Raw genomic sequence first — 144179 nt, forward strand, 5'->3', positions numbered from 1 at the left:
TCTTTGTTCTGGTGTCTCAGTTGGTTCAAACTGAAACCACCACAGCTACAAGGATGAGTCCTGAGAGGTGTTCAATCAGCTCCTGCTTCAAATGGTTTTCTTCTGGTTTCAGCAAGCAAAACAACCAAAAAAACTGCTGAATTTCTACCTCAGGGTTTCTTAGATATTTGCACAAAATTAGTGTATAATTATGGAAGATCTTGGGCTCTATCAAACCTTCCTTCTCCAGTCTGTATCCATGTGAGTCAGGCCCTTGTTAAACACCACTGTGACCCAGCAGCACACCAGGTTTGTTTATCCTGCAGCATATACTGGACAGAAATATGGAGAGGGAATGTCTGTATCTCATTAGGCATAAACTTGCTGTTATAAAGTAGGCCATTCCACCACAGGGTTATTGAAGATCATTAATTCTTTGGCACCCATACCATGTTCTTGCTGAATGCTGCACGGTTCCAGGATGTACAGGGAAGAATAGAAAAGCATTTGCAGTGCTTGGTGGTGCTTCTGCTTCTGCTACCACATGACCAAGTCTGAAAGAATGGAACAATGAACAACTGGAGATTTCAGCTCTCAGGACTCTCCACTTTGGAGGCTGAAAAACATGCAGCTTCATGCACTAAAATACTCCTTGGGATTCAGTTCCAGAGCAGACCATTATCATAGTAAGTGAGGCTAAACAAATAAATAGCATTACACATATTTGCTGTGTTTAAGGAAAGAAGAGTATTCACTTATCTGTGAAATACTTGAAAAGTGTGTCCCAAAGAACCATTCTAACTCTGGGTATGGTAAAACTGTTAGAAGACCTTCTAGTCCTATGGAGTTTGCATGAGGCATGTTCCTGTCTGGTCCCTGAGAAGAGCAGGCAGTATCAGAGGGTGTTCTCATACCTTGCTCCCTTCACCCAAAACAGCTGCCTCCAGCAAAGAGACACTGGAAAGGTTGAACAGGCAGTACTAGACACAATGGAATATCAGGAAGTATCAACTACCTCCCACCCCGATCCTTCTGTAACAGCAGATGTGTCTGTCTGACCTGGGGTGGCCAGCAGTAACCTGCAACACCCCCACACACTGGTGGTTTCTGGAAGTGTGTGCTGGAGCAGCAATCCCAGCACTGCTCTGTTGCCAAACAAGCCTGCAGTCCTGTGAGTGAAGCTAGTTACCACATGCCAAGGAGGTGTGAGAAGCCTTCAGCAAGGCTGATGTTCACTAGTTACACTGCAATGCATCCCATCATCTAACGGATATGAACAGTTTTATTAAAGCTTCCCAGCATTCCTGTCTGAGAGTGGAACAAAACCAAACCAGGACACAAGGATTTTTTGACAGAGGAAGCAGAGCTAAAATCTAGAGCAGGTTTAAAGCACTCAGTCTGTGGACCAAAGTGTAACCAGGACTTGGGAATTTGTACTGATACTAAAGAAACTTCCTCTCTGAGACAGCAGGGGATGGTGTCTGTAAGGGACACTTCTCCTGGACAGGATAACAACCAGAGAAACTCTCTGTCAAGGTAGGAGTGACAGCATGAGTCAGACAGGTTGGAAGGTTCCTCATAAGGGATCTGCTACTTCAGGATTCACAGTGGTTTCTCCAGGTGGATGTTGGGATACTTTCCTCACTGTAAGAGAAACACCAGAAAGCAGATCAAAGGGACAGCTGGAAAACAACCTTGGCAGGGGAGCTATCAAGAGGCATGGGAAGAGGCTGAGGTGACACAATCTGCTCAGATCAGAGACCTTCACAAGGCCCAACTGGACATAAGCTCCTTGAGGCAGATCTCAGCCAGTGAAATGAAAACCCCAAATATTGGCAGGTTGAACTGAACTATCACTCCATCAAGTTTTTAAAAGTCAACAACAATGAAAATACTTGGGAGAGTCACTGTGCTCTCCTTTTTCCCTACCCTGGGAGAGCAGGTGTGAGCAACACAGGTCAGGAATCAGAGATAATAGTGGCAGTCACAACAAATGAAACAAACTCTTGATAGAAGAGATTAGAAAGGTTGAATTAATTATGACTTTAATAGAGTAGGAAGGTTTTTAAGAATTTTAGAAAATTATGCAGACAGTTTGAGTAACAAAGTATGGCAAGGGACAGGAAATACATGACAGGATACATGAGTCACTAGATTTTTCTATAAAACTATTTAATCTATTAACATAGAACACCTGTGATGTCAGACTTATGTCAGATCCCAGGTACAGAGAAAACCTGCAAGTCTGTCCTTTAACAAGACTTCAAAGCAGGTTTTATTCTGTTCTGCTGTAAACCCAAATAGCAAGAGTTCTGGCTGCATCTATTGCATTTTTAATTAAAAAAGAAAGATTGTAAGGTGGTTTTCTCATCTTTAAATATTTAGTGACACCAATAACATGAAGACAAGTTTGAAAGGCTCTTTAGGTTTGCTATTATTTAACTATGTTTACAGTTACATGGGGGAACACTGCAAGATCTCTTTCCCAACCTCAGCTTGAAAATTGCCAAAACATAGCATGGAATGGAGAGAGCTATATTTATCTTAAGGTAAAATAACACACAGCACACCAGGGAAGCACAGATAATTTAAATACTGCTTTACTTGAAGACAAATAGTGTGCTAAAGAGACTGGGATACCAGGTTGGAAAGAGCTGCAAGAAATCTCCAAGTCCTGGAAGCAGGGACAGTCATCTTTCCCTGTCAGGAAAGTTCAGTTGTGAGATGAGCTGTAGAATTTGAAAATTTTATTCACATTTATAACTAATCTTCCCCTGGGAAAGGAAACCAAAACAGTCTTGTGATCTTGCTGGCCTCTAGATGCCTGAACAACTGAACAAAATGCTCTTTCCAAGGCTGCCATTTCAGAGCATTTTGTTCTCAGTAGGTCTGAGTGGGAACACAGATCATGCTGGGAGCCTGGGTGACATTCACCATGTCCAGCCAGGCATTTCCTTCTCCTGTTAAGCAGTAAAATGAAAGGATTTTGTGATAAGGCTTACAGATTCTCATAAAAACAAGAACAGGATAGTTTCTCTTAAGAATAGCCAGTTGTTTCATCATCAAAACTAATGCACAGTGATACCTTTGCACTTAACATTAGAAAACATATGGATATTAAAGTGAGAGAAGGACACCGGAAAAAGCAAAAAGCCAATGCTATCAGCTAACACAGAGGCCTGTGCTGTGTCTCTCCTCATTTCATAGTCTATGACTGGAAAGAATCCACTAAGATCATGGAAACCCAACTCCAGACCCTGCACATGATTACCCCAAGGATCACACCACATTCCCAAGAGCATTTACCACATCAGGTTTCAATATGTAAAGTTTGGAACCCCGTGTTTTATAAACTCTTGTCTGATTCAGAGTCACAGTTACACACTTATATACAAAAAATGTTTTCCATCCCAATCAGAATTCTACTCCAACTGTCTTGCCAGCTCCTGCAGCATATTAAAGAGGATTATAAGGAAATCATCACAAATCACTGAGATTACTGCAAGAAGCAATAACTATCAATCTTGGATTTAAGGATTTGTATGAATTGGCTTGACCAGCTTTAAGAATTTAAATACTTTTTCGTGATATTAATATCGATTTTACAAAGTTTGAATTCAGACCTATGGAAGTTGTGTTAGAAGTTTAAACTACTTATGAAGAGATTAAAAAAGGCATTTCTCTCCAAAGTCTAGTTAGTCTGATCCCATCAGAACTGGATTATCAGAAATTACTGTCAGGGCGAATCAATGCTTTTTAACCAAAAGTGTGATGGCATTTCTTTTGTGGATACATACCATCAGCAGAGGCCCAGTGCAAAGCTGTGGGGGATGAGGAAGATCCTCCTGCTGCTCCTGCAGCTGGAGCCAGGGAAGCCCATGGAGCTCCCTCACCCACCCTGTGGTGCACAGAGCCAGATCACGACCTCCAGTTCTGCAGAACTACTGTTTCCATAAACATTTACCCTTTTCATTTCGGTTTCGGTTTTTCAAGATGTGAACTTCACTGATCCAAACATGGAATTGAGTAGTATGGGCTCCCTGCAGACATCTGGCACTGTTAAAAATGTTCCCTGATTGTGACAAACTTCTCTCAAGTCATGCTAGCCAGTTCTTTGGGCAGTATTCACTGACACTTCCCATCATTCTACACACTGATCCTCTCACCCAGTTATTGCAGCATCAACAACAGAAAGATCACCACACTTCAGTTTTGGTTTTTTTTTGGCAAAAGAGAACCTGAGTTCCCCAAATACTTGTGTTATCCCCAACCAACTGCATTTAATGAACACACTCTCTCTCTCTTTTTTTTTTTTTTTTTTTTTTTTAATAGTAGCTATAAATAGAGCATGTTATTCTGGGTTACTACAGCTATTACCACTGGCAGTTGTTGTGTTTAAATGGGTACAGTCTGGGCAAGAAAGGAAGGCCAATTCTTCTCAAAACCAGAATTAATTGGGTTGGAGAATCTGTAAACATTATCTCATACTCCTTTTCAGTCATCTTCCCTACAGTTTAGGTCATAGCTTTGGGATCTTTAGTCCTCCTTTTAACATCTCCGTAGATGTTAAAAGGAGCAAAACTTTGAAAAATTAATTTTTAAATATTAACTTCTTTTTCAACCAAACATTTGTTAATTCTTTAGCCTGGTAGCCAAAACCAGAATATAGACAAGTCAGAATTTTAAACAAAATAAATTACCAGAAAAAAACCCCAACAATTGCAACCAAAGTCTAAAAATTGCCTGGAAGAAAAGCTCTTACTGTTCCACATATATTTATACAACTATATTGGAGACATTTAACCATGGAAAGGCAATAAAAACTTAAAGGAGGAAATACAAAGCAGGACACAGAGATTTTATATGGAATTACATGGAAAATCTCCTCAACTGCAGTAGTGTCACTCTTAGGGGGAGACACACTGATTCTTCATCTTATCAGCAGCCAGCATTTATCCTACAACATGACACTCTAAAAGTAACAGCTCAGCCTAGGAGGTTAATACTGACTTGGCATTTTCTCCTGCAGAACATTTATCCTGAGAACGGAAAACCCATAAAACATCCCAGAAGTCAGAGCACACAGAAAGCTGAGCAGAGCCAGCTGTCCTCGTTCCTTAAGTCCATCTGATTTTTTTTTCTTCCCCAGGACATAAAGGGTTTCTTTTATTCTGATCTATTGCTTCAGTAGTCCAGCCAAGGCTCGCTGCTCTCCCTTGATGAAAATCCAATTGATTGTTTGGATAAAGGCTGTAAGAATAGCTGTGCAATATTCATCTGTAGAAAATCAGGAGGATTTATTTCAGAAAAATGGAGGTTCCAACATAATTTTCTGGAAAGGAACAGGCCTCCAACTGAGGTATGAACCTTTTTTTAAGCCCTATGTGACACCATCATCACTCCTTGCTTTTCAGAGACAAGGAGCCTGCTGTTCCTTGACCTCTCATTAAGAATTGGTCTCTGAGCACAGCAGCATGGTCTTTAAACAAATCACGTTCCACTTTTGGAATTAGACCATACTCTAATAATAATCTTAATTATCACTTAGAAGGCACAATTACTGTCCCACACATACTGCTAGGTAGTAATAGAGTTTTGGGTTTTTTTTAACAAATACTTGCAAATTGCAAGGCACAGGCTCACTGAATAAACTGCAATGATCAGACAGATGAGATACACAAATAATGTAACTATGAATTCCAAAGTCAATTTAGGAATTCATAATTAGAAAAGACAGATATTTAGCTCAATAAAGTTCACAAAATCTAAGTTAAAATAATGCATATTAATGCAGTGAGGAACTTTTCAAGAGCAACAAAATGAAAGGCACAATTTCTGATGGCATTAGGAAACAAAAACATTCAACAGTACTGTTTTCTGTGTGTCTCTGTATTCCATATTCAAATCTTTGACTTTTCAACAAACCAATGCCATGTGAGCTTTTCCTCCTCTGCCACCCAGCCTCTAGTGCACTACAATTTTCCCAGCAGGACAGGAGTGTCCCCTGTATAGTTTGTGCCCTATGGCTACAGACACCACACAGAGATACCAGGTCATCTCCAAGTCAGACAGAGGCCAGCACAGATAATAAAGGCCTATTAATATCATCCTTCCACAGTGCTTCTGAATTAACATCAGATAGTTTCATGAACAGAAACATGCAGCTGTTACCTTTTAAATAACTGCCTCACCACTTGGCGTTCTCATCAGGTTTCCCACAAGCATTTGAGGAAAAATTGGGTCCACGTTGCTTCAGCCTTGGAATGGAAAGGGTTGCAGTGAATCCCAAGACAGGCCCATGTGGATCTTGTGAGTGCTGCCCGTGGCACAAACATCGCTGCCACCGAGCCACACATGTGGGAGATTCAGAGGGAGGAGAGCACAGAAATCACCACCTTCCTGAAGTCCTCTAACTCTGCTCACAGACAAACAGTGAACACAGGCACAAATGGTTAAGAAAGCAGTATTTATAAGGAAGCCTGAAGGAATAATGAAGTAATATTCAAAATTATTTTAAGTAGCTCACCTTCGCTTTAGAATTAAAATGCTGGCAAATCTTCGTGGAGATTTTATAAACTCCAACAGCTCGACAAGAGACTTTGTCATTAATTCTTAGTACGTACAAATAAATTATTCATTACTAGAACTCACATTTTGGTTTTATTATACTCTGTAAAATATACAGGAATCTTGAAGTACTGAAAGAGTGCAGGTAAATACAGTATTCAAGCAGTCACTATTTCTATGTACATGCTTAATTCTTCAAAAACCCCACAAAATTATCAAATAGATCAAAATATTGTCCCATGTTTCCACACTATGTTCAGAAAAGCAGCTGTTAATTTACAATATCAAAGATTTCCAGTTTCACAATACAAAAAAAGGATAAAAATGAAATTGGAATCAGTTTGTAGTAATTTATTTTGTACTTTGCCAGGACACGCAAGGATTCCTTGCATGTACATAAACAAATTCACTTGAAAGTAACAGTTATAGTTAAAGCAGAGCCAAATAAAGTAACTTCATATTTAACAGACAAAACTTCAGCTTACTTATGTCAGTTTTTCATTCTTCAGGCAATTAAAAAAACCACAGTAGTCTGTTATAAATAAAAAAAAAATTGGGCAAGTCTGAACTACATTACAGGGACCTGTTTCTGCTGTTTATTTTCTAAATGGAGCACAACAAAGATACACAGCTCTTCCCACAGACCAGACACTGTACTTTTTTCTCTAATAGGGAAAAATACTCTTAAATTCACCTCCCCTCCTCCCTCCCCCCTTGTTAATCTGGGATTAAAAAAATGTGACAGGGATATACAATTTTAATCTTACATACAATTTTATGATGTAAGGAAGTAGATAAATTACTGAAAAGAACTCTCAGTCACAACAGGGTTATCAAGACATTTCAATTCAATGTTTTATGCAGTTTCATAGTTTGCAAGTTATGAATGTATTTTTAAATTAAGAAAAATTCCATCCAAAACCCAAAAGTTAAAAAAAATCTGTAACTGTGCAACAATTACTTCTTCCCTCCCACATCTCCCACCCCTTCCTTCCCTTATTACACTGTACATTTTTCACCCTGACTTCACCTTGTTAGCTGGTTTAATTTTAGTATTATAAAAGTATGACAGATCATTTTCCTTTCACCTAAAAGAAAAAAAAATAAAACTTAAAAGCACATCTGCTTTCTTTTATGGTACATTTAATAGTGTCGGAAGGCTTTCAGATGATTAAAAAAAAATAAAATTCAACATTTAAACCCAAATCTAAGCTTCTTTTCCAGAAGTAATTAAGGTTTGGTTGAAATAACTTCTCAAATAACCTATTCCAGTTTTCACAAAAATGCATTTAATTAAAAAAATCTTTAAGTTATTTGGTCCTTTGGCAATTTGCAGCACAAACAATGCCTACTGTACCAAACTCATTTATTGCCTTCAAAATGGTTTTAGGTTTATTGAGAGCATCTGAATCTAGCATCTGAATCCTTTGTCTTGTTCATTTACACCAAGTTGGGTGCCCAGTCTGCAGGAATTACCCCGGCACCAGAAACAGAATGGTAGAATACAGTTAAATAAAACAGTTTTGACATTCTTTTTTTTTTTTTTTTTTTGTCATGGATTCAAAGTACTTATTCAAGAATTTATGCTTCTTCTGCAAAATATGCTCCTAAAAATCTTCCTAGAGTCTCACAGATTTTTTTTTATATGTAACCACAATAAAAAACATCTTCTCAAAGGTGTGTCCTCCTTCTGTATTCAAACAGCAACAGCCTTCTGATAGCACGAGTCTGACCTTCCAGTGTGAGAGTTCACTCAGACCTACAAAAAGCATCTTCTAATAGGTCTCAGAATCTGAGTCATTGAGCTCATCTTCTTCTGCGTAGGGGTAGCCACCTTCCCTGCCAATGTTGTTGAAAGTACAGTAGGAGCTGTGGTCACTCCTCATGATTGGCAAGGAATCGAAGGTGACAGTTTTTGAGGTGTTGGTGTAATGATTAATGGCATTGAAGGTGAGGGAGGGCAATGTGCTGCTCGATGAAACAGGCATCATGGTGGCCAGGATGAGCGCCAGGCAATCGGCCACGTCCTTGTTGGGCGCGCAGGCCAAAGCCGGCGTGTAACCTGCGCATCGAGAGAAAACAAAACCTTCATTTAAAATAAAGACAACAGACAAATTTCTCCAAGTTCATACAATCTTTCAGCTGTAAAGGTATTTTACATTGCTTAGCTCCGCACTGTTTAAAAAACCAAAAAAAATGAAATAAATGCATTATCAATTAGGATTTTTAAACTTCTTATTACAAAAACAATCTTGAAATTAATGGGCTTTGCAAAAAAGATGTAATTGCTTTGTTAAGCAGAGCCAAACACTCTAGGCCAGTGAGAAAAGCCCAGATCTGAAAATGGTGAGGAAGTCACCTGGCTGAGGACAGACAATTAAAAGCAGCCAGCAAGGATACAGAGCATTCACTAAAGAGCTACTGCACAAACTACAGCTCAAACATTTCTTCATCCAGCATCTCCACCATAGCTGTTCATCACAGACAGGCACTTCAATAACACTGTGCTATCTCAATAACAAGCTGGCTAAAGGATCAAGGCCAGTCAATTGAAAAGGCAGAGTGTAATTACTTCATCACAATAGTGTAATATACTTCATTACAATATTCAATAATATAAATTATAAAGCCAATGCCTGATTTCTGTTTGCACGGTCTCAATTAAGAAATCCAGAGAAGTTTGAGTAAATGCCAGCTGGGTTAGCAGGCTAGAACTTGCAGGGAGACCACTTGGTTGCCCAAATGGTCCAACCAAACTTCTGCCAGGCATTGCTGCTGTGACAACCCCCAAATGCAGGAGGTCGCGGGCTGTGGAATGATTTGCAGTCAGGTCACGTAGCTGTGACATCTCTTCTGGGTTTCTGTGGCTCTAATAATCCTCCACCACTGTTCCTTCTGCAGCTTCCCCTTCTCTGTGTACTTGCCTCTATTCATTCAATGTCAAGGAAAATGCTTCAAATTCTCAGCAGAGATCCGTGCACTGCTCCTGTCTCAGGCGTAGCCATTCAGATGGCGCCTGAGGGTGAGGTCTGACACAGGTCTCAGTGCATCTACAGGACCAAGGGACTGTCCTTGCCGGTGCCATTGGCAGCTCTAAAAGCAGGGCAGTCTCCTAAGTACCACCACAGATCACAGCTAATTCTGATGCCAAGAGCAGGAAAAGTTCCCCTCCCTCGCTCCACCCTGCAGCATCTCTCACTGTGTGGGACAGAAATGCCCACAATGAGCTCAACGGGAAGATTCATATTCAGGTACATTTGTACATTTGGGAGTCTGAAGTCCTGCACTACCTTGTAGTCCACAAGTTCAAGGTGTACAACATCCAAGTAAAAAGCATCCAAGTAATTTTAAATAATAGATGGCTTTAATTCAAAGTGCATGATAGACTTCTATCCAGACTTTAGGAAGGCAGGGAAAACAAGGCAATCCTCATTCTACCAGCAAGTGTTTCAACTACTTCAAAGGAATCATCTTTATTTTAGAAGTAGGTCCAGATCAAGTTTTAGGATAGAGCTCAAGAGCAGTTACTGTATTGTACAACTGCACATAGGTATTAAACCAGTAAGCACATTATGGAAAATAACTGTAGCTAGAAATCAAGAAAACAGCAAGCAGGGGACATTCTATTGAGCTTTTTTTCACTCAGGACAGTTGAACTATTTCTCACTCAGGACAGACCTTGTGCTTGATGCTTTGAACAGAGCAAGACAAGAGTCCCTGCCCAAAGGAGCACACAATCCAAGGAAACACAGAGAAGTCAAGCACAGAACGCACCAGCTGACCATGCGATAGGGCCGTACAGAAGTGCAGCGCAGCGGATGGTTTCATTGTTAGTTAGGTACCACAGCACTTAAACAGCTCAGAGTTAACAGTGACAGTCTGCAGAAGAGATACATTTTGAGAGGATTCAGAAGCAAGGGCCAGGGCTCGCCACACCTGGATCATGACTGCATTTCAGGCATGTAAGGCAGAACAGAAGGCTCAGAACTGATACTCAGATGCACACCATTTATATCTACGGTTGCTGGAGGTTGTGTGAAGGTAAGATGACACACAAAGTTTATTAAAGCTGGTCATATTCAATTCCTTTCACTAATGTGACTTGATAAAAGTTCAAAGAAGAAAAACAAGCAGTCATCTGCTATTTTAAGGGTTTTATTTCTTTGTTTGTTTGACCCCTTCCCCCCTCCCCCCTTTTAAAGACTTCTAGGGTCTTGAATACTCATGTTCCTTCTGGAGCAGTGCATCCCAGTTCATCATAAAAAGGTCAATGTAAGGATTAAACAAAATACTTGCTTCTGTTAAAAGTTCTCTGTTCTCTAAAAACTGTGTTTATAATTAATACACAATTGAAGATCTCGAGCTCCTGGCTTTCATAAGCAGGAATGAAATACCCCAGTTTTATTCCTGCCTTAGACATAGCAAGATGAAGTAACTGCTTACACCACAGAAGACTGACATCTGTGTCCTCCACCACATAAACTTATATTAACTCCACTATATCAAATTCAAATTTATAAGAACAAATTGTAATTTTATGACACTTAACTGCAGAGTGATAATTCATAAGCCAGGGAAACAGCAGATATAAATACTTTATATTTCCTTTGAAGATGATGTTGGTAAATGAACTGACTCCACTGAAATACTCTTATCTCAGCTCTCCTGTAATGGTCCTCATAATCTGCACTTGTACCTGTGCAAGGCTTCACAGAACAACAACAACAAAATATTTACTATCTTCATTTGTAGATGGGCCAATAGAAGTAGAGTGAGTTGGGGCAGCATCCTTGCACAACAAAAAACAGGGGTCTGCATGATGGACCCTGACTTAAGGCTGAGACTCCCCCTGCCCAAATGCAGAGTTGCTCCCTCCCCTGGGCCTTGAAAGTTGCCAGGAAGGGGTCCACAGGAAAATCAGAGGGTTGGTGATGTGGTCAGTGCAATGAGAGTTCTCAAGATCAACTGAATGAGGTATTAGCACTGGGAAAGAGATGAGAGTCTGAGACAGAAGTCATCTTATAACAACTTGGAGAAAAATTCCTTCCAGAAAACTGGACATCTCCAGTATAAACCAAAATACAAGTTAAATACTCAGGGAAAAAATTCCACTACAAAACAAAACACACAAAGAAACCCTCCTGAAACGTTGATTGAGTGACAAAACTTCATATGGTATCAAATGAAAGAAAAAGCCAATAATTTCATTTAAGATGGGCAAATTTGCATTAATAATGTCCAATTCAACAGAATTTTGTAGATGAAGGTGATGGCAGTTTCATCATGACTGGTGCAGAAAAATGGGGAAAATAAAAAGAAATTTGAATAAGAACTGATACAGAGCTGAGAAAGAACCCTCAACACGACCACTTTGGGGAAGTATACTGGAGAGTAAATTTGCTGTTTCAGCTGCATTTAATCTATTAAGAACCAAGAGGATTAAATTTTTTCTACTGACATTAGTTCTTAAACAAAAATGATCTCACCATTTTAAGAGATGCTCTATGACAAAAGCAGTGTGACTTCAAATTCAGAATTTTAAAAATCTTATAAACTATTTATAAACTGAAATGCAGGTAACTGGAGTGATGCTGGTTTTTTTCAAAGCTCATGTTTTTCAAAAATGCTCAGATATAGCAGCAGAAGACTCAATTTATACAGCTATAGATACAAATAGAGATTGCTTGCAAAAAGTCAATGTAGCTTTTACAGGAACGACAAATTCAAAACCAAAAAGTGGATCATCACTCCGTAACAGCTGAGGCTCTGCTGGTTACATGTTCCATATAAGGAACCAAGAGAGGTTCCACGTAAAACACTAAAACTTTCTAAAACTAAAATTAAACTCCCTTCTCATCTAATTCTGTATGAAATGCCAATCTTGTTTGGCAGATCACTGAACTTATCTGGACTATGCTGAAGTAAGAGAATGTCAGTGTTGTGATCCAAAATATTCCACTGCCTATTTCTTCAGTCAGAAAAAGAATCCATCAAGGCTGCTTGATATAGTCTCAAGGCTGCTTAAAATTGTATAAACAAAGCAACTGCTATTAGAAAGAACCACAGTAAGGAAAAATATTAGATAGTGCTCAGACTTACTTTAAAATTTAAAATGTGAGCAGAATAAAAAAGATGATTTTTAGATCCCCAGGCTGCCAGGGTACTTTGATTCAAATGTTTTCCTCTGTTATGTCAAAGATCCATTCTAACAAGGGACTGGCTGGCTGTATATGAGAAGCCCACAAAAATGCAAATGTCTCCAGTCAGCATACATGTGATGAGAAGCAAAAATAAAAAAAAGATATATCTTTTTATCTTTTCATTTGAGGGAGCTTCTTTTAGCACTTACTCTTGTGCCCTATTTTAGGCAAGGAATGATCTTTAAGTCACCCATGTTACTTGAAGCGGTGTAATTTGAGAAACACACAGAGAAAGTCACAGCAAACTTTAAAAGAGGAAAAAATTTCCAATCTGGAAATATAATTAGAACTATTAATTAGGCACATCACTTTTGGAATAAAAAATAACAAACAAACCCAAACAAAGTCAAAAAGCAAACAATCCATTGCTTCACCCCTCCCCAGATCCCAGCTCCTGCTTGTATGGCATAAGTGACAGAGCCTTACACTTTCAAAAGCACAGCTTAAGAGGACCACAGATATCTTATATGAAAATATGTGAATTAGTCAGTAAATCTAATTTTCTTTTGTTTTACAAGATGTAGGATTTATTCTCATGATAAAGCAGTTACTTCTTACTTCTAAGTGCCAAAAACTCTGAAGAGCCAGAAGCTTGAGAGCAGTAACTGTGAGCTGTAAATCATACTAGCTTTTAAAAGCTAACACCAATATACCTACTGTGACAAAACAAATAGCAATTCAATCCAGCTTAACAGCTGAAAGTTGTATTTTACTTTGAGCATTATGTTTTTCTGACCATTTTTGGTATGCCAAAGCTAGTGCATTTATAGGTGCATCATAAAACTACTTTTATAGTGCATCATAGAACTACAAATGCAAGCCAAACTTTTCTGTGCTGTGACCTGCATCTGTTCTCAAAGTTTTCACTCTCCCTACTTCTGCTGCTTTGCTAAAATGATCCACCAGCAACGCATTTTTTTCTGTGAGGGCAACCTACTGCAAGGCTCATCTGGAGTTTCCACAGTTACTGTTTTTGAAGGAGTTGAGTTTAGAAGCACAGTTCCTTACAGGAAAACAAAGTTAGATTTTTCTTACCATTTTCATCTACAGCAAGTACACTTGCTCCCTTCCCTAAAAGCTCTTGAACTACAACCGTTAGTCCATTTCGAGCAGCAACATGCAGAGGTCTGTGAAGACAAGCAAACTCATATATAAACCTTAGAACAAGTCATGAAGTAAGATAGGTAGCTTACATCTAGTTAAATGTAATACTTATACTTCTATGTTATTTACACATTATACAAATATTGTAAATGTAATAACTAAGATGGAAAACTCAGCAAATCTCTTTTCTTATTGCAAAATACCAATTGTGAACTTTATTCTTTCCATGGCATCACACAGGGAGGAAGCAGCTGCTAGTAAAGATGTGCCTGCTTATGGAGTTTATCATGTTAAAAAGTCAGAAACACTTGGCACCCTACTGCTGATAAATCCCCCACTCAACTGCTGTAACAGATACTGTCACATGTGAGAGTAACTGCATATCACTGCCATCACTCACTGGAGCTCTACAGCAGAATGGCAGCCCTTTGCTACTTCATGTAAATATCCATAAGAGATGCAGAAACACTTCATCAATCTGCCTTCTAGAAACCACTCTATTCCATTGTAATTAGAGATGAAAAAATATTCCACAGTATAATGCATGAAGCAAGAAAAGCAGATTACTTTTCTAAACCTCAAACTACTAACCGTAAATCAATTTTGTGTTGACTTGCTCTATAAAGAAAAGTGTACTTTTATCTCAAATATTCTAATTGTATCTTTTTCAAATGCAACAGTTTTTCAAAACTGGTTCCCATTGGCTTAAATAAAACTTTATCATCACACAGCAGGAAACAGAATTATCAGTTTACTTCCCTTCTGCTTTATATTGCTCTTCATTCATTCTAAGATTCCTGAAGTTGTTTGAATTAACTATAAGCTGGAAACAAATGCCTCACTTATATATCAGAAATGCAAAAGATACAAACAGGAGCAGCTGTATCTATGGTGCTTGCCTTAAAGTATTAAAAATGCAAGAATTACCACACCCCACAGATATACTGAAAAATGTACTGTAATTAAAGTAATTTTAATGTAGAGACCAACAATTTTAATGCTTATCTTGCCACAAAGAAGGACTTTGTTTAAGCTGTTCTGAAAGTCAATTTAGTTATTAAATATTTGCTAAAGCAGTATTATTTAAACAACAAGTTAAAACTTTGCAATTTATATAAACACTTTATAGAGGTGCAAATGTGTACCTATTTTATCCCATGACATCTCTTGATCAAACTATTTGAGCCAAGGCATGTGGGTGGAATTACATGAGCCTGTGGTAGCATACTTTCCCACATCTGTTCCCATCTCCTTTTTGCTTTTCCTTCTCCCAAGACATCCTTGTTTAAAGCCAGAAATGAGGCAATCAATCCTTTCCCGCTTTCTGGTGATTTCATGCTGCCTGAGGTGCACCATGGTGAGCAGCAAAAGCAAAGGAAGAATTCTTACTATTTTAACTCCTTAATTCAAGCAGGTCTCAGGGAATACTTGGAAGCTCTGTATGAGCTTGAATATGGCAAGATTCCAGAAGGGATGTAAGGCCAGAATAATATGTGAGTTGCTTACAAGTTCCAGTGTGGGGTGTTTTTTGGTGTTTTTTTTTGGCTTTTTTTTCCCCCTAAATGGTCTGTGATACCATTACTAAAGCAGTCTGATAATTCATGTGCATAACTCAGCTACACGTTGTGTGCCAAGTATTCCCTGAACACAAACCCATTCTCCAAAAGGAAAAAAATGCATTAGAGTCATTTTAGTAGCCCATCTTGATTGGTATGACATACCACACATTTCTAAGGTTTCCTTGTGATTTAGGCTAACCAAATAGATTTAATTCTATTTGAGAGACCATCTTCAGGAAGGTTTAAGAATAGTGTATTCTCCATGATATTTAATAGACAATAACGTTTCACCCTTGAAGCATCAAACAGAAAGCATGCTGAAGAATAAAAGCACACTTCAGGCAGTTATTTTTTTTAAAGTAGATAGCTAAGACTTTGAAGACCAAGTCTTAGTTTGCCTCAAGTTGTTAAATGAAGTGGTTTTTAATTGAAAAACTGGATAATTTTTAAAATAGAAAAATCTCAGTTTACAAGTAATCTCAGTGGATTGAAGTAACTCCACACACGAATCACAATAATGTTTTACTTTTCATTCTATTCACCCACGAGAAAAAAAAACATCCAGAGCTGTAAGTATGAGCAAAACACCCTTTCAATTCCAAATTGGTTCAACTCTTGGTACCTATAAACAGTTGAGGTTGAAAAAAAATCTGAAAAATATTCCTCTTTATGAGCAAGATACACACCAAGAACTCATCTTTCAAACACGGTCCCTGTGATACGTACGTTTGCAAGGCTGCGTTGGTGGCGTTGATGAGGTTTCTATCTGTAATCTTCTCCAGGATTAACAAGGCACTAGTTTCATGACCCTTAACACAGAACAAATATCTGTCACATAACAAGTATTCCTCACCAATTGCTTTGAGTGTTTTCTCAAAGTAACAATACTTTCAAACAGTGCTCGACAACACAAAGCTCAGCACTGATAAGTCAGACTGTGCACACACCTTGCTGCAAGCCAAATGGAGTGCTGTGTTCTTAGAATTGTCTTGCAAAGTCAGATCAGCCTTAGCACTGCTAACCAGCACCTCTGGGGAAATAAAGACTTTTATTAACTAAAAACATATTCCTTAAAATCCAAACGGGAAAATGAAAACAGAGTTTTGGCAAAATATATTCACAAGAACATGAACTGTAAGGCTACTTCACCCACAGTAAGATTAACAGAGCTAAGAGCAGAAATACATAAAGCTTTCTCTTTACCAACTGTATTCGTCTGTCCATTTTCTGCAGCCATCATTAAAGGTGTTTTCCCAGAAGAATCTACAGCATTTACTTGAGCACTGTGACCAAGCAGAAGCTGTAGACACTCAACGTGATCTGTAAAAGCTGCTGCATGCAGAGGTGTTCTACAACAGATCAAAAAACAATATGGCCATGTTCAGCCATGCTTTCTACTGTATTCAAAGGGGCATCCCTGCCTGTGATCCTACAAATAAAAAAGACTCTACAGTCTCTCCCACTGATCCTTTGCAATCAGTATTGCTGGAGTTGTGACTGCTGCCTTTATAAAAGTCCCTTTCCAGGTTCAACTAATGCCACCCACACAGTTTATAATAGAGATACAATTCGATTCAGAAAAAATAAAAGATGCATAAAGCTCTATCCACAAAATGAAAACATGTAAAATGTACTCGAAGTTGCCTGTATAATAAAAAGTCAATTCAAGTTTACTGAATAAGAACAGGATTTAAAAAATCTAAAATTTATTTCTAGCACAGAATAAAACAAAAACCTTCAAAGAATAAGATGGGAAACTGAGGAATTAACATTAAGTAGTAAATACAACCCCCCCCAAATGACTGAAGAATTAGACACAGCCACTGTATGACATTACAGACATTCCTTCTCCATTTGCACTCTTACCTTCCTTTAGAATCTGTTGAATTTACAATACCACCACCTAGTGTATCAATTAACATTTCTGCAGCACCTTCATTGTCATTTATCCTATAAGGAATTAAACAGACTGTTATTTACAGAATGATAAATCTTTTGTTAAATACAGCAATGAAATTTATGAAGAATAATTTTGTACTTCCTTACACAGCACAATGCAAGGGACTGAAAGAATTTCCTTCCATTTTCTGAAAAACTTCCTGTTCCAGGAGCAGCTCTACACAACTGTCGTGACCTAAAGCAAATGTAAGAGTTAGGTATTGAAAAGAAGGGAAAAGGTCTAACTATAGCTTACAATGAAAAATATGTATCTAAATTAGATTAAGCAGTATTGTATTTGAAAATTTAAAACAAAGACTGGTTATATTCAACAGGGCTGAATATTCAACATTTAGGTACCAATACAATCTTGGAATCCTGAAAATCAAACTGACATGTAATACTGTAAACTTGATGAAATTTCTAAGGTACCTCACGCTGTCTGAAGAACACCCAGAACACCTAATTGAATTCTTTACACCTCTGCATTGCAAACTCTTCTGTACATTCATCACTTTGTCTCCATGAAAACAACTCCACCATTTGAGGTTTATTTTTGTTCCATATTTAGTTGAAATTATCACCCAGCTGCATCAGCTCAGTAGTTATTCACTTAATAATAATTGGTGAAATGAAGGTTTAATCTCTTACTTCTTGGTTTTTCTCTATCATGTCATTCAAAGATGAAATAAAAAACAACCTCTACTATGTTCAAAATGAACACACAGAACAAAATCTTTAGCAAAGGTGCTGAATGATTTTCCTACATTTTAAGGTCTCCCTCACTCTCAAATCCATGAAAAATATCAGTGATGAAGAAAAAAAAATTCTTATTGAATCACTTTTATATACTTGAGATTCTTATGTGTACCATATTTGATATGAAGAAAGTTTAATATAGATTTAACCTGAAACCATTCCTCCTTATGAAAGTTGTTTTTTGGGATGTGTGTGACACATTTCTATTCAAAAGTATTATGCTGAATTTATTTAAAGACTCCTTGAGACATAAAGCTAAGATAGTATATGACAAAAATGTAGGACAAAAGCAAACATTTCTTATGTATTAGATGTTAATACATTTGTTATAGGTAAAAGTTAAGTTAAAACAGGATATAGTTCAATTATATTGTATTAATTATGTTCTATTATTTGTATTATGTTAAAGGGGAGGGGCTTATTAGAATGTGCTAGAAGGGTCCAGGGTTTGGTGAAACAGGGGTCTGATGGGGCAAGGCAAGGTCGAAGAGAGATTGGATGAAACATCTGACCAATCATTCGAAGCCCTGCAGAAACGATTGGTCTAGAATGAACGGCGGTAAAGACCAATGAGAAGCCTGGAAATGGACCAATCATCATGAGGATCCAAAATGCACCAGTCCTGGACTCGAGGGGGACTATAAATGCGGGGCGTTCGGGTGGGTTAGGGTTCTTCTTCTTTTGGAATACTTTTTGTTTGGGAGAAGCCAGTGCACTTGGGATCAGCACACTGTTTCGTTTTTGGCTCGCTGTGTGGGTGCCTGGGTTTATCCTGGGCACTCCATTCCTTGTAGTTATTTTAATAAACGAGAACCTCTTTCTCTGGAGAAAGTTTGGCCTCGTTCGTATCCATAACAATTCCTCTTCAAGATATCCTGTCATTTTCTCTCATTCACTGAAAGGAAGTGGAAGATGATGTTGCTTTTGTATGAACATTAACTTATTAATACATCTACCCCAATACCAATAAATAAATGTGGAGCTGCATTTGTATGCATGTACCATTGTAGCAGGCCCAGTGCAGCGATGTGTAGCCGTGATTGTCTGCCATGGCAGGGGCGGCGTCCCCAGCGGCGGCCGCCTGCAGCAGAGCGCCCAGCACGCCGATGTGGCCGCACGCCGCCGACAGGTGGATGGGCGTGCGGCCCCGGCAGTCCCGCAGCAAGCACTTGGCACCGTGCTGGAGCAGGGCTTCCACACATTCCTCGTGCCCAGTAACTGCCTGGGAGAGACACAGGAAAGGGCCAGTTTGGAAATATTCATGTATGTAAGCCGAGGTGTAGAACCCAAGCAAACAAACCTAAACCTCAGGCAAATTCTTGCATTTTTAAGGCGTAACAAAATAAGCAAAATAAGTTGCTATTTTTATTCCTAAAAACAGACATTCTGTTGGGAAAATAGCAATGTATTATAATACTCATGTCAGAATATTTTCTTGGAACAACACTGAATGAACTACTAATCTCTTGGGCTCATTCAATTGTCTTATCTGGCAGATACTATAAACAAAATATTTGGCACGTGGCACGTATCATGCTTTTCTTCCTCCTATTAACCCTACCTTGCCCCCAACAAAAAACTGTACTCTAGGACCTCTCCAGTCAACACTTTACAGCAAGATAAGGAGGTTGTAGAAGTCAAAAGGAATTCTGAGAGTAGCAAACAGGCAGAATACACCCTTCAAATGCAACTAAAAATACAATTAAAAATTAAAATGGCAAGATGAGAATAATGAGATATTAATTAACACTACATATTAAGTCTTTATTTGAAATTAACATGTAGGAAACTGGAAATGAAAGAAAGGGAATATTCTCTTACCCCTCTGTGTAATGCTGTCCTTCCCCACTTATCTTTGGCATCTACATTTGCTCCTTTGTTAAGGAGTGAATAAACACAGTCGGTGTGCCCATTGAGAACTGACAACATCAGAGGAGTCCTAAGCAGAGACAGAAATAAAGTGGAAATCTACACTTGGACATTTAACAGACTAGCACTCAGTTCAAGCACAACAACTGCTATCCTTGCACTCAACACTGTTAAGATTTACATCATCAATGACCTTCCACTCATTTGCTTTTTAGATTTGAGAAAATAAAGTAACATGCCCCAGTTCAGAAGTCCTGATTAAGTAACTAGAATCCATTTTCTCAGCATCTGGGCAGTAAGACACATTCTAGTTTCCTCCACTGAACATTTTTCACTCTCAACTTCATGTTTATTGCAATAATTTTCTTTAAAAACAAATTAAAAACAATTACTGTAAAGTATTTAGTTTTTTCTTTTACAAAATGCAATGACTTGTGTAGAACAGAATGTCCATCATTTAAACTCACTGTCCATTTCCATCTTGAATGTCCACTGCCTTCTGTGGCTCTGCATTTCCTATCAATAGCCGCAAACATTCTGAATGACCATTTGTAGCTGTAAAACATTATAAAAATATGGGGTTTACATGAATTGCCTTTGAGTAGAGAGCTCAAAGAGAATGGCAACCTATCTGCTCAGACTAAAGCCCATTAGCTTAAAAACCCACTGTACAATTTTACCATTGTTATAACTTAAATTAAAATATGAATACTAGAAAATTTCAGAAATCAGGTATTCTCAATTGTACAGTGTTAGAAACCACTGATTCCAACTATCAACTGCCAACAGATTTTATGTATATATATATTAAAGAGGTTGCATATATTAAAAGTAATTGGAATATATGCTTATACAACACACACAAGATATCAGAATTAGCGTAATTTTTGCTTGCTTTAAGGCACTGGGAAACACATACCTAGCAAATCATAGTCAGATTTTGTTAGCAAGTGTAGCATGCACATATTATAAAATAATAATGGAAATCACATTTAGAAAGGGGAAGGAAATGTAATGCATAGATGTAATAAACCAAGCAGTTAAAAAAAAAGGAAAATGAACAAACAGAAAATTGAGAAATCTCATTTAAATGCAACTCATGAAAGATAAAATGATTGCTTCTTGGAAGGGAAATTATTTCTGACCTACAGCTGCAGTATTCAGCTCACACAAGCACAGCGACAATTCATGTTTCTGTAGCTGACAGACATGCTAACACAAGTTAGGAAAGCTCAATCAAATAGCATAATACAGCTTGTGCTTATGGACAACAAAACAAGTTGTCAAGAATGATGATGTTTTGTACATAATGCTCTTTTTAACTGCAACACTTCTGTAATGCCATTACTATAAATGCCAAATTTAATAAGCCTATTTTTAATGCGAGGGAAAAAAAAGACTCTAGTGTGGATTCTATACTCAGAGAAAGGCAGGCCTAGAGATGTTTTCTAGGAAAGTCAGCAAGAAAACACTGCGAAGGATTTGCTGTTATTTTGAAAATGCTCAGGAGTCATTTAAATCCTTGGAAAAAAATCAAAGTAAGTTTTCATGTCTCTTCTCAAACTGCCAAAATTCTCCAAGACTCCAGTCATTTTTAGAAGCATTTTACTGCCAAGACCGGCAACGCAATTTGCCTTTCTAAATTTGGGGCTGCAGTTTGGCCTGTGTGAAAGATGAGGAGAGAAGCAGGGACATGTCACTGCACCTGTCAGCACGGCCACTTGAATGGACAAGGACAATGCACCCTTCCAGAGGGAAGTGTGGAACAGCACTCTTGGACTCCACTGGTTTATTGGATTAATCCTGGTTCCTGCCTGCAACTCTCTTGCTACATGCTTCTCAGCACAGCATATATACCTTGAAAGTCATCCTCTGTCCCTAAATACTATTTCTTAGAACATTAATGACATAGACTTCTAAACAGTTTATACACTTCAAAAGCCAAAATTTTAGAGGTTAGTAGCTAGCACATACCTGCAGCATGAATTGGGGTCCTCTTTACAACATAATCTTTCACCAAGATTGATGCTCCCTGATTAATGAGCACATCTACACATTCCACGTGTCCCTTAAAGGCAGCAAGATCCAGTGGTGTCCTCCCATTGTTATTCCTCACATCAAGGTCCAGCAGTGACTGTACCAGCACTTCCAGAGCTTGATGGTGGCCATGATAGGCCTACAAGAGTAAGAAAATTATTCAATTTTCCCATCCTTAACATTTTTCCCTTTCTTGCCAGAATTACATAAATGAAACTATAAAGAGACTATTCTTTCTTTAGCATGCAGAAGGGCAACTGATGCAGGACATAAGTAGTTACAACAGTTACAACTAATTTTAAAACCCCACAATTTCAGCAAGAAGATTGGTGGTTTTTTCCTATTTTATCCCCTCAGTCAGCAACTGCAACTACTCCCAGAAAATCATCTGTCTTCAATCTGCATAAAAACCAGTATTTTTGACTACTGCACAATGTTTCATCGTTTTATGTTGTAGTTACATCATCCTCAGATTATTTCAAGCGAGGAACATAAGCAAACTTAAGTATTGCTTTTAGCTTTTTACATAAAATATTAAAAAAGCACCTGTAATAAGAATGCAGTAAAATAGCTTTCATTTACCACTACCAAAGATTATTTTTTACTTTGTAGATATATGTATATGTGTATATATATGTATATATATATGTACTGCATGAGACTATTTTCAGAAAGTATAGAGTGGTTTTTCAATTGCTTTAAATTCAGTGAAAAGATCAAAGCTACACATTGAGCTGGTTACTCTGCATTTTGAATATTTTTTATAGACAGAATTTCATCATTGTGTTACACTACTCCTTGTGCAAACTTTTCCTGAAGTATTGAGGACAAACATTTCTCGTAGTAAACAATAAAGAGAGTAAAACAATGTAATGATTAAAAAAGTCATAATTACTTATAGAATAAGTCTTATAAAAGTTTCATTAGCACAGATTTTAATTAGAAGATTCCACATGAAAGCTGTTCTGTGAAGCAAATTTCAAGTGAAATGCAAGAATCATCCTGTATACCTCATTCAGGAATATTAATACATTTGCATTTTGTTTAATAACCTATTTTGAAAAAATCCAAATGAATAAATCTGTGCAGCAACTGTTGGCTACCAGATGAGCTGTCATCACTAAAGAACTGAGAACTTACAGCTAAATGCAGTGGACTTATAGGTGCTCTGTTGTCTGAGTCATTCAGCATGTCAGTACCTGATGTTTCCATCAGCTTAGAGAGAAAAAGTCAGAGTGAGTGCAAAACCCCCTCACCTTTGAAAACACTCAGCAATAACTGCTACAGTTTTCCATAAACACAGATTGAAAAATAAAGGAGAAAAAGTAGGAAGAATAGTATAGAATTACAGATGTCCCGATCTCTAACGTTTTAGAGTCTGAATGAACTGCAACATATCCCCCATGTTCATGTTCCAACCCCAGTAGTTTAATTTTGCATAATAATGCAATAATTCAATAAGAAACTAAATTGAAATTAGTATTTTTTCTAAAGTAGCAATATGAACAATGAATACAAAGGGAAGACAAGGAAGGGTGACAACAGCAGCAGGAAAAAAACCCCAAACATCAGCCAAGTAAGCATCCTGATTAGGTGAAAAGTCAGCAGAATACAATATGAAAGGCCAGACAGCAGGATGGATTTCTGAGAACAGGAAAACAATTCTCAGAGAGAAAAAATGGACTCAAAAAAAGCAAAAGCATTATAGCATTAAAATATCTATGTATATACATTACTATTTGTGGCTTTCACATGTGTTCTGAAATTTTACTTCTGGGTCTTCTTCAAGACCATATTTAATTAAGTACATTAGTAGAATTAAAACATTCAAAATATTTGAAGAACACCAAATACATTCAAATTACATTTTCATTATCACGCATGGTCAAACAACTGTTTAAGTAAAAAACTACATGGCTTAAAAATAATTTCCCATTTTAAAATTGTAAAATCCAATTAAATCTAAACTGTAGTTGAAATGAAATAATACATTCATGCATTGAAGAAATGGCTGAATAAGTCTAAAAAATAAGCAGTATTATTAAAACTACATGTTCCCTTTTGCTCTATAGCAGTACTTAAAAAGTGAAAAATAATAGACTTACAACATCTAGAGGCGTTTCACTTGCAATCTGTAATTAAAAACATTCAAAATTCATGTATGAATACATTTAAACATAAAAGAGCAATTTCAATAAAAATACTGAAGTTGTATAAGACAGCATATCAAATAGCACACATATTTTTGTAAAGGGAGCAATAAAAACTAACTATGACTTTATTATCTGAAATTCTATTCTGTGGCCACTAGTTACTGTAACTGCATGAACTATTTTATAAGTCACCCTTTCTTTACAGGTTCTCCCGACATTTTAATTTGCTCCTTTCAAATAACATTCATGAAATTTCTTAAAAGTTCTCAGTGGGATAACTTGTGGTTGCTTTATTTCAGCCACCAGCCAAAAAAAAAAAAAAAAAAAGTAGTATATTTTAAATTAAGACACAAAAACCCCTAATATCCCACATCTTCAACCAGTTGTCTCGTCATCTGAGAATTTTTCATCTTTTAAAGTCAGTATCTAGCATCCTAGCTCCTCACCTTGCTTCTATTTTAGGAATACCAAATGCTTAAATTTATCTGCACTGAGGCTGAAAATTATAATTTTATTTTATAATTATTTTTTATAATTATAAAATTATTTTTAAAAATACTGAAAATCCAGTATTGACCCAGCTGACAGGCAAGGAGGAGGAATGCCCTGGCCTCTGCAGCACACCCTGTGAGAGCAGCAGTGACACCTTCCATCCAGGATTTGTTCTCTTACCAGTTCAAGACACAAGCGATGACCGTAGGCAGCTGAGTAATGCACTGCATTGTACCCTTGCTTGTCTCGGATCCCGGGGTTGGCATCATTTCTTAGCAAGTATTCCAGGCACCTATTCAAATTGACATATGCAACCATGTATCTAAATGCTGAATTTCAACTTAATGCTAAGTGATAAATTGTTCCAATTCAACTGGAAAATAGAATACAGCACACAGGGACACTGATTTAATGTACAATATTGGCTAGGACTAGAGAATGCTACCTTATTACAACAAAGATAAAGGTCAATCACAAAGCTTCAAAATTTGAAATAATCCTTCTCTGCAGACATCCTGCATCTTCTGAGTTATCTGACTTGGTTAAAACTAGTATTTCATGGCTATTTTCCTCCAGCTAACACAACTGCAGTTACCTTTGCTAATATCAATGATTACTATTTTGTATGCTTTTCTGCATTAATCCCTTCTACTGTATGTTATATGCAAAGAAGAGAAGCAGATCTTCATGGTAGCATACAAGAATATCACACACACACATAGGCACTACCAGATACAACTTTTAAAATTTGTTTATACAGCAAATACTCAGTTGTTGTCATACATATATCTTACCATTCCTTACTTTCACTGGACAAATTTATAGCCCAGTTTCATCTACACTCAGTCAGGAGGATGGGAAATGGGGGATTCAAGTCAGCTCACTCTCTCCCTAGTTTTCAGTTTTTAAGAGACTCCATGTGTGCACACTAATGATTGCAAGCAATAACTCTGCTGTTTCATACTTTATGATGACTGTAATTTCAGCAACCTTTTCCAGAGTCATTATTATGACCTTGAACTTTCTGGTGAAGCTGTTCGTTATTCTGAAGTGTACAACAGGTCAACATCCCTTCTTTTCTCTGGGATCACTAAATATTTCGTTATCAGAGGTGGATTCTCACTTCCATAATTTTTTGCCCAGCTTAAACAAGGTCTTGGTATGTAGTGAGAAAGGTAAAATTTCTTGAGTTTTAAAGAATAACACATGTAACATAAGATGCAAGTAACTTTAAAACTCATTCAGTATAGCTAATAAAAAGCTACTTGTAAAGCATATCTATGTTTTGAACCAATCAATTCAGGTTTTATTTGTCCACTAAATAAATGCCTAGACTTCATTAATGACAACTGTGCTTGCATGTTTTTGTTTGAATTAAAATGAGACGAGATTTATGAAAACCCAAAGACAAATCAGTTTGTCTCATTAAGTAAGAATTAGAGTTCTTACATTTCATTTGTCCAATCATCTAACTTTCTTTTTAATTTGCATCAGTAATTTTGTGTTACCATTCATAGGTGATTAATAAATGTCATTGGCTTTGGCTACCTAAATTTCTACAATACACTAAATACACTGCATGAAGCAAGTCTGCTAAAAATCCTCAAGTACCCAATCTTTCCAGGTAATTATTTTTGATGTTTTTTTGCATCAAGAGAGAGGTTACTCCCACATCTTTCACATAATTAACTGTCCTCAACAGGTCTCTTTAAGAGAATATTAATAGAACTTTCTGAAAGCACAGGTAAATTAAATTTATTTCTCATATATTTATTTTATTTTCCATTAGAAAAGTATAAATAGAAGCAACATTGTTTTTCTCCTCTAAAGAGAAAATTATGAAATCATGCTTTTCTCTCTAGTCTTGGTAAAATGGGGCTTAGTGGTGTTTATTCCAGAACAAAAGCATTTGTTAAAGATACAAAAGAAGTACTTTCAAACAGGAATGAACGGGAAAATAATTTTCAACAAAAACATCCCTGTTTCTACAATCTGTCTTTAAAGATGTCTGAACAAAGACCATAAAACTGCACATAAATATTTTTGCAATTTTACGTAGATGGCTTCCTGGTAGATGATTTATGACATGTTTTTCCCAGGCTTTATATTCTGACTCCAGTAATCATTTTAAACTTCATTCCTGTTTTGAATGAGCTGAGCAGTATTGGTTTTCCAGCTGTTACTACTCATCGTGGTGCAGCAATATAAAAAGCTTCCCCTCAGGCCATTCTGCTTTGCAGCCTGTCTTCCAGAGACCCAAATGTTAATGAGAAGGGCAGCAGCCCATGGGCTCCAGAGAGGATGCTTTGAGTTACCTCCCAAAGCTCTGCAGCATTGTCATCATCACTCCTGCTCATGCCTTTTGTAAGACAGATGGCAAAATGATGTCATCTGAAGAACCATTATAGTTTGGAGGTTTTCAGAGCAACTGTTAAGCTAAAATTAATCCTAGCTCAACTTGTAAGAGGGCAATTAAAGTAAAATTATCTCAGCAAGCTCCAGCAGGAATTGATATTATTTCTAAAGAGCAGCAGACAATTTAATTTTGAAATCTGGCTTAACATAAAAAAGGCACGTTGTTTAGATATAAGTTAAATGGCCATAAAAGTACTCTTTATTTAGCTTTCAAAACCCAATCTAAGTTATACACCACCTCATTCTTATTGCTATCTCACCCTTTAAAAGGTGCTGTATAAAAAAAAAAGGTGATTTGGCACGAAGCAGCACTTCTCCAGGGAAGGTGTCACTGTGTGCATGTGGAGTGTGCTGCTGCACACCACGACCTGCATATGTGAGTGTGTGCACAAGAAGTGATGCTCTTCTTGTCTCCTCAATATATCCAATGTCTGCAGCTTAAGTCATCATCACTTTGGTGCTACCTATATACACTTTGTATATAAGCATTTAAGTCATTAACATATATGTCAAATATAACCATTGGAAAATAAGCACATGCAAGAGATCATGGATTTATGAAAGATTCTCGATGCATTTCATTAATACAAGTGTAGCTACATAATAAAAAATTACAGTATCAACAGATAGTCATGTTTGGCATTACAACTGTGATTTACTCAAACATCAGATAGACAAAGCATCTTATATTGAAATATCAAGTTAATATCCATCCTTCAGAATTTGATTTTAAGGGAAAATTACTGCCCACAACCAACTTAATAATCCCCACAAAGGATATTTATCCAACCACTACACAGCAGATAGGAATAAGAACTCTATTCCCAATTAATTCCTGATTTAGGACATCTGCATTATAGGACATAAAAGTCTTACAAGTAATTTTCCTGCTGTTCATTTTTTTCCTCTGAAATATTTGTTACATAAAGTCTTTTACATACAACGCACACACCTCTGTCAAATTTAATCTTTAAAAATACAAGAAATGCATTTGGCAAATCTGAAGGCAGAACACACACAAAATTCACAGCTCAGATGTTCCTAATGAGAAAGGCTTTAGGACAAAGCATGCCACTTACTTCCCATCTGTGTCTGATGCAGCTGCATAGTGCAGAGGTGTACAACCCCTCTCATCAAGGTCATTCACACTAGCTCCAGATCCCACAAGGGCAAACAGGCACTGATAATTACAATTGGCAGCAGCATAATGGAGTGGAGTTCTTTAGTACACATTTAAATAAAAAGTACAATGGTAAATAACAGCAAAATAATATTATAGAGACAGAAAAAGCAAAATAAAGTGAAACTTAAATCCTCCTTATATTTTTAAGTAAGTATTTGTGGTGAAGAATGCATCATCACAATACTAAAAAATAGGGCAGCTTTCTAGGGACCACTTAACAATGCTGAACTATATATAGTGGATTTATCTGCCAACCAAAATATGCACAAGCTTCATATTAAATGAAGCTTTATTTGAATTTTCTTGTGTAAACATAGAGAGGGAAATCCAGTTTACATTAGAAATCCTATTTTCTGTTAAGTAATTTTAAGCCACGTGGAAAAATATGGACAAATCAAAAACTGCACAACAACTAAATATAGCACAAATAAAATACAACAATTACACAAACAGACATTTTTAATAAAAAAGCACAATTTTGCCTAAGAGAGGAAAACATTACTATTTATTTTTATCTATACTGACATAGCAGAGGCACTGTTAAATATACCTTGTCTTCTTGTATCAAAACCATGAAATATTAGTACTGATGTATAATCTCAGGGAAAACTTATCCCAGCTTCAAATACATAAACAATTCTCTAAATATGCCAGTTTAACTAAAATTTTAAAAAGACCAATATGACTCAGAATTTCATTTTCTATTTTTAAAGAGACTGCAGCTATAAATATCTTGATTTTGAGGAGACATTTCTTTCCATTTTAAACTAATATTTTCCATCTCCTGAAAAAATTCCTCTATATAACATGAATGTTAAACCAAAATCCAGCCCAAAAGGAAACCCCAACTTCCGATGACAAAAATTGTGACAGATAGTTGTTCCTTTCTCAGGAAATAATGGAAGTGGAATTTAAAGCAAAATACAACTTTGGATCCATAACATTTTCTTTAAGTCCTACTCCTGCTCTTCACATCCCATAAAACCATATTTTCCATGATGTGACATGAGATTTTACATGAGTAATGATCCTGCCATCTAAACTTAAATAAATCATATACTAAAAATAGAAATTAATGTCATTCCAAAGAGTTCAGAGCTCAAACAGGAAAGCAGAAAGGGATCAATATTGTGAAATGAGAAAGGTGAAGCAGTTATAATAAAATACTGGGTATATTAATAAAAGAGCTTAGAAATAGCCACAGATGTATAGATTTGACTAATACATTCTTTGGAAAACATTAATAATGTCCTTGGATGAGAGCAATTTAAACATATTAGATCCATGTTATAAGGAAAGAAGGGTCACAAAAATTAGTTGATGTGAAATGCAGTCTTTATAAAAAAAACTAAACACCTATCTAACAAAAGAGGATTACAAAACATGTTTGTGACTTTTGAGAACATATGCTGAAACACAGTTTATTAGAGACATCATATCACAAAAAACCACATTTAAGCTGGAACCCAGACTTGGCCACATATCAATAAGCTGCTACTGCAATACTTTTAACAGCCCTTTCCAATATACAAATCTGGAATGTCTTACCTTCCAAATCTGTCCTTTTTGTTGAAGTCTGCACCAGTATTTAGCAGAAGATTTAGGCACTCCAAATTCCTATTAAATTAATACACTATTATTTGTGATTGCAAATTTTATTTCATGAATATTGGCCTCTACAAATATCAGAACTGCTACACATGAACATCTCATATGTTAGGTTAATGGAACTGAACTATAATGTGGAATTTTTGATATATACATTCCTGTATGTAAAATAGATTCCATAATTTATGGACCAAACCGATAAAGAATATAAATTATTTCAAAACCACATACATAAATTTAATTGATACCAATTGGCATGCATAAGGCACAAAAACATGAACCTAATTCAATTCTTATAAACAAATAAATAATAACACCTGCATGTCACATGCTTTTCCTACCAAGATTCCAGCACAGAGGCAAGATTTTACTGCATATTATTTAAGGCCAAATGTAAGTTGAAACATAGATATTTTACTTTTTAGTGTAATCAATTTTCAATAAAACATATGATCATCATAATAGATATACTATATTGTTTATTGTTTAAATACTATTTTGGGTAACTTTGCTAAGCTGAAGATGAGTGAGGGAATGTGTCACAAATTATTTGGTTTTTATATGAAGAGATAACATTTTTACTTCTATCACTTGCAACAAGGATGTATCTAGCAAGTACTTTTGACTTACAATGATTACTTAACAGTATTACTTAAACAACATTCAAACAGAAAAATGAAAATATCAATATCATGGAGTTCTTGTGTCCCACAAAGTGTATCATGAAATTTATTACCCAATTTTTCCAGGCAATTTTGAGTAGCTGCTATAGAAAACCTACAATACAATAACAATAATCAATATGGATCACAACTCAAGTGATGAGCAAGTAGTTCTGACTACTTCATCCACCTAAACTCTGGAATTTAATTATTGCTTTTATTTTATTTAGACTGACCTTTTATTCATGGATTTGGTAAAAACAAATTTCTCAAAGTTGCTGTTCTCTGTGTCATGTCCCACAGTGATCTGAGGTGGGCATGCCATTTTAGAATGCTGTAAATTCTAAAAATTTTATTATCATCAATGGGAATTGAAAAAAAAAAGAATCAGTTCATCCCCAAATATAAATCTAATGTAAGGCTGATGACACTTGGACACTGTACTCCAGCAATGACTTATTGAGCTGAACAGTTAATTAATTTTCTGTTTGCAGATAGAATCCATCTTGAAATTATTTTCATGTTTACATAAGTTCCAAGGGGAGAGGACAGGAAAAACAGAGAGGAGATAACGGAAAAAAAGAACAAGAATGATCAGCAATTGAAAAAGAAATACTGAAAATGAAAGCATGAATGCTTTTTTACACACCCTCCAGCTGCAGCTGCATGAAGACAAGTCCTGCCAAAGTCATCTGGTGTGTCAATGTCAAAACCTACAAAGCAAATATTTTGTAAAATCATTATGTAACATCACCTTTCATAAAACTGCTGTCATCTGCTGTTAAGAGAAATGCTTGCTAAGCAAACTTAACAGCTATTTGCAAAAGAGCATTCAAGCATTAAATCTTACTTCATTTGAAACATGTCCTTGCTATTTCCAATGTTTTGAAAAACAGGCATTTTAATAAAACTGAAAGGGGTAAGATAAGGTAAAAGACAAGTAGCTGCACTGGGGCTGTGTTCTTCTCATTCTATTTTTCAGTGCCATTTACTATTGAAGATAAGATATATGCAGGTCATATGAAAATTCAGGAATACGCTAGGATTTATCACTGTTGTGCAGAGATTATTAATTTTTGGGGATGTCAGTATTACTAAATATAGGAGCTACTTAAATTTTATCCTTGAGTCTAGTGCTTTAGTCCCAAAGAAGGAACTTTATTGAGTTGGAGTGATGGCTGCAAATAGCAGTTAATTACAGAGGAGCTCTTTGCAGAACACTGGAGTTTTCTCTTTCCAAAAAGGCTCAGCTATGGAACTTGAAATCCAAGATCACAAACACCAGCAGTGTAATTCCATATCCACCCATATATTTTGACAGAAAGATTACTATTTAAATCAGGCTTCAAAGCTACATTTTTGGTTTATGAAAACTATTACACTCTTATGAGAGTTTTGCTCTTGTGTAATGTAACTTATTTACTAAATCTCTATTTGTGGTACCTGGGAATGCTGGTTTTTTGCTGCCTTTTTTTTTTTTTTCCTTTTAAGAACTGTTCAACAACATATATAATGAACAACATAAGATATGTTATTCAAAAATACTATTATTTCAAGACTGTTTTCCTAATCCATATCTCCTAAAACAGGTTTTGTATGCACCACTATGCTTTTATCCCATTTCAATAATTAGGAGAGTTTACTAGCTTGGTTTGAAGAATAGCCTTTGGTGCTTTCCACATCCCTACGTTGCTTGTCTACCATCACTAACTACTCGAATGTCATTCAGTACTGGGACAAGGCAGATTGGTGACATTTTGTTAAGGTTTGCACATGAATATAAATGAATTTGAAAATCAGAGATCTTTCATTTACATAAAAGAGACATCTCCCAGCCCCAAAAAAGGACACATAGTCTGCACATAGCAATCCCCACACCACGAGCACATCCTAAAAGCTCTTGGCAGTATGTAGTCTTTCTAGCCTGAAGGCTGAACGTACTCTTCAAGTCCTTATCTGCTCCAGGCTAGATTTGCATCCAAGTTTTCTCAATTCATGTAAAAGCACAGATATCAACTTGCAATTCCTCCACATGATTTCCTTTGTCATACTGAACCTCCAGTAAGGGCACAGCCAGCACCACAGCACGTGCAGGAAGGAGAAAGAGCCAGTGTCCCCCATTTTGAACACATCCAATTGAAATATTGTCAACTATTGAACAGTTCTTTCCTGAAGTGAATCCTTGCAAGTGTGCCCATGACAGGACAGTAAATAAAAAAACCTTTCCAGTAGGTAGCTTTAGTTATATTCCTCTAGTTCTTATTCCAGGCTTCCCTAACTAAAAGTATAAAGCTGGGGCAGCAACTTATGCTTCCCTTTCTCCAGTTCTCTCCTTTCCACTTATCTTTTTTCAAAAAACATTCAGTGTTTCCAGATTAATACAGAACCATTTAGTTTATTCTTATTCTTCTTCTGTACCAGAAGTTTTATTTGAATAAATCTACTTTCTCAGAATTGCACTGGTTCAAAGAGCTCAGAATTCACCTAAAATGCTGGCCAACAAGAGAAGTAATGACCTTCCAACAACCACATCCTCAGGGAGGAGTCAAACATCAAAAGAAAAGTGCAGTCTGCATTGCATTTGGTTAACAACACAATACCAATGCAACAGTTTCTTAATATAGCAGTCCACAGAGTCTTCAGAGCTATTAGGTGCCCACTACAGGAACAGATGGGAATAGACTGATCTGTATTAAGCTAAAGACATCATGGAATGGAAATTGGATGATCCATAAATTAATAAAAAATATTATCAATCTTTCTCCTTGAAGTTTCATTATGGTCTAAACCAGTCATCCCACCTCCTTGGCCAACTTGAAATGCACAAATACAATATTAAAGAAATTATAAATGTATTAATGGACATTGAAATTTGAAAGTCCATATGAAATTTGGACTTTTTTTTAAACTTATGTCTGCAAAAGTTTGCATTCCCTTTAACTATGGACTGTCCATTAAAAAACAACTTTGGCCCCAAGGTACTAGTAAACTATAAGGAAGTTTAGAAGTTTAATCACTAAATTAAGACCTAATTAAAAGCTATTCTGTGAAATACACAATGAAGTACAAAGCACCTTGTAAGAATTTAAGAGAGTGTCCTACCTGATGAGAGGAGCTTTCTGCAGCAGTCTGAAAATCCACTTAATGCTGCCAAATGGAGAGGAAACATCCCATGTATACCCCGCCTAAGATACACCATAATCAGGTATCACAGTTTCATTACAATTAAAATAAAACAAACATGATTGTGTGCCAAAGTGCATATGAATGGTGGGTTCAGCAAACCACCTCATTAGAATACTGAGCTAACATCACCTTTTAAACACTTTTTTCCAAGCTATCAGCATGCATTATCAGCGCAACAGCCTATTAAAACTTTCAGAGCTTTTATTTCAAATACATTACAGAAAACTCTATTTCTCTTAGTTTTGGTACAAATTGTGATATACTGACTAGCTACTTACAAGTATAGTACAGCATAATAAACAAAACATTTCCTAGTGCAAGTTGAAGATGATAATAAAAATTGCACTAGTTCTGTTAACCTAATAAATACACTTGTAAATTATGTCAGCTTGCATTCATGTCAGTAAAGTTACCTACTTTGCAGTGTCAGCACCACTCGTGATCAGAGTGTTGATTAATAGCTCATGGCCATATCTAGCTGCTATGTGCAAAGGGGTATTTCCATTCTTATCTTCACAGTCTATTTCAGCTCCTATAATAAAGAATAATTACTAAGTAAGGGTATATCCAGACATTCAGATACTTTGTTAGAAAAATGGAACTGATGATCATTTAAGTAACATTATTAATTGTCAGTGACTGAGTAGTTTGGATTTAAAACTTATACACATTTCAGTGGCAGAGAAAAGCATTTTATTATGTAACCTTATGGGACAAACTGGATTATGGAAAATAACCTGGGTTATGGAAACAAATACATATCCCTGCATTCTTAAAAAGAAATGGTTCATCAGTGTAACTTATCAAACTTTATAAACAGATATGCCAGACTCCACCACTATTACTGGATACTGGACATGAAAAAAATTCAGCGTGTTGTTACCAATATAAGAGGATGAAAACATCCAAAATAGAAAGCTTATGGCAAAAATACTCCCTCCCCCTTTTTACCATTTTGAATGATGGTTTGGGATCTTGAAAATCTACCATGGATCGCTGTCATGTGCAAAGGTGTTTTCCCATCTTTACTCTGGAAAAGAAAAAAGAAATGCTGTTACTTATTGCCAGTAACAATAATAATCAGTTCTGACCAAAAAAAAAACCCAACAAAAAGGACATTTCTTTCTTCTTTTCTCCCTGCACTCCATCCTTTAAATTGTTTCTATGCATTTGCCACACAGATGCTGGCAATGACAAGTTCAGCATGACATGGCAAGATTTTCACAAGCGCTGCTCTTAGTCACTCTTCCAGCTGCCAGTGATCACTCAGGGGTGCCCACTCACTCACACTTCTGTCCCTAAGATAACTCTCAAGAGGATGATGACAGCACACAATTTCAGCAATGAGTCTATGTCCAACCCCTCCCCTCCCCAAGGGTAAAATAAAACAATGCTTTAAGCTTGTTTCTTGAAAAAAAGTAGCTGTATTTACTACAGGAGTTTACACATTATATTAGAAGACAACACATTACAAAGCTCATGTGTTTCCTAGAAATTTCTGCAAAGTGATGTTTGTAAGCAATTTATCATAAACTCTAAGTAATCCTAGGGTAGAACTATTCAACCCTACTAGGTACTACACATTTGAAATTCACATTTTGAATGTGCACTTAGACATTCACCCAGTAAAGACATCCCTGAAGCAGGCTAACAGTAACAGATAAGGAAACTTCACTTTTTAACAGCTCAAAGCACCATTTCCACTGTTGCTATTATTTTGGAATGATCTTCCCTTCATACTTGTCACAGGTAATGGGAAAGCTTTACTGCAGAAAAAAGTTACTACACATGCACTCAAAAAATTTCAAACAGGACACAGAAAATCAAAGGACCCTTGAGTGCAGTATGCACATGCATACTGCATCTGTATGTTCAATGATGGCTTTGAAGAGTGTGAAAGGTTCACAAAATACACAATTAAATCAGACAAATATGGCAGGGGAACATATGATATGAACACATGTATTGAAACATCACAAATTATTGTCATATGCAAAAGTGTCTTCCCATCTTTTCTCTCCCTTTGGCACCAAATGCACATGGTTCTATGGATGTGATACTGAAAGTCTGCTAAGACCCTTTTAGGATGGATACAGAATTTTTCATTGTGTCACTGCCCAGAGCAGCATAACAGCACAAATATGTGAAACACTGTCTTCTCGGACCTAGGTTGAAAGAAATAAAACATTTGATAAGGAATGCCACGTTATCTCTAGCTCTTCCAGCTAGCAGATTTTTTTGACCATAAATAATCCAAAAGACAACATCCACATATCCATAGCAGATGCAAATAAACACAGAACATGGGGTTGAAATCCTCTTGAGGAATTAGACAATCAATTTTAATTCTATCTTTGGAGGCCTTAAGAAAAAGCCAAATAAACACACCATAAATGACAATTTCTCCAAGCAACCTCTGTGCTCCAGTTTTCTTTCATGTTTCTCCCTAAGTTCAGTTCTTATCTCTTTTTCCAACCACTAAAAGTCTCTGTGCCCAATTACTTTGAAACAACTGTTAAACATCTGGTGACTTTTCTCCTCACTTTTATCCTTCTTTAACCTGAAGAATCTATAGAACCTAATAATTTAAAGAAAAATTAGCATATAAAATAAGCTTAGTGAAGTAACAGACAGAATTTCAGGACTCAGATAAAGTAGCCTGCAGTCTCACTGGCTTAGGTGGAACAAATCTGTATCTCCAAGGAAGGCTAATGAAGAAAAAGAAGATGGAGCTGAAAAAACACAGATCTCATAATGCACCTTACAAAGACATAGGAATAACTTAGGGTGACAGTATTAGAAATTGAAGAGCACTGTGGTTTTCTCACAAGAAAATTCAGTAAGATCTTGAAAAGACCAACAAAATAAGCTACAGAATAATTTTCCACTTATAAATGAAAAAACACGGTATAAACAATAAGAGATTTTTAGATTTACTCCATTCAAATTTACTTAAAAATGCACTTAACATAGATTTCTAAGACAATGGATTTCATGAGAGTGCCTCTCTCATGTCTAACAGTCTAAGGTTCCTTTCCAGCCCAGATATAGCACAACATGCAATTGTCTATCAGCATATAAACATAGAACAGGTATAAAATTTAATGAAGACAAGTCCCATGTTGAAGCAGGTATAGGATTGCATTCAGAATTGCCGTCTAAGACACTAGAAAAGGATATACAGGACCAGAACCAGTAGCCAAACACTTCTTTAAGCAATGAAATATCAAGGCTCTCTTAAGCAAATAACTATTTCCTGATATGCCAGGAGATTGGACTGCAGAATCAGGGAGGTATCTTCTAAACTTTGCTTCCATTCCTTTTTTTTATGTCTTTAAGTTCTTCTCTCTAAATATCAAGCTAACTACAGCTGTGTGATTTAATGAGATCAGACAGGATCACAGCACATGACAGGACAGCTATGGGCTAATGCTAACTTCTGTTGTCTTCACTGAAACTCAGCTAAATGTGGTAATAGGAATCATCCAAATCTCTCCTATCACTAGAGAAAATGTATCCACAAAATACTTAGATCATAGCAAATGTGCTAAGAACAGTAATTGCTATTAGACAGAAATAATACACAGCACAAGGTGCCTTATTGAGTGATAACTCACATATTAACTGTACTCAGACTACTGAGCTTCACCGAGGGAGAGGAAATGTGGGTCTATCATGTCACAGCATTCCTTCAAATGAAATCTCCCCCTAGCAACAATTCTTATGTTCTAGTACCAACAATGAAAGTAAAAAAATTTTTCTATTTAGGTCACTGAATTTTCAAGCAGCAATGAGGTCCATAAAACAATTAATACTGTCCCATTACATACTCATTTCAATGTGTTCTTCCATGCATGGAAATCCTGAATAGTGAAGAGGGAGTGCTGCAGTAATGAGCAGTACTTAATAAGATTCACTGTTCTACAGTGGACACTGACAAGGCTATGAAAACAAGTAGGAAATTATGTCCAGAGGTGATAAAAAGCATTTAACATATTTCTACTGTTCTATTATCTTCTGCTACATAATCCCTTCTTGAGATGAGGCTAGCACTCACAGATATGCACAAGAACTTCCCCTCTATCTGCCATCAGGAGTAAGAGTGTTTCCCTTTTGCTCTCCCCACTCAGTCATCCCCAGCAGGACGTACTGTAATAGTACTGTCCAGTCTGCACCTACATCGCCATCCATATCCACTCTCTTACCTCTAAAATCACAGGAAAAGCTGCACATGGAAGGAAATGATTGAATCAGCCTACACAAGCAATATAATTATGATGAAAAGTAGATCTTAGAGCCATTTTAAGAACTATTTTGAACTCCAGCCTCAGTATTTGGAAACTGAACCAGCTTGGTTTCAATAAATATTTAGTAAGAACACCCTAATTCCATCTCATTTTAAATCTACAATTCTTTCTTAGTTACCCAATATATTCTATTTTTTTAGGGATTGCTCTTCTGATTAAATCCAGGATTTATCTTTATAGGCCTTTCCAGGGAAGTAGAAGTTGACTTAAAAATTATTTTCTTTTGCCTCAATTCTTGCACTTTTCCACAGTGCAAGTGATAAGTTTTCATATGCAAAGTTAGGCTGTTCACACCTTCAGGTGCAAATTTACAGGCCAAATTCAGTCATACTGGTACAAATCCACAGAAATGCTACTAACAGAATTACAACAGAAACACCTTGATGAGGAAAGTGGGGATAAATGCTATTTTCAAGCTATAATTGCTTAAAATCTCAACATAGCCCTACTTGCTTGATTTTGCACTTAAGAATTTTGATGTGTACAAAAACAGCACATTTTAATTACAACCAACCCATAGTTAAAGCTAATGCTGTTTCTGAAATGGAGCCCTGTTCACTTTTTTATTCTTCATCAGAAATATGCCCAAAATCATGAACCCTTGCAGCCCTGCATTTAGGAAAAACAGTAATTCTTGGCCTGGTAACATTTTTCAGAGCATCACAGAAGAGTTTGGGTTCAAAGGGACCTCAGCTGGTTCCAATCCTGCTAGCATGGGCAGGGTTCCACTTGACTAAGTAGCTCAAAGCCCCATCCAGCCTGGCATTGAACCCTTCCAGGGATGGGGCATCCACAACTTCCCTGGACAACCTGTTCCAAGGCCTCACCACCCTCACAGTAAAGACTCTCTTCCTAATATCTAATCTAAACCTTCTGTCAAAGCCTGAAGCCATTTCCCCTTGTCCTACCATGCCCTTGCACAAAGTCCCTGCCCAGCTCTCTTGTAGGCCCCCTTCAGGTACTAGAAGGTGCTCTAAGCTCTCCTTTGCTCTTATTTGTGTGAGTAACACACAAATATAATCTGTAGTATATTTAACATTGTGGGATTATTTTCATGGCAGACCACACTTTACTGAAAAATGATGTTTCAAGAATGTAGGACAAAGTCAGCCAGCCCTGCAACACTGAACACTCAGGCATATGCAGCCTGGGACATTAGGCAGAGCAGAAAGCTGGCAACAAAAATAAATGGACTGTGACCTGGATATTTTATGACAAGTTGGCAATAAACCCTATAACACAGCTCCTTACTTCTGCAGGGCACTTTGGTGATGAATTTTTCTACAACTGAGTTATGCACATTTTTATTAAATGAGCTGCATGTCTAAATATATGTAACAGTGAGCAGGAACATTCATTTAGGAATTTTACACATCAAAGAGTTAATTTTTAAAATACTCCCAAATTTTCAGTTGGCTATGAGTTTTGTACTAACAATAGATATAAAACTGTATTTTGGAATTAGTTAGCTGAAAACCAGCTTCAATCACTGTAAAAATCACTTACGTGAAGTGAACCACAAACCCCAAGATTTTTAACAGAAATGTCAGCTACTCTAATATTCACCTCCTGCACAGATTGTGCTGAAATTCAAGCATAAACCTATTAAGCAAGTTTCTTTTCCATTTTTTTTCCAAGAAATTAAATAACAGATAATTCCTGTCTTACTACATGTGGGTGACAGTTCAGGCAACCAGACATTTTGCCATAAGGAACACTTGGACTTTTCATTCCATATACCCATTTCCTACCTCCCCCAGCCTGAAACCTGCCAAGACACCAGATGCTGCCGCTAAATATTTCTGAACACAGTTAAGTTTTCATTACTAGAGTAAAGATCAACATAATACAAACCAGAAGTTCTTACATCTCTCTACCTACAACAAGGCTGGATTCTAAGGAATATTCTGCAGTCAAAGAATTGTGACCAAAGATGTAAAATGCATACTGACTCTGCTCACACAATTTTGCTGGAGTAATTAAAACATCAGCTGTTTAAGACTTTCCATTGGCCTGATCTACTCATATTTGTATTTTTAATATACTCTTCCCCAATCTCCCTGATTGATTAGATTCTAAGATCTTACATTATAATCTCTTCAACTGCTCCTGCAATTAGCTAGATCATACACACTTCCCTGAAATATCCCTGATTTGGTTCACATTACTTATTTATAAGAAAAACATGTGCTTTTGCATTTTTTCACATTATTTGCTCTTACTTACATGGCTAGACTAGGGTAAACAAAGCATACAGAATTCTGACAACTAAATGTAATTGAGATTGGGCAGACATTATTGCATTTTTCTTCATCCTTTTGGGCTATAAAATATATCCCATTGAGGTTTCCAGATTCAGATCAATTCTTGAAGCAACATATTGGCTCATTTTTACTGCAGTACTTTTCAAACAAATACTCCATCTATCAGTGGGAATTTCTCCGTGTTATCAAAACAAGTATGTTTGAAAAAACTACCTCCAATAAGGATGTACAGCATTTTTAAGAGTGAAAGGATGGCTTTGGATATACCTACCTTTATATTTACATCTGCTCCATTGCAGACCAAGAGCTCTAAACACAATGCTCCATGTGTTGATGCAGCAGCAAAGTGCAAAGGTGTGAACCCCTTCTCATTCACTTGATTTACATTAGCACCACAGTCTATGAGTTCATTCACTACAACATCTTGCCCATTGTAACAAGCTACATGGAGGGGAGTATTTCCATAGGCATTTGGCTCATTCATCTATAGGAGAAAAAAACACCAAGATTAGTTAGTAGGCAAAAAGCTGTACTTAATGCAGCACTTAATTCTAACAAAGGAAACATCTCAAGTCACGAGATTACGTTTGGAACTCTTCAAAAACAGAAATTAAAAGCAAGTTCTGGATATAGCATGTTGATTGAGATCTGTGTCCTGGGGAAGATATGATTGCTTTACAAGTGAGCCAACCTCCTCCAATTGTCTCCACACCAGTTTCCTGTATGCAACTCTAAGAGAAGCCACACATGCCAAAAATATCAACTGTGGCAATTTGTAAAGATGCTACACACAAAGCACAGGACAGACCTCTATAAAACAGCATTGCAATTCTGATCTACTCCTCAATATTGAGCTTGAGTTGCAATCTCCAGCCTTGCAAGACTAAGATTATGATTCACAGTGTAGATTTCTTACACAGTTTCACAGTTTATTGTTAACACTCCTTCTACAGGCCGGTACTGTAGAATTTTAATTTGTTTTGCATTTCAATATTAATATGGTCTAATTTACTGCAGTAATGAAGTTTCTCACAATTTTTAGTATCATCTAAAATTTATGTCATGTAGAAAAGTCAGTTTCATGTATATTTTACCAAATTAGGCAAAAGCATTTGATTTCCTCCACTTCAAAAATTATTGTGTGGCAAAGCTAGGATCGGAATTCCTACTTCCTGACTTCCAGTCCAATGAATTCAGAGCAAGAAATATCAAATAAACAAAATGCCCCACTAAATACACATTTATTTTCAAATTATTGTGCAAAACCTGCAAGGCTCTGAAGGAGGTTTTCTTTTAATGGAGAAATGAGGGTTTATAAAAGAAAAAGCAGTACTTAGAGAGACCTTCCTTCAAGTACTTTCACTATATCCCAACCTGTGTGCTACAAGTACTAACAAGAGTATTTCAAACAAAAAAAAAATCCCATTTAATTTTATTTTTCCTTACATCAACTCCAAGATCCAGAAGATATTTGACTACACTGATCATCCCACTAGATGCTGCAGCATGTAAGGGTGTATATGATTTCTTGTCTTTGCATGTCACTTCAGCTGTATGGGTCACGAGTAACTTCACAACTTCAATATGACCTAAAATAATAAGGACAAATAAAATGAAGCATCATATTTTATTAAGCAGCACAGGTTTGCAAACTTCATAATTCTACAATTGTTATAACATGATCAAGAAACTATTTCTTTGGACCTAATGTAGAAAAGAAAGAATTGTTCTTGTTTTCTAATCCTATAATGAACTATAAAAGCAACATAAAATAATCTTCTCCATATACCCCACCCAACAGCCACTGCAAAAATAAATTTGTATACTCAAAACACAATCCTGGAGAACTAGAGAAGCAAAGTAACTTTGTAATTATTAAGTATTGACCACAAATTTACAATAACAACTTGCAAGACAATGTGACTGCCAATCTTCCACTGTCACCCCAATTCCAAACATGCCCATTAAGATTTTTAAGTCTTACAGAAACTTTGAAAAATTGATGCAAACATGAAAAGAAGAAAATATTCTACTTTTACAGCAAAATATACCCCCCAATCCAAATCCCTTTACCCATAAAGCATTTAAAATGTTAAGCCACATCATACAGGATTTAGTAAAGCTTTGTTTTCAAGACTGACTCAGAGACGATCTTTGAGGAACTGCAGCCTTTTAAAAGCATCAGCTGCTCTCCTAAGACAATGGAAGTAGAGTACAAGGAAGAGTAAGAGTTGGGATAATGAAGAAGGCATGGGGGAGGTTTCAGGGAAAAGAGAAGAGAGGGCAGGGAGCCCACCCTGAAGTGGTGGGCAGTAGCTCTCACTGTCAGCTTTGGGCCAGGGACCCCAGCACCCACCCCAGCTGCAAGGGGCAATGAGCTTTTCCCTTCCATGGCCACATGCTCCTCCTCTGCTTGCAGGCACTTGTGACACTGCCTGCTAAGAAGCCATGAAAATGGAGTAGACAAGTATCTGTCATTCTTGCTCTGTTGTTAATTTAACTGCCAAACAACTAATTACTGCAAGCACACGGATAGTCATGACAAAGACTGCTGAATAAAGAAATACATGACTTTACCAGAGCACAATACACTTGGTGCTTTACTTTTATAACTGACCCATGCAGAACTCTTTATTTTACCTTTCAGGTGACATCCTTTCCTTAGTTAAAGAAGTGGTGAGGAGCACACGGAATACTTTTGTTTATATTTATCCAGACAGATATCTAAGTAGAAAGTATCAAACCCACCTTTCAGTTTAGGTGCTTCACAAAGAGTGTGGGTCTTTGCTTCATAAGCAGTTAAGAGAATTTGCAAAAGTTTGAATAGGAAGTGCCTACCCAAAGGAATACAGACAAAGCTGTTTTTATAAACACTCAGACACTGATACTTATTTTATGCCATTTCACCTAGCTATACCAACCAAAGCCATAAGACTTTACCAGTGAAATGTGAAGTGCTTTAATATTTCCCTTCTTAATTATCTCAGTATAGTAGGAAAGAGGGGAAAGAGAAATGCAAACACAATACTCATCTTTTTACCCAAATACAATGGGGAAAAGAATGAAAACAAGCCCTAAAGGAGAAACAGAAGTAGAGAAGATATGGAAAGCAGCGAAAGGAATAGAGACAGTGAACAGAACAGTGGCAGAAAAAACTTCAAAGAGAGAGTAAAAAGCCAAAAAAACCCCTGACCTGCATTGAAAAGGCAAGCAGCGATCAGTGGAAGACTCTCAAAGGGAAGAGCAAGGTACTTGATGTGAGAAGTGCTGCAGAGACATCCCAGTGCACCAGTGAGGGCAACACCAGCACACAGCACTGTGAGTCCATTTCAGTCCCAGCTTTGCAGCTGGACAGCAATGGAGCCGGGGGAAAAGCAGGAAGGAAGCAAAACAATGGACATCACCCTAGAAAGTTATTTATAGCAGAGTGACGAAAAGCATAACTTCTTTATTTTATGGTCAGTTTTACATGGTGGAAAACTTTTTAAGGTTTTCTCCAAACAATTGGAGCAATGTACAATGGCTCTAAATTGTGAAGGAGAATGTCATAATTATTTTTACTTTGATTGAAGACTTTCAAAAGCTTTTTCTTCTCTATTGTCTACAGGGAAATTTAGGCAGATCAACATCAATTGAACTACATTTTTCCTGCCCAAACACTCTTCATTAAGAGAGTTCCCTGTAAACAGCCTACAATATAGCACTGATTAAAATTGGAATAAATGTAGCTTATCTGCAAAACAGAAGACTTTTCAGCTAGACAAGCACAAGGCAAAAGGTGTCACTGGCCTCTCCTTGACACTTGTCAGTTCTCTGAAACTTCACATACAAGTTTCATTCAACAAAATTTTGCAAATAACCACATTCAATAAGGTGGCTGGACAGAATGTCACAGATACTGCTTTGCAGATATAAGTACATCAAAAACACTAATACTGAAATAACATTAGATCAATAATGAAGATTGTTCTTTAACTTCTGGGGTTTTAAGTACTGGTATAAATACCTGAAGTGCAATCTCATCCAGCTTGAAATAATAAATTAAGAGCATTATTGCTGTGATGATCACTTCCTAATTGAATGGCACATTCAGTTCTTTTCAATTGATAAAAGGGAAGGAAATTCTGATAAAAGGCAAGGAAGAACATTACTCTGATAGTATTGCCAGGGCATTGATCAAGACCACAAGAACAATAATTATCCACTCCTGGAATAAGAATGGCAAGGCAAGAGAATTTGTAGTTTCAGAGATGAAATATTCTTTGAAAATACAATCCCCAAGGACGCTGCAATGAACCTCTGTTTCAGGTGCCCCTTATATTAATTGCTTACTTTTCATTTAGCATTTCTGCAAAATGTTTCACCTGTGACTAGACTTGCTAACTGAAGAACATAGTTCCTCCTTTTTAAAGAACAAAACTACTTACCTTACTTTTCTTCTTCTAACAAATTGATTTTCATCACCACAAAATACAAATTTGCAAGGCAATTTGAACTACACAATTAATGTTTTTTTGGCAGACACAGGTAAACTCAATGCTTCTAATGCAAATATTTTTCCTAGAAACATGTCAAACCACTGAACATGAGATGATTTTTCATTATTACTACAGTATTAATCAACTGAAATATGTACATACCCATATATGCTGCCCAATGTATCGCTCGTCTGTCTTTCTTGTCAAATGCATTAATATTGGCCCCTCTAGACAACAGCAAGCTGACCATCTGAGATAAAGAAAAAGAACACAAATCTTCCATTCATAATGGAAAAAACTTTGCCTCAACAGAGAAAACCATGATGGAAAACAAAAATGTATGCATTTTCAGAGGATTTAAATGAGTTGGGTCTTGAATATTCCGTAAGTTTGAAAAACTGTCTGTCACAATGAAGTGACTGTAAGGAACACAAAACTTGATGTCAACAAAACCACTTCTCAGTTAAATATTGCAAAGCCACAAAATCTTTTATATCTTCAGGTTACTAAGGGACTAGTGAGTCAGAGTTTATTACATATATTTCCTCTGAATTTCAGTGACAACAAACTCCCTATGTTCACTGTTTACTGAACAGAAAAATATCTTGGCTTTTCCATTTTAAATTTACCTGTTACTAATTTAACTCCAGTTAACAAATTTCCTTCTGTCACAAGAAAAGTGATCACTGTAATAAACTTTCAATAAAATGATGTAACACTTATTTTCCACAACTTTTCTGCACAGAGATGCATACGAAAAATAAACTCAAACACAAAATAGAGATTGAGGATTTTTGAGGGAATGGGGGAGAAATTATTTTAAACTCAAAAATGAAATATCAGAAATATGAGGGACAGAATGACGAGTGGAAGACAAGAAAATTAACTTTTACCTCAACGTGTCCACTGAAGGCTGCGTGATGCAGTGCAGTTCTGCCTGCTCGATCAGACACATTTACATTGCTTAGGAGAGGCACCAAAGCTTCAGCACACTTCACAGCTTTGTTTGCAGCTGCTATGTGTAGGGGTGTCTGCCAATTTTTATCACGAGCATTGACATCTGCTGAATGCTTTAACAACACCTGAACAGCATCCTGAAAGCATTTACCAAAAAACCAAGCCACTTAGTAAAGATCAGAAATGGCAGCCCTGGATTTAAGGACTGTACAGTGGAAAACAACTCTTTACCATTTGCTCATCTGCAAACATAATCATTGGGACACTTTGGGATTTGTACTTTATCGTAAATCCAAACTTGGGAATGTTCTCAAGGACATGAATAATTTAACCAAACCAACCATTTCCAGGTCTTTTATTCCTTAAGCCACATGGAAAATTATTTTGTAATCACAACTGATTTCCAAAGTTTAATAAACCATCCTAGGATTTCTTCTATTTGTGGAATTCTTAGCCAAGGATTAGTGTGAAGTACTATGAACTTACAATGAATTTCCATCAATCTGCCAAGTAAAATTTTTCAACTGTGCAAGTCTACAAATGGCAAACCTGAGATTATTAAATGTACATTTAGAGAACCACAAATAAAACAGTGCATGGTCACAAAAAGTTTCAACATACACTGTTGCAAAATTCCTGAAAACCGTTTTAAAATATTGCAGTGAATTCCATCTCTCAAAATGATTATTCATTTCCTTTTGTCAGAAGTACAAGCTGTGAAAATGTGACAAATAAGACTGTAATTCTTACAGCAAGATAAACAAACCCCATTAAAATATGCACACACAATTGGAATGCATAAAAAAATAACTGTGCTGGCAGTATCACCACAATGATGAATATTGCATTTTGCATCAGCTGTGTGACCTTCCCACGATTCACTAATTGCTTTTGGTGACTGCCAACTCAGTCACTGAGCACACAAATAATTGATTATCACTTTGTACTTAAAACACAGTTACCAGAAGTTGTTACTAGAGATTCTGAATTACACTGTGGTACAACAGCAAGGTCCATGGGCAGGTTGCTAAGTCACTATTGGTCCTATTTATATCAGAAGAAATAATATTGAAAATGTTGAAATTTCTTATACCGCTAATAAAAAAGAAGACAGGAACAAACACAGAAGTGAAAATACTGCATCACAGACTTGTACTTTAATGAGAAAACTGAGTAGGTCTTCTCTGAGAAACTGAAGCAGATTTAGTGTTTTAAAAAACTAATTATGTTTTTAAGTCTTGCCTTTTTTAACCCTAATATTAAGAAATATTTCAGAACAAGGAAATTTCAGAACAGCTATTACCCCTTTTGCAGAAGGAAGCACCACAACATTAGTATAAAAGTAATGAATCTAATTTTTATGTGCATTTGCATTAATGAATTTCATGACTGAATCTACTTGGAGTTTTTTTTTTAATTTGCGACATACAGCAGGCACACACAAATAAAAATGTGACTGTCTTGACATGAAGCTGCCTGAACTTATGCAGCTGACAGCTAAACCCATAACTGCAGCTATTTTTTTAGCTTCAATGTCCTTGTTTAATTGCAGCTGTCCTCACTTCAAGAGTCCAGATGTTCTGCTGAAACCAATATGCAGTTTTTTCATGACAGCTTTTCAACCAGTGCCCCAAACCCATATAGGTCTGTCAGCTAGAAAACAGTGCCTACATATATCAACCCTGTACATGGGCTCCCATGACTCACTGTGTTTATAAATAGAAAATTCTGACAAGTGTCTATCAAGCTCTGACTGGTTTACTTGTCTTGTTTGCCTCTGAATAATGTTTTGTTTAAGATCTTCCATATTTAAAAAAAACCTATGACCATGATTGCATTTCTTGAAGTTATCATTTAATCCCAGTTTGTTTGCAGCACTCCTCTGCCTCTGCAAGCATTAGTGATGTGGAGAGCTTTAATTGTTCCTCAGCTCTGAAGAATGCAGCATTTGGTGCTTTGGTCAGCTCCCAAAGGAACGGCCTAAAAATATCTCAAGAACAAATAGCATTTGGGAATAAGAAGCCCTTGAAGATTCATTTTCAAACACTGTTTTTTTGAATAACATGATCTCTACATAACTTTGCTATTAATGCTAGTGACAAAATACTGCAGTTTATCCAGGGAATTCAAAAGCAAAAACTGAAACAAGGCTTGTTTAGATAGCTCATGGATCAAACACTTGAAGTTCAATGCTTGTCAAAACTAAAATATTCAATTCTATCTTCCCAAACAAAAATTTACTAATAAAAGCCTTTATTTGAAACATACTGAAATGAGCATCAATTTGATTCAGGATCTCAAAGGAGATAGTTTTGCATAAACTCTTCCACATAACAAGATCAGCATTTCTCTGTTTGTTTTGATCTTCTACAGGCATTTAAATTTTTTATTAGGACAACCACCACAGGGAAACAATAACCAAATAATTTCTTGCATTATGATATTCTCACAACTGTATAACTGGTAGACTCCAAGAAACAGTCTACATTTCATTTAAGAATTTTAAAGTGATATTCAATACTGTTAATTAATCACTTTTTTTTAAAAAAAGACATTGGCAGGCCTTTAATAGAATAACTTATTTCTTCAATGCTTGAACACACAAGCTTGTAAAAAAATATGAAGTAACGCAAAGACCATGCTGTAAAAGTTGTTCTAAATATTAATTCATCTTCCCTCATGCTGAACCATTCTGGTTACCTTAGCAGAAGTAAAAAGGACTTAAGAACACTGCATGCAGAGTCCTCTGCTAGGGAAGTCACAGAGAGCAAAGCTGAGAACTCAAAGTTTATAGTTTTCCTCCTTTCTTACTACTTAAGCAATAGATACACACACTCATATATATATATATATATATATATATATATATATATATATATATTCCCTCAAAAGGCTAAAAAAAATATCACAAAAATGTTGTGCAATTCCAAATGTTTGGAGTAGTTTCCGTTTTTAAAAAATGAACAATGGACAGAAGTTAATTTGAGATTTCTTATTTTGACACAAAGTAGTCAAAAAGAGCAACATACCTCACTACAAGATGCTACAGCTCTGTGTAAAGGAGTCAACCATTTGCTGTCTTTGGCATTAACTCTAGCTCCTGTAACAAAAAATAACAAACACAGAAATTTAAAAGGTATTTACAGAATGACTAAAATATTTTCAAGAAGATATTTTCAAGAAGATATTTTTAGAAATAGAACTATTTATTTATTCTAACAAAATGAATTTACTTCTTCTAGGCATTTCTTTGCATTTTTTATGCAAAAAAATGAAAAGGAATCTTTTCTCCAGATGAAATCAACCTTTTGAGAAAATTCTTTGAACACTACCAATAATATTCTTCCACATCAAAATATACTCATATTTTTATACTAGGTCATCCTCTATAATCTTTTGCCCTTCCAAAGCCACATAAAAGCTGCTGCCTAAGAAAGATCAACTCCTTGCCTTCACACAGCAACAAAAATCTCATGGTTTCCCATTATAGCTGAAATTCTCTGTGAAAATATAGAAAGAGGCTGCATTTACTCCCCACACCTACAGTTTCCTTGTGGTTGCCATGTCTGATGGACAGGTATATGGAAGGAGGATGATTCTTCTACTGGGACTTACTTTAGGAGCAAATCTCCACTACTCCAGTAGGTCACCTAGCCCACCCCTGGTCCTCCCTTCATGAGAGAGACTCCCAGCCACACTTCTGAAAGCGCTCAAGGAACAGCCCTCCCTGTCCCCAGGAAACAAAGCTGCACCAACAGCTCTAAGGGACACAAGCTTGGGTTTGGATTTTAATTTTTTTCTTAATAATAAAAGGAAAGAAGGGTTTGGGAACTTCTTTCCCCTGAAGAAAGCAGCTGAACTACATCTTAACTTCCTGTGAACTCCAACAAACAAGAAAACCTAATGATTAAGATTAATAACTTAATTTATACAGAACCTTGTAGGATATTTATACCCCGACTGGAAACTTACCCATCTTTATTTTGAAACTTCTGATATTTTACAGAGATAGTTTAGATAAAATCTTACATTTTTGAGAAAAAGAGTTACAAAATACTGTTGGAAAGAATCACACAGTAACATTAATGCTACGTGACCAGTGCTGATTAACATCTCAAGCTAAACATAATACTGGTATGTCAGAACCAATTGCTGTTTTTTCTATGCAAGGAACAGAAAAAGGTGGAAGGCCAGTAAGACACAAGATGCCAAAAATTGCTGGTTGCTGGTCAAATCAGGATATTCAACTGAGAGACTAGAGTATTTTGATCCAAGATCTGCACCAGCAAAGAAGTCTCTCCCAGGCTATTTGATCAAGAAACCCAGAAGTGTGTACAAAATCATGGCTGTGTATACAAATATCTGAGGTCGATTCTCTTGAGGTTCTAATCAATCCATCCCTTTCAGTCATAACAACAGAACATGGAAGCTGATGCAGGATCCAAACTTCCAGTCTGATTCTAGGTCTTCCACCCACTGGACAGAGACTGAGATCTAACTGCTGGCTACAATTTCAGGGATTTCCATCTTTCCTTATCTAAATTTCATGATAGGATGCTGTCCTATTTTCCTAAGTGCAAACATTTTTGAAAAATAAGACTAGTAAATAGGGAAGAAAGTCCAAGCCAATTTGAAGAAAACCACCACAGTCTAACAAAAGCTTAGGAGACACCACAAGTATCTGGTTTTGTCACACATCCTAAGGACCCATTGGTGCACTGCAACACATCATGTGCCACAGCAGACTGTACTATATCAAGTCTTGCATAGAACTCAAGCAAAGAAAGAATCTGAGTATTCTAAAACCACTAGAAATGCCTGAGGATTTTTAGCAATCCTTCCCAGAAGACAGCAAGTGATGAATGACATCACAAATATAATGAGGTAATGATTGGTAAGTGAGAATGTAATCAATATTTATGTCAAAAGTATCTGTAATTCTTGATTATATTCCAGGTAATTGATGGCCACATTTTGTTTTTAGCAGATGAGACAAAAAACAAGAGCCAAAATCATACTCCAAGTTCAACCTGACTTCACATGCAGCCAACAACCAAAAAATAGAGACTTTCACAAACTGATTTCTATCTCTAACTTTAGGATACAAATGTCTTTGAAGCATTTGAAAGAACTTGAGTGAGTTACTAAGCCATTAATTACTATCCTAATTATCCTAATTTTCGTGAGGAAAATGCATTTGCAAGACCTGGGGTCAGCTCAGATCCATCCAGGTAATGAAGCTCAAGATAGGAAAAGGAAAGTCCCCCATCAGAAGAGAAGAAAGTCCCCCATTTCCACTCTAAAAACCAGCAGCTACTTAAGCTTTAGCTCTCAGTAAAAATGTTCATATTTTACTGACATTTCTGGTAAATCTAACACATAGCCTAAAAACTACACCAGAAGAGAGCAGAAATCAATACAAACAGATACTGTACAAAAGAAAAATAATATGTGAAAGTAAGAAAGAAAATAATTAAGAAAGCATTAGCCAGAGAAATGTCTAAGGAAATCTGAAGTGATATCTAAAAGTAACATGGTCCTCTTAATAGAACAAAAATCAACGTAGCAAATACCTGCCCCCCATTCCATAAGTGGTCTTCCTCCCAAAGAAACAAGGATGCCTAGGTCTAGCACATTGAAACAGTGTAAATACAGATCCTAAAATAAGTTAACTTTTCAAATACACAAAAAACTGTAGATTCTCTAACATAGGAAAGGCTAAACTTGACTTTTGATAACAAATCTGAATCTCTGATGGACTTAAGAAAGAACCACCAAGCTTGTTTTTTTCTTTCACAACAAAAACTCTTAAAGAAGTGCAAAACTGTTACATTGAAAGAAAGTTTTTAAGCAATAATCAGAATAAATGTGCTACCAAAAACCACATATGCATTATTAATTTGGGGACTGGGAGATCGCCAGCTTTAGATACATTAAACAAAATAACATTTTAAAATTAATTGAGAGATACTTTGCCCTTAATCATCTCCAAGAAGCCATGCTGCTGAGAACCATTTAAATTTCATAAAGGAGCTTTTCCAAACAGCCTTGTATCTGAGGACACAATAATCCTCCTGTAGGCTGTTCTTTACTGCCTAGCACATGATTTGGAGAAAATGTCACTGCTCCTCCCTGACCCTTCACGGGCTCTCTAAACCTGTCACAGTCCTACCATGCAGCAGTGAGGGAATTGACAGCCTTCACCATCTGAGGTAAAGCTCTACTCCAGACCACTGAAAGAAATGTTACAAAAATGTACACCAAATGTTATACCTCCACTGAATAACTTTTGCTTTAAGATATTTTTTCCCATTTGGCTTAAAGAGAGTCTGAACACATGTATGTGTATAACCTACTGCACAGCACTGCCAATGCAATATTATCCCTGTGAAGCTCAACCTGCTGACATGTTAACCAGGGCATTTCTCACATTTCAAATGCCAGCTATGAGCAGTTTGCTGTTTCAAAGCACAGGACAGTGTATCTTAATTCCCTCTATGGAAAACCAAAAAAACAAAACAAAAAACAACCCTAAGAAACTGCTGTTCTCCCCGCCTCTGCCTCTGTCCCTTGGATCTCACACACTTCAAGGGCCTGGTCTTGATATGTTTATTAGAACTTCTGATTTGTTTACTATAAAATTTCAACTCTTTTAATGCCACAGAGTTTGCAGGAAAAGGATAAGGGTGCTTGTCAGAGCAATCTCAATGCTGGAACACAAATAGGACTTAAGAACCAATCACGTGAATGATCCTCCCCTAAAACAGCACCTTCCAAATGAAGTGAATTATTGCTCCATGTTGGTGCACTAAGCCAAAACATTAAACATTAAAAGAAAATCACCCATTTCACCACTTATTTTGCTAGTACAGCCCAGTAACTTTACACATCTAGGCAAATATTAAAGTACTTTTTCTCTGCAAAAGGTGGGGTGGTAATGAGAGAGAAGTATTACATAATTTTCTTCCTAGTCCCTGAACGTTACATCTCATCTTGCCAAGTTGTATTTGCAAGACTGACAATTAGAAAGACACATTTTACTTAATAAATAAAGTACAGAGGGTACTAAAAAGCTTTGTGATGCTTACTTCTAGCAAATTTATGTTTCAAGAGACAAATCTTCTAATTGAATACGTGCACTGATTTACAGAATGATCCTGGAGAGTTTATTTCTACCAGCCCACATGTGGAAATTGCACATTTAAATGTGCTATTAGCCACCAATTCCTGTCCATATTTTTCTGCATACTTCTTACATTCCAGTAAGATCTAGTATCTCAACCATCTCTTACAAAGACAGAGACTGGGCAGGAAATGCTGCAAGGAACAACCACGCATCTCTTCCTTCACCCATAAACTGCCACACAACTCTCACACTGCCCTGTCTCACACCACCTCTGTGTTCCTCTCACAAAAACTCTGGCTGTGACACTCCTCCACAGCTCCTCTGCACCAGAACTCTTCCTATTTGGAAATGTCCTCAGAAGACTAATGAATGCAGTGGCTGAATTACTTATGCGTCACTAGTTGGAAATAGATTAAGAAATACAACAGAACTGACAAGACATTTTCATCTTTGTTCACAGTACTGACTTAAGTACTCAATTGCCTTCCACTGTTTTGTTTGCAGTCTGTATTTTTAGACTCTCAAGGATGGTATTTTCCTTTGTTATTGTACAAGATGTGCTAGTGACTGAGCAATATCATAACATAAGCAAAGAAAGCAAAAGTGTTTTCATTCAGTTATGCAATGTTTGACAGACACCAATGTTTGGTATTTGAAGCTCTGAAATGTCTATTTAGGAGTAAAAGATCTTTATGGGTGCATTTAAGACAGTAACAAACCTTGACTTAGAAACTAGTATATTGAAATAATTTTAGATATTATCTTTGGAGAAATTAGGAAGATCTCAGGTATAAATCACTGAAAGTAACCACTTGTCCTACTGTAATTAGATTCTCTTTAATTATTTTCCTAATAGCAAGTAATAGGTTCAGAAATTCTTCCTTTTGAATGATCCACTTTTTTGTCTAGAGACAATGACCTTGGAAGCACTTAAACTGGCAAGCAGAAATTCTCAGACCATACTGAGGAATAAACAGATAGAGATGAAAACTTTTCCTTACACAGAAAAATATGCAAACAGTCAGGAGGACATAAAGAAGTTTTTAAAGTATAAGATTTGAGAGAGGAATTGGAATAATCAATAATAGAAATGGAGTGTAATTTCCTATTGAAAACTTGGAAAATCATTCCTGCAAAAATAATGACCTTATGGAGAGAAAGCTTCTTGCTATTTAAAAGCTAAATGCATAGCAGAAGATCTATAGAATAGTGAAAAAATCCAAGAGGAACAGGTCTGGAATCTTTTGTCCAGAGAGAATAAGCCTTCAAGAACAGTTTTAATTTTTGTTCCTTAAGAAACCAACAAAAAAAAAAAATTCCAAACCCCAAAACAACCCCACAAAACAAATACTCATGGAGACACACTAGCCAGAAAAGGGAGGAAAACAAGAATCAAGTCAAAGCCACCCTTCAAGGACTTTACTGATTTGTCAATATAAGCCAATTTCCTTTCAGAATTTCAGTTTCTGACACATCTCAGCCACTCCCCCCTTGAGCTTCAGTGAGCAACATGAGGTTCTCTGACTCAAGCTACTGACAGTTCTATCTTTTCCTGAGTCAGCTTAACTTTTTTCTCTCAAAGAACATCAGAGCTACTTTCTTCACAGCAACTGACTTTTACTGCTGCCAGGGGGAAGTTAGGGCAGCTTGGAAAAGAAAAACATCGGCCAACAACGCTGTGAAAGGAAGAGGAAGCGGCTGAAAGATACAGTCAGTGTCAAAGGGGCCCCTGTGAAACAGCCCCAGCCTGTGGGTACATCTGCAATCCCAACAAAGGGAGCTTCACTCTGCTGGGACTGAGGCAGCAAGAGCCTTCCAGCAGCTGAGCCATGTGACTGTCAGGGCATGGATTTCTCACACTCGCAGAGATTTGTAATTAGATGAAAGAAACAGAGGTAGTAGAGTGCTGTGACACTGAAGGGTCTTTACTATCTTCCAAAACCTGTTATGACTACAGTGGCAGTTTTCCAGCATCAGCACGGTTCTTACATTTTCCACCTGACCCAGAGGAAACAAAAACTCGTGGGCTGCCAAACCTTAATGAGATTGAGTTTGACCACACTCACATAACACTGAGCTTCATGCAGACAAAATGTTGGGTTAAGCAAACAGCAATGTGTTGTGCTAGTATTTAAGTATCAATGCAATATAGCAACTAAATCCATTCAGAAGAACATAACAGACAATTCAAATGTTGATTTTTGTGAATTACATTGATTTCAGTGAAAGCAATAATCGTCTCTGTGGTATTTTTAGAAAATAAATGGAAAAAGTTAGTAATCAAAAGAATACATTGGTTGATCACACTAATTTGTTCTGCTTTTCACATGACACTTCCTGGCACAGTAGACTCTGATGATTAAAAATCATAGGACAGCTAGAAAGAATGATTTTTTTATAAAGCAAGAAGCCTGTCCAGAACAGTTGACATGCCAGACTTAAAGAAGGGTTTGATTTTTTAAATCAGGACTTCTTGGAAAGAACAAAAAGCTGGATATTCAGTTAATTAAGACTGAACTACTGTACTTTTCTACTTTTTAGTAGTTTGCCATAATTTACAGTCTTAAAGTCAGTGCAATTATGCCAAGTAGACAGGTGTATTTGTGTACCAGGATGCAGAGCTGTACACAGGTCATAAAAATACAACTGTGAGGAGCGCTACTACTCTTCCCAGAGTAATACAAAAAGGAAAATGCTTCTAAAATTATGATTCTCAAGTGACTAAAATATAAACTTCTATCCTTCTGGATACTACAAATAATCTTCATGCCTCCTCTTGGTCACCTCCCTACACAACAAATCTGGGAATGCTAATTGCTTATCTAGCTACAATCCAAAAGTGAGAAATTATTTGAAATCTTAAACTTCCACAAACCACAGTGGTATGAAAAACTGTTGTTAAGACATTCACATCCTCAGGGAACAAGTTTATTAATGTTCAGTGTCTCAAAAAAACCAAAGGCAATTTAACGTCCAGGCCAAAAATGGAGTCAGTAAAGCAATTTTCTTTGATGTTTGGAGCCTGTACACAAAGCATCACCTTCAGATTCCTTGTCCAGCTGAAAGATAACAGGAAAGGTCACAGAGTAATCTTTAAATTGAGTAGAAAAATATCTCAAGAATTCAACAACTAAGTAATAATGCTCTTGAGACTGAAAATTTACTCCAAAAAAAGTCTGTAAAAGGTTGGATCAGTTATATTTTCAGGACGTGCAATATGGGTTACTTAGGTCTGTAGCAAAGTAATATAAAGACATTGTGACTGCAATATGTGATCCACAATACATATTTAAAAGCAATGTGGATCCCCTGGAGCAGGATGAAAAAGACATCCCAATCAAATTAAAAAACTTATGTGTAAGTACTCTATAATAACACTTTAAGAATAGAGAATAATAAGAAAGAATCAAGTATGAGCCACCGAATAGTGGGAAGATTAATACTGACTTCAGTAATTTTGAGGTCTTCTTAGTTAGAAGAAAGAATAAAACATCAAAGCAAACAGTCTTTGTAGAGTAGTTTGCACAGCAGGAAAACTGTAAAGTGGCTCCTAGTAACATTCCAGCAAAGCTGTGTTAGAGGACATTAAAAGTTGCAAAGACAAGCTTTCACAAGGTGAGAACTATTAGGATGAAAGTAGTCTACACTTTATTTAATCCCTTGCACAGATAAGTTACAATAGATCAGTTAAAGTCACATAACCCAATTTTTGCATGTGAATTTACTGCACAGAGGAGATGGTAGCACAGAAATGCTATTTATTCAACAAACCACTCTCCTCAATTTTAAAAAAGAGGTCTTGCAACACAACTAACAGTTTTCAAGCCTTGCTGCATTAACAGATGTTCTTTATTTGCTCCCTAATGCTCTTCTATTATGACAAAGTGTAACATTATATATCTGCCTCCAAGGAGAGATTTAATTTCCAGCTGAAACATAACAGATGAATTTTCCTTATCTTTATGAAATGGAGAGGATAAATACACTTAACCTCTGTTCCCCACCTTTCAATTAAGAGAGCTAAAAGACAAATCAAAGCTTGTGCATTTTGATACATTTAGACCTGATTTCTCTGAGAAGCAGCTGCCTCAGCACTTCTGATACTGCTGAGTGCTGATACTTCACCAACCACAAAGATTTCAAATCCAGCATTCAGAAATGAGGAAGACTAAATTGGTGAATACTTTTTAAATATTTAAGAGGCTTGCCTAAAACTGCTGCTTGCAGGCAAGTAATATACAGATATGTGCCTGAGTACAGCACAGCCTTGCAAACTGAAGAGCCTGAGCACTCAGACGTCACTTCCCCCCTGCAACTGATGCCTCTCTTCACTCACAACAGCTCACACCTACCTGTGCACCCCTCACTGCACCAGCCCAGTTCACTCTCAGTGCAGCCTCTCCTGGGACTTTCAGGAGGCTGTGCCCTTCCAGCAAGGCACAGCATGGAACTGCAGCCCACAGCACAGCACATGAGCACACCAAGGTTGGACTGACATCGCCACAGCTTTCAGAGCTTTTGATTTGCAACTATCTAATGCATTGTTTTGTTGTAAGCCAATCTTGATTTTCATTAAATAAATGTTATCTGGGACATATCAATGTCTCACATCCTCCCTGAACAATCTGCAGACACTGCAGCACCTACAACCTCTCCTTCATGCAGCTGCTCAGCTTTGCACTACTTGTACAGTTCTAATTCTTACCTCCCTTCTTTGTTCTCCATTGTTGGTTTCCCTTATGCTTAACCCCAGGCTACATGCCCAAATAGCAGGACTAATATTTCTTCTCCTTCCACTCCCTCCCAGCCAGGATCTAGTGTCATTCCCATCTGAACTAGAATTCCCCTCCATCCATAAGCCTTTCACCCAAGAAAGGGATATTTTGCTCTATCACTGATCTGGTAAATGGACTATGTTCATCTAAACCAGACAGATGATTCCCTCTCAGAAGTAGCTGACTACAACTTTGCAAAATTTGTAACATTGTTAGTTGATTAAAGGGGTCACTATGTATTTTCAAGAACTTGCCTTCCGTCTTGATAGGGAAAAATAGCACCTCTTTAGATTTTTAAACCTTGCACCTTTTCAAAAGTGAACTTTTCTGGACAAAATGTCACTGTAGAGTATGTCCATACAATAGATATATTAATTAATATGACATAATGTATATTTATGATATGTATATATACTTATATAGAGAGAGTACAAGTAATATATATAACAACAATGTTACATAATACTAAAATTATAACAAATTAAATTATGCCCAGCAAATTCAGTTGAAGGTCTGGAAGCGACTCCTGTAACGCTAAAAGTGGTATTTCCTTCAAGCAGGATTTGTAAAAGGGGTTGATGGGGGGTGGTGGCAGCAGACATAGCCAGCTTTGCACAGGTAAGGCCTGCAATTAAGCAGACTGAAGATTAAAGTAGTTCTGTGGCACTGCTACAAGTTTTCATCTTTCTATGTAAGCTTGAAGCTCTGTATTATGAACTCAGCCTCAAGCTACTTAATGGGTAGGTCTCTCCAAGATCAAAGACCTTCTGTCATGATGTTCTTCAGGTTTTTGGTTTAGTTTCTTGGCTCTCTACCCTTAAAAAAACAACAAAACCAAACCCACAACCCAAAGTATACTGTTTTGCAGAACTTGGAATTTTTATTAGTACAAATAAATAGGAAAAAAAAGATATTTTATAGCATTTTCAGCTGGTTCTAATTATATTCTGTGCATTCAAGCCAACAGGCAAAGATACTTAATACAACCAACTCTGGATGGCACCTTTAAGCTCAAATGTAATTGCTTTTCTGAGGGGCATTTCAGAATGAAAGAAATACTGCTAACACCCACCTGTACCATATACACTATTACTTCTTTAAAATAGTGTTGAACTATTGAAAGCTGATCAAGCTACAAATAAAAATAGCTATAACTGAGAAAGCTTTCTACAAAGAAATAATTTAGAGCAGAATTACAGAAATACACAGTATTGCAACACTAGTAAATCTGGAAACTAAAATTTCTGTACAAGCATTTCTAATTTCTAGTACATTAAATATCTCAATAAAAACTACACAGACTAAGATGTACACAAATACTTCCTTGGATGTGCATAGAGTTATTTGTTTTCCATTAACAGGAATAGAACATACCAGATAAAATAAGTAGTTCAATAATTTCTGCATCTCCGAGATAGGCAGCAGCATGTAAAGGGGTCCTTTTCTCATTATCCTGTGGTAAGAGGGGGGAAAAAAGGTTTTATTTAAAATACAAAAGTATGGTTTAGCATTTTGTATGTTATGAAAAAACACTGCATAAAAGTTAATCTTTCAAATACTGTACATTATATATTTAAAAAAATATGATTACTCTAAAGACATCAGTCAAACTTACTAAGACAAGCATGCTTCTCCCTAAGGAGCTCTTAACACCCACATAGCCAACCACTTTTTCCTGACACACACAGGATGCTCATCACATCTTCAGATTAACCCACCAGTTCTACACCACCAGTCACTTGTCTCCAGAGACATGAACTCAAGTCTGTCCCACACAGTTAAAACCAGTCCCTTAATGTCATATGCAACAATTAGTGAGAAGCATTTTCTTTGTGAAGTTTAAAGCAATTTCAGAAGTTACTATTTTAATAGAAAATAGAAAAGAAGCTACAGTGTTTAACGGCAAAAATAGTGGAATCCAATTTCAACTGTTTCAATTACTATTAATAAGTAAAGAGAAGACAGAGGTGAAATTTGTTTTGCAAAAAACCCACTCTGCAAGTAACACCCAGTACTTTTAATTAGTTCAAGCTGATTAAGGTCCTTCTGAAGGTACCAGTAAGACATATTATTCATTCATGCACAATATATAACAATGAAGTTCCTCTTTTGAAAGATAAACACAAAATATCTTGTAACTCTTTCAGGATCAGTGCTAATTTCCCTGCACCAGTTTATAGCTTAATCAGAAAAATAAGATCACATCACAGTGAGTGATAAAAATGAACAAGAACCAACCAGTTTGCTCTCTGAGGGAAGGCTGGTGAGAAATCAGAAAAGAGACAGATAATCAGTCAGCATCCTGGTTCTGCCCTAAGCTCTGCTTAGATCTTTTTAGTAGAGTTTCACATACACTGGGGTTGAGGGATCAGGATAATATTCAGCAAGAAATTTTAAGTGGCAAGGCATTTCTATTAATTCTACTGTTGTGTCACGACTATCATAAAATTAACACACATTTTCTATTGATATTTTATTGTGAAAAGCAATCTTCTCCCTTGCTAGAATAACCTTATTTAGTGAACCCTGACTTGACAGCTAGCACCATGTAAGAATAAAATTAGAGTTCATGGCAGGAAAGATCTTAGAGCAAAACTGGAGCTGAGACCCAAGAAGTTCTTCTGAAACATAAAAGGCAACTTCAGAATTCAGAGCATTCAAACCACCCCCTCTACAAAAACATCACCACACACAACCCCTTGCCCCAGAGAACCCACTCCCTGCCTAGTCCCTGCTCAGAAAAAGTTAAAGCTACACAGTTCACCATATTAGCAATGTTTCCTAACACAATATCTGAATTACATGCAAGAAATTCCAAACTGAGCAGTGCAAACCTGACACTGATGCACCCTAAGGAATCAATGCTACACTTATCACTAACACCACATATACCTCACCAATTTCTTGCCAGGATGTCTCAAATGCAGCTTACACATCTAGGATAAAAAAAGATAGGCCCCTGGCACTAAGGACTTGATATCTTGAAAAAAAAAAACCTTTAAAAAAGGAGAAAAACCAAACACTGCCCTCCCCAAAAAAACAACCAAACAGATAAGACAAACAAAACAAAAAATGCAAACAAAAAACCCAAAACAAACACTCCTCCCCCCAAAACCAAAAACAAACAAGAAAAAAGGAAAGGAAAAATACCAGAAGAATGAAGAAAAAAGAAAAGCAATACAAATTTTAAACTTGTTTCCCCAGCTGAAAGACAGTAAAGACCAGCCAGCAATGAAAATCTGTTTTTATTCCTTCAGTATGGAAAACAGAGCTCCTATAGATAGCTGGCACTGATGCTTTTTTGATAATGCAAAAAAGTCTATAAACTAGAGATTAGGGAACACATAAGAATGAGTATGATAGTATTCTGTCTGCAATTTCATCATAGAGTTAGAGAAAATAAGATGGGCCATGAGCACATTTTTCTGTAGAGAGAGCATTTACACAGGAACATAAGAAAAACTGCATTCCCCACTCAGTGGGCAAAACTCATTACTATAAAAATGTACATCACACTTGTGTTCTTGGTGACTTTGTTTTCTTTTGTGGTTTTTTAGCATCTCAGTGACAGAAGTCATACCAGTAATCAATGTGACAGAATGAATCAGAAATCTTCCAATAAAACAGTGGACAGAAGGGAGGGGTTTTTCTACAACTACACTCATCACCAAGCCACAAATAGATTTTCCCAAAGCATCCATGGTCCAAACTTCTGATTAATTTCAGACATACTTCCCAAAAAAATCCAAGCTCTATTAGTGAAAACCCATCCTGTAATCACCAAGACACAAACATAAAAGCAGCTTAAACACAAGCAACATTTCCACTCCACCTCTCCAAGCTGTGAGTTTCCAGCCATGCAAGTATTTCAGTTTTGCCACTCTTAAGCTGACAGACTGCAAACACTCAAAGCCCAGCTCCCAGTTCTGCAGCAGGGAGCACAAACTGGGAGCACATCTAGGCAGGAGGTTGGACATGTCCCTGCTCTCTGCAGCACCAGGGCAGCACTGCTGGGACACTCAGGGCTTGTCCCTTTCTGGGTCAGCTCCAGAGATCGGAATTTCAACAATCCCAAGCCCCAGGGTATCTACCGACCAAAAATATTCCACAGGCTGAGGGTGCTTTGACAGAAACTGGCCTTTCCTTCCTCTCTAGTTTCACAGCTGGCATTCTTCTGATGCTTCCAAACACTTTTTAAAAAATGTAATGTCTCTGTGAAAAAGGTTTTTTGTTTAGTATTTAAAAACCTGGTTTTCAGAACCTGTCAAAAAAAAAAAAGCAGAAATGCTGCATTCAGCAATCTCTCACGATGAAATTGTTTACTTCCACTACAGGAAAATTCTCATTTTGCTCCATCTGAAGACTTACATTTAATGAATTAATTTTAGTAAATGAAAGCTGAATAAAATTAAAGAGAATTCTGCATTTTAAATGCTACTAAAATACTTCTGAACAAATCAACTACATTTTATTCAAGCAAGTCATCATTTGATGAACAAATTTCATCTGCAAATACAAATTGCTGCATATAAAGGACTACTTTAAATAACACTAAGAAAGCTTTCAGCCTTAACAAGGAACTTTGGAAGGCAACATGTTGCACCACTGGTGTTGTAACACTAATATAAATACTGGACCTAAAATTCTTCCTTTAATTTCATAGATTTAAATGACACTAAAAGAAATATTTCATTAGAGAAGGGATTTTGTTCATAATAGTCACTGTTACACAGAATGTAAAATCTAATACTAATGGTATTATTTAATTCCAAATATTGCAGTGTTGCAGCAGCATTTACAACACAGAAAAGCAAGTGTTGTGGCACCTTCATTTTCCAGTTCAAATATCTGCATGACAAACTGGACTATTACAACTCTAAATCAGCTGTAATGGTAGTGAGGACACAGATCACACTGATTGTATTAAGCAGGTTTTACACAGTTGAAAGAGAACTTTTACCTTTTTAAAACTTATTTCCCATGGAAACAACAAAGAAAATTATATTGCCAAAAGGAAACTCAAGTTTAACTCCAGATATTGGTCAGTATGTCATTAAACTAAAAAGCAATAAAAGGGCTCAGATCTTAAGGAATTGGTTTTCAGAATGATGCTTCTGCATCACAAAAGCCCCAGCATCATATCCATATGTACCTTTGCATTATGTGAAAAATATACAATCCTGCCATTCCCAATAATTCCATTTATCGAGTTTCCCATGCATTCCATCTACACAGTAGTTTGCATAAAATAGCAATATGAGAAATGCATAGAAGAAGGCCTTTTGACCCTGCCAAAACCAAATCTAGAATAAAGTGACATTGACACTGTGAGCTTCTTCATAAACTCTAATCTAGAACAATGGTGATGCCACCTTTTGTTTCTTTTGACCTAAACCAGAAGCTTTAATTGCTTCATTGCTTATTTTATGGATCAAAACTTGTACAAAGGACAAATTTATGCTAATTTAAAGATGCAGGTTTCAAACCTACCTCTTTTTAAAGTAACCTTTGAGTAAGTGTCCTTTGAGATAAAACAATTTATTCCTGGTTTGGGCTCTATCTCAGTAATTGATTTAGAGTAGCCACATACAACTACAGTGAGTTTTAAGGAGCTAGATGCCTTTGAGGCAAATCTCTTATCCCATGAATATCCAACAAGACTGCCATAACCAATCTATGACTCTCCCAAGAGTACATTAGAATATAACTTCAATTTGCCCTTCAAATAGTTCAACATCTACTGATCTGGATTCTTTGAATTAAAGCATTTTCTGAAATAGCCTGAATGCAACTTCCCCCTTCATAAAAACTCCTCTTTAGCTATCTGCTCTTCAAAACCAAATTCTGCAATGACACTTTAATATACTCTCATTATTTTATGATCACAGTTCCAAAATATCTTTTAATAGGTGTTTTGTGCTGTATAACTTGTCATCTGTCTGCTTCTAGTGCCATCTGTTCCTGGTAAAAATCAACTCTAAATACACAATCACAAATCTTGAACAAGTTTCAATTCCAACATACCCTGCAGTAGCTTTAACAAACATTCCTTTTAAATGAAACTGGGCTTAAATATAACTCTTAAGTGTATTATTCAGCTAGTTTAGAGAGACAGGACTTTTCAACCAGGATGATGTATAACTCTCAAGTTCACTGAAAATGTCTAAGGAATGATTACAAAGTATTTCCAATCCTTTGGTAGTGTCCAGTATCACTGTGTGAAGTCCTGGTGCAACTCTTGGGAATCATTAAAACAACAAATTTTAGTTACAAATTTTGCTACAGTTTTTAGAAAAATAATTTCCTCAGGTAGAATAGCTGTCTAACTAATTTTTTTTTTGTTCCTATATTTAAAAAAAAAAAAAAAAGAACACACGTAAATACTTGGCTTTCACATTCCAACTTTAAACTACTTAGAAGTTTACTTTAGGTACTTGATTCCAGAAATGAGGACTAACTCTTCAGAAGCATGTTCAATCCCAACTGTGTCTTAGAAACACATAGCTAGCATTTGAAAATTACTGAATTGAAACTAGAAGAAAAGGATTAAGTACTAAACTTTCAAAACTTGTAAATACATGAGAAATTAATACTGTATCTCTACCCTACCTTAACTGTAAGTCATCTGCTATTTCTTTGGATTTTTTCTTATATTTTTAGTCAATCCTCAGAACTTTGCATTGCCAAAAATCAACCAATTTCTAACTAATTTTGTTTGACATAATTTTTGGAAGCAGACCTCTATTTTCTCCCCATATTTCAAAATTAAGATGCAAGTCCAATATATAGAGAAAGCTAATGTAACACTAATGGTCTCCTGCATGCTTAAAATATGAAGAAATTATGACAGTAACCACAAAACCAATACATATTACATGGCTAACCACAAAGTACCCTTTGAAGCCAGACAGTAGATACATTTCAGTTGAAATTATTAGATTTGGCATACTGACTGCATTAATTTCTTGAACTAATTTTCATGCTCCTATTTGTATGAGCACTTGTACCGCGTTTGCAAGAAACATTTTTGCAAGCCCAGTACTAAACTTTCACTAGTAAGACCTTATCACTACTCATTACATTTCAGGACATGTCCTCTTCATGCCAGCTGTTAGGAGGGCAGAACAAATCAAGAACTCAAAAAAAATCACAAAAAAAGAGGAGGAATTTTTGCCCTCTTGCTCATTAACACAGAGTGACCATTGATGAGAGGGACCTTATCTTGTAGGAGAAAGAAAGTGGTTTTAGCAACAAGGGTCACATCAGTCATAATCTGCCAAACCCCACTGTTGTTGCTAGCTAAGGTTTTCAGTACCAGTTTAACAGTGCATGCTCTTTACTTGTTTCTAGCTGGTAACAATGATAATAATAGTAGTAAAGCAACAATAATAAAAACTGGCACACCATGGAATAAAGCACAAAAGGTTTTAATCATGACTACCATTTGTGGCACTGTGAGTTTGTGGAGGCCTTAAAAAAACTGGATAGCAGCTGTAGGTTACAATAAAAAATAAAAGATACATCAGAAGAGAACTACAAAGTAGCCTGGAAAAATGTTACCAGATCACCATTTTAGGTCAAACCAAGAGTTTACTTGAACATAAGTCATTCTAAACACCTGTGTTCCTCAAGAGTACAGGGTTACAGTTTTCTAAATTGTCACAAAGAGCAATAATAAAAAATAAAATCCCATTGTAAGATATTTTTGAGTGAATCTACACTGACCACAAAACAACCATGAAGCACCATACTTGTAGCATGTTAGAAGAAATTACTACTAGCTATATAATTGCAAAGGAGACACTAACTTTCCACTTCAAATTTTGATTTTCCAAACATCAAAATCTCCCAGCAACTGCAAATGGTCAGATTTTGCATATGGGCATTTTTCAGAAACAAGACAAAAGTTTAACTTGAGTCCTGGTGAACAGGACAAGCAAAATGGGGGAAACCCATGCAAAGTGACATTAAAAACAACAGCAGTGAAAAAGTCTAATCTATTCTGATTTCAATACTTATGGCAGTCATAATTGGCTAAGAAATCTGGCTATAAAAACTATCAAGATATAGTCACATTTCCTCCATGAAAAATTAATGAATTTAACAACACAGTGAACCTTGATCTGGAAACCTCCTTCTCCTGGACAATAAGTTATCTGTTATGGTAAAAACCTAAGGGGGAAAAAAGTATCATTTATGCCAAATTGGAGTTTTAGAGTCTATAAAAACAATGACCAACTGACCAAGTACAATACATTTCATAACCAAACAACTGTTTATTCCTTTTCTGACTATTGAAACATCCCAGGCAATCAAATTTCTTTCCTATATTTAAAGTTTTACAGGAAAAAGTCAAACATTTGAGTTTTACCTTTATCTAGAGTAGAGCAGAATGACATTATCTGTTTGCACACCATTCCACATTGCATGCACAAAAATGAGAATCCCCACCAAGAAGGAGGCAAGAAAGAATTCACATTGAATGGCTTTGCTGTACAGACATACTTGGTAGCTCCAGAAACATCCTTGTTTGGCATGATGCCTCTTGGCATTTTAAAAATTTTTCTGACTGAATTTAGGCTCAAGTTCACAGAACAGCACTAAAATCCCTGGAAGATAATTTACTTCCAATTCAGCTAATGATTCTAGGCAAATAATAAACCTAAAACTGATAAAAATATCTATCCTTACTGAACCACTGCAAACAATTCACGCACAATATAAAAACTTATAAACAAAAAGCACATTGAAGGTTTGGTTCATTTCTAAAATGCCTAAACACTAAAAGCAATCTTAATAATAAAATTATTTGCACAGAAAAAACATAATTTTATATGTATAAGATAGCCCATTTGTATCTTTTTAGTATTTTAAAATAACACTGGAAAATACCTTTTATAAAAATTGTACAAAAAATATCGAGAGCTCAAGTCATGTGAGCAAACATCAGATGCCAAAACTACTCTTGTCTAAAAGACAATCCAGTCTTTGACTTTGGCACAGAGCAGAAAAACTTGACAGGAAGAGGACAGGAGAAAATTTGCTGGTTTAACTTTTATTGAATCTCAAACTGTAATGTCCATAGAAACTCAGCAAAGTGACATTTTAAATGTAAGTTGATACTACAGTACCAAAAAAGACTGGTAAAAAAGGAACCCAAAGCTCAGAACAATTCATGTTGTTAAATAACACCATTCCAGGCATCTTTCATTAACTTCAAATGCTGTCTTACATGACAAAAATTAGGTACAAAACACCATTCAGGTGTAATTGTTTGAAGCCCTGTTCCTTTTACAGGAGCGGCCCCAACAGAAAGACACACAAAAGAAAGTGAGTCACACTTAGAGCAAGGAACAGCAATTAAGCTTCAAACTTCATCTAAGATTATGATTGCTGGATCTTACAGCCAGCTAATGTCTCATTCAGAACATGAGAGTAAAAAAATCTCATTTAAATATATACAGTAAAACCCCAACAAGTTATTTTGATGTGGTGAAGATGTTTGAAAAGTGAGATTCAGTACTTGAGTACTCCTTGTTCACACATGAGAACAGGAGTGCTTGAGGTGTTCTGGTAGACATTGCATCTTTATTTGTCTCAACTAAAGAGGTCCACAGCAAGAAGACTATTTGACTTGCTGTCAAGTATTTCAATTATGTCAAGAAGCAGATTTTGAAACAACTAAACATCTCTACATTTTTCTACTTCCAAGTAATTCAGCTCAAAACCTTTTGTCTTCAATTATTCTTTCTTGAAAGTACTGAGTCAGAGTGTTTTTTGGAAATACTCATCTTCTCATACCCTTTAACCTTGATGTTCCATACAGATTTTGTAATATTGCTATCATAATTCTTCTGGTCAGGTTTTAGAACTTGTGTAGGGACCAAGCTAAAGAAAAGCTAAACCCAGGGTTTTACAAGCTTCTACATTTTTACATGTTTTGTAGACACAACAATATTTTTACACAACAGATAAATGTTTCTGGCTGAATTAGAAAGGCCAGGATTTCTTATGAGCAAACTCAGGCATTCATTTGGATATTGGATAAGGACCTGAATAACTAAGCAGGTTTTGCAAGCTGCTGCTCCCTTTCAAAGACAAGTTCCAACATCAAGAACTGGTCCTATTTATCACTAATATAGGTTACTGAATTCTTGCCCAATACATAGAATGAATAAAGAGCTATTCTGTATCCTTTGGTAAGAGCAACTTGATCTCACAGTGCAGCTGAGGCAGTTGGATGTACTTTCCTTTAACTCAGGAAGAAAAAAAAAAAAAAGGCAACTTTTAGGGCCAAGACAATTTGTTAGCATTCTAGAACCCTGTGAGGTGAGAGAGCAAAAAATTCACTAAAATTAAAAAGTACTCATCCATTAACCCCTACGAATTCAGAACTCTGCTGTACTAAAAAAAAAAAAAAAACAAAACACACAAAACCCCAACAACAACAACCACCAAAAAAAAACCCCACAAAATTCCCCAAACCAATAATATATCATTGAAAATACTTGCCCTTGCCTTTATCCTTCCCAAATGCCAGTTATATGATTTGCAAACATTTACCTGGTAGGTATGACAGAAGAAGACCCCAGCTTTTAAACAGAATGGAGTTGCTGGTAAGAAAAATGATAAATAATTCTGAAACTATTTCTGAAAAAAAAAAAAAGGCAGCAACATGAGAAAACAATAGATTTCCCATAATGAGAGTACAGTGCTGTGGAGCACATTATGTAACCCAGGCTGTGTTCACAGAGTGGGCTGGAACAGGAGCACTGCCTCGTCTTCCAGTGTCATCATCTGTCATGTTTGAGGACACAAATAAGAAAATATGCCAAGAGTGAAATCAGTACAATCCAGGCTCTGTTTATGCTCCAGTGAAAGATCACACACCACACTAGGTAAGGTATGCACATCTCCAGCACAGTTTAAATCCAGCACATTACGTTCGGGCCACTGCCACTTTTGTTCAGAAAAGCTGGGGTTTCTGCCCTTTTCACTGCAAAGGCAAGTGCTCCAATGACAAACACCGATGGAAAACAGATATTTGTCCCACTAACTGCATTGTCTTGCTGACAGGAAAGATGTGCTTCTCAGGTTGTATGTTTAATGTTACCACCTCTTCTTGCAGCAAGCCAAAACATTTTCCTGCTGTGTGTTAAGCTTCATGAAGTAAGGTCATCTAGTTGGAATATGCAAAGCCCTCCTTTTAAGAGACCTTTGCACCATTCTGAACTCCAAACAGCATACAACACAATCTATGCTAATCCAAAGGCTAATTGTTAGGCAAGAAAAATCTATTCTGAAAAACACAAGTAAAATGAGAGCAAAAAAACTTCCACCCAACAATGGAAATGAGAAGTCCCTACACTGATCACAAAATAAACCCAACACAAAGCCTCTGACAGTGAGGATAAGAACTCCTCTAAACCTGCTGGTTATCTTAGGATCAAAGTATCTTCTGTGCACTATTTCTTAGGCTAAGTGGACACTGGAAAAGCTTAGAAGATAACTGTCATTATAGGAAAAACTTGCAACAACCAAGGCAAGATATGAGCACTCCTTTGAGGCATCAAGTCAGCATCATGTAATTTATTTATAAGTTACCATAATTACACATATACATATGTATATAACTAGTACTTAACACAAATTCAAACAGAAATTACATTAATGATCAGGAAGGATGACAATAATAATGTAGGACTTCAAAAGATTGGAAAGAGAACAGAATTCCACTGGTTTTGGAAACAGAGGGGTACAGGCTGATATCATAGGCCTGAGAAAATACCCCCTCAAACTTCATAATCAAGACATTGTATCTGAAATTTTGGAGCATGCTCTTCAGCAAGAACTCATTGGAAAAGATCTTCAGTTTCTTTATCCTGATACCTGACACCAGTATGAGCTTTTTCAGATCCTACTGACAATAGACAAGAGTTCTCCTCCTTGGGTATTTATGGGACAGCTCTCCCTACATCATGTAGCAAACAAATGAGAAACTTTGTTTTCACTGTTTTTGATGTATATCCATCGTTTATTAAAGAAAATTTAAGGACTTTAAAAGATGCATCTACCTCATGCAGAGCTTGTGTACAAGGGCCAAACTGGACAAAGGAAATTATGTTTGCTGATTGGATATTCCACAATAAGATACCTTCAACAACTTGCATAGTGGAGAAAATTGTCTTGTTCAAAGGGACGGTACATATGCATAAAGAGCTTTCATCCAGAAAATGGCTACAAATAATCAGTAAATTCAAATCCTATCTTGCTTTTCCCAGCAATGCCATCTTTAAGGGCTGTGTCTATGTTGGAAGCTAATGCATATTAAGACTTTTGGACTTTTTTCCCCTCTCTGCTCTTTCAATGGGGATGTTCTGTTCTAAAATACCAATTCTTTGCATGTCAGGCACAGCAACTGCCAGGAATAACTCCAGTAAGCTCCAACTATTCAAGACCTTGCCTCTAGCTTGTTTTGTAAAAGCAGCAAGAAATGCATAACTTCAACTCTGCTTTGAAGGTTACAATCTTAACCAATAATCACTAAAAGTAAAAAGGCAAATTAGACATGATCTACCAAATCATTATCACTAAGAATCATACAGGAGACTCAAACACAAAACCCTTGAAACTTTAAAAACTCTTCAAACTTTTAAATTTGAAGTAGTTATTCAAGGCTCTCTACACCAATGAGAATTTTTCAATGTTAAAGAAATCACAGTGACTGAAACAAAAGCTGTCTGTCAAATTCCCAATTACTGCAGAAGAAATTCGGTGTTTGGCCACTACTGTAAAGCACTGCCATGCAGACATCCAGGCTTGTTTGCCCAGTTTAGCAAGCAGTAAATCCACATTAGCATAGTACTGGGCAAGCTTACCAGGCCTGATGAGAAGGAGGAGATGTTTGCCTGAGTAGCACACTAATATTAACTCATACTCCAGTCTCTAAAGAATCATTCTCATTTCCTGTTCAAGGCAGCAGCATGCCATGTAAGCACAGTGTTCTTCTCAGTTCTACCCTTTGCAATGGTAACTCTTCAAGAGCCACTGCCCATAAGACAGCATGGGCACAGTACCAGCTCTACTGAGTACCAGTTTGCTGATGTGGGTCAGATTATCCTGTAACTCTGCTCAAGGTTTGTTTGTAGCACTCTAATAGGAGTAATAACTTGATCCAGCTGAAAATCTCATTTGCAGAGGCTAAAGACAGTGCTATTGACACAAAGGATAAAACTTATTCCTCTCTGGACTAGCAAATTTCTCCCATTAAACTTTTCAATTCTGAAGGAAAATGCCTAATTATACAGATTTGTATTTAAAACATCTTGAATCTATTTCTAAGCCAGAAAAGGAACTCAACACCATTTGGACAGACTTTATATTGAGGCTGAAAAACATGATTCACTCTAAAACACTACAGAGGAACTAAGATATCTGATTAATCATTACAGATGACATGCTTGAGAAACATCCTACACTAATGAACAGGAAATGCTCAACTTTAAAGCTAAGTTACAGTAAATAGCTTCTGTGTGAAGATTTTAAATAATTTTTGAGTAGCTGATGGATACTGTTTACAATATACAACTGGCAGCAAGTTTTCACTACACCTGGAAGAATTAGTCTCCAAAGTTCTCTATTTCTGGACTCAGTCAGGCTCAGATCAATGGATCAAACAATCTATTGCCCAATCCTTTAGAAGTACAATCAGCTTTCGTACAGAAAGAGCTTCCCTACATTTCCCCGCAGTGAAGTTTCTTCTTATCTCTTCAGACATAAAACATGAATATTCATGTATTTAACAAGGTACTTAATTCTTTACTAAAAACCTCCTGGACATTCCCGCATGGTAGTGCAGCACTCCATTTCCTCCTTTAAAACACCTCACTAAAAATTGATCAGGCTTAGTGACAAGGTGTTTCACAAGCTATGTCTCTTGTTAATACAACACCACACACTTTGGCCTGTGCTATTCACAAAATGTCCTTCCAAAAACAAATTCCTGGACTTTCTTACATGCAAGATACTTCAGCTCCACATCAAAAGCTGATGCATATATGCAAGTTCTGAGCAGGCTGCTCCTGTTTGTTCAAGATCACTAATGCTCCCCTCAAAACCAGAATTCTTCACAGAATCTTCATTCAGATGTGAAGAAATTACAATTTACTGAACATTTTATAAAGCAAGAGTCTCATATGACTCATCATTTCATCAGGCTGGTCACACAGGAAATGGGGGTTCCTGATAGTGGTAAAAATACTTAGAAAGTTTAGTACAGAGAATATTTAGAAGCAGAAAGCAATACAGTACTCTGAGATGCACATTGGACAAAAATCCAAACACAGGTTTAAGGAGAAATAAACACCTTGCTCCTATCAGGAAGCTGTATTTTGTTAGAAGCATGTGGGCAAACGAATAGAGAAGATAAGACTTAGCATCAGTCTCTGGGGTTATACACTACAGTTTTCTCACCCATACATTCAAAAAATATATTTACATATACTTTGCCCAAAATGAAAACGTACCAAATTAAAGCCATTAACCATTATAATGTCTCTATCTAATTACAAAAGCTCTCAGTTCTTACTAGAGATCAGTTCTTAGTAAGAGATAGGTATAATTATTGTTATTTAAATGGGTAATAAAAATTCTTCTATTAGAAGTTACAGTAGAAGGGTCTGAAGGCACACACAGCTTGTTTTGTGTTTTATGTGCACCCTGAGTTCACCTGGGCTTTGTGAAGCCTCAGAGCTCCTCACTTGGCCAATATGAGATTTCTTGGCCCCTGCTGCAGCACCTGAAGCTGGGTTCCAGGCAGAGGCTGCCCGGCAGCAGCTGCTGCCTTGAGTTTCTCAGCAGTGCATTTTACTGCAGGAATTCTCTTTATTAGTGTTTGTTTGGACAGGAATGTTTTATTTCCTCTCCAACCTCCTGCAGCTATTTCAGAGGCCTGTTCTCACTGTCATTTCATTATATGCCTTCTGTTGTTAACATTAGGCAAGTGACCATTTAAAAAAAATAAGCTCACATTTTATCTGTAACTTGAATGCATTTACATACAGACATACACATGTGTGTGTTCCTTCAATATACAGTTGTTATTTGCAGGAAACTGAGGGGGAATTACTGCTGCTCTAAGTTACAATATATCCTATCTTCTCATCATATTAAGAAGTCTTTCAAACTCACAAATACCTTTAATTTTATCCCCCAAATCTGCTACACTCTAAATTGAAGATAAAAACATATTACAAAGAATGTTTAACCAAGCAGAAACCTTTCTAGTGGAGAAAGAAAGGGCTTCAAGGTTGAACAGATTTCTAAATAGATAAATTATATGGGAAATTAGCAAGCAATTTTAAAACAAGTTTTCCTCTAGATTTGATCCCTATAATGTGATATAAATATTAAAGATATAAATATATATATAAATATATATAAAGATATAAATATTAAGATACACCACAGCTATAAAAAATCATAAAAATAGGAAAATAAATCTGTCCTTATTCTAACAATCTCTGAGGAGAAAAAAGTGTTCTCAATATAGCAGAAAGCATGCAAATATTTTTATGCACTTTATGAATATCTCAAAAGTTACTATTTTCACAGAATACTTCTTTGCTATGATTAGAGACTCAAGATATTACATTTTTGGAGAGAAGGCCTTAAATTCAAGTTTTATTTTAATAGGTCTAAACTGTGCACTCCTCCAAAATACTACAGCAGCTACACTTTCACAAAGTCAGTCTAGATGGTTCAAGTTACAATAACTACAGTGTCCAAGTTACAATAACTACAGTGTCTCTTTATTAAAAGCTTGCCTGCCTTTGGAAATTAGCAAAAGATCCAGTAAAAAAAGTGACTAACACTTTTAGAGAACAAAAATGCATAACTGATTGGAACTCTTAAGCAATGACCACAACTAAGAAACCAAAAGTGTAAAAACTGACCTATTAAAATAGTAAATAAATTGTGCTCTTCAGAATATTTTACAATTTTCTGGGCATCTTTTTAATTCCTCCCTAGCATTCAAATGAGCAAAGCAGACATTATGTCTGTCCTGCCAAGGAATACAGTAAGATGCTGCTCCACAGTAACAAATACTTTAGTGCAACTTTTTGTTGCCAACTCCAGCTGCCAGTGAAAAAGTCCTTCCTGTAAATCATCTGATTTGCCTGCAGGAGCCTGACAAAATAGTTACCAACACTGGGTGTGAGCCATGTCTGGGACAAACAGACTGGTTAGCAAGCCCATCATCTCACCTCTTCAGAAACACAACTTGAAGAGTTAAAAACTCCTCACAACTCCTGCTTAGCTGTTGTTACATTACATTCATTTTTAACCACTATTTACTCTCACCAGTTTAGGTACAAAAACCAGAGGGTAGCTTTGCTGTGACTGCCAGAAGCTTTCTCTGGAACCAAGAGGTGCTGCAGCTGAACTGGTCTGGAAAATTATTTCCCTGCAAACATACTCGTGAGTGCACCAAATCACAAACCACTGTGAACGCCTTTTCCTGATCAATAGTGTCAGCATTCCAGAAGTGGAATGGAGGACTGCTAGGACATGCCTCTCTTCCCATTGCTTTTATCTGGCCCATACAAATCTCTGCAAAACTGTCAAGGTCTTCCCCCCGTTCTCAAAACAATTTCCACTCCTTGTTAAAAATAGCATCTCTGAGTCTTGCTCTCACCAAAAGCACAGAAACACGGTGCTGTACATCAACCACCACTGTTTAAAGAGCATCACATATTAACCTGCTTTGAGAACTTTTTCCAGTTGTCCCAACCAGCAAATTCTTATACTAACAGTTACTTAAAGTTACAAAGGCACTGATAACAAAAGGCATAGCTCAAACACTTTATGCATATCAATTAATGCAGAAAAGTTTCTAGAAGCACAGATAAGTCAAACTAAAGTGAATTTACATTTGTAGTCTGCAAATATACTTTTTATAAAAAACAGACAAATGAGAAAATCCCTGTTAATAATCAGTAAAATGATTGGCTACAGAAACATCATGAACACAAAGGTAAGAAAATACCTAATGATTATTTTTACCTCATTACAAATTACGGCTTCTCATTCATTTGTTTTCAAACATGTCCATGATATTTACTCATGTAAGGTTCTTTACACTGAGAAATATTTCAATATAATTGCTGAATTAGAGAACAATTACAATTTCTTGCAGAACAACATATATAAAAATTCTTTTAATGTACGAAATAGGCACAGGATTCATTTGCATGATCAGAACATCACACTTTATTAGATCTTGCAGAATGTTCCATACTGCAGCCAAGTAATTCAGGCTTTCCTGTTCTACACTGCACTCTCAAGTGTACAGAAAAACACCTGTTACTCCAGTAGTCCAAACAACAAGTATAAAGATGAAAGCCAAGTGACCATATATCCATTACCTATTTTTTCTATTTAACCTCTTTCTTTTAGGCCTTTGCTGACCATAACCATCATCTCAAAGAATCTTTCTTGCTATTTAAAGTGTACTGAAATTTTCATTATTCATTTCTAAATTACTGATATATTTGAGACCCCCAATAATCTAATTCCCCCGGTACCTAGACCTGATGCTGTATAACGAGTCCTAGAGTTGTCACTAGACTGAAAAGCCAACTTTCTTCTTCTTTCAGTATATACAGTGACCTGCAGAGTAGGATAACCTAATGCTGTGTCTTATCCTAGAACAACATCCAGCAGCATTCTCCTACTATGCAAAAAACACAAAGAAGAAGTTATGCAAACCCACATTTGGCAGGACTGGGAATGAAACCCACATCTCTACTGGGACAGCTATCCATGGAGGCACCCCACCACCAGTCAGAGAGAATTTTAGCCATCCTGTTTGTACCCAGAACTTTGGTGCTACAGGATCACAGCCCTTGTGAGTCCCACCAAAAAAACTTGGGATTTATGGGCAACCTTTCATTGCTACCTAATATAGGCGTGGGTTAGGGAGCGCAGACAAAAGATCATTTGGTTCCATGGTTTTGTTTTGTTTTTCCCATCTTCCCCAAATAGCAGCACAGGTGAATTTTTACTTTGTGGTTACTTATACAAAAAAGACATTAAATTAGGAGTCATGCTGGATCAATAATTCAGAATAGAAACCATACAGAGAACCCTGATTGCTACAGGGTAACAATGGCTGTAATGGTACAGTATGAGGAATTTCACTTCCCATTATTTCATTTTATGTAGGGAAAAAACCACCAACTCACATATAAAGCAGCTTTAGAACATTCATAGTTTAAAATCTATTTTAATCTCACAAAGCACAATACAAAGTAAGATCCAGGTACTTAATTATTAAGTAACTTCTCACATATGTCAACATTACTATTTTATATAGCAACAGGTGAGCACTTTTGAGCTCATTGGGAGAGATCTGTGTAATTTTGGGAATCTTCCAAAAAAAAAAAAAAATAAAAAGCTTGTTTGGCTTTAGTATGAGAAGAGCAAGGGGCACACTGACACCAGTTCCAGAGAGGATCAGATGTTTGTCCCCTCGGCTAAGATCAAGTGCAATGGGGTTATAAAAAATGCATATTGGGTTACCTGAAGTATCAATTTTCATGGCAAGAAATACTACCCTAATAGGTCTAGGAGGAGGAAAAATTGTTCTGACTTTGAACAATCACTTCAGTGATCAGATTTGCAACCTCTAAATCATTTTTGACACTGAGCTGGTATTCCCTTGAGAGAATTACATTCTTAACTAATAGCTGACAGGAAATATTCCATTTTCATGATCTTTTAAACTAAATGTGCATCATACGAGTTTTGATGACAAACAGAAATGGCCGAGTTTACAACAGTAACAGATCTCCAAATCTTAAAAAAAAGTTCCAAACCAATACTAATTTATAAATGCAATGCTGGAATCATTCAGTTAGCTAAAACAAATTGCTGAAAAGTAGAATTCAAACCAGCCACACTAATCTAATCAGCAAGGGCAGGAAACGTTGAGGATCTCCATTAACTAATAGATATTAAATGTGCCCATTGACATGCAAGATTTTCCTTTCTGTCAAGTCTCAAAGGCTCAAGATGGTACCAAGAAATAATTTTTTAAGCAAACACACACAGCATAGCAGAAGCCATGCTTGTAACAGAATCTCTATGCTGTTTGACATATGTGATGCATGTGATTTAAGCCTGATTTATGAATCAAGCAGCTACAGTTACTCAAGCTTTCTTGGGGAAAGATGAGTGAGAAGCAACCCCATCTCCTCTGGTTTGTTTTTTTTCCCATTAACTGGAGCCTCAGGAAAGTACACATTCCAAACAATTTATTTGAACAAAGTTCCTATAAATCAGTTTTGTCTATAAAGAGCTGCACATTTCCAGCTTGCAGGGAGGGTAAGCCTTTTTGAACCCCAGTTTAAGCAGCTAGGGATACACTCAATTTATCCTTTCTTCACAAAAGATTTCAAGAGCAGAGGGAATACAATACATACTTTCTAAATCTAAACTGAGCCTGTGACTCAAGAGGCTGGTGTGGCATGAACAGAAAACAATCTTCTTCCTGAAAAAAGCCCATTTGCTACTTGTACATCATCTTACAGTCACAGCAGCAACTCACAATCTGTAAGACTTCATAAGAAGGTAAATGAAGCTGGATGAAACAGAAGGAAAAAATACCCACATTTCATCATAAAAAACCTTCCTAGATGAATGTCGCTGTCACAACAAAGATGTACAACAGCCCTATCTTCAGTTCACTTTTGGGCAAAATTAACTCATAGAAAGCTGCTGGGTCTCCAGTTACAGAGTCAGGCCCATGCACAGGGGAAGGGAGGATGGAAGGAATCTCAACTATTAGAATACAAGCTGCAAAATAATTAGTTACTCTTAAGAGGGGGAAATGACTGCAGAGGCATTGAAGGGAGTGACTCTGGAATTCAAATAACTGTACTGAAATATTTGGATAGCAAAGTGGAAAAAAATCCAGTATATACACTGGTCTAATACAACCCACAGTGGCCAAAACAGTCTATCCCGATCCTTCTCTTTTTTAGGAATATAAGTAACTACCACATTTTCTTCACTTTTTTCCTCCTTCTGTCCACACCAATTTGTAACACATAACTCAGGGAGCAACTCTGGATCTAGACTTATGTAGAGATATATTACCTCCAGCTAAGGACGTTTTCAACAAAAAACCCAAGGAAGGGAACAAAATGCACACAGACACACAGGAAAATGTATTAAGCAGTCTTTGTACTTCATTGTCTACCAGACAATGGGAGAATTTACATGCTCAATTAGTCCCAACAAACAGCATTTTAGGGATAAATATAAATTTAATATTAAATACTGTAGCAGGACTAGGAGTGCCATGATAATAAACAGTGGTCATGTGTGATAAGCATCTCCCCGTGCTGAAGAAGGTGGTTCTGAAAAAATGGCATATTTGTCCTGCAAAGACTCTAACCACACCTTGGGTGTTACTAGGCTAACACCTAGTGCACACATGTTCTATTAAAGGCAGATACATCCACAGAAAGGAATTAAAATAAAAAAATTAAGACATAAAATATAGGAACCTCCAGATTTTGACTATTTCTCCTACAATAGAAGTACCTTGCAATCTGAAGTAATTCTCTTCAGCAAAAGACAGCAAAACATATGAGCTTTCCTATTTATCAGTTGGCTTCCTATCTTCCAATTTATTTGCAAGTGTTTGATAGAACTTGAGAAAGAACAAAATCCAATACCAAACCACTCCCACATGCATACTGAAATACAGCAGAGGCTTTGGTAATATATCGTTTTAAAAAGCAGAAAGACAGTAAACCTAACTTTGTTTACAAGCTCTAGAGCTATGAATGCTAAACCTGACTTTAACACATTAATGAATACAAAGTAACACCAATAATTATCTTCCAGAAATAAAAATGGCAATGGTACCAGAGCATATAGATGCAGACACGGGAAGGATACAAAAGTAGTGCTCTCATAACTAAAAAGAATATTAAGTCTTTAGGTATAATTCATCATACAGTCTTGTTTAAGGACATACAAAACTCCTGAAAGAGGATAAAAAGTCCAACCTTATCAAACAAAATTTCAGATTTGACAAAAATTTCTTTATATAGGGTCCTACTCAAGCTCTTCAAGACAATAGGAGGGCTCCCTTACACTGGGACTTTTCACACAGCATTTCTCAGCTGTAAATTCTGCAGAATGCTTTTAAATGTCAAAAGAGACATACCAAACTAAATATTTGCTTTAGGTTTACATCTCCCTCGAAGAAAGTGTAAACAATCATTATGGTCTTAAATGGGCCCCTAGGAAGCAACTACATCTTAGCCTTTGCCCTTTAGCATCACTCTTGCTCTGAGGCATTTGGAGGAGAAACAGCTGTATACATTCCTGTAGCATAAGCTCTAAATGGTTTTTGTCAGTTTGCTGTAATAATCAAAGCAATTTCTAATCCATGTAAAGAGTTTATGCTATATTATCTTTCACAGTGTCAAACACACATATTAGAATTTTAATAGAAATACAGTAACTGCATGCTGTTCAAATCTTGAATATCACCCAGTGGAACAAACTTAGTACCATTTCAGCAGAATTTTTATGTCTGCAGTGCCTGAGTCTGCAGCACTGCAAAAATAAAAATCCTGTTTCTCATTCCTACTAATACAATCATTAGGCCTCCCTTTTTAAAATCCACTATTAAATGTACCTACTGAAACCCCAGACTATGTTCTTATAATTGTCTCATGTATACTGTATGCTATATTCAATTTAAAACCAATTCAAGTCTACATAGCATCACACTCAACCAGTCTAGCTTTCTGTAAATTAGTCTGATGCAACTGTATAAACAAACTTTGCAGTTACCCAAGCACTGCAGAGCTAACATTTACAAGGAATATAAAATTAGGTCTTTACTATTCACACAAATCTGCAAAGCTATACATCTGATTCCCAGTATTAAGTGTATGTATAGGCATTACTTAGCCTGGGATATAAAATGTACAGCTCAAGAATTAGCAAAGTTTTCAAGAGATGAGTACAGCAGAAAGATGTAACAAACAAAATTAAAATACATTCAAAATTAAAATATATCCAAAGATAGCTATATTTGATTTTACCTGAAAATTAACATCTTCTTTCTTAAATATTAGTGCTCGAACTTCATCAGGATCTCCATTAAATATAGCTTGAACCAATGGTGGCTAAAATGAAGAAAAAACACATCTTAAAATAAAATCCCATTTTAGGTTTTAGTGATACACATACAGGTTTTTTTGATACATAACAGAAACCCAAGGTAATGACAAAAAAACCCATTCCAGGCAGTAAAACAAAGAAACCAGCAGCAGTATTTAGAATCAAAGAAATTGCAAGTTTTAAAAACCTCAAACACACGGACATCTCTAAGTCAATTAAATATATACCTGAAAGAAAAAAAAGGAGCTGAGAAGACAAGCTTAAAAGAGCTGAAAAGAGAACGCCTCAGAACAAAATTAGGGTTGTTGTTGCATGCTGCAAATTCTATACAGTATAAGCAAACAATCCCCTTTTACATTAGCAAGTGACTCAAGTTACTGGAAGTCTTTCACCTGTTTAGACAGAGTGGGAAAGCAAAGTGCATCAGATAAGTATGGTAACAAATTCACACTCACATACATCTATTACTAAATATAGCAGGATTTCTTAGTAAGTAAGAAAAGCTCCTGAGGTATGCTAGCAAGATTTAAGTCAGTCACTTGACAGAATAAAATAATTTAAAGCAATAAAAGCACAGTCCCCAGTGTTGATCATTTTCAGAAAGTGCTAACTTGAATCTAACAGTAATACCAAGATTGTGACTTATGGTAATTTTTATTTTAGCTTAGAATTGCTCTTGTTTGATATAACTATGTAGTATATCAGTTCTCAAAATAAACACAGCATATAATACAATGATCACATCAGCTTCTAAAGTGGTACTGCATAAATGTACTATTGAAGAGTGAGAAGTGGAGCAGGGAAAGCCCATTTACTTCAAATACACTTCCCCAAGCCTTCTAAAACCCCACTGCTATTACACAAGAATCAAGACCTGTACTTGCTGCACCATAAATAAGGTTACAGGAAATAGAAAGGACCCTTGCAAGCATAAATTCTACCACTAAGTTTCAGCTTTTCCCATCTTTATTACATGCAGATTTTATCATCTTGTCTTGTTTCAATGTTGCACAGATTCATCCTTATCCTAGGAATATAGCTATCAGTATCTGAGACAGCATTATAAGCAGGAAATATGCCAACAAACAACATGCCTTACCAGCATGTTTCCAGAGGGCGATGGATGTACAGATATATTTTCCTGAGGTAAATTGGAAATAAATGTGGGAGAATCATCTTCTTCCTCCTCCTCCAAAACAACAATACAGACTCGACTCATTCGATCCGTTTGAGGAAGCAAAAGCAAACACGAAAATGCCAGCAATGGTGTTTTTGGAAGCAGACTGCAGGTATCACAATAGTGACCATAGAGGAAACACTTTCACCTGTTTCACAGGCCCTCACCAACTTGTGAGTGCTCCTGCTGGTGTCTTAGCATCTAGAAAGGGACATTCCAATCCCCCCCCACGCTTCATTTTCCAGACTTAAACACCATGAGATGTTCAAGACACTGCTGAGAAAAAGTTGTTCTTTATATAAAATAAAAAGTCCCTAAGCATCGAAACCACAATAACAAAACCGTGGAATAGCTGATAAAAATATCCCAAGATCCAATTCCATTCGAACAGCACTCACTGTCGCACACAGCTGTCCTTTCAGAAGCAAATTTATCTTTGCTAATGTCACAACTTCCACAGCGTCCTTCTACCCCCACAGTGAAGTCATTGTTGCAGAAGACACGACTCCGTCCTGCAGAGGACGGAACAAGGAACAATTGCCCCGAGAGAGACGGCCGCAGCTATTCCCACTCCCGCAAGGTCAGTTTAAATCAACCCTCACAGGCTTTCTGGTGACTGAAAATAAACGTGCCTCCCGATCATCCTGCCATTCTACAGCTTCCTTTCTCAATGTCAAAAACAGTCCGGACAGAAAAACACATCTCGGTTCAGCAGTTATTCAGGACCTGCTCAGAGGAAAAAAATTCTTTCCCATGCAAGAAAATAGCTGCAACGTGCAGCACGGCTGCAGCACATTTACATGCAATGAGTCAGACCCCAGGGACAATGAACTCCTTGAATAGTATTGCCGGCTGAATCCAGCAAAAGCAGCGCAGCCGGCGCTGCTCCGTCAGGGACACGAGCAATGCGGAGCGTTCATTTCTCCTTCAGCAGGCAGTAGCTGTGGCTTCTCCATCAGGGAATGCGTAAGGCAGAAATACTGTCGAGGAGGAATGCTTCAGCAAAACAAGCTAGCTACTGCACACAAAAGCTCAAATTACTGCCTTAGAAGACTTCTGAAAAAGCAGTTCATCACTCAAGTGTTTCTTTTGATCACCATGTGAATGCAGTTCCCATGATAGTCTTCATTCAGATTGAGGGGGAGGAAAAAAAGGAAAAAAAAAAATCAGACTCTGTACATCTTCTCTGAGCCAACTTCTTTATCCGAACATCTGTCACTGCGCCAACCTGATTCTCCTCTTCAGTTAGAGCTTCTGCTTATCACGTTTTTTCCTTGACAAATTAAATTATACAATCAGCAGATAGCCTTGTGAAGTCCAAAGCCAGCTCGGCGGTCCGGGTCGGCAGGAGCGGCGCAGCGAGCGGCGCCAGAGCGAGCGGTGCCACGGCAGCGCCGCCCTGAGCAGCAGCCCCGCGAGCAGCGCTGCAGCCTGCCCGGGTGCAATGCCTGGTAATGCTCACATGTCACCTACCGGAGCACCCGGCCGCCGCTCCCAGGGCAACTTCCTCTGGCACCAAAAAAACCCGCCTTTTGCTTTTTTGGGGGGCAGTCTTTGCAGCCTGCGCCAGTTCGGTGACTAACGCAGCTGAAAACGTAAAAATTCTATAACTGAAGAAAGAGCGACTGTTTAATATTTTCCACTAAAAGCCGCAAAGCAATGTGGTGTACTGGCTCTGCTGACTAACTACACTTTAGGCAGTAAACAATTCCAGCGCTTTAACTGCTTTCATATGGCACTGGTCAGAGCAGCAAAACAGTCCTAATTTAACTCACTAAAGACAACAAATGCCCCACACAAATAATCTGAAAATTAAATGAAAAGTAAAATCTTAAAGCAGTAGGCTGACTATTAAAAAGCCAGTTATTAACAACCAAACCCGTGGGTTTTTGCAATTAGTACAGACAAACACAACCTCAGCTTGGAAAAAAATTACATTAAGTATAATTTAAATATAATATTATTAAAATATACCATAATAATGAAATATAATATGAAGCCCTACAACTTGCTGAATAAATACTTCAGCTTGAATCTGCCTAAATGGTGCTGGCTCGTGGGTGTGTTATGTAAATGGCTTCTGTCAAAAGTTGCTGGATAAGCTTCAGTGCTACAGGAACAGAGGGAGGGTTTTTGCTCCTGCTGTGCAGCATGAAGGCAATTCTGATGTCCTTCGGTGGCTGCTAAGAGCAGAATTTGTCAATGGTGAGCAAATTTATAGCTCTTCAATAAAGTATTTGCACTCAGGTTTCACACAGGAATCCAGACAGAGAGAAAGACAGGTTTAAATGGTGGGTAAGTGATTTGGATATAAATAGACATACTGAATTCCCACCTTTGGGGGCCACAGACAGGAAAAGCTTACATGAACTCTTTTGCAAAAATGCCTACAGTAGCTTGATTGTAACATAATGAATTGCTTAAACACCTCCCTTTCCCCCTGACACTTCTTGCAGGTGAAACTTAGTCTAAGTGCAAAAGAGTACCTTGGTCAAAGGCTCCCTGACCTCTAGAGTCCTGGCCTGGCAGAATATAGCACCAGGCTCTGATTCATCATGAAACTTCAGATTAAAATTTCTCAAAACTAACAAATAACTTTATAAATGTAGTCTGTTCATTACATGGAGTCTAGTTGTTTTGAAATCTCATACTTTTGGTCTTAATTACAAAAAAAGCAATGATTTGTACACCACACTGCTTTGTTCTAGCATTTCACCCATTTATTAAAAGCAACAACACAGATTACCTGAGTACATATGACAACTCACGTTCTTCTTGGCCACAGCAGAACTAGTTCTAATAAACTATGGACATCCTCAAAGCTCAGCTATTGCAACACCCTACTGTCTGCTATGGAACACAACAACCACAACATAGGAAATAGCCTGCTTTCTATTTGTGAAAAATGCCCCAAGGAACAGACACTTTAGCTTTTTGCATAACTAAACTTGCATTTAAAAAAAATTAAAACTCAGATTTTATGTGTAAAAGCAAAATACTGGCACAATGCATACTCAAGCTTCAAATGATACACACACACTTGCTAGAGAATGGTTTTCCAGCTAAACCCACATGTTCAGTGTAAGTGAACACTTTTCAGGAGTCAGTAAATTTATGCAGAAAGCAAATGCCAAGGGTTCCATATGCTTTCTTTGGAATTACCAACTGGACACATTGCTAGGTAGAGATAATACCTAACTTAGTTCAAATTATCTGAATATGGTCCATTTTTTACCTTTGGAATTAATGCTTCAAAGTCAGCTAGAAATTCAATAGTTAGCTTAGAAGGTACGCTTTCACACTCCATTAATTGTGAAAATTCAGAACATTTTAATTTACTCTGGTAATTATTCTAGTGATCTTAGATATAACACAATTAATATAAACTATTTCCAAAAGCAAGTTAACATATATCTCACCTAACATTGTATGTTTTTGAATTCTGACATTACAACAGAGAGTTAAAAGCCAGTACATCACAGTTTGCATTAGAAAGAGAACCAACACAACTGAGTCAATATTATATTGATTTCAATAGCAATCTAAACCATGTATGTAAGCAAAAACACCCTGCTCATGATAGAACTCTGTGTGTGCAATTGCTTCCATAACCAAAGGAAAACCCCGTTCTGGATATTTAATTTTTGCTCACAATTAACTGGCATTTCCCCCTTACATCCCCTTCAGCCAAAAGCTGTGCCTTCACCTCAATGCAAACAGCATCTCTAATGACCTCTTCTTTCAACTTCAAAAAACCATCCAAAGTATCTTCTGGTGTGCAAAATGCAGTTTCTAATGTTACCTAAGAGGTCTTCTAAAAACCAAAAACTGTTTCGAATTCTACTGTGAGAAACCAAACTAAGGCTTCAATTTTTCAGCAGCTTATCTAGACTAACAACTTTCTGTGTAGAAGAGTTAATAGCAACAGAGAATGAAAGCAGAGTAAATTCAAGATGATTAATTTAAGCTTCTGTTCCTCAAACTAATTTAGGAATCATAACAGAACTTTGTGAAGGTATAAACAACATTGCATCTCAAACAGTTTGTATTAATAAAACTTAAAATAACTGAAGACAGCAGGTCATCATCATCCCTCTTCTCCAAATGTCATCTATTTCCATACAAAAGCTTATGAAACCAGAATTAGGAAAGAAGGCTCAGAAATGGCCTAACTTAAAAAAAGCATGCCATGTCTACAGGGGTTTGAGTGGTGATCTGATGACCTCCACAAGGTCTGTTAGCAAAGTAAGATCTCCACACTTAACTCTCAAATTTTAAGAAGTGCAATGATGATAGCCATTTTTGTGAAAATAAAGGCTTTTTTGTGGACGTGGTAGCTGTAAGGGGAAAAAAAGTGTTGCAATTTTCAAACTACACTTGGCTTTAAGTAAATCAAGTTTCAAGAGTCTTTAATGGATGCATGTAAAGGGGATATTACAAGAATGCAACCTGCAGGTTAAAACACAGATGTCAGCCATCTACACTAGACAGAAAAAACATGAACTCTGAATCAGCTAAAAATAGCAATTTAAAAATTCTGTGGATCTGTCCTCTTCTCTAGGAACAAATAAGCAAAAGACTGTAGCAGCCCTGCTGATGACACCAAAAACCAAAGGACAATCATTGTCAAAGAATCTACTCAGATTAAGATTTCTCTCTTGCCAATCAGCATTTACCAAGTTTTTTTCTGGGCTGAGGTTAATCCAACTGGTTTCAGGTAATATTTTGTATGATTAAAAGGATCTAGGAAAGGAAAAAAATTGCTCTGTCAGGTTCAAGTAAAAATGAAAAAAACTTAGAACCAATTCGTATATCAACTTTGCAAGGCAAATACCAAATCTGTGTATTTCTTCATAAGACAAAAATTGCATTTAACAGCTACAGCTCTAAGTAAACAGGCATGCCCCAGTATAAGCTGATTTTATCACATACAGACAGAGATGAGTGTTCAGCATCACCATGAATGTAAGTTACAATACTTCTAGAACACTTCTCATGAGTCACTCATCTGAACTCCTCTGCTGTTTCCTCCCCACTCCTGAGGGAACGAGGTGGAGTCAGGAAAGAGAACAGTCTAAAGCAAGAAATTAGTACCTTTCTTCCCAGTTTTGTTCTGTTTATTCCAGAGCATCTGCTTCTGCAGAATAGTTTTAACCCTGCACTCCCCAGTTCTGCTTCTAAGGACGTGCAAAATAGCTCTGCTTGCACTTCATGATACCATAGAAAATTCCTACTTTTTCTCATGCAATTAATCATACTCTGTTAATCTAAAGAACTATTTCACATTGTCACATATTATCTTTGAACACTTGGCAATTAATAAAATCCAGTATCTGAAAAGTCATTTCAGCTAAAACTGAAACACAAAGAAGAAAAATAATCCAGCATTCATTAAAACTTTCCTCAATTGGAGCAAGAGGAGAAAAATAATTAATAAAAAATGTCTATGATTCAGATATAAACTTCAGTTGTATACTTAAACATCTAGTAAAATGTTAAAAATATAATCTGATCAAAGAGCAATAAAGCACCTTGAAAGTGTTTAAAATCTACTAAGCAATTTTCTGTTTAAGACTTCTATTCTGTATGTCTGCCCAATGCACCTGCAGACAAACTCTTGGCTGAAGGACCATACAGCAACCACAGTACAAGATAAGTAAATACCTGAAAAAAAATAACTCTGGAGTCCAAAATATGGAGTCTACCAATCAAACTGTGCACAGACCAAATACCAGAAAAGCAAATGCAACTCCTATTTCTCTGAAAAGAAAGTGAAAATATGAGGGTCCTGCATCTTCCAACATGTTTTCTAGCTAGGATATCACCCAGCACACATTCCTTTTAGGCCAGATTTAAATTTACTGGCAGGAGGAGGCACACTGAAAGTGCACAATCCTGTAAACAAAAATCAACAATTTATTCTTACATTAACACACTGTACATAAAAGAAGTCCTCCAGTCTGTCTGAATTCACGGTCTCAAGGTACTTTGCAGAAAATTTGTGTGCTCAGATTTATCAGCTGCACCCAACAGCAGCCACCTCTCTGTCTTTTGGGAAACAGAAGGCAGCTCTTACATCCAACAGCTTCTCCAAATAACAACCACACGAGTCTGACTGTGGTATTGTCAGTCTTGTAAAATTGACTAGAAGTCAAAACAACTCCTGTTTCAGGGAAGAGAGACCACAAAAAGGTGCACCTATCCACATATATTGTTATGAACAGTTAACGTAACTTTGCATCCATGAAGACAAAGACCTTGACAAACCGCTTTAGCTACTGTGGCGTGCATTTTGGACAGAAGACAGTTTTCAAGCAATTTTTCTTTCTGGGAGAAGGTAAGCGAGAGAAAATGATTTCTGATGGAAAATGGAGAAGACATTATCTTAAAATGTCCGTTTAGTCAAAGGGAGAAGCAGGCAAAACATTTCAGTATTTGTTAAACCCACACAAACACAAAATTATTATCTATACACTTAAGGTTTTCGCAAGGATGACAGCTTTTAAAAATGTTTTCATAATACAAAAAGCAAGGCCCACAGGTTTGTTGAAAGTATTTCCACCTGTTGGCAGAGCAAAGGCAGAAAAGACACTGATAGAAGCAATTCTTCTGGCCTCCTTAGCTCCTTCCAGTTCATATCATGTCCCCGGCCAATTCTGGGTTTTGGCACTGAAAATGGCATCAATTACAATAATAACCACAGTGTCCTTCCAGGAACAATTACTGAGGGCAGCAATTTCAGCTGTGCACACCAGCACTAAAAGCAGAGTTGACAAAAACAAAAACAAAAATCAAAGACTCAGTCTCAGCAGTTCCTGTTTGCTCTTTCACATTCAAGCACCCTCTCCCAGCACACCCAGCCCGTTGCCGGGAGGTGAGGCTGGACAGGAATGCCAGCAAGAACAGAGCAAAAATAACAACCCAGACACATTGGAAGAACAACCCACTGTCACAGCTGGCACTGACAGCCTGGTGCTTCAGGGAACAATACTACTACGTTTTCCCAAGGAGAAGAAACAGGTAGCTAGGCTGGAGCAAATAACAACTGCAGAATTCCTAATCATAGTTTTATATCACCTATCACCTTGCTTTGAAAGTATTTATACCGCTACTGTACACACTCGTGTAAATTAACTAAAATATGATCCTACTAAATTATATTAGTGCAGCTGGTGAAACAACTAAGAGAATTCCCTTTGGGCCCGAGGGCACACACACACACTGAGAAGAATTAGTACATCTCCTTTGATCTGCTTTTCTACTGATCTATAGTCATGCTCAAGATGAACAGAGGAAGTGCTGATTTTACATATTTCCTCATTGAAAATTTCTTCCTGCAATACTGTTCCCGCAGAGAAAAAAAAAATCAAACTCATTATTTATTACAGAAAAACTAGCCCACATCACAGAAGGTCAATGTAACATTGCCTTATTTTTCACCATGTAATAGGTTTGCTCTTCCCTCTTCAGTAGGAATTAAGGGGTTTGTGGATAACATATGAGATTCAAGGACAGACACTGTAACACACAAAAGCACCACAAGCCTCTCAGAGACTGCATCCTTGAATACCAGACATCCCTTGGGATTTTCTAATGTATGGCATAACACACTTCTTCTGTCTCTGGTGCACTGAAACCAACTCTCTATGTTTGTATCCCAAAGAAAAGAAGCAATTCTCACCTGGCAGCTGCTTACTCAAAAAAACCCTGAGTGTGATCTTTCATTGCTCCATGGGAAAAGAAGTCCCAGTTTCCCCAGATTTGTATGCTTTTCTGGTTTGTTTTTGAACAAACTGCTGTTTCTCCAGCAGATGATTAGGAACACATTGCATTTGGTCTGTAGGGCTCAGCTTCCCCACAGAGGCTCATTTAGCTGCATGGGCTATAAACCAATAACCTTTATCCTTTGCTCTTTTTCTAACCTTAGTTCTTTAGCTGGAAGACCGGAAACCCCCTTAAAGGAAAGGCAGCACAATGCAAAACACCCAGATTCAGCACTGGACAGTGCTGGTGTTGAGACTGAAAATGAGGTTCTCACTGGGGCCAAGAAATCTGGCATAAAGTTTATCATTTCCTCATTCAAACTCTGCTGGGCTGCCATGCTGCTGAGCTTCTGAAGAAGAAAATGGTAGTCAGGAGATTTCTAGAAATGAGAATTGCTCTGCTGAATAACCACTCTGATTCAGTCCCAATCTCCACTATACTGATGACATATAAAACCTTTCATTGCAGCATGTTTTATGAGCTATGGATGACAGACAACTCAGTTAGTCCTTTCCAGGTTACATCAAGGTTATCCTCCTACTACCATTCTTTAACGCACATGTGCCCATTCTTTTCCTTTTCCCCTTCTCTTTCCCCTGTAAAATTCACTAGCTAATTTTTTCAGCACCATTTCAGTTAACACTGGAGTATGCATTGTTTTTGATGCTCCAAGTTATGTAGAAAGAACAAGGAAAGTCAAAATTAGCAAAGAGCATATGAAACTACGGAGATGTGGGTTCATAAAAAACATCTCAATTTTGGAACAGTAGCAGGCAGCCATATAAAAAGGCAACACAAATTCTAGCATTCTACAAGACATTCTACACACTTGAAAAGCAATTTCTCTTGACTGAATTTTTATCCTATACCTTTTAACACATTTTAGGCAGAAAAGTTATTTATGCCGGTCAGAAGAGGACTTTCAAAGTTTTATGCCACCAACCACATCAATCCTTGTGGGTAAGTTGCCATGGTTACAAAATGTTTGCTTTTATACATTTGTCAGAAGTTCCTATGGAATTCCCACATGACCAAAATCAGCAGTGGCTGGGAGTGCTCCACCAACATTTAGGAACTTGAGTCAGAAACACATACCACTTCCACTCAGACTATTATCTGGGAAGCACTAAAAAAATGATTCATACCATTTTGAGCCATGGAAGGGAGGAAACAAACATCATATTCAACTATTTAAATCTTTCACTGATGACTCACATCAGTTTAGAACATTTCCAGAACCAGTTGCTTTTCTCCAGTAACAAACAGCAGTTGCCTATTCAAAAAAAATAAACAACACTGACAGACCCGCTTTCAACAGAACCATTCAACTATCAGAGAATTAGTAAAAAGTAAAGAGTTGGGTTGGGGATTTCTTTTGCCCCTCCACCTCCTCCCAAAGCACAAACCCCAAGAAGCTCAGTGGATCTATCTCTGCTAGCCAAGGTCAGAAATCTCACCGACTTCCAACTGCTAGCTATGCTGATTTAAGTTTGATTTTAGCATATTTGCAAGAATCAGCTTGGATATGCTGCCATAACAAACAGTGTACCACCTGTCTCATTTCAGCAGCATTAGCAGGGTTTTATCTTAGTCCATGTTTTGCTTGGACTCACAGTTGTGTTATCTCAGCAGCAAATACTAACAAAATGATAATCCAGTCACAGAAGCAAGAAGATACAACCAATTAAGAGTGAGAAGTAATGAACACCCTGTGAAAAACTAAGAACCAGAGCAGAGCAATGCACCTAAAGAAGTGGTAAACAGCTCTCACTGGCTTCCAGTGATTAAATGACCAAAAGGGGAAATAACACAGGTTGGACTGAGAAGCAAAGATAAAACCTAAGGAGGAGCAACTATAAGGTACAGGCTGCTTTACCTCTACTAGAAGGGCATCAGGAAGAGAACACTTCCAAATCTGACCATCTTAGGGAAGGAAAGTTTACCCAGCTTCAAATGTATGTGTGCTATTCACTCAGTCTGATAAGTAAAAGAACTCAAATGCATTATTTAGAGGAAACTATTTAGAATAACAGAGTGATAACAACATATATTTTCTGAGAGTACCACACAATTTCTGCTATTCAAAACAAAGCTCCGATTTCGTCAAGAAGAAAAGGACTACAAAATCTGCACCTTCAAAATATCTGTCCAATACATTTGTCATTACTGAAACTCTCCTAGTAGAAAGTTGAGCGAGTCCATAATACTGAGGGAAGGAAGAGGCTGAATTATTTCATAACTCTAAAAGAAAACAGAAAAACTGTGGCCTTTAAAAGTTTCTGTTCAGATTTTCCTACTCATTAGTCATGTGATGGTACAATCTGCCTACAACCCAGTCTCCCCCTCCCTGTTCCACCCAGGAATGAGTGTTGCAGGGACAAAGGAGGAAAAAAGGGGGGCACATTTTAATGATGAGGTCTTTTTTCTCAGGATGGAGTTTGGGAAGGAAAGGTCCTGAATACATTAATTATTTTTTTTAGAAGATTTAAAAGTTTTCTTTTAAAGAAAACTTTTTTAAAATTAGTTCTCTCTTACAGAAGTTATAAGAGTTAGACCAGATTTTTAAATAAATATTTAACTATTATAATACTAAAAATGCATGTAACATTTACTACAAGTGCAATACTTTTAATTCAGTTTTGGGTAGATAGGAATAGACTGTGACCACACAAGCCACAGTTCAGCTGGCTTGCTCACATGTGAAATTTTGGTTTCCATACATACCAGGACTCAAAACACTGTATGTGAGTGAGCAAAATGAATCCCAGTTGCTATGGATACCACTTTTTTTTCTCTTTTCAGTATGTAAACAGTGTCACTGTACACAAATTATGATGATTATCTTTAGAATAGTGTGTGTCAATAGCTGCCTCAAGTGTCAGGATTTGCTGCTTGGGGAAAGCTAAACTTCCTAGAAGTTTTTAGGAACCCCTTACACCTCCCTCATGTCCAAGGAAAAACTCCTTCCTGGCAACTGAAAACACTCCATAAAACACAGCTGGATGAAATCCACATATTCACACACATATACAGGGACTACTGCAGGATGAGAGAGCTCATCTAAAACTTCTGCAGCTGCCAAAATAGATGTGGCTTCTCCCAAAGAAGAAGCAAGGAGCACACAGCTGCAGACAAACATCATCCCTGCCTGCTTCAAACCTCCCAAGGAGTCCTCCCCACAATGCCCACAAGGGAAGCAGCTCTTCAGGAGGAGGGCTCTTACACATCACTACAGGATAAGAGCATGAACACAACCTGCACTCCTCAGTTACTTTTCCTATCCATTTTTCAATTCTGTATTTAGAAAAATAAAAAACACTTTGCTTAAAAAGTCTATCACCAAATGAAATTTCATAAAATGCAACAGAGTATTACTTTAGAATGCTAATTAAATTCTTACAACCCTAGAAATGTTTGGTTTTTTTTCCCCTAAGTGACATTTAAAAAGTGTATTAGTCTGATTTTAACTGCTGGTCACCAGACAGGCTCTTCACTCCTCCCTTCCCCGCATGATCCTTGCACATTCACATCCCTTTCCTGATCCAGCACAGACAACTTGTATGACCCAACTGTCCCTATTTACTTTTTTTTTTGCTGGCCAATTGTGTGAGCCAGCTCACCATGGGCCTGCAGCTGCCACACAGCACTGGGAGGGCTCAAACTGCTCATTGCAGCAGACAGTGATGAGAGAGCTCTGCAAACCCACACCCATCAACCCAGCTCCCTCCATCAACCATGTATCAGAACTATTCCATTCCTTGTATTATCCTTAAAATATCTCAAGACAGCTTTCATGACACCTGAACTTTTCCAAACTTGGACACTATTACAAAACTATTACACTATTACAAGTGTATCACTCCTTAAATTCTTTCCAGTTACACAAAACCATGGTTATTCAAAGAATTATTAAGTTTCTCGTCCCATGAGTCAATATGCAAATTGCTCCAAATAAATTTCCGTTTAAAAAAAAAGCGTTTTGCAAAATAGAAATTTCACAGATTGTGTTAATCAAACTGTCCCTGCAGTACTAACAGAATTTATAAAGCATATGGCTCTATAAAGAAAATACTAGAGAATTTTTTAAAAAAGCAGACAAAACCAATTATGTATCCAGAATCCACATACAAGCAATTTATGTATTAAATACAAACACAACAAGGTAGCTACAACTTTTACACAATTATCCAACATGATATAAAACTTGTGAGTTTGGGGGGTTTAGTATTTTTTTTCAATCAGGATTATTTTGGGTTTCATGTCTTCCAAAATCTTTCTAACACTGGCTTCAATCAGTGATTTATTCAATTAAGACGACACCTAGAGGAGAACTTGCAAAGTAAGTTTTGGCATTCCTAAGAGCCAATAAATTGCATTATAAAGGAATATTATCATACAGAATTAGAAAGATGGTATTAAAACACTACATAATACACAATACACATGAGCTACATATTACTTATTCAAAATATTAAGAAAATTAACTTCTATACACCTTTGCCTCTAACACTACTTTAGGATTAGGTATCTTAGAACCTACAAATAATCAAACCGCACTTAGCAAATAAGTGGGTATAAAAAGGAAGAGTATTTGATCGAAGAGTATTTGATCAAGTTTTGTGGCAAAAACGAGGCCACAGGGCATCTTGTATGCAATTGTTTTCTACCTCTTCTTGACAAGACAACTTTTGTTTTATAAAAGCATTGTGAAAAACAAATACCAGATTTCTATAATATAAATATGTTAGGAACCAAACATATTTAATAACTTCAATATTTAATAACAATAAGTCAGTAATAGGGTTACGAATAGTCATATTTGTTTATATCTTACATAGCAAGCTGTGGAGTGTCTTCCTCAGAAAACACCTCATGCAACCAGCATGCTCATAATGCAGGGCAATGAAGAGAGAACACTGAACTCATGAACTGGCTTGCAAACTACACTAGAGTCTAGAAATACATCAATAAACTTACACATCTTGGTTAAAACCACCAAATAACTATGAAAATGTAACCTTTAAGTCATGCAGATACAAATTTTTATCATCTTGACTCAGCTGCTGTAACCTTGTCCCTACAGATTTATTTCAGGCCCTATGAAATAAAGACAGCCATTTTATCAGAAGCATTGATCACCCAAATTTCTTTTTGGATGTACACTGACACCTCATGGCCATTTAAAAAATACAGTCTATGCTCTCTTTGTTCTGTTTTTCTGTCTTTTTTAAAAATTCCAATTAATTTCTTCTTCCTTTAATGAAATGTTGTCCTCTTTAGAAATGTCAATCTTAAGATGACATTATTTGGTCTATTGCTCCTTTCCTTTCAGCAAGAAACCACTCAGCATTAATTTTTGATGAGCAGTGAGGAACTCTGCCCCCCACAAACACTGAATCATGGAAGACAGAAGGACAAGGGTCCTTTTCTCTCCAGCTTCAGACCCTGCAAACTGCAGGGAAGCAGCCACAGCTGCTCTAACTCCTCACAGAACAGAGAGACCAGGAAGATAAATAGGATTATGGCCATATGAAGAATGAGACCAGAAATGTTCCTCCCCAAATGGCAGAAACAGCCTCTGGATAAATTTCTGGCATTACACAAAAACCTTTTACTCTTTGAAGTACATGAAAACCTTCAAAGTTACACACATGATTACCTAAGAATATTAGTAAAATTCACTACTTCCTCCAGATTCTCATACTGGGAGGAGAAGTGTGTTACTTTTCACTCTTTCCAACAGGGTGACATGAAAAAAACACCAAACCTCTGCTATTTCTTCCTTCTTGATTGAGAACTCTGTGGCATATCTATATAAATAGTCAAATCACACACTACATATCTCAAGACTGATAATCTAACAAACTACTCCTTGCTAACTAAAATTATAAAGTCTTCAACTGTGAAAAATAAAGAGTAATACATATATAATAGGCCTGTAATGTTATTTGCTAGGGGTATTAGCAACTCTTGTTAGAAACTGTAGAGGTAACTGAATTAATATTATCCAAGAAATGTTAATATCCATGGAAAAAAAAGACTCATTCTTTTGAAATATTTATCTTTACCTAAATATGCAAGACAAAGCCATTTAGAGGATACTGTCAGTTCTTAAAAAAGAAATGCAGCTACATTATATAATTTCTTTAGAGATGCTACTTCAAATTTCTTGACCTTCTAAGAAAAACTGCTTGAATTCTATTCTCTGAAGTACTTATAACATTAATTAATACAACACTAATATTTTGGCAAAATCTGTAAAACTTTCCATGTTTAAAAAATTTATTAAATACTCCATCTCTTTACCAAGTCTAAGGGAAAAGATTCTCAAGCATTTACTCTTTATGTAATACAAGCTTTGTTTCACATATATCAAAGTGGAATTCCTGTAGCATTAAAACATGATAAAGAAGGACAAAAATATTCACTTTCCATATCAGAGAAACATCCAACTTCTTGCCCCATAGAACTCCTGGCTTTAAGAGAGATGGAACAAGCAAACTGCCAGTCAGCATATTTTTACAACATTCCCTCCCACCCCTGCCAAAAAGCAGCAGCTGATAAATTCCATTCATCATGGAAGGAGCTTATTTTCCAGTCATTACTATCACCATCTGGTCAGCAGCTATGGAAATATCACACGTAATATAAAAGATTAAAATGAGGTCATCTTGAAGTGCACACTGGAGAAAGAATCCACGGTAACACACTTAAAAATAAAACTTACTCTGCTCCCCATTATTTGCATTAAAGAGCTACCACAACATCTGCACAAATGCTAGACCACACATACTAAGTGCCACAGGCATCCAGCTTTTAAACTCAGTCAAAATTTAGACTCAAGTTTTCTCTATCGGGTGTCAGAATCAGATAAAAAATAAAGGGAAAAGAAAAAATTTTAAAAGCCCAAACCAACAATGAACCTCCACCCACCCAGTATGACTAAAATTAGGGGAAAAATAAATTTTATTTTCATCTGTTTAATTCACACAGTAATTTAAGTTATAGCACCCTAAGTGTTACATAGCAGCACAGTATTTTATAGCTGGTACTGAAATTTTGAAAGGTCAAAGAAACATGCGCCATTCTGGTACCCATTACACACAAATAATGGATATGTTACAGTCTCTTACCTGTACATGACCCATGTGTTTGGATAGCTTGTAGCTGTCTGGTGACCCAGTTTCCTGAATAATTTACCCCAAAAGAACAATTTCCAGGCATAAACAATTGCCATAACATGTATAAAGTGGACTGCATGCCCCACCCAAAAACCAATCACCCATCTTTCAGCAAGTGCATTTTGGAAATACTGTAGCTAGCAATAGGTTTCCAGTATTTCTAAATAAGCACATGCATCATTTTTGTACTGACAGAAGAGCAAAACAAGTGTTATCAGCTACCATGGTTTTCAGTTTCTAAACTAAACCACTACAAGCCATCATCTTCACAGCCACTTAAACCTCAGGAAATATGTAAGGAGGAGAGGGGGAAATCAACTCTTCTTCTAGGACATTTGTCAGGGCACCTCCCTCTAATAGTATGATTTGCATTAAAGTTGCTCTAGTTTGATTCCATGACAAATCAGTCAAGAAAAACAATCACCAGACATATGAAACTGTAAAAGATCAGATGAGGGGACAGACCTGGAACCTGATCTTCACACAGGCCCCAAATTATAGGAAGGACATCTACGCCACAAAGCAGCTTGGCCTCCAGATTTCTAGCATGTGATGTTGAGGAACTAAGAGGAAGATTCAGCTCTTCAAAACTGAAAAAATACAACTGGTACCAGTAGTACAGAACAGAACCCACTTTTTAATTATTATTATTAACAAAAGACATTTAAAAGGATGGTATAAAGTCTACTTGATCTTCAGTTCAAGATCCTCAGGGCAGCCAGGAGGGCACACAACAAGCTCAGTACCTTGGACATGACAAGGGCAGACTTTGGTCTCTTCAAGGATGCCCTCAGTAGAGTGCCATGGGATAGAGCCCAAGGGGGAAGAAGGGCCCAAGAGAGCTGGATGATATTCAAAAATTGTCTGCTTCAGGCTCAAGAGCAATGTATCCCTACAAAGTTCAGGAAATAGTGCAGAACACCAGAAGACCTGCAGGGATGAAGAAGGAGCTCCTGGACAAACACAACTTACAGAGGGGGGAAGCAAGGACAGATAGCCTGGGAGGACTAGAGACAAACTGTCTGAACAGACAGGGATCTGGTTAGAAAAGTACTGGCAGAGGTAAATCTATTCAAGGGCATTAAGGGTAAAAAAATAACTCCTTTAGGTACATTATTAATAAAAAAAAGACTTGGAAAAATGTAGGTCCTCTCAGGAAAGATACGGGAGACCTGGTTACCCAGGACATGTAAGGCTGAGGGACTCAGTGACTATTTTGCCTCAGTTTTTACCAGCAAATGCTCCAGCCACACTGCCCAGTTTGCAGAATATGAAAGCAGGAACTGGGGAAAAAAAACAACCTCCCTCTGTATGAGAAGATCGAGCTTGAGATCATGTAAGGAATCTGAAGGTGCACAAGTCCATGGAACCTGGTAAGATATATCCATGGGTCCTGAGGCAACTGCCCAAGGAAGTGGCTAAGCTAAACCATCATATTTGAGAAGTTATGGCAGTCCAGTGAAGTTCTCACTGACTGGAAAATGTGGAATATAATTCCCATTTTACAAAAGGAAGTAAGGAAGCCCCAGGCAACTATAGGCTGGTCAGTCTCACCTTAGTGCCTGGCAAGATCATGGAACAGATTCTTCTTTAAACTACACTTAGGCATATGGAAAATAAGGTGGTGATTGGTGACAGTCAGCACTGGCTTCACTGAAGGCAAATCATGCCTTAGAAATTTGCTGGCTTTCTATGATGGGCTTGTGCAGCAGTGGTGGACAGAGAAGGGCAACAGACATCACCTACCTGGACTTATGAAAAGCATTTGACACTGTCCTGCACAATATTCTTGACTCTAAACTGGAGAGATGTGGATTTGATGGATGAACCACTCAGTGGATAAAATATCATCTGGATGGCCTCACTCAAAGAGCTGCAGTCAGCAGCTCAATGTCCAAGTGGAGGACAGTGATAAGTGATATCCCTCAGGGGTCAGTATAGGGGCTGCTCCTTTTAAACATTTTTGTCAGAGACATGGACAGTGGGGTCAAGTGCATCCTCAGCAAGCTTGCCAGCATTACCAAGATGGGTGGTGTGGTAACACACTGGAGTAAGGGGTGTCATCCAGAGGGAGCTTCATGGGCTGAGAGGTGGGCCTGTGTGAACCTCATGTGGTTCAGCAAGGCCAAGTGCAAAGTCCTGCATGTGTGTTGGGGCAATCTCAAACACAAGTAGAGACTGGACTGAGAATGGATTGAGAGTAGCCCTGGGGAGAAGGACCTGGGTGTGTGGGTGGACAAGAAGCTCATTGTAACCCACCAAGGTGTGCTTGCAGCACAGAGAGTCAAACATGTCCTGGGTTGCATCAAAACCAGTGTAGCCAGCAGACCAAGGGAGGTGATTCTTTGAGAGCAAAATAAATAGCTACATAAACTGAACAGTCTGGGGAGGTTGTCCTAACGAAGATCTGAGAGAGTTCTGTGTGCCATTTCTCTCCTGATGCTGTGCTGGGAATTTAGCTGACTAGAGACTGGAAAAGTACAAGGCTGTGGCTAATTCTAAGTCTTGCACCTGCAAGATAGCGTGTCTTTGGGTCTAGCTGGGTATGATAACAAGTAGACAGAGAGACATGAGAAATAAGAAATGTAGGCCCAAAAGAATGAAGAATGAAGTTTAACCAATCGACTGCTTGGCTTACAGAATATTCATAAGCTTATTACTTGCTGTATAAGTGTCTGATGCTCTCTTCAATAAACAGAACTTGCTGATAACTCATATTGAGCGTCCGAGTCTCCCCTCACCAACAAATGGCTCATCCCCGACAAACAGATCATTCTGCAACAATGCTGAGCATGAGTTTGGCCATCTATTCAGATGAAATTCTGTATGTAATTTACCTTGAAACCCTGGAAAGACATAATCATCCTAACCATATGGTAACTATCCCAAATTGAACACTTCTGTGCAAATCATAGCAACCATAGAAACTTGAAGACAAAACAAAAGGAGTATAGTGAAACCTTCTGAAGTCCCTAGTCTAGTCTCAAAAGGAATGTGTCTTGCAAAAGAAGGCTTTAATCAAACAGTTCCAGTTTTAACAATTTTGCTGCAAATGCTGTAAGTATAGTCAGGAGTACCCACAAGCAATAGTTACCGACAAAGACACTGTTAAGCTCTGCAAGTTAAGGGTCTTGCTGAGCATCACTCACAAGGGAGATGGCTTCCACTGGACCCCAGCTGGGGAGCCCCCAGCAGCCAAACCCAGGCCCTGTATGGGCTCATTCAGAGGTATTCCATTTGCTGGGGACTTGGACTGCCAGGCTCCAAGGTCCCAACAGAGACCAGCTGACAGAGACCAGGGTGAGATCAGCTCTGGGAGGGCTGTGAAAAGCAAATGACTACTGCTTGCTTCAGTTTTATAAACAGACTTGCCCATATGGAGCTCCAAAACAAATCACAGCTTTTGGGTTTGATTATGAAAGTCACATATTCAAGTAGTAGAAATGCATGGAGAAAGAAGGATTACTGTATAAGCATGAAAGGTCTTAATGAACTAAGCGAGGTTCATGTCCCACGCATTGAAGCAAAAATTTCCAGCAACTGGAACTACCATTTCATGACAGTCTTCCTCATCCAGCACAAGAAAGCTGTTGAGACTGGAGAGAGAAATATGGAAACTATTTCCTCTCACATCCAGCAATTCCTCTGCTTAGAAATCTATCATACCATCATGAACTTATAGAATGTAAAGTTCACCAAAATTGTCCTAATATCATTGTTACCGCTCCCAGAATCTGGGGCTTTCAAACCAAAATAATATGAACAATGCACCTTTTCATTATTGGCAAGAAGTATTACTGCTGTTTGTTTCAAAGTCACAGTCTACATGGAAGTGGTCTGTGGAATAAGGTAAGAACATGCTAAATGACAACAGCCTTCAGTTTTCTAACCTGGTGGTAGCAACACGGGAAAAAAACATGTAGGTGCTACTTCTTTCAAAGTAGAAGTCTTCTTCAATACAGAATCAGCACAGTAAAAAAAAATTAATTAGAACATGCAGCCTGTTGGTCAAAACTGGCCTTCTCAGCTTTTATTCAGCAGTAATAATCTGAAATTATGTACACTAACTTCTCAGGTAAATTCACTTTTGAAGTCAAGCATTAAAAACTGCAATGCTTTTCCAGAAATCCAGAATAGTCTACAAATAACCAGTTCTTCCTCAACAGACAAGAAAAAGATGGGATTTACATTTTGTCTAAGCTCTTATGATTTTTTCACTATGCCAGGTTTAAATATCTTTCCCTCCATAAGTGTTGCAGCTTAGCAAGAGGAATCAACAAAACAGCACGTAACAGCTTAAAAGTGTTTCAGCCTCCATAAAGAGCAAAGCAACTACTTCTTTGAGACCTATAAAAATAAAATTTACAGAAAACCTGTGCAAGCTGGGAAGAACAGTGGTTTTATACCATAACTAAAGCAGTTAGGCCAGCAAACTCTAAATTAGACTTTTGTTCAGAGGGACTACTTTGTTCAGAGAATCCATAGATACTACACTGACAATAGTAGCATAGGATAATATCCTCTAGGGAGATTCTAGCCCCAGGAGAGAGCTTGACACTAATGCTCTTTTTACAGTTTCAGAACTACTTTTAAGGGTAAAGAATCTTGATCTATTTTCCCATGCTAGAAGGAAGAAAGGAAGTAGCTGAACTAGTCTAAACCAGAAGGCAATAGACAAGTCAAGAGTCACTGTCATGGCTAAACAGGAAAACATACTTCAGTTTAAAAAAAAACCAAATCTGTAATTTCAAATGAAACAATGATGCTTAGTCTTGAAACTGGGACATCTCCCATATTTCCCCTAAACCAGGACAAACATAAAAAACAAAGTTCAGAATCTGAAGCAAAAAATCCCCAACGTATAAGAAATTAAGCAAATGCAACTTCAGGTGCAAAGCTAAAACACACCCATGGCTCTAAAGCAGTAATGGAAGTCTACCTGTGTTCTCCTAAAGGCTTCCATCACCAGTGAGCTGCTCAATCAACCTAAACCAATTTTTCTCACAGCCTTCTACAATCCAGGTACTATCAAAATAAATACAGTTAACAAAAAAAGTGCTGCCACAAACCAGATGACCTCATACAGTTTACTTGTTAAATTACAGGCATCACATCCTGACAAGTTTCACTCCTTTTTTGCTTATCCATTTTATTTATATGCCAAAATAGGTAGTTACAGTAGTTGCCTTTATCCAAACACATGAAGGACAGAAACACTGCATACAAAACACTAGCTCAAGGTACTCAGTGTATTGGTATTTGGACAGAAGTTAATTTTCTTCACAGTAGCTGTAATGGGGCTATGTTTTAGATTTGTGATGAAAACAATATTAATAACACAGAGTTGTTTTACTTATTGCTGAGCTGTGCTAGCACAGCACCAAGGCCTTTTCTGTTTCTCACAATGCCCCATCAGCAAGCAGGCTGGTGATGTGAGAGCTGTAAGGGACAGAGCTGAGAGGGCTGACCCCAACTGACCCAAGAGCTATCCCCATGCCATATGAGATCATGCTCAGCATATAAAGATGAGGGAAGGAGGATGAAGAGAGGAGTGTTTGGAGCGATGGCATTTGTCTTCCCAAGTCATCATTATGTGTGATGGGGCCCTGCTTTCCTGGAGATGGCTCAACACCTGCCTGCCCACGGGAAGTGGTGAATGAATTCCTTGTTCTGCTTTGCTTGCATGCACAGTTTTTGCTTTCACTATTGAACTGCCTTTATCTCACTCCATGACTTTTCTCATGTTTATGTTTCTGATTCTCTCCCCCATTGCACTGGTGGAGAATGAACAAGTGCCTGCATGGGGCTGAGCTGCCCACCGGGATCAAACCAAGCCAGAAAATGGCAGAATTAAGGTAACATACAACCTTGATATATTTACCTTAAATAGAATAAAGACAGTGCTTAATTACACACCCCTACTACTTTGAAAGTTAGGAGGATAAGTGTTTTTTTATTTAAGAAGTCTATCCACAATAGCAGTTCTAAACACTTTGGATATTCCTTTATAGGTTAGTTCTGTAAGGGGAACCAATGAAACTTACATCATCGAACACTGAGTGGCATTAATGAAATTTACTTTGGATTTAATTAAATTTACTCATTTTGCTATTTTAATAAATAACACAAGCACTTGAAGAACATTAGGAGAACAAGGAAATACACGACAGGAAACAGAGCATTTAATGAAATTATACAGAAGTGTCTTACCCTGTGAATTGCCATGTGACTGTGGTAGCCTTTACGCACCATGAGACAGGAACACTTACACTGGACTTGAAATGGCCACAGGCAAAATTAATTCCTAATTTACAGGAAAAAAAATTCAGAACTTAAATCCTTGTTCACTAAGTTTAAATATAACCCAATATATCACATGCTGGCTATATTTTACAGAAACAACTACTGTCACCTCAGAAGTAAACATTTTAATTATGCTAAAACTGTTACAATAGTTTACTAAGGCAAACAAAACCATACCTCGGGTAATTAATTGTTTTTCTTTTGCAAAATAAGAAGCACAGCTGGCATATTGATAGGCCAATACTTGGGGATAGAATTGGCAGCATAGTCAGCAACACATGACATTTCCTGTGCCAGAGAGGAGATCTCTGGAAGCTTCAATGTATTTACATAAACTGTTTTGGTCTTTATTGCTATTAGGTTTTACTGACGGATTTCCTCTCTGTGGACCAAAACAAGTGAATCACTATTTCCCCCTCCTCCTTGACACATGTATTTACAAAGAAAGCCAAGCTTTCACAGATGCCTCCCTTCCATCTGAAGAGGGGCAAAAGGGGAGAGCAGGGAGCAAACCTCAAAATATTCAGCATTCATAGTTAAGACAGGGTACAGAAGGTAAATAGCAAGGTAACAGCTGTGGCAAGCAGGTACAGACTAATCCAAAATAACTGCATGATTACAACATTGTTTAGATGAGTCTTAATGACAAATTAATTACTCAGGTCAAAACACAATCCTCGGTCACCTTTCCAAACTGGGTGGAGTAGCACGTGACAGATTCAACCCCAGCAGAGCCAAGAACAAAGAGGAACCACTGCTGTAGTTACATGTCCCCAGTGTTTTCTTTGTGCTGCCACTGCATTTACCTTACTGTCCCATAAGCTGAACTATAGAGAACAAGTGGCAGAAAGCTAAAACTGTTTTTTTGCTAATTCAGCCCCAAAGTTGCCTGCTGTAAGATCTGCTGAACAACAGTGCAAGAGAACAGCCAGGAAACTCCCAAAGGAGGGATATACAGGAGACTACCTTTTCTAGTAAGAGCTTGAAGTCTTTTTAAACAGCACTTAGGATGGATTTGCTAATCTGTGCAGATGCACCTTGGCTACTGTCTCATGTACAAATCAGACCTCTAATCATATTCTCAAATAATGCTGTAACTAAAGTCTTAAACGTCTTCACTTTCTTAGAAAGAAAGCATAATTTCATTGCTCAGCAATTTTTATAGCACTCAAGCCTGTAAGAATGAGAAGATAAAGAATATCAGTGGTAGTATCAGTAATCAGTGGAAATGTATAATCTTGTCTCTAATTTCTGCACCCCACCATCATCCCTGTCCACACACAGTGCCCAGCAGGTCAAATAGACAGCAGACCTCAGATGCGTGAACTGCACAGGTGTCAGGTCACCCCTAGCACCTCATGGCTACCCCACTCCATCTGCAACAATCTCCCCTTAAATGCACCAACATCCTTTATCCTACCAAGCAAAGCAAGTTTTCTATAGATTAGCAAATAGGGAGGCATTTTGAGTATTTTGAGTGTTGCTTAGAATATTGGTTTAATATACTGATTATTTTTGTAAGATTGTTCATCAAAAGATACTCTGAGAAATGTTTAAATGTAGGATTCAAACATTATTTCTATAATACATTTTGATCTGCCAGATATTGGTTTTTGATCTCAGCATTTTTATATTTGATGTTTATGTTCAGATGTGTGCTTACATTGTGTTGTTTAGTTTGAAGATTATTTCCAATCATGGAATCACAGCATGGGTGAGGTTGGAAAGGACCACAGCAGGTGATCTGGTCCAACCTCCCTGCTCAATCCTGGAGTACATGGCACAGGATTGCATCCAGATGATTTGTGAATATCTCCAGTGACAGAGACTCCACAATAATTTACAGAATCCGGAATATTTAAACTAAAGAGCAGAGTGATGGGGGGAAAAAAAAGCTTAGCTTTGACAGTTCATTTATCCTTGAAATTTTCAGTCAGACTTTCCAAGCAGTCATGTTATTTGGAATAATAATTTGAAATACTGTATTCGAATGTACCAGGAGCATAAAATAATATTCTAATTTTTTCAGTTTGAAAGAAAAGAGAGTGATTAGTGGAAATCACTCTTAAAAAAAAAAACCCAAAACAAAAACAGAAAACAAGAGCAGCAATATCAAACCTTGTCACTTGGTGGCAGCACACCAAAGAAAACCAAAACACTTGAGCAAGACCACGAAATTGCTTCCCAGCACATACTACTTTAATATCTCTCCTACAAGTGCCAGGATTCCTGGAAGGCTCTAGTCACTTCACATATTTAAGGCAGGCACCTAAAATTTTAAGACTACCGACTTCACATTCAAGGAGATAGTAAAGGCTCAAAATTAAAAGAGTTTTATTTCAGTCTTTTTGACATGTTTAGAGGTTCACCTACCTCCACCAAAATTGCCAGTAACATGCTAAATAGTATTCCCAAACAAGGTGGGGAATAATGCTAAAGGTGCTAAATAGTATTCCCAAACAAGGTGCAAGGCTCAGCAAGCAAACAGAAGCAATACTTGCAAGCCAGCAGTTCCTACAAACTGAAAAAAATAGGGGACCCTGAGTCAGATGCACCATAGATTTGGATTTCATGCCACCAGGAAAGGCCTGACAGCACACCAGAAAACTCATTACAGTCCTACATCTCTTCCACCAGCTGAAACTCCTGCCAGCATCACACATGAAAGGCAACACCGCACACAGTAAGTACCCAACAGTGCTATTGTAGTCAGTGACAAGGAATGAGAACTGATAGTCCTCCCCCATTTAAATAATTGATGTTAAGCAAAGGTTAGATTTAATTAAATGAGTAATATTTAATAATAATTAAATAATTTAGCAAACGCTTTCAAGAAACATTTGAAACTACTACTACTGAAGCAGGAAAGGGATGCAATGAGAACACAAAGATCTGCTGACTTCCTTCTGCTCTGAGTAATGTAGCAAAGGGTCATTTATCAAAGGGCCAACAGTTTGGTTATCTTTTCTCTCAAACTGGTCTTCTACACAAAGATGTACAGAGGCATACAAACTATACAACGTCTTATTTCTGTAACCACATGATAAACAGCTTGGTTTCACTAGAATTCTAAAATCTAAAATTTTGGTTTAGATTACTATTTGTAATCTACATGCCAATTTTACTAATAGGATTACCATATGCTATCACATCATTAACACACAAGTTGCAATGACAGTTCTATTTTCTCTTTATTAGATCTTTATTATTATAATTACAAAATTTAAAAGAGAATAATTTCTTAATAACAATCCCATACAAAAGTAACTAATGCAGTCTTTATAATACTGAGGGGTTTTTGTACTAAGCATAAGATGATATTACCCAAACAATTGATTTCTGGAAAAAGAATTTGAGTTTAAAAGAGCAGAGTACTTGTATGCAAGCTTCAGGGAGGTGCAGTCATCAGTTTAAGCCAAGCATTAGGAAGTAAGTATGACCTGTACCACAAAAGAGTGACTCCAATAGTTAAAAATATTAAATAAATTCAAGTGGAGAAGATAAGCTCTGCCTCTCTTCCTCCTACCTAACCAAACAGCTTACTGTTGTCTAGTATACATGCAGTGTGGTAGGGCCCTTCAATTTTATCAGCTTCATTAAAACTCCACTTTCAGTGGGACACACATGAAACAACAGCCTAATCCAGCATTGCAGCAAGGAGATAAAATGGAGACCAAGGGAGAGAGATGAAAGTGAACACAGAAAGCAAGAGAAACGCAGCAGTTTGCCATCAGAGGGAGTAGGAGCTTTAAACAAGTGTTCAGCTTCTAGGTGGGAACAGGCACACAGTTCTGTGATTATGAACACCTACACAGTTTAAGGGAGGGCTGGTCCTCCAAATTCTTGTTGAGACACAGCATATATGTGCAAAAGCTGCAAGAAAACAAAGTTTTTGTTGAAAAACAGAGCTGCTGTACTATTTTTACAAGTAGAAAATAGGACACAATGGCATAATGAAAAACAACTTCAAAGTTCTGCTCATTTAAATTACTAATATTTTTAAAAGTTAGGAGAATGTGCTCCTTATCCTTTTTTTCAGTAAACTTACTGCCTTTAAAAGAAAAAAAACAACATCCTATATCACAACATGGAAATAGTTTTTGGACCCGACTTAGATGAAAAGGGAAACATTAAACAAGTAAGGCACAGGACTATTTATCAATTTTATCCCAAACTCTCAGCTCCACTTCAGTGCTGTTCGGTGCCAAATGTGCCTTGAACACACTGCATGCTCCTCAACATTACCTGTAAGAGCAGATCCTCAGCTGAGGCATGGAGAAAAGAGAGGTAATGATTCTGTGTAAAAAGAAATAATATTCCACTACTTCCACCACCACACACAGGTTTCTAAGATTTCTTTTTTATCCCTGTTCCTAAAGAGGAGAGATAAACCATTCAGCATATTCAAGACTGCCATACAAGGTCTAGACAACAATGAAGCACTATCAGACCCACTCTGTTTTTAAAAGGAAATGTTTGCCTATTTATCTGCATCCCAAGTTGCAGAATACACTAACTTCCCCATACACTAGGAAAAAACAGTTGTCTATATTCCATCTATATTCCAGAGGTACTGAAAAAGTAGCAGAGTAGGTCTACAGTACCTCAGTGTATTTTCTACATCCAAACAATGGAGCCATTCATTTGCTCATCTTCATTTTTCCCCATTTAAAAGTGGTCTCAGCAAAATCAGCAGAGGTCTGGCATCTTTTAAAAATAGTGTCAATTGCATTTTAGGTAGGGGAAACAAAAAAAGAGACTGCTTCCCTAATTTGAAAAGGAAAGTGAACTAAAATTTGATTGAATCATAGCAAAATAACTCTCGTTGGGGTGGTGAGTGGGAAACACTTTTTCACAGGAATCAAAAGCTGGAGGCACACACTTGGTGTTAAGTACTTTGCCTGCTTAGGACAAGTGTAAATGAGTCATACCATCTGTACTGACATTCAGATGATTGTCTGGCAAGATAGCAGGGATAACACAAAGCAATATGATGCTCTGCTCTTAATGCTATGGATGCAGTTAAGCTGGGAAATAGAAGGAGACTTAGCAGTTAAACTAAGAACTACCTACAGTGACAGACACTGAACACCTTGTTCTCTGAATTTATAATTAGTTGTAGAATGCTACACAGAAATCAATAGTACAGAAGTATCTACAAACTCATATATAACAATACTGCAGAGGCTGATTAATGCTGTATTTCAGAGGAATATTCCTATCTCACAGAATAATGCAGATAGGCTTAAAGTATAAATAGATTGGAGCAAGAAGTCATTGTGGAACATCAATAATTCAGAGGGAAGCTATTTAAGATAACCATTTGTTACAGAGACAAGACCAAATGCATTGACTAAGAAAAAAAATAGCAAGAAAACAACAGAATCAACACTGGCAAGCAGCCTTCTGAAGCAAGTTGTGCTGAGCAGAGTAAAAGCAATAACCACTTAGAAGAAATGAGGAGCTCACAAAGATGCAGTGTGAGACTAATCTCAGCAAAGGTGGGGGAAGTCTCACCCAAAAAGATGCCTCATGGCAGCATCTGAGCCAGGGCAGACAAAGCATCACCAGTGTCTGGGGCAACATGCCACAGAAAACTGCCATTCCCAAAACAGCTGGGTGGGTGGGGGACCCAAACTCATGGAAGTCATAACCAAGGCTTAGCATGAAACCAATTATTAATACTGGAAAAATGTGCCAAGTTCAGGTGTCTTTAGTACTCTTTTAAAAAGTCCTGGAAAGTCCAGCTATGTGGGAGGCTGATCTTACCAACATTACTTTAGTTGTAATAAAAGCAATAGATTTTAAAGCACAAGACTAAGCTCTACTTTGGATCTCAGGATATGTAATTTAACATATGTAGCACTGAACCCTCCATCTTTTACATCTGATGAGTGTCAGTGGTACTAAATGATGCTAAAGACTGTTTCAATGTAGCACAAACACAGAATTTATTTATCATGGTTACGTATAAACTGGAGTACATACAGGAAGGACAACAAGTTCTTCCCAAGATATTCCTGAATATCTTGGGGGCTGGAAGGAGGAGAATAGACATCCATATGCTGTTCCAAAATCCTTGTGATGACTTGTTTATATTTATACCAAGCTTTAAGCAGCAAAAATGTACAAATAATTTAAAATGGTATCTCACTTTCTCCTTGTTTTCATGCCTTCATCTTTTAAGTATATAAGAAAACTGTTTACAATCTAAAAAAAAAAGATCACTGATGTACTTATATTGGTTTACTTACTTGATCCTCTAATTTTTTGTTGGTTAAAATCAGGCATATTATTTGAGAGCACTCTAGAGGTTATATTAACAACATTTACAACTCCCAGCAGGTTTAGCAGCAGCAGCAGATATTCACAGGGATGTCTGTCCCCAATAATCACAGTTCACAAGTAGGTACACTAACATAAAATCAATACCATTAACATGCACATGCAGCTGTGAGCCGAGCTGATTTGAGGGGAAGGAGGAGGATTTGAGGGGGTAGGAGGATGCTATCCCTTACTGTTTCCTCAGTGACTCCTATTTACCAAGGACAACAACGTGGAGGAGCTTCACAGGCAAACAAAGCAGTAATTCAAGCTGTTTCATTATGAATCAGCAGAACTGTCAGAGATCATGGCAAAAGTATTAGACCATTTTTAAATAAAAGTAAATTAAAAACCAGATTTAATAGTTCTCTTGATGTTGAATCTGACTCTGTGATTTGCTATTCAGATAAAAGCTTTGAGCTTGAACAGCTCCCTGGCACAAAACAAGAGGTGAAATAACGACCTGACAAGCCTGAGGATTTGTGAACCTATGAAGCATCCCAAATGACATAAGTGAAAACACGTGTTGATCCTCTGATGTTCACACCACTGTTAAAAATGAAAAATGATCAAAGCAGAAGAGGAGTAAGATCCTCTAACAAATCCAGAAACCTTTACCTACATCTTATTTCAGCATGTGCACATGTATAATTTCAAACAATAACTACTTATACAAAAAGCCTTATCAACATTGAAAATTCTTATGACATACACCTTAAAAAACCCCACAAACAAAGTAGTGCAGCTACTGCACTCAGTTGCAGCTGTGGCCTTCATTTTCACTTTTACAATTCTTTAAGCACTTCAGAGATAATTTCCATTTAAAAATTTGGGAAGAAGGCAAAGCAAGCAGAAGATGAATTCTGATCAAACTTAACATCAAAAGGACAGATAGACAATAGCATTTCTCCTCAAGCTGAGGGAAGAAATCTTTACATTTCACACATCTTTTAGCAAGGTAATTATCTGGATAAAAACGAGGTGGTGTGCTGTGAGTCACAGCAGTTCATACATAAATCAACCCATTAAGAAACTTCACAGCCAGGACAGACTTCTTTAGAACCTACAGCTACTCTTCAAAAACACTGTACATAAGACAAGAAAAGAGTAATGCTTTCTATTCTGAACAGATGCCTGTCACATTCAAAGAGAAATACAAATCAAGAAGTGATGTTCATAGACATTAATATCAGAAGAAAGCACAGGTTTGGAGCTATTTGAGTCTACGTTTGTCCATAGCAGGTTACCTGTCAAAGCCTACAGTCTGTCTTCACAGAAACCACAGAGCTTAAAATACACGGGAGGACTGAAGAGTTAAAACCCTCAGATTACGACTGTGGAACAGAGACTTTCTAGTGTACAGCAATGACATATTTCAGAACATCCATGGGAAGAGAGCAGTTAAAAATGGATATTGGGTAGAGGGAGGAAAGAATTGCATACTTTAGGTATCTGCCAAGGCACAAGGATTAGGCTTGATCAATAGTATTTATAGGATGGCAGGGTGGAACTTTGAGAGGTCATCTTTTACCAGCACACCACCTTTAGGAAATTGTTTCTTGATTTATGGGTTTTAATCATTACTATTTAATTTTCATGTGTCTGAATTTTAACACTTCCACTCTACCAATTACAAGGGTAGGAAAAACAGGAAGAAGGGTTAGGAGTATTTTTGATAATACACATCCATCAGACAGAATGATAAAACCTAAATACTATTTCAAACAAAAAAGGATGCATTTGCAAAACTAAGTTACAGGCATAAAAAAAAAAGAATGCCTACTGGAAACATTCAGCTCATGCATTAAGAGAAAGAAGCCGCCATAAGTAAAAGCTTCCTTGGAGTTGCTTTTCCCTCCCTGAAAGGAAAACAGTACCTTTAAAAAGAATAATTTTAGATTAATTTTTGAAAACAAAAATAGAAGTACATCCAAATGGCCTCACTGGATCTTTAATGAGGAAGTGCCATAATACACTGGGAATAACAGTGGATGCAGTCATTTCTCTATTCCCAGGGCCAGCAAAGCAAACAGCAATTGTCTTCTTAATCCTATTGACTAGGCCTTTAAAAAAAATTGGAAAACATAACAAAATATATGGAATAAGCAGCTCTTTGAATAGATTTAAGAATCTGCAATTTCATATAAACACTAGCACACATGGGGTGGTGTTGTCTTATCAGCCTCGAGGCTATTGTAACAAGACAAGAACATGTTTTTAAAATGGGAGAGTCAGAATTCACTTGGAATAAAGGCATTCCACATAGGTGTGTCAAAACAAAGCTTTGAGATTTTAACACTGCTAAATGATACACAGCTTTCATTCCCTAAATTGCAAAACAGTAAAAGATAACTGGCCAGTATACTCAGACACATTTTTGCATGCGGATGTAGCAGCACTTCACCTTACAAGAGGAGTAAATCAGTCAACTGCAAGTCAAATATTTGAATGAAAAACAAGATCCACATTTTCCAGTTCACTGTAATTCCACAGGAAACACAGAGGGTACTACCACTACACTTTAGGACTTTCTTATTTGAGGGAAAAATCCAGTTGCTTGGACAGGACACATGGCCAAACATCTCCTTTATGTGCACTCTATCAATTGCTCAAAGCTTAAATCGTGACTGCCACTTCCACACAATTGAATGAGGCAAACTGGCATTCTTACCTGCCAGGCACAAGTGCCACACCAGATACCAGATTCCACTACATCAATACAGACTGCAAAGGGAAGAAAATCAGTTACCTCTGACTGCCAGAAGCCAGTCACCTTCTCTATCTGACCTGAGGACTGCTGTACAGAAGAGCACAGTTTTGGAGTTCAGCAAGATCTGACCATTACAAAAAAAAAAAAAGGGTAATTTTTTTTAAAAAATACCATTACATTTCAGTTTGTGGAACACTTCAAGGGATGGGAAAAAAGACAGGTTAACTGTTACAGCTTGGTGGACACAGACATTCTCAGGAAAATGAATCCCAACCAAGTCATGCCATCAATCTAAAGAAGAACACACAAACCAAACTAAGACCTTGCTCAGGTAAAGTGCAATTACACTGACTAAATAGAATTCACTTCCAAAGTATGTTTGCCTACCTACAATTATCTAGGTGCAATGCTCTTAAATAAAACACGACAGATTGACAGACAGGAACCCAAGAATTGTGCCACATGAAAACTTCAAGCTTTTCACTTCTCCAGGGTGAAGATAGGGGCCAGATGGGAAAAGATTGTGAGAACACATCTCCTTTTTTGAGGAAAGACTGTGGGAGCTGGACCTCTTAGGTTAGAAAAGCCAGAGAGGGGATCTCATCAATGCTTATAAATATCTTAAAGGTGGATGCCAAGAGGATGGTGCCAGATTCTTTTCAGTGGTGCCCAGTGACAGGACAAGGAGCAGTGTCCATAACCAAACCATAAGAAGTTTCACTTCAACACAAGGAGCAGCTTATTTTCATTGAGGTGACAGAGCACTGGAACAGGCTGCCCAAAAAGGTCGTGGAGCCTCCCTCTCCAAAGACTCAGTTTAAAACCCACCTGAGTGAGTTTCTGTCACCTGCTCTGTGTGACCCTGCCTTGGGAGGGTTGGACTAATATCTCCAGACGTCATTTCCAACCCTGGTGATGAACACACCTTCCAACCTTCCAAACACAGAACAGCAAAATAATGTGCACTAAACAGGGTGTAATCCAGCACACCAAAACCAGCCACAAAAGAAACCCCCTGTAAAATGATTATTCTAGCATTTCTCCACAATAGCAATGCAATGTTGCAGCAACACCTCTCAGTCCTGACTGCTTAAATCCCTCCCTTGGGAGAAGAAAAGCAAGCTACTATTAAATAAGATCACCAGGTGCGACACTCTTCAGAACAGACAGCTGATTGCTTTACTTACACTTTTTAAATTAATCTCTATCTGTGTTCAGAAGGGCAGATCTGGGCAAATCAAAGTGAGTTATCCTGAGTACTATTTTTGCTTTTTGGATGCACTTAAATAGCACATGATAACCTTTACACTGCATTAATTACTTTAATGCACTAATTACTTTACTTTTATTATTTTTGCTATACTTTTTAATTTGTGATTTTATCAGAGCAGCTAACAAAAACAGAAATTAAAAAAAATATTTTAAGTTGTTTTAATTACATGTGCCACTAATTAAAATCTTCCAAAAATATCTTGAGTTAAGTAGTCCACAGTATTTCCTTCATACAATGACAGTTAATGAGCTGAATCAATGACTTGGGGGTGGCCACAAAGTCCGTCAAAATTTTGAGATTAGCACAGTTCTGTCAGACTTCACTTCATTGCAGAAGCTTTTCTTTTTCCCAGCTTCTTCTGATTTTCAACACTGAACAGACCAATTAAGAGGGTTAATTGTAAAGAAAATACCATTTGTTCCAGAAGAGGCTACTGTCTAATGCTGCTTTCAAACAGTGAGCTTTCACAAACTCGTTCCAAGTGCTTAGCTCATGACTTCCGTTCATGAAGCAGTTTGAATTCAATCCTCTGGCAAGAAATATATACTGCTTAAGTGCTATTTTTTATAATTCTTTGAAAGCAAGTAGATGCTATACTTAAATCTTAGCAAGTTATATTCATATCTTTTCCTAATGTAATTTTCAAATCAAAAATTTCCGTCTTGTTCTCTACGTACTCAAGCTCAAACATTCCCTTGAAATTCCCACAATCCATGCCAATAAACCACACTGAAAATAGATTAACCTTTTGTCTAGTCTTATCACTGAGAACCTTTGTACAACATAATACAAAAAGCACAACAAAAAGTACTCTGTATCTTCTATAAACATGGAACATAAAGTACAGAATAACAAGAAATTTGCCATAAATGTAATTTAATTTGCAGCACTGACTCTGATTTAAAACACTAATAGCTACATAAAACAGGTATTCTCAAAACTTTGCATACTTTTAGTAACTTGGTTTATTTCAGCACAGCAAAGAAGATTCTGCTATCCTCTCATATTCTGTCCTCTTACCAAGAAAATCTATAATCTGATACTTAGGTAAGCTGTCTTAAATATCAAACTATGTTTCCTATTAACACTGTAAAAAATAGTTCTTTATTTAATGTTTGTCATTGTCATTCTCTCTCCCATCCTTCCTGTATTCATTTGTTTATGTTTTACATTTTTATGTCACCCGTCTGGGTTTTGACACCTACTAGAAGCAGCCCACAGCCATGACAGCTGACCTACTCAGAAAGCAGCTCTTGAACAGCTGCCTATGACTTTTAGGCTAAAATTTAAAAAAAAATAAATGGTGCTGATGACCAGCTTTAAGAAACACCCTGAAGTAGGGGCTGTAACCTAAGTCTTCAAAAGCATACAGGTGATATGTAGGCAACTGTTTGTTTGGAAACTGTTAAAACAATTTTATTATACCCTAATATAATGATAATTATTCTCAGTGCATTCTCACAGTCAAAAGACATGCCCAATTTGTTTTTTCTTTTAAACAAAGCTTTATAGTTTTACCATTGCCTATTCCAGAAAATAAAACCAGTCAGATGAATGGCCTCATCCCCAACCTGCTGAATTAAATGTTATTACAGCACAATCAAACCAAGAAACAGAATAAAGTAAGGAACAGTCCACCTTGATAGATAAGGTTTTCATTAATGGCAATTCAAAATGTTATCTTCTCCAGCTGCTGATAAAAATATTTGCACAATCGGTGTGCTTATGTTGTGGTATTCATACAGCTACCGAGGTGATGTGTGGAATAATAAACACTAACTACTATTTTCTGTTTCCATTTCCTGTTGAGCTGAGATGAAAATTTCTATTCCAGAAGACTGCAGTTTACTCTTAGACTGACATGCTTTGTTAATTACTATTTTTAGAGTTTATTTCAACTTAGGCATTTTTCTATGAGTGTTTTCATACTAGATATTTCCCTACCCCAAGCACATATCTCTGTGCAGGGAGATAGAGGGATCACTAGTCACAACAGGCATGACTCCAGGCCATCACTGGATGGTGTCCAAGAATGAAAGCTGCACACATAACAGGCACAAATGTTGAAGGGCCCTCTATCCATACATGTTTCTATGAGGAAAAAAAAAAGGCTGCAGCAAGTTCAGACTACTTTTGGCATATGGTTTTCAGGTAACTGGACTACCCAAACACGGTCTTGTACTTTCACTGTAACCTCTTGAGAAGAGATGGAAGGCAAGAGAAAGTAATTTTGGTGTCATTGTCAGAGCTCCAGTTTCAAAACCGACTGGTAGAGCATGTGATCACCCTAAGAGGGGGAAAAAGCAAAATGTTGCAGGAAAACTGACACACTGTTGCCAGATCAGAGATGGGAAAAAGCTGGGTATCCTGACAGTGGAACTTTTCTTCTTTTGGAGTTTTCAGTCAATGTAAGTCAACATAGTGTGTTATAAATAGAAGGAGACTTCTGCAGACCCTAGGTTCCTTCACAGTTAGAGAAGAATTCACAACCACACTCAAAGCCCAGAACAATCACGAACCAGAAACAAAAATCAAGCCTGTTGTTGAGTTTCCAAACATATTCTAAGAAGTTTTAGACCAACAGCATCAAAGTTACTCAGAGAGAAAGGTCCAAGGCAGACCACAGTCAAGTTTCTCCACTCACCTCCAGTCCCCAAACCAAAGGACACTTACACAAGGCACATCATCTGTGATTACAGGACATCTGACACAAAGACAGACATTAGAGTAAGTTTATGTGATACAAAACTCTCATTTGTACTTCCTACTTTGGAAAACTTCCAAGAACAACTTCACAGCCCTATGCTAACCCAAATAATTTGCCTCTCCCCTCCCTTTTCAGCCCTTTGCAGAAGAATGAAAGACTGCTTAAGCTCAGCTACCACCTAATATCAAACCGTGGCCTTAGGCAGTAGATTAGAAGCCAGTGAGTTTCAACCATTATTGTTAGAAACCTTGCAAATGGAAACAAAAAAACTTAAAAAACAACTCAAGGAGAAGCACATCATTAAACTCCATCCTAAAATTACAGAACTCTAATCTTTCATAAAAATTGACCTACTCTGCTGGCTTAAAAGAACAGGGTTGATTGAGGCATGTACTCCATTTCTCACACACACAGTCCTACCCTACACCAGAAAAACATTTGCATTCAGTAGTTATGTATCTGTATTTCCTTCTCCTATCTGTCAGCTGAAAATGTTGGCACTCACTGTGGTAGATAATTTCCAAGTCATATAATTAGCATAGTTTTGGCTGTTAATTAACCTCTTAAAAGAAAAACAGAGTTACAAGAAAAACATACCCTAATGTTTCTGTCAGTATTTTAACCTTGCTTGTTACAGGTCATTTTCATTGCTTCTTATCCAGTGAAAAAATCAAGACAGTGCAAATATACACCAAGGGATTGCACCTTACTTCTGCAGCCATGCCACACAGGGAAAAGTAAGAACTTGGCATTCTGAACAGGCATCCTGTGACAACACAGCACTTCCCAGGCAGGCAACATATCACTGCACTCCACAAAAGAGCAGGTCACGAAACCCTGAGGTCAAATGATGTAATTCCAACAATTCCCCCTCTTTTCTTCAATTATCCATCCTACTTTTACAGATTACTTTTCCTAAAAAACAAGGCATGTGTCCGGCATCATAAAAGGAGCTCTAGTGGGTAGGACAGTCATATATGTATGACTATATATACACATAAAACAAACATACATATAAAAACCAACACCAGGGCTTTTTAGGACACATCTAAAACACCTGTATGCCAGTAAAGATAATAAGGGTTGCCACAACATGGAAGGCTGAGCTCCAGCAGACACTTCTGAGATCTCTTCTGCAGGTACATTCATCCTGTCTTTAGGTTCAGTTCACTCTGGCCACCTGCTGCCACCAGATCAAGCTTCAGGCCTGCAGGTTTCATTTGTGCTTGTGGCCACTGCAGAGCCAAAGAGCTAATTTTCTAAAGAACTTCCTCCAGAATGACAGGTCCCAAACAACTCTGCAACACCTCCAGTCAACAAGGAGGAGAGCCCTGCTAATACTGGTGTGGCAAAGTGCCAGGGCCGGGAGCTGAAGCTCTCTGACAGCCTGCAAAGCACCGCTGGCACTGCTGTTCCTCCTGCTGCTCAAACTGATACTGTTTCCCTGCCTCGTGTCAGCTCCAGCAGAGCTTCGCAGAAGGAAACATCTCACTGCTCCCCCATGCAAGGGGTGGCATGGCAAGACAGGAAACCAGAGTGATACCCTAAATGTGTGGGATATTTTGTACAGCCATTGCAGCACCAAGAGAGCCTTCCAGGTGACAATAATGCTAAAATGCAAAGATATAATCAACAATTTTTCAACAGTCATGGCAGTTTTTCTGCAAAATTCTTCCAATGCTTGTGGACACAGACTCATGAACTATGGCACTTATAGTAATTACTCTTGAATTATATATGGAGTAAGTTTAATGCTTAAATGATTACAAAAGCAGTTTTAACACATGCAAAGTATTATCAAAATTTTATCAATCTTCAGGTGTGAAAACCTCATAAATTATCTGTACAAGTCCATGCTATAAAAAATATAATTTTTAAATTATGGCTTGCTAGATATTGAGTTTAAAAAAAAAAAAAAAAGAAAGCAAATTCATGATATGCAGAGTCAAAGTCCTTTCAGAAATAAAAGATATGGCTGCATGCAGCTATATTTGCCCTTCCAAAATAACAAATCTGGTATACTTGATCAAAAACCATTTTTTACATCTCTGGGTGTAGAAAAACAGCAGGAGGCATCCTCATCTGTGCATTATTCACAGTGTTAGTTTGAGATTACAGATGCTGCGAAAGTTCCCTTCCTGTGCTGTAAAAAGGTGCAGCAGGTAGAAAAAGGAATCAATATCTTCGAGTCATTGCAAACACAGCTCCACAGGGCAGCTGGATACCTGTTGGTCTCTGGATGATCCTTGACTATGAAACTTGAAGTTCATCAGAAGAGCATTGCTGCTCACTGATGCTGACAAGCTGGGATATCCTAACCCTTTCTGTCCTCCTGGTTCTCTCTGGTGTTCTATAAATCCTCTCTTCACCTTTCCTTTTCACTCTCTTAATGAAAGCATTCAAAAAACTCCTCTCTTGAGCTCTCTTTCTTATGGAGTAGATTAACTTGACTATTTACATCCCTGATTGCACAAATCATAATTTGCTAAACTTACGGTAAAATATAGAGAAATACCTATGGACAAGTCCTAAAATATTCTTTATTTGAAAGGTTTTATTTTAATAGATTTACCCTTCTGTAATCTAAGCAGTGTTAGATAATAAACTTTAAATGTTCCTGTACTTGTGGATGGAAAGGAACTGCAAACAATGTCAGTGGGTAGGTCTGGAAGAAATAAATGAGCTGGTTGGTTACTACAGGATCAGTACTGCTGCAGGTCAGTAATGGCCTTTGCAGCCTTGCAGTGACAGAAAGAAGAGAAAGTGTTCTTCTACAAGTACTCCTCAATACTGAAAATTATCCCCCTGAATGTAAGAGCACTGTTTAAAAAAAAAAAAAAAGGTAAGAGATACAGCAGAGCTATAAAACAAAATACAGCTCCTGGAACTGAGACAAGGAGCAAAGGAAATAAAAGCCATCAGGCAGCACCATTACAGGGTTCTGATCTGTCAAAGACTGCACAGCAGCACAGAATTAAGCATAAGACCTCTTTCTATCGATCCTCATGTTTTAGCCAACACAGCAAGAAGGGAACAAAACTGTGCAGTTAGCAAGGGACAGAGGAAGGGCTGAGGAATGCCATTAACATGCTGTTTCTGAAGCACCCTTCTACCATGGCTTGGGACATTGCACTAATTTGAAACAATGAGTAATAATGTAACCAGAAAAACAAGGTTAGCATTTTGTTTTTCTTCCTCTCCTGATTTATGTCCTTCCTTTTAACCTACCAACAATACTTTGTAGGGACATACTGGTGAATGAATGAAATGTTAGCAGACACTACACAGTGATCTGAGGCAGGAAAGACACATCAAGTGCTTGGGATGAAAAAAAGGACTTGCATAGATTATCTGCCCACTCTCATGAGCAACTAACAGAAGAAGCAGATGACCTGAAGATAGCACAGGGAAAGAGAGAATACCAATTACCCCAAATATGGTACAAAACTTAGTCTGCAGCAATGAATTTAAATAACTTAATGATTTATTAGGTATAGATTATGTTAGAATATAAATAACTACAGACCTTCCTGAAAATGCTTTTCACTGCCCCCAGGTAAGCTGCCTATGACACAAGCAGCTCCTCCATCTACGTGCTGGGTAGATCCCTGGTCTATTATGCTGCCTGCTGTTTGATGACCAGGCTCCTGATGGAAGGTTCAACTTTCTCCTTTGTCAAGGGGACCAGCATAGATGGAGCTATCAAAACAAAAACAAAAAGGAGGACAAACAGCAAAATCTTGAAACAAAACATGGATTCGTCATGATTGCTAGAGTTCTGTAAGCTCTAAAAAAGGCTTGTTTTGGTCTCAATGCTTTAACTGACTGTAATTTCATTTTCATTTTGTCATGCTGACTGTTCTTGCTTGTGCTCCCTTGCCTTCCTTCCTTAAGGCAGTGCTGTATCTTCACTTTGCCAAAGAAAAATTAAAAAAAAAAACAAACCTATGCTTTCTTCTCTGCACCAGCTGGAAGCAGGTACAGGACTTCAGCACAAAGTGAGAGTGGAGCTGAAGTATAATTGCATGACTGCACAATTACCAAGAGTGACTTATAGGCAAATGCTCATCATCTTGAATTAGACAGGCCATTAAGTGAAGTTCATTGTCTGAGAATATGGAAACATTAAACATTTAGGATGACTTCACAACAGTTCAAGACACAGTCAGAATTAGACTGCAGTCATGTAAACAGGCAGTCCCCTACAAAACCTGAACATTCAGGAAGTTCTAACATGAGTCAGTTTACAATTGTAAACACTTTCACCCCCACCCAGGTAACTTCAGTTCTGAAGTTTAACAACAAAAGCTTGAGTTGGTTTTTTCTTTTCTTTTTTTTTTTACCAGATGCCAAGCATTAGAATAGGCAGACTTCTGCTTCATACTTCTCAAATTTATGTACCATTTCAGTAACTTACTGAGAAAAATATTTGTTCTCAGGCTGCCCTAAATAGGTAGACTTTATTCATGTAGAAAACAATCTACTTACATAGTACTGTTCACTCAATTCACATACATACATTACTGTAGAGATAAACAATGAAAATCTCAGGTTATATTCAATTCACAGCAAAGAGCATCTCATTATTTAAAGACAGAAGTCATCAGCTAAGTCACTAGCTTCAGCTAACAAGCAGTTTCCTAATCTACAAGATGCTACAAACCAACTGTTTTGTCCCTTTTATTTGCATATCAGTGCTGGTGTTTCCTCTTCATCTCTCTGCACCCACACAGCTGGCTACAAGTCTCATCTTCCCTTCCCTCCCAGCTACTCAGTCCCACCACTCTCACACAGCTCTGGTTTCTGTGCTGAAATGGGTCAGTGCTGTATAATTCATCAACACCAGACTCACAACTGAATTAACAGAGTTAAACCTGTATATTGCCACCCCCTGGGAAGAGTGCTAATGTCTTTACTAAGGAAAGCATAACATTCCCTGATATTTTGGAGCTTAAACATTAAGATTCGTTTCTCTTTGTACAAAGGATAACACCAAGACACCTTATTTCAGATGTATCTTGAAATGCCAGATGAGAACTTGTCTTCCACCCCCATCAATGAAAGGAAAACAAACCTCCCAAAAATCAGCACTGTAAGCATGCTCCCAGTGATGTACTGCTTTGTTTACTTTTTTATTGATGTGAAATGTTCTATGATTCTATTGTGATACAGGTTATTTAAAAACAAACATTATAAATAACTTTGAAACAGTTAGTCACTGTAACTAAGGCAACGAGTCTCCCACTCAATTTCCAGAAATAGGAGTAAGGAATAGAGGTAAGAACAAAGTAAAAAGTTGGCAGAAGCAAGAAAACAAATCATCAGATACTAGTCTGACCTCAGGATGGCCCAGCTGATTAGAGAAAAATATCAGGTATGGCAAATGAGAAACAAACTTGCTGACAAAAGATGAGGTGGAGAATATGAATTATATAATACCAAATAAATTTCATTTCAATAATCATATTCCACAACCCGTTTCAGTGAATGGAACAACCCTAGGAATCTGGGAAAATAACAATCCATGCCAGATAGCAGACTGCTAGTTCAGAGTCTCAACAGCTACTAGTTTCCTACAGGAATCATCTTTTCTTGTGGGTGCTAAAGAAGTCACTTCTTCATAGAGAAGTGCCCATTTGCCTCATTTTCCCCTGATATTTGCCTCCAAATAATGGCCAGAAACCTTCGATGCTATTTGCATGAATAGACCTTTATATCCACACAGAAGGCTGCTGAGTTAACAGGATCCGCCTTGAGGATCTGACTGCAGAATCAAGGCTTGCTTTGTTTCTCCCCCACCTCTTTTTTCCTCCTTCTTTTAAAAGGTTTATTTTCTTGACTGAGGAGAACTGCTTGTTCACAAGTCAAAAGTTCTAAAGTTATCTTGGGGCAATCTGATCCCCCCAAACGAACACGTGGTAGAACCAGGGTCTCTCAACACATTCTAATGGAAGGGCTGGTAATTACTGCATATAACAAGATAAACAGAGTTCAAGTTACTCAGAGTTGCCCATCAGCTAAAGAAACTTATCTTCTCAGCACATGTAAGTTCTTAGCCTGGGAACAAGAGAACTAACAGTAAGACTTTAGGTGTCTTGGTAAGAACAACAATTTCTTAATTTCATTATCTTGTATGCACTTTGAAAAGATTAGATGCAAATTTTAGGAAGAACATACAATGGACAACAGAGTACAAAGAGCTGGTTCTTAGCCACTACAAGATTCATGAAAGAAATTATTGGGTTTTTTTCAAGAGTAACTTGAAAGTAACTACTACCAAAAAAGTCAAAAATAAAACACACATCTCATTAGCCTACATCTGAACAGAATTTGTAGAGCAATACTACATAATTCCATTCCCACCATATCCCTCCCTCACTGAACAGCAGCAGCTCCTTTTCATCACCACAGGAGACCATTCCTCCTCTTAGTGTAACAAGGAACTAGTTGGGACATTTATTCTTGGCATAAATTCTAAAAGAATGAAGTCTAACGCTGGCAGTAATGAAAATAGCAACCATAGAGGCATTCAGAGCCTTCACTATGACACTGCAAACATTTGTTTAACTGCCAATTGAACAAGATCCATCTCAGCTACGAGAAAGATATAAATGGGCAATAAAGAAGTCAGTGCTCTCACTGTTCAAGGACTTTAAAGATAAGTGGTCATCCTAATATCCTCATGCAGTTGTTCCTACTCAGATCTGTACCACTCATATCTGACTTATGGAAATAAATGCACTGCCTCAAGCACAGTCTAGCAGTCATACAGGAAAATCCCTTACAAAATCCTTCCACATGCCCATCATTACTAGCCCTAAGACATCTTCCTATTACACATTTAAGATTCAGAGAAAATGGGAAATGCATAATATTAAAATGCTTAATATTAAAACTATGATGCACTGAAAGAAAAATATAAAGCTTTACCAAATAGAATGACACTGCATCCAATGAGTTTTGCCAGAAATAGTTATAGAGCTGCAAAACTAGAGAGAAAAAAAACCAAACAAAAAACAAGCCAGTTTTGATTCATTTCACACCTTTCAACAAAACTCTGCTGAGATGTAGGCTTATGTGAGCCTAAAAGATGACCTATAGGCACATATGCAGGTAAAGTTTGTAATAGAAAAGGAACAAATCCCCGGGCTGTTGGGCAATCCAAATTTCACCTGCAAGCTAAGAAAAACTAAGCTGTCAATTACCTCTTAGGTGTAAGAAAGACTAATTCACAACCCTCAAAGTAAGAATGTATCTGTTCTGGGAAACAGTGTTCCTAGAACCTACATTGCAAAACAAAAACCCCAGAGGATAGTTAGCCTTTCACACCTAGCCATGCAGAGGTGAGAGGGATTCCACATAGGAGACCGCGGCAACCACTATGGATACCCACAAGCAAAATACTCCTTTTTTAGCCCCACCCCATACCTTCCCTTCCACACACTCCCCCTAAATGGGGAAAAAACCAAAATATTGTGATAAAACATTAGTGACCCCTGACCTAAACTGAACTGTCAGTGCAATTTCTAACAGCAGTGTAACACAGCATTTCAGGAACAAACTTTTCTAGGCTTTGTCTCACTTAGCATTTTTGTACTTAAAGCAGCATCTCATTTAGAAGAACCTGGTATACAAGCACCAATATATGAAGACAATACAAAAGCACACAAACTTAAAAGCAAATACCTCAATTATAATGTACATTTACCATATTTTTCATCCCTACCTTGAATAGTTTAACATTCAGAATTTGCAGATTTGCTTCCTTTGTTATCAAACGAAACCTGCACAACACTGCACAAAAACCCAAGAGCAATGGGAACAATCTACAACTTCTAATTTGACATTTGAATGACTGCTTTTCTATACCTGAGTTACAATTTGCTATTGAGCATTACAGGTATCAGCTTTGCCCAATACAGCTCAATTTAGCTTTAAATACAATTTCTGCTAACATGGTGTATGAGTTTTTGTGATACCTGATATACTTTGTAAGCAAACATAAGTCACTTCTGAAAGTGCAGCGTACACCCTCAATTACGTCCAAACTTTGAAATATATTCCTACCTGGTAGGATGGCAAAGCAATAAAGCTCAAGCAGCAACACAAATGTATAGATAATGTACTGGCTGGCTGCTTGCTGAGCCCAAGTAAGGCCTGCTTTTCTCAGTGCGTGGAAAACCTGTATTCTGAAGGTTAAACGTGTCAAATCAGCCTCCACAGACAAACAAATATTTGAGCTTCACAAACACATTAAGCATCTGCAGGATCAAAGTTTTGTTTATCAGGTACTAAGTAAATTAAATCAAGCAAGTGGAACCGGGATTTCACCCTCTGAGCTGAACTAAGAGGCTCAGAGCAGAATTTCTCACCTCGTTGTAACTTCCCGAGCACTGCTTTGACACCAGCTTGCAGTAAATTGAAAAACTAAGCAAGTGCAAGAAAACACTAAGCTTCTTGTATGGCATAAGTCTGCCTGTCCCCAGCAAAATTCTGATATTTAACACAGAGCCCTTCTACATTATCAAGGAATAAAATCAACAGGTTCATACTGAATTTGGAAAAATAATCTTGATAATTCCACTTAAATAATACTTTAGTTAATAATTTGTTTTCAGAAAGTTATTAATCTGACAGCTGAAGAAAGCAACTAGCAAATCACTTCCCTTCTTCATACCAGCTGAACAGTACAAACAACAGAGCAGCCTTTGCATCTCCCTGTGAAGCACAGCCACCCCTGCAGACAGAGTCACTCTAAGGACTACAAATGCACAAGACAACTCACTTCATTCTGACCAAACACACCACTATGGAGCAAAGCAAATGGCTCAAGCACACAAGAAGCATGTTTCCTGAACTACTGAAGAGGAACAGCTCTGCTCCCACACAGTCCCACAGGCTGGCTTCCATAAAGAGCAGGTGGTGCCTCGCTCTCCGTACAGCATCCTCAAGTCAAGACATCCTGCAGCACTCTGCAACAGGGACCTGCAGGAATGCTCTGTATTCCAAAGCTGAGGGATTTCATGTTAACATCATTCCTCATGACTTTCTGGCATTCTCACACTGCTAGAACAGAATTAGTTTGAAATAACTGATTTGTCAAGCAACTGACACTTTAGCAGCAGAAATGCAGCTGCTGCTAAAAATCACTCCCCCTACAAAACTGTCCAAAACCAGCATTCCCTTCCTTCCCTCCATCCCTTCCCTGCCCTAGCACCCCCTCCATAATGTGAATGAATACTTCAATTCCCAGTGTATCAATTCTCCTTTACAGATCTGTGAAGCCACTAAAAAATCCACCTTGTGCTTCTTCTGAATTAAAACTTACATTATGACAGAAGCTGAAAGTCTCACATGCATTACTCTGTCAAACCAATGGTCCCACATAGTTCAATATTTCACTTCAACATCTGTCAATAGCAGGATTCTTCCCAGAAGAAAAGTTCTGAAATACAGTACTTTCATGTTAGCATATTGATAATGGGGTTTTTACCCCTACTTGCAGAAGGGTTGTAGTTCTTGGTTTTAACAGAAGGGCTTATTTAACAGAAGAGATGAACAAGTGCTTATTTCTGTGGGAAGTCTCCCATAGAAGAACAGCAACCAATCCTGAAAGAAAATCTAACTCGAGGGACACTAAGTGTCTTTCAGATCCACAGTTGTTGCTGATTCATAGATGAGGTTCTAAAACAATGTGAGACTTCACAAAGTTTACACACAACACAGCAGGACATAAGAGATCCCAGCCCCATATCACCAAATGCTCCTTAGAACAAATCCCGAGGGATCACGCAAGCTAAGTGTGAAAACACAGATGTGTATGTAGCTAATGAAAGGACTCGCAGGTAAGGATGGGCTGACACTGATCAGCATAACAAACAGACACAGAACATCAGCTGGCCTTACCACCCCCAAGTTTCTACAGGCTTTTTTACTGCGGGGCTTTTTTTTTAAATTTTTTTTTTTTTTTGGAAGGGGGTGGGGTCTTCAAGTGTTACAGTTGGTTATCTTTAAGGAAGAGTAACAAGGAGACCCACAGCAGGATGTATGAGTTTTTGACACGGAATTTGGCCTGGCACACATGAAAACACGAGATGATACCATTCGTAAGAAACATCTTTTCATAGGCGGCAAACTGGCAGCGCAGACCCTCCCACCTTTGTATCCTGATACCGCACAGGAGACAATAGGTAGGACAGGGGAGACACCAGGAAAGGACAGAGCAGCGGAGACAAGTATTTTACACCAGCTGGGATGGAAACCGAAGAGCCTGGCAGACAAAGAAGGGTGTGATGCGACGAGAGCAACAACCCACTGAAGGCACCGAGAGCCTCCTTCGCCTTCAGCAGGGGAGCGCGGGCTCGGGGAAGCTCTGGCATGCCCGCGGCAGGCCAAAGGCACGGCGGCCGAACAAAAGATTGTAAAGGCCCGGCAGGGAAAGGTGGAGGGACGAGCAGGCGGCTCCCGGGCACGTGAAACTGCGCAGGGCAAGGGCCGGCTGCGGGGCCGGGGGAGCGGCGCCAGCTCCAGCCCCATCTCCCATCTCCCGGCCACGCCGCCTCCCGCCGCCAGGTCGATCCCCTCACACCGGGCAGCTCCTCAGGCCCGGGAGCCCCGTGCAGAGACCCTTCCCTTCCCCAGACCGGCGCGGGGCAGGGCTGGCCCGGGGGGAGCCCTCAGACCCACCCCCACCACCCCTCCCGGGCTTCCTCTCCGCGCCGGGGAGGGGGCTCGCCAGGGACCCGCCGGCGATGCGGGGCGAGGGGCGGGCGGGCCGCCGCGGCCACCTGTTCGGCCCGGTACCTGCGAGGGACGGCGGCTCCCGCCCGCCCCGCGGGGGCACCGGCGCCCACACCGGGCGCACATGGCGCCTCCCACCCAGCCCGGACCCCAGCGGCGGCAGCAGCCATGCTGCCTCCCGCTGCCCGCCGCCTGTCACCCGCGCACGAACGGCAGCCCGCGGCGGCGGAGGGCGCGCCCGGCGGCCCGGGAGGGGCGGAGAGGGGCCGGGGAGCTCGGGAATGCCCACCTGCTCGCGGAGTTTCAGGAACACCATGGCGAGCGAGCGCGCGCCACCGCCTCCGCCCGCCGCCAACGACTCCCGGCTCCGCGCGCCGCGCGGCCACGCCCCCCCGCCGCCACCGCCCGCGCGCCGGCCGCGCCCCCGGCCACGCCCCCGCGCCCGCCGCCACCACCCCGCGCTGCTGGGGGCGGGGCCTCCTCTCGCCCCGCCCTCCAGGCCCCGCCCCGCCGCTCGCGCCGCCGAGCGGCTTCCTGAATGAACCCGCCCGGCCGCACCACCAAGGGCCGCGCTGATTGGCCCTCGGGAGGCGGGACAGAGTAAGGGCGGCGCTGATTGGCGGGCCGGGCGCGGCGGGCTTGGCACGGGCCGATAACGCGGGACGGGCACGTGGCAGCGGAGCGGGCACGGCCCGGGAGCAGCGCGGCCATCGGCAGCCCCGGGCGGGGCTCGGCCACTCGGAGCCCCGGGACGGGGACGGCGGTTACCGGCACAGGCGGCTTGGCCGGGCTCCAAAGGCAGCTCTGGCTCCTGGTCCCGCGGGAAGGATGGAGAGCTGCAGGGGCAGTGTCGGCAGGCCGGATAAACATCGAGAGGCGCTCTGGCAGAACGCCACACGGAACAGACGTGTACACACAGGGTACAGAAAACACTTAACTCGAAATAGAGAAAGGTGGTTTTGCAATGTATTTATTCAGTGTTCGCCTCTTCTGGCAGAGGGCCAGTGGAGATGTCATCTGCAACGCTCCCATTCTGTATTTTGACCCGTAATTTACAGGTTTATTGTACGTGTGCATCAAACACAAAGTGACACATTAGGATAGGTTGTAAAACCTCCTGTGAAGGGGACGAGAAGCAGCACACAGGACACTGAAATCAAATTCTGCTGCTCTTCCATAAGAGAATGCTGCAGCCAGCCAGCATGGCAACTATGACTGAGAAGAGTTATTTTCTCCTGAATTTTCATTTCCCCTCAAAAAATAAAAAATAGCAGAGTCAAGAGACTGAGGCTTTTTGGAATTGCATACTGCTACAGACAACGCTGATATGAATGTGTCAAGTTTCTTGATGTTCTTGTAGGTTCAAAATAGACTGTGACTTCTTAATGCTCCACACACACTTAAATGTAGTTAGACTTTATTATCAACCTAAGAAAAATGACTGTTTAATAAAGCAACGAGTGTGTTCAGTGTGAGCACTCATTTGTGTAGTTTTGCTCTCGCTCATGTGTTGTTATTGATTCCAGCAGGAGCCTGGCACATGGACAGGTTCTTTTGGAGAGTGGCAGCATGAGAACAGAAAGGTTTTCTATGGGTGTTAGCTGAGGCTAACTATTTTGGTTAGCTTTGAATACCCGTGATCTGATGGAATGTGTTTGCTTGGTTTATTTTATTTTAACCAGTTAAGAATTGTAGTCCTATTTTACCAGGCAAAGGAAAAAAAAAAAACACATTGCCACACTTCCTAAATGAATATTTTTGACATCTGGATATGTCCAGAAATGCTGATTATGATAAGTAAATGTTTTAATTTATTTCAAGTAGCCCTCTAATTTATTATTTGTTTACCTATGGGGGTTGTTGTTGTTTGTTTGTCAATATGTTTTGTAAATTGCAAATATGAAGCAGGTAGATTCTGACACTATACAAAACAGTTAAGGACTGTGATAATAATGTGGTGAAGAGACCAATGGTTGTGGAAATTAGACATAATTTTATCAATGCAGTCAGTGAAGGAGAAAATGACATCAGGAAGCAGTGCCTTTCTCTGTCCCCAAATTAGACTGCTCCTTTTGAAAGTGAAAAGAATGTCTGGGAGCTGATAAAGTTCTTCTCCCTGTGAAACTTATCAGTTTATAGAGTTATTCAGAAAAAACATCTACTTTCAGCTTACCTGCTATTTCAAGCAATTGATGTAGACAGTTTATCCCACATGAAAATGTCTCACCTGTCTGAGGAGCACCTGGTGCAGCTTGGAGCCAGGTCCTGATTCAGTGGGAGAAGGCAAAACCAAGACATTATTGGTTTTCCAGCTCCTTGTTCCAGTATTCAGGATACAGCCAGGGACAGGTCTGTTGGCTGTACCATCTGCGAGGTACCATCACTTAAATATGTCATCAACCAACAGATCTCTGACCACCGATTTTTGCTTTTCCTCCCAATGGGTCACAAGATAATATAGCATGAAAAAGTTCAAATGGTAAAATGCAGAAGTAAAAATACAGATCTTGGAGATACCTGTCTGTTTCAGTTTAAGCACAAGAGGTTGTTGAGATGGGTTGCATACATGAAGGGGATAACACAGAAGTGGGGGATTTTCTGAGTTTTTGTTTCCCTGATACCAATCAGTTGCATGTGGATATTTTTACTCAGGTCACAATATAAATTGCTGCCTTATTCTGTGAAAAGCAGCCCAAACGGTTATTAGAACTGAAACAAAAAAATGAGAATATTACCCGTATCAGTATTGTCTGATCTGCTAGTGTCCCACAAAATACAGTATTTGACTGCAGAGTGACAGAAATAGAACAGCAATGACACCTCAGATGTAACAGTGCTGCAAGGAAACAAGTGCTTTTAAATGTTTGTTAAAGGGTAAGTAACTGCCCAAGCCTTCCTTAGGAACATCCACAGAATATTTCACACAAGTCTCAGTACTGACACACAAACATACTCAAAGCCACAGCATTTCTGATAGAGTTCACAAGATATGTCTGCAGAAGTCAGAAATTTCCACAACACTTTTTAACTGGACAATGTGTAAATTATTAGCAGGCTGGCTCTCCTGAGGGCACACTTTCAGCAGAGAGCCATAGGCTTTAACTGCACAGCTCCCATTAATGTTAATATTAAATCTTCATGCTGTAACCTATCCCACAGCATGTAACCCTACCCAGTGTTTTAAAGATAGGACATGTGCTCACTGAAATACATAACAGGATCAAATTGAAGAGAGCACAGAAACCTCATACTGGAGATATTTTCTGAGCTCATTGGAAACGTCCTCATGATTTATTTACTTTGCCAGGAAGGCCTGTATACTTGGCACTTTCTGACTGAGGGCTTAAACCCCAGTGAAGTAGGTATTCATTCTTTTTTCATTGTCCAACATGGGTAAACAGGCACAGAGGTCAACAGGCTTACACAAGGTCATGGCATGAGTCAGTGCTGTGGCTAGGAATAGAATCCAGGAGTCCTCATTGCCACTGATCTCCTCCAAACACTGCCCTGTTCTCCTAAATTAAAGCAGGGCTAATTTTATTTTTGCTCAGAATACAAGATGTCTGAAATCAATAGAAATGTTATAGTTTCCTACAGAGGGATGCATTTCTCTTTATGGCCCTGAAACAGCACTTCTGGGGAGCTAGATGGAAACCACACTCATTTTATAATGGTATGCTGAGAGCATCATCATAAAGATTTTACACATTCTGTGACACATTTTATCCATCAAAATCTAAATCAGTCAAGGTTTTGTAGTTCTGTCCCAGAGATTACATTTTGAATTGTTGGCTGTTCACAGCTACTGATTGTAGTGGAAACATATTAAGTATCATAATGTCTTCATCAATCAAATGTCATCAATTGGCACTTCCAAAGCACCATTATGCTTATGGTGGCTCATTTGACCAATTCAATACCTGTCTGGTGCAGACAGGAGATGGGAGAACTCCTGTGCCCTCCTTATTCAAGGAACAAATTTAATATCCAGAGGAGGGTATGGCAAACACGAGTGTCCTTTGAACAATCAGCAAGGGACAGGGGCCAGCAAAACAGCTCTAAGTTCCTATCAGTTCTGTATTCTAAGGAAAAGTCAAGTAGAAGTGAGAGAAAACAGAAAATTAAAAATATATAGAATGAGGCAGCAATGGCAAGAAATTACATCACTTGCATTTTTATTGGAAAAATGTTGCAGGAAGTTTGCAAGATGTTTGGTGTGTCCTTATGCTGCCTATTTTACAGTTTTACTGGTAAAAAATACACAGTTATACTGGTAAAAAGGGGATGCCAATGAGGCTTTTACAAAGGTAGCAATTTTATCTGGAATTGTATTAGAAATCTTGTTCACATTTCTTCTAGTTTGAACAACATGCAACTTTTTGTTTCCCCATAAATTAGGTTTATTTTCCTCAGCAGAATAGGATCTCAAAGAGGCACAGGAAAGGTACAATGGACCCTGGCCTCTGGGCTGACACAGGAGAATTTTATCTGAAATCTTCTTATGATCTCTTTTTTTACTGTCTCCAAACTGTCTAAGCATAGTGAATTGAAGTTGTATGCTTTTGGAAATGAGATCTTAAAAAACTATTAGTTCTGAGGAGCTGTGAAGCCAAAATGAATATAATAAACATTAAATGAATAAATTTTGTCTTTAAATTTACCTGAGACACAGAAAGAGAAAGAAAAACACAACATATTTTCTGCTATTAGCCAACCCCAAGATGACACCTTCTTAAAACACAGTGAATATCAGCACCCTTATACATTCTCACATCAACCTACCTTGAATTAGTATTTATAGACTAGAATATTTTCTTACATATCTCTTTTTATATAAACAAAATAGAATGTTTTACTTACATTTTATTTATTCAACAAAATAGTCTGCTTTGTTTATATAAATAACCAAATGCCTCAAAATGTTTTGGGATTTTTTTCAGGCTCATTGTATATCAGAGTGGACAGTATTGAGTAACTGGAAACTCCAGTGGGATTTGATTTTGTAAATGATTTTTTCTTGCTTGGCCAGTTCTTCGAAGACTAACACCCAACATGAAGCACTTAAGCCCAATGAGAGGGGATGGGTTTTGGTCAGTCACCTTGGCCAGCTGAAAGCTTTATGCATCACAGAAGCCTTGTTGGGAGGTTTCACTGCTACACAGTGATATTTTGTTGAAATGCATTTCACCAGTTCTGTAGCAAAGTATTAAGTGGAAGTAGTGAAAGTATGAAAATGGAAATGCCAATTTTCATGTGAGAAGCAAAACAGAGGATCTGACTTCTGAATGAGAAATTTCTGGGCACCCAAACCCCTTATTTTCTGATGGTGGATGATATAATTCTAATATTGCAACCAGCTGCCTGTTTAGAGAAGAGGATTTCTGCATGCATAAATTTCCTCTCCTGATGAGATGAAGATCCCTTATTGACTATATCCTCTGGCTTTTGCTTTCAGACTGGTTTGGTTTCAATTGTGGGAAAGTGATGCCAGTGAATAGTTTGTGTATTTGGCTATAAAGCCCCGAAGTGGTCCCCACGGTGGGGATAGGGAACCAAGGGAAGAGACATTTTTTCCACTACCCAAATTGCACTGGAAATGAGAGCTCTGAAAAATTAGCTACATGTAACACAATATGAGTTCAGAAAGGAGGACAAGTTGGGGTTCTGCTTTCACAAGTTCCCCTTTCACACCCAACACTCCAGGAGCAGGTGCCATTAAAAAGGGAACAGTGTCTATAAGAAAAAGTGAAGGTGAAGAAAAGCTTATTTTTCCAATACCACAGTTGCTGCAGTAATGGCCAACTTTCTCGGCTATCATTCCCCTCAGGACAGCTGTATAAACCAAAATGCAGTAGCTATACACACATATTCTTACCTAGTGATAATATGTTGCCTGATGCCATCTCAGGTAAATGGCTATTACACATCCAAATGCAGTAATGTAGCTGCATTGCCACACGTTGAGAACCTCCAAAAAAACTTTTAAGTTCATAAAATACAGTTGCATGCTCCTTAATTGCTACAGCAGAGAGCATTTCACTGTCCAAACATGGTGGAAAGACGATCACTGTGCAGCCATTGTGGAAATAAGATCCTGTCATAAAGAATATCCGTCCTTAAAGCTGATTTTTTTCTTGGAAGTACGATTTTTTGGAATACTTTGATGATGTGCGTGAGCCTACAGCCACACAGGTATGTATGTAAACTCTTCTCAGAAAAATACTTTTATCATCTAAAGGAATAAAATGCTTGAGGCAGAAGACAGGAATCTCTGGGAAGTACACTACTGTGATGAATACATTTGTCAACCGAGTGCCACAGTGATGAATTTCAGGAAAGATGAAAAGGTTTTTCATGACAGCAAGAAATTTGTAACTCAAAGAAGAGAAAATGAAGCAAACAGTTTGCATTTATCTTTGCATCTTAATAGACAACTTTATTCCTGTTTTCAGGATGTTGTCTTCATTCTCATGTTAAAGGATTTCCATTCTTATAAAATATTAAAACAAAATGGAGTCATACAGGTATGGGTTAGTACTGTGTCAGTGGCAGCAGTCACAGAACCTAATATATGGATATTTTAGTCTGAGATTTTTCATTACTACGGATTTTGGAGCTGCTTTGGACCTGACACTTAACATGCACAGAGAAAATGCATTAAAATACCTCCAACTTTATTATTAATTAGGGCTTGGTAACTTGCTGCTCCTGCCCTCCCCTAAAACATATGCCACAACAAATGAAATCAGAAAGGTGTTTCAGCTCTTTCATAGTTGGATCTGCCACTACAGTGCTGGAATCAGTGGGGTTGTTTTTTGGGGTTTTTTTGTTTGTTTTTCTTTAGTAGGCACAAAGATTGAGCCCTGAGCTCCAGCAAGCTGCATATGTTGTGTTTTCTGCTCAGAATCTGTACTGGTGATCTGCTCTCACTCCTTACCTGATACAGCCTGAGTTTCTTAACTTGTAGGGCATGCTGAATAACCTGTATTTTGATTTTCTAAATAGGAAAGTATGATACTTTTCTTGGAAAAGTGGAGAGAATAACCTCCACAGCAGCCAGCACTAGGATGAAGGTAATTAAAGCTCTTTTACTGAAGACATTAACACCAAATATTCCCTAAAGTACTGACTGTAGAGTACTACATTGCCATGAGGTGAATTTGCTAAATTTGAATTTACATACACTGAAATAGCATAATTTAACAGAAATACTGGAAAAGTCCCATATAACATATTTGGCAATGGTTCTGTACAGGGAACTGGTCTGTGTAACACAGTGTTGATTTAGGGAAAGACTTTCCATTGGTAAGTCAACTGGAATGTGAGCATGTATTGAAAGTGTTGCACACACTGTGTAGTTATGTTTCTAAACTGCAAGTTTTCCAATGCTATAAAATAATATGAAAATTATTTATTATGTTTCTGAGAATTATGTCCTGCAGTCATACTGTGGAACTGTGTTACCATCACAGTTGGTTTCAAGTTGTTGCCCTCCAAAATAAGAAGTGAGGATGAGAATCACTGTTAGACTTGCCATGGATCCAAGGATAAGTGGCATCCTCCCTGCACTATAGCTCAGACACACCCACCCACACATAACTGTGTTATACCCATATAAATATCTCTATTTTCTTACTGCTGTCATTTAGAGCAGACATTTGGCTGAATGTGGAAGATTTCTTTTTATTGCTGTTATTACTATTTGCATTACTATTCCATCTAAGATTTCCTGCCGTTCATTTCTTTCACAAGTTTCTGTAAGCACCAAAACAACACCCTTTCAGCTGCAGAGACACCGCTTTGGCAGCAGAGACGCGGTTTCTGTGGCAGAGCTCCTGCCCTGCCGGGGTGCGGGACGAGGCGGAGCAGTGTCAGTGTCACCTCCCGGTAACCGGAGCCGTGCCTGGCACCCGCGGGAGCCATGCCTGGGCTGCTTTGCAGTGGAATCCCTGCCATGGGCAGTGTCAGGACCCAGGACATCCCTCTGGCTGTCTCTGAGCAGGACGCTCAGAGACCCTGGCACAGAGCCCAAGATGCCCATGGTTTGGTTATGACCCGTGGAGCAGGTTACTAACCTTATATGAAGATCAGCAAGCCACAACAGTTTAGGCAGAATAATAATGAAGTTATCATGGAGTGGAAAAGTAGATTTTGGGTTTTTTTTGGTATGGGGGTTCAGGAGGCAAGATGGAGGGAACTGTGTGTGTCCAGCCTTTCTCTTTCTTCTTCTTGGCCTCCATCTTCTGCTGTGATGTTGGCACTTACAGATGGGTTTAGAGTAGAATCTCACTGTCTAACATAGGTGATAGGTATTGGAAAGTAATTGTAAACATTGTATACATAATTTTTAGTATAAAGACATAACACCGCCCTGGGGGCAGGCAGAATGCCTTGGACTGTCTTGCTGAGCTGACCTCAGCAGGACAGGAGAAAGAATTTTATAGATAAGGTACAATAAACAACCTTGAGACTGAGAAATGAAGAGCTCTGACTCCTTCTTCAAGCGCCGGGCTGGGAAAGCAGACTCTCGAACTCTTCTTGGGGTCACTCTGACAAGCTAAAGATCCCGACATGGCAGCAGCGCCCCTTGGGAGCAGAGGAGCCTTCTGAGGGTCCCTCCTGCTGGGGGTTTGTGTGGAAGGGGCTGTAGCTGTGGCAGTGCCCAGCCAAAGGTCAGAGCTGCTGAGCACCAGGGGGTTTCAGGGGCCTGAGACAGTTTTGTTGGGGGCAAACCGGTAAAGTCAAGGTGAGTGAATCTGGCTATACTTCTAACACTTACAGAAAATAGTATGTCCATCACAGCATCATGGGACTGAAAGAGTCCTGATTCCACAGATCTCTGGCAACTTTTTGGAGAGGAAATGAAGCCAGGTTGCTGCAGCCTGCATTGTACCTTCCCCAGCCACCCAGAACAGCCAGTGCCAGCCTGGCACTGCATCTGGTGACAGCAATGGATCGGCTCCACTGCATGATTGGTGTTTGACATTATTAATAGTTTCACTTGTGGAGACTGGCCAGAATTGTGCTTCTCTTTGTGCCAAACAATACAAATAGAATGTAGCTCAAAAGTCCTTTTAGTGTCTGATACCTTTGCTACTCCCCTATGAAAAGACCCAGCACAAACTCCTTCACCTCACATCTGGTACAGACATATACACCTTTTGGGCTGAGGTGTCTGCCTCACTGCCCTCCCAGCATGGGAACCCAGCAATTCCCTCTGACTGATGTGGCCAGATCCTGCATGAAACAGGCTATGACTGCTTAGCCCATTGTTCACAGGTACATATAATGACTCACAATGCAAAACAGAAGTACTGTGCAAGGCAAAGTGGTTTTGGCTGGGAATCATGTATTCATCCACCTGAAATCAGTGTTTGTTTTCTTTTAGCAGGCTTTTGGACAGGCCTGCATGGGTCCAAGCAGTGTGAGGACACACTGAAGGGGAGTAAAGAAGAAAGCTGACACTTAAATGATGGTAGTAAAAACTGCATATCTCAATGTAAGATATAGATCTGTGTGTCTGTATTGGCAGGTCTGCATGTGCTGAGCTGCAGATTTTCACCCAGTGTAATAACTCTTGTGATTTCTCACAGACCATCCATGCTGAGCTGGAACAGTCTCCTGATAGTTGATTTTCTAACTCTGTCAAAACACCTCAACTGCATAATAAATAATGCATATGGGCATTCTCTGATCACCCATAAACCCAAGAGGAGATATACATAATCTGAAACTCCTACTGGTTCATGGGAGGTTTTGATCTTCAGAGGATTTGCCAAATCAAGTCAGCAGAGTGCAAGGGAAAAGTATTTCCTGATGACAACTTACTGGGCAGGCTCTGGAGCAGGAGGTGACCCAAAATGGGGTGTGTGGCACACCAGCAGTTCAGTGGCCCAGGAGCTCACCCACCAGCACTGGGTGCCTGAAGGTGCCTGTAGCTCAGGGACCTCACTGCTCACCTGGAGCTGGCAGCAAGGAATCATGGCCAGCCCCAGGCAGCACATGCCTACCACAGCAGACTGCTAAGTTTTGATTAAGTTATCAGGGTCAGACTCAGTTTTCTGATACATAAGTGTCAAATATGCTGGGTAGATAAAGAGCCACCAAGAAAAAGCTGGTTATATTTTCTGAGCAGCATGTAAATCTTGGTTTGTGGTTGTATCAATCTAGTCCCTCTGAAAAGTCTAAGAAGATGTGCATTCAGTATCTCATGTGCCCTAAAGGTTAGGGCACATGAATTAAAAGAAATACTACCTTTCTTATTTTTAAAGACCTTATGAGTTCTGCCAGCCCAGCTCAGGATTTCTGAATGCTTGGGGCTGGCACTACCATCATTTCCATTATCACACAATCCCCTTTCCAGCTCCCCTGAATCAGCTTGGTGCTCTTCCATTTCAGGAAAAACCAGGGTGGATAAGGTGAGCTAACAGCCCCTCACTCTTTCCTGTTCCTCAGAAGAGGAGTTTTGCAGTGAGAGCTGCTGCAAGCAGCTGGGGATGTGAGCATCTCTGGATGCACTGCTTCTGCCACCTGGGCAGGCAGGCTGAAAAATAACTTTTTTCTATTTATTTTTCTGAATGATCTTTAGCTAAGACGTGTCCACTGAGCCAGCTCATTGCACAGTCACAGAAATGATCCTTCTAAGCATGGTCAAGGACAGCACGGGGCTTGGAGAGGGGTGGGAGTCATGGGACTGCTTCCACTGGCTGCTGCCAAGTGCATGTGTGAAAGCACATCCTGCTAGCAAGGCTGTGATGGCTCTGGGCATTCACAGCTTGACCTAGGGCCCTTTGTTCCTTGTTAAATGTGATTTCTAATGACTATCGTAGATAGAAACTGCAATTTTTTTCCTGCTGAACCATGTAAAGAAGCTGTGGGATAGGTGGTGACCGTTCCCATCAAAACAGACACTTCTGTGCAGGACACAACAGATTTTCTTTGACATGTCCATGAAAGTGATATTAATTACCTCATCAATTCCATATGTATCTGGTTCCTCATTTGTGATCCACAGCTATCCTGTTTCCGTTCAACTCATTGATTCAAAATATCAGGGTTAAAAAAACTCTGGAGAGCAAACTGGGAAATCCTCACTGTCCCTTTTGTAATGTAAACCTAGATTTTCTTTCCTTTCTTCTAAAAGGAAAAAAAAGTAAAAATAAATATAAATACAAATATCAGTTTAATTTAAAAATAACAGAACTAATCTCTTTGTATTCGCAGCGACATATTTAGTGCTGTTTTTAAATACCCTTATTAAAGCTAATCATCCTTCCCAAAATATATTTGCATTTAGCAGTGTTTTACAGCACCCCACAGCTTACTCTCTATGATATATCAAAAGAAATATGTAATGCTTTCTTTGCTGTCTTCCACAGCAGCCTAAGGAAGAAAATGGAGAAAACAATTTTCTTCTCTGTGTCCCAAAGACAGTTTAAGGGCACCTGTGGTCCTTTCTGTGATTATATTTAACATTTACACTCAGTGTTCTAACCCCCTTTGGGTTAAGAAAAAAACACAAATCCATTAATTTGCAAACACTTAAATCATTTAATTGAATAGTCAAGATATGGGAAGGGGTAAATTAACTTGGGATGGTAAGAGACACAGGACTATCTAAAAGACTACTGGCTCTCCATTACTAACAGATCTCTCTTCATTTGTAGCACATGACAAATCTAGATGGGATCCTGCAGCCACTAAGCCCTGGGACTTAAGGACAGATCTCTGAAATTCTTGGGTAATTGAATGGCAGGGACTGGGCAGAATGTTGTCACAGGGCCCTCCAGAATGAGAACTTGGGTTCCTACCTGTGAAAGCAAAAGTCAGCACTGGATTAGCTTCTGTCCTTGTAAACTCTTCAGTAGGTTGTCAGTGTCCCTGCCTGGGCAGGGGAGCTGGCAGCATCAGGTCTCACAGGTTGTGCACAGCTGCAGGTACACATACTGTAACATGAGCAGAAACATAATTTTTCATAATTTCACTATTCCTTACTTCATAATACATGTATTTTTATGATGGTAAATCTGCATAGCGCATATATAGGGATATATAATGTATATATTAAAAATATATATATAGGTTAAAATGTGTTATATTTATCTAACAACTGAAATGGCTTCCAAAAATATAGTACAAATTTGATTTGTCAACCTTCTTAAGCATCCTTGCACTAGCCTTATAGTGCAAAATCATGCTGGAGGAGTACACACATTTTCTGGCACATCCAGGGTGAAAAAAGAAAAAGAAAGACGTGTGGAATCCTGATGACTTTATGTTGCAGTGCAAGACTGGCTGGAGTAAGAGCTGTAAGGTAGCTGGGACATCCTTGAAACTTGAGCAAGATCCAAGTACAGGCTGGAGCTCTCAGCAGGTGTTGCCATAGTCAGAATATTTTTGGCTGTTCTAGTCTGTATCCTCAGACTTAGGGACAAGCAAGTGCACGATGTTTCACCCTCCTTGCTGATTTTGCCCTGCTGGCTGTGCAGTTGCATTTGGGCATTTGCTTCAAAAAGGAAAAGAAAAAACTCTGAGCACAGCCTGCTGCTAGCAGAAACCCATAGTTTAATGGATGTTGGAGTGATGCTACCCTTATTTTCTAGATCACAAAGTCAGTGACTACATTTTGCATGCAAGTAGCAGAAAACACTGAAGTTCAGTTTCTAGGGAAAGAGCAAACCTATTAGATGATCAAGGGAAGCTATAACATAGAACTGATCAAGATAAATCTAAAAGAACAATGTAAATCCATTAAGCTGGTAATTGCCTGTGTGTGACAAATTTCTTTTATTACCACACTTTTCTTGTAGTAATACTGACACAACACTATAAAATTTAGGGCTCTTTTTCATGTCTGCTCCATCCCAGTGGGATCTCTGGCTGAAATTCTGCTCCTAGGAATACAGCACATAATCAGTCCCTTTGAAACTGCTTCAGTAATGCTGAATCCATAGAAGTGTGGATGCCAATTATGCTAATGAAACTGCAATGGGCCCAATGATTCTTGCCATCCTCTAACAGTGCTGTAAAACTACTGTCACACTCAGCAACTAAATTTTTGTAGCATATGACCACATAGAATACTGAAATCTGCTTATGCCGCATGTTCCCCAAGCCTAATCCTGCTAAGAACACAAAGAAAGCAACAGGTAACTAGAAAATCTGGGATATTTTTTTGTTTGTTTTGTTTTGGTTTTTAATGTTACCTTTTCTACTTGTCCTGTATTCACATCTCCAGAAGGAGATGCAAATATTATTAATGCAAATAATATTTATTTTGCCCTCCTTTCTTCCTCCCTGTTTCCCTCCAAAGCATTGCTCCATCCTGAGGAGCAGGCACTGGAAAACATAGTGGGCTAGCAAAATTTCAAGGTGCCCCTGAGAAAATCCAAGACAGATCCTTAACATCCTTTCTCCATTTGGTCTTTTGGGCTGATAGGATCTCGGACAGAAATACTCACTGTTGCCTTGGCAGGGCATTTCTTTGGACTCAGGCAGGACCCGTCAAGTGTGGTTTCTCTTTTCCTCTCTTGTGTTCTTTCACATAGCCCTGTTGTGGCAAGGATAACTCTTCTTCTCAGGCAACAAATGGGAGTTCAAAGTCTAGATGTTAAAATGTCTACATCCCCTCCCCTTTGTCTTTACAGCCTGGCAATGTTATAATCATCTGCAATACAGGCCAAGGTACCAATCAGCCTGTGTGAACAACAGCATTAAAGCCACTATAAAACCCCACTAGGACACTTTTAGGGTGTGGTGGGAGTAGTTAGTACAGATCATGAGAAGACACAGACAGGAATATGGATTCATCAGGAGTAATAGCTTTCACACATGATTAGACAGGATAAAAGAAATGCAATACAAGGCTGACCAGTCTACATTACTGGGCTATTACTTCTTGCACCAGTGGAAAGTCCTGCTTTACTATTTTTTTTCCCACATTAAATCCTATCACCATTATTATGGTTCCAGCACTGTTGTGTTTCAATAGTGCTTCATCCCTTCTTCATGCACACTCATTACAAATACTACAGGCTCAGGGAAACAGCTTTGAAATCACTTTCTGAAAGTGCATCTGCCTTCAATTCTGTCATCACTTTGTGGACCATGACAATTGCAGTCCACAGTATTTTTATAAAAGCAGTGAAAACCTACAAATGTTAACCTTTTGCTTAGTTTATTGTTTATAAAACAATAATATGTTGTCATGTTCTCTTATCTTCTCATCTGCCTTTGAAGGGACCTCTCACTAATGACACCAATTCCATGATAGGTGAGGGATGCTTGGAATTACTGTTGTATTAGTGGCTGGGAGCTTCTCTGGGGATGGACTTCATTCTTTGGTGTGCCTGCAAATCCATGCTAACTTCCAGGGCACTGGTTGAGGAGCAAAGGCAGCCTCTGGTGGGGAGGTCCTTCAGCTCACAGGAGTCACCTATTCCACCCCTGCTCCACAGGCTGCAGAGGAGTTCATGAAGCAGTTCCTAAACCATTTGCAGCCTGTCCTTTGAAAATGTAGCTTCACAGGTCCCAAAATGAGGCAGAAATACTCATCTTCTCATGTTTCCTGACACTTACTGAGCCTTTTCTTGAGTCAGAGCCCAGAGATGTGCTATGATACTTGATCTTTAGGCTGCTCAGATGTAACACAAAGTAGCAAAGTAATTTCCAAAATTAAATCTCCTGACATTGACATAGTGCTGACAATGTTCAAATAACTAATATCTATTTTTCTCCAAGGAAAATTATGAAAATATTAAACATAGTTGTTATTTGGTAAGCTGGTACAATATTATTATTTATTTCTTACATACAGCTCTATTTTAACTTAACTAGATTTGCCTTCTTCTCAGTACTCTAGAAAAAGGGGAGCAAGGACATGACAGCCCAGCATAACAAGGCACACCCTTCTCTCTGCATTTCACTGTTGGCTTCAGCATCCCATCCTCAGCCCTGAGCTGCCATTAGATATTATAAGAGCAGTTGCTGCAACCTAGGCTTGGGGAGCAGGCTGTGCAGCACCAGCCCAGAGGTTTTACATTGCTCCTGTGTTCATGAGGATCATCTGGTTCCTCTCTGTGGTCTGAGCTGCTCCTTAGAAGCACTCAGATACACACACACACACACACACACATACACACACACATACACACACAGGGATAAAATGCCCTCAGGAAAAACTCCTACTCACACTTGCACTTGCAAAGATACACATAATGAATGCAGAAATATACACATGGGCACATGGAAAACTCAACAGTTCTGTGGAATTTGCCCATACCTTATGCTCCTTGCAGCTTGAGTATCGATTTCATCATTCCTTCCTTGCTACTCACTGCTGCCACCACGTGTTAACCACAATTTTGGGGGGTTTTTTTGGAAATAACAATGCCCCTTGAAATAAAAACATGTTCTGCCGTGGGTGAGAAGGACCTGGAATTTGGAAGTACTCCAGAGAAAAAATATGAAATGGGCAAGCCATTCCTTGCCAGACTGGACATTGCTGGAAACAGTATAACAAGCTTCAGAAGAGCTCCCTATAAGTAAAACTTCAAATTCTGAATTGAGAATTCCTGCTATTTATTACCAGTACACCAGTATTACCAGTGTGTTAGGAAGTGACAGGCTAGTGCTAGTAAGTTCAAGTTCGTGCACTGACAGTTTCTCTTTCTCTCCCCCATGCCTTCCTCTTGCACTTGGATTTCTTGTCATGCTTTCTGAGAATGAAAAATGCATTAATAACCAACAAAAGTGGAATGCAGTCAGGAAAGCACTTTCTTCCTAATTCCCATGATTTGGTAGTATGCCTGTTCCTTGGGAATGAAAGGCAGTCTTCCAGTTTGGGCTTAATAAGAGTAATTGTGGATATTTTTACTGTTGGTACAAATGACTAATTAAATCATTATTAAATTTGCTGTGTCTCCATCATACAAAATATGGGTAAGTTTTACCCATGTCATTACACACTACTAAAAATGAGTGTGGCTCAGAGCTAACAGGACAGCAAATTTCTACAAGCTGAACTTCCCCCAGTGCGGCTTGGTTCTCAGCTAAATTTATTTCATCCTAAATAACTCCTGAAGGACGACTGACAATCTGTTGATAGCTAATCACAAGCCTACAGGGTATCATTTCAATGGAATGTCTCGATGTGCAAGCTAAGGTTAGTGTAACAATTTGCTGGTTTATGGTTTTGTTGAGGGAAACTGAGCATATGCGAGGCTTAGCTGTTCTCTCTTCCCTCTGTCTGGCAAGGTCTGAAAGCACATGCCTAGGCATAGATGCAGTGCTACCAGTTCTCACATTGGTTAATGTGTTACCAGCACATAGTCCCGGGCTAAGGAATGATTTCAGAGTATCAGTTTGCATTTAAAACATAAATTCAAGCTTGCTTTCCAGCTTTTGTGACTGAGAGATAATGGATGGTTAATCCTAACTCCAAGCCAAGAATGATACTGAAGATGAGTATGAAGATGTGACATTGCAGTATTTCATGTTTCTGAGAGACTGTTTATGCATATGAAAGTTGTTTTAAGTCAGTGGTCCTCTTCACACGTGTCCTTGCAGCTGTTTGTCACACCTTGCTGGATCAGCATGCTGGGGAAGGATAGGGAAATAATGCTCAGTCAGGATTGAGAAGGAGATGAAATTGGAGAAGACACTGATACAAAGGTCTGATGTTACTGTGGACAAATTGTAGCCTTTTTAGGATTTACTTCTGCTTTTGCACATCCTTTAATTCCAGTGCCTATAAGGAGGTTTTTGAGGAAACAGAACCAGGGTTTTCATGGTGGTGCATGGCAAGGGTATGTGAGAAAACAGGTGTATCTTGAAACAGGAGATGCTCTGACTGGATATAAAGAAACATCATGAGGCAAATTGAGCATGGGAAGGCATTGCCCAGAGAGGGTGTACAGTCTGTGTCCTTGGAGGTTTTAAAGAACCCAACTGTTTAGAGCCCTGAGGACAGGAGCCCTCCAGAGGCGCTTTCCACTTGGATTACCTCATAAGCCAGTAGATGTAATCTTTCGGATTTCAGCAAAGCTTTTGAAACTGTCTCTCACAGTATCCTTCTGGACAAAATGTCCAGCACACAGCTGGATAACAGTGTTATGCAATGGGTGAGCAACTGGCTCATGGGTTGGGCACAGAGAGTTATAGGGAATGGGGTGACATTAGACTGGTGTCCTCTCCCTAGGGGGGTTCCCCAGGGCCCCATCCTTGTCCTGGGGCAACTTTATGATGATTCTATCCTAATCTTCTCTTCTGTTTATGCTGGATATTAAGTTCTACACCTTTAAGAGTGGTTCTGAGAGTGAAGGGAGAAAGACAACCCAGAAACTGTTTTCAAAAACTGCACTTACTCCCCTGCATCCTCTCTCATGAACTGTATTGTTTGCAGCACGGACAGTGAGAGAGAGAGAGCTCTCCTTTGCTTTTACTTAGTTATTTTTTAGCTAGCTGAGGCAGAAAAGTTCCCTGGACTGTGGTTTTTCTTTTTCTTGGAACTGATCAGCCCTGCTCTAGACTGAAAACCCAGAAAACCACCAGGAGCTCACACCTGTGGCCCACTGGGGCCTGGGATGCAGCATTTTCCAGAGGATTGATAAGAGACTGAGAGAGCCAAGTTACACCCCATAGAAAGGAATTCTTGAATTTGTCATCTCTTCAGAACAGCAAGAGGTTTTATTGTTTAATATTATTCTTTTTTTTATGCTTGTGAATACTTTGCTTGTTAAAAAAACAAGGTTTTTTACACTTTTACCAAGGAAATATTTTCCCAAACCAGTTGGGTGAGGGGCTGCTTGAATCTGCTTTCTAGAGGGACCCCTTTGGAAGTTTTCTCCCAAATTTGCCCTAAACCAGGACCACCCTCCACCCACTTCTCTTCAACATCTTCATTAATGTCTTGGACACAGGACCCAAAGTTTGCTAATGACACTAAACTGGGAGAAGCTGTAGACTCCCTCGAAGGCAGAGAGGCCCTGCAGAGAGACCTTGACAAATTAGAGAGGTGGGAAATCACCAATCAAATGAAGTTCAGCAAGGGAAAGTGTGGGATTTGGCAGCTAGGACAGGACAATCCTGGTTGTGTGTATAGACCAGGAACAAGAGCCCAGAGAAGAGCACTGTGGAAAAGGACCTGAGGGTCATGGTTGATGGCAAGCTGAATC

At 38.2% G+C, this 144179-nt stretch overlaps 1 protein-coding gene across 1 annotated transcript; it reads right to left on the reverse strand.

Moving 5' to 3' along the window:
• Positions 1–4282: 4282 nt before the first annotated feature.
• ANKRD28 (ankyrin repeat domain 28) lies at positions 4283–81108 on the reverse strand. Its single transcript, XM_058821389.1, has 29 exons — positions 80927–81108; positions 79749–79832; positions 58993–59071; positions 48747–48817; positions 45654–45854; positions 44923–45010; positions 41729–41871; positions 40554–40766; positions 34663–34741; positions 34129–34243; positions 33628–33710; positions 31175–31238; positions 29804–29872; positions 28152–28292; positions 24838–24949; positions 24118–24144; positions 23153–23227; positions 21950–22151; positions 20443–20530; positions 19928–20045; positions 19109–19328; positions 17456–17543; positions 17276–17359; positions 16613–16758; positions 16357–16439; positions 16136–16218; positions 13782–13873; positions 6151–8608; positions 4283–5256 (listed from the first exon to the last, which is right to left on the reverse strand). Exons 1-28 carry the CDS (start codon positions 81044–81046, stop codon positions 8322–8324), a joined length of 3255 nt encoding a protein of 1084 aa, XP_058677372.1. The 5' UTR covers positions 81047–81108; the 3' UTR covers positions 4283–5256; positions 6151–8321.
• Between the last annotated feature and the right edge of the window lie 63071 nt (positions 81109–144179).

This window comes from Ammospiza caudacuta, chromosome 1 (assembly GCF_027887145.1).
Source record: "Ammospiza caudacuta isolate bAmmCau1 chromosome 1, bAmmCau1.pri, whole genome shotgun sequence".
Lineage (NCBI taxonomy): Eukaryota > Metazoa > Chordata > Aves > Passeriformes > Passerellidae > Ammospiza > Ammospiza caudacuta.

What these genes read in the sequence shown, in the direction of transcription:
- ANKRD28 (XM_058821389.1), bottom strand. Translation starts at nt 81,046, where the DNA reads ATGAGTCGAGTCTGTATTGTTGTTTTGGAGGAGGAGGAAGAAGATGAT. An exon ending in GTGAAACGCCTCTAGATGTT is followed by an intron (nt 23,228 to 24,117) that starts GTAAGTCTATTA and finishes TTTCTCTCTAAG; the next exon opens with CTGATGGAAACATCAGGTAC. An exon ending in TCAACAGATTCTAAAGGAAG is followed by an intron (nt 16,759 to 17,275) that starts GTAAGAGTGCAA and finishes GATCTGTTGTAG; the next exon opens with AACACCTCTGCATGCAGCAG.